This window comes from Lissotriton vulgaris, chromosome 3_2, assembly GCF_964263255.1.
Source record: "Lissotriton vulgaris chromosome 3_2, aLisVul1.2, whole genome shotgun sequence".
Classification (NCBI taxonomy): domain Eukaryota; kingdom Metazoa; phylum Chordata; class Amphibia; order Caudata; family Salamandridae; genus Lissotriton; species Lissotriton vulgaris.
Genome location: NC_141690.1, coordinates 281,191,396 through 281,335,574, shown reverse-complemented (window position 1 = coordinate 281,335,574; position 144,179 = coordinate 281,191,396).

Sequence of the window (144,179 nt, the reverse complement as noted above, 5' to 3'; positions counted from 1 at the left end):
GAAACTGAAAAGGTGCATGAACATCCGAACACAGTACCTGGAAAGCATCAGCACCACAGGGAGAACACATCTACACGCAAACCCGAAGGTCAACCGGGAACGACAGAGGCGAGCAGGCCGGTCCGTTGGCAACAACCACCTCTGGGATGGAAAGGACACAGGACCATGGCTATCCAAGGGGCAGAGGCCTCAGGGACATCGGTGGCAGCGGGTCCCGAAACGAGAGATGCACCGTTGAAGTTTGCTATGGAGATCAAGGGAGAACAACGGTAGCATGCAACAGAACGAATGCCAACAACACCCTCTTCAGGTGGAGCTTCGGACACGGAAAAGGGACCCGTAGCGACTCCTCCAACGTGTTTGGAGCGACAAGGCGGCAGCCCACCGGTCCAGTGGAAGCCTGGCAGCAAAGGGCCTTCGGGTCGTCCAGTGAGAGGGGACACCCACGAGAGAGGGGTATCCATGGGAGGGATATCCTGCAACTGCGCATCCTGTTGGAGACAGCCACCAGTTGGAGAAAACACCTCAACCAGAATTATACCATGGCCTCGGATGGGCTCTCTGGTGGCTAGAAACAACTTTCAGCAGATCTGTTCAGACTTGCAATTGGGGAAGAATACAGATCTGGATATTAAGATCCTCAGGAGAAATAGAGCGTGTGCTGGATTCTCAAGCTTACTCAAACCAACTTCAAGGTTCAGAGGTGGAGGATTCAAGGCTAGAGGTAACCCAGTACTGCTCGCAGTAAATATCACGGAAATTACTATACAGACTTTCAAAACAACTATGGAGAAAGACATCGAGAAGATCAAAGAAAAAGATAAAAACAAAAATAAGGATAAAACCAGTGACAAAACCAGCGAACTTGATACTCAAGATCTAAATCAAACTTTAAAACAGAATCAAACTGGCATAAAGAATGATAAGATAACCGAGACAAAACCAAAAGCAAAGGCCCAGGCTCAAGGATTAGAGGGTGAGGGTGATCAAGATCATGAAAAAGAAGAAATACAAGAAAGTCAAGAAAGGGCAGAAAACTCAGATGACCGAGGAAATACCAAAGAGAGCTATAATTCACAGGGATCTCAGAAGAAAAAAGAAACACAGAGACGACCCGAAACTAGGGGTTACAAAGCGATGGAAAATAACGACGAGGATAACGATGATGGCAAAACAAGAGCTATCAAGACTGATGGAAAAGATAGAAACAATGAGACCGGACAGATTGAACAGAAATTGTACAAGGAAGCCGAGAAATCAAAAAAGAAAGTCAAGGAGAAACAGAGAGTAAAAGAAGCAGAAAAAGAAAAAGAATTGACAAGCAGAGAGAATCTTGACCTACTGGAGAAAAAGGCCAAAAGATTACAGACGATCAAAAATTTAAAAGCCACGGCCAACATAACTGGGCACTCAACAGGTTCCCAACCTAGAATCTCAAACATATTCAGCCCAGCAATTAAAGAGAGACACCAGAATAGCCCACTTAATGAAAATGCACCATATACAATGGATCTACAAGGATTACAAAATAAGACCATCATTGCGGCATCTGAGGTTTTAGTCTCAGCAGTCCTAGTAGAACATCTAGAACATGAAAATTTGAGAGAAGAAAGCGGATCTCGCCCCAACATAGACTCAGACTTAAAAACTAATCTACTGGTGAAAGGCAGTACTTCAGAAGAAGTCTCGAAAATAAACCGTGTGACGGAGGAATACGTCTCAGCAGAAGTCTCCGATAGCTCTGAATCAGAGATCTATGAGACAGGAATATCAATCTCCAGTGAATCCAGCAAATCCAGTGAAGAGACTGACCTTGGTGACAATCACAAACAGGAGGAACTGGACAAAAAAGCACCTTCACCGGCAAACACTGGATCTAAGAATGCCCTACTATATGATTATACACCTCCAAAGAAAATGGGGAAAAAGAAAAATAAACATAGAAGGCATCCAAATATAATTCACGATGAAACGACAGATCCTGGGAGCAATCCAGAACAAATAATAGTGAGAACCAAACTCTCACGCAAAAGCCCCTATCGCAAAACAAATGCTGATTCGGGAAAAAACAAGAATATCATCGACAACCTGGATGATGATGAACAGCCGAAGCATAGAGAACCTACACTTAGCGAAGTCTTTGATTCAATCAAAAATTTTCATAAAGATGTAAAGGAAGATAGCCAAAGAAATCATGTCGCCATTCAAAAATTGGAAGGAGCTATCAACAAAGTTGGCAATACATGCCAGGAAATCTCAGATAGAATGTGCTCGGTAGAAGCTCGTGCAGAAAACCTGGAATCAGATGTCGCTAGACTACAACTCCAAGCAAAGGAGCACGAGGGAATAATTAAGGACTTGATGATGAAAGCTGAGGACCAAGAAAATAGAACAAGGAGGAATAATCTTCGCTTTCTTGGGATTCCCGAGGGCTCGGAAGGGAGCGATCCAAGGAACTACATGATCAATCTACTAAAATCTTCTTTCCCAGAACTTAACTCCTGGGAAATGGATAAAGAAGTATGCCGAGCACATCGCTTTCCACTAATACAATCAAAACGGTTAGAGAAATCTTCAAAATATCCTAGAGCTCTTTTAGTCAACTTTGGAAACTTTCTGGTACGTGACACTATATATGACTTGGCCAGACCAACGGCTCAAAGAGAATATAGGGGCTTTAAGTTTTTTGTGAGACCAGACTTTGCACACGCAACAGTAGAAAGACGATGGCGAATGCGACAGCTTTTTTCCCCTTTCGAAAAGCTAGGAGCAACGGTCTATCTGCAAAACCCGGCGCGGTTAAAAATAATCTACAAAGGCTCAACAAGGAGTTTCACAAGTGAAATCCAGGCAGAGGCCTATCTCAAGGAGGTTGAAGCAAGAATGAAACAAGATAATGGTAACTAAATAAAATAAGGCATTTAGTGCCGACGAACTATCGACTCGCGCTATGAAGGTTGTCACTCACTAGGCCCAAAAAGTATCAGGCCAGGTGGCAGGTCCAGGCGCGCGGAACACACGGCCACCAACAGCTGGGTGAGTCAAAACCCAGGTTGCCTCAAGGGGTGGCAGGAGGGGGGGGGCTAGAGGGTGTGGAAGGGAGGGGGGGGAAGTGGGGTGGGTGGCGGATGTGGGGGGAGAAAATGGAAAACTGAAGAGAGTTCGTACTGTTAAAGTGATTCCGAATGAAAGGGTAAAATTGAAACAAAGGACATGCTGTTATTATGTATATTGTGTATATATCAGTTATCTGGACAAGTTGATGCTATGGAAATATTTAAAAATTAGGTATGTCTAAACTAAGGATTGGATCCCTCAATATAGGAGGATTAAATGATTGGAAAAAGAGGGAGAAGCTTGAACAATATCTAAATATGATCAATTTAGATTTAATATGTTTACAAGAGACCCACTTACCCTGGAGCAAAAAACATTGGTTGAATTTTAAAAACTATGAATTATTGTCATGTACATCCCAGACCTCTATGATAAGAGGTGTGGCCATAATTGGTAAAGTGGGGCTAGGGGGGGCCAAAAGGTGCAAAGCGGATTCGCTAGGAAGATGGGCAATTTGCGAAATGAACTTAGGTTTCACTATCTGCACAATATACGGATCCAATACAGACGAGCCAGAAATCTTCAGCCAAATTGAAAATGAATTAAGTGATTGGCATACCCCGATAGTAGTATGCGGCGATTTTAACATCTCTGCAAATTTTACGGATGGCAGCACATACATAGGTAGGAAGCCAAGGGTGTTTAGAGCAATCACGTCAATGATGCAGTCACACGGCTTAGATGATGTTTGGGGAAATTTACTGACCGGAGATCCCGGGTTTACCTATTTTTCACATCCTTTTAATAAATACTCGAAACTGGATTATTTCATGATCTCGTCTACCCTACTTAGGAGTGTACAAATAAATAAGCTTCCGAAAATTATGTCTGATCACAATCCCCTAGTTTTAAATATGGCCATCAATAAACCATACAAGGTTCCTAGACCTTGGTCGTTTGATAAAAAACTATTAGCGGATGCCGACTATATCACACATATGAAAATCTGGTCCCAGTCCTTTTTTGACGCTAATAGGTATAGTGCATCAAGGGGAGTTGTGTGGGATAGCTTTAAAGCAGGAATAAGAGGAGAGACTATAAGCTATACCACCAACATATGGAAAAAGGCTAACAGGGAAAGGGAAGCATTGATGGGAAAACTAAGTCAGGCAGAGACACAACATAGACAAGATATAATTACGGGTGCTCAATCTGTCGAGAGTCTACATAGAGTGAACTCCCTAAAAGCTGAGATCCAGAAACAACTAGCAAGAAAGGCGGCAGCAAATTATCAGGCACAGAGATCACGCCTTTACGAAACTGGGGAGCAAGCAGGTAGAGCTCTTGCCCTGCGAATTAGGCAGGTGGCTAGTAAGAACATTGTGACACAAATTGAATATCAGGGCCAAATACACGATAAACCTGGTGAAATTCTGGAGGGGTTTAGGAAATTTTATCAAGAATTATATCAGGAGGAAGTAGCTGGAGATGCACCAAATTTATGCTGGTTAGACATGGGTAGTAAGTTAAAACCAGGCCAGATCGAACTATTGGAACAAGATATTACAATGTCAGAGGTATTGGAAGCAATGAAAGAACTTGCAAGCGGGAAGGCGGCGGGCCCAGATGCTATACCAGTAGAGCTTTATAAAAGTCTAAGGGAGGAAACAACACCAATACTCTTAGATCTATTCAATGGTGTAATGAATACCGGAATAATACCTGAGTCCTGGCAAGAAACTAATATAGTAATCTTCCACAAAAAAGGGAAACCTAAGACTAACCCGGGCTCGTACAGACCAATATCATTGATTAACGGCGATAACAAGTTATATGCCAAAATCATGGCCACCCGCATGGGAAGGGTCATTGCGTCCTTGGTTTCCCCCTGGCAGCATGGGTTTATCCCAGGAAGAGGAACCACAAACCATATCAGGAGAGCTATTACACTATTTGACATCGGTGCTGCTAGGGGGGAGGAGGTTGCAATGATCCTCCTCGATGCGGAGAAGGCATTTGATCGCGTCAGATGGAGTTTCCTATGGAAGGTTATGGAGGCAAGGGGATTTGGCCCTAGATTTTGTCAAGCCATCCAGGCTATGTACTCATCGCCTATCGCAAGAATTCAATTAATGGGGGAAAGATCAGATAGGATCAACATAACAAGGGGTACAAGACAGGGCTGCCCATGCTCTCCAATCCTGTTCGCGCTTTACATAGACCCTTTAATTACAAAATTAATGAACAGTGCGCTTATTAAACCAGTAATATCTAATGGGTTTCATACCAAACTTCTCGCCTATGCGGATGATCTAGCAGTCATTACAAAAGATCCAGAGCTAGCTATGAGGGAGGTAGTTAACATAACCAGTCAGTTCGGAGATGTGTCTGGCTACCGACTAAATGTGGATAAAACACAGGTACTCTGTTCTAGAAAAATTGCCAAGGTGGATGGAAGGTATGTAGAATCTATAGTTTACCTGGGTATAACAATAAATGCAGAACCAGGTAAAATAATTGACGATAATTACACCCCTCTTCTCAAATCTATGGAAACAGATCTAAAAAGAATGGACTCATTAAAGTTGTCACTGATTGGGAGGGCCAATGTCATAAAAATGACAATGTTTCCCAAGGTGCTTTATAAATTAAGGTCAATCCCATTCAAAATTGACGAGAAAATTATTAAGAAGATTGAGTCCATTTTCATGAAATTTTTATGGCAATATGGCAAAATACGGCGGTCAAATAGATATATGGCATTACCACAAGATAGAGGTGGGTTGGGATTGCCAGATATTAAAAGCTATCATTTTGCATGCCTCCTTGTAGACACGGCTATCCTACTCCATCCGGGGGGCCCAACTCTCAGGCAGGCGGAGATACCATCAATTTATCAGCTATTGGTGGGAAGTGAAGCCGTAGGGCTTCTATTAAGGAGAACCCAGAGGAGATATTACATGGAAATTGGATATAAGACGTTGGAAGGTATATGGTCCATGTGGAAATCTGTTAAAAAAGTTCTAGATATACCCACTATGCATTATCGCACACCACTTTGGAACTCAACACTCTTTCCAAGTCTTAGTAGCGATGGAACGTGGCGACATTGGGAGAGTCATGGCATTGTGGAGCTGGGGCAAATAATGATCAGAGATCAATGCAGAACGCTAGAAGAACTCACATACCATTATTCACTACAAGGCTATCAAGAGTTCAAATACCTACAGATAGTAAATAGAATTAAAGCAATTAGGCCATATATCACTCAGCTTGGGAAATTCGAACTAATTGAGTATTTGAAGTCAGGTGGTCATAGAATTAGAGATATTTATAAAATATTTAACGACGTATCAATCGACGATATTGGGAAAATTGAAACTACATGGTCCAAAAAATTGGGAGATCCCGAAGTAGACCTTGATAAAGCGTTAGCTATGGATAAGAAGTTTCTGCGTTCCTCGAATCTCAGGGCCCAACATTTCAAAACTCTATTTAATTTATACTATACGCCCGAAATATTATTCTCCTGGGGGAAAGCGACAGATAGCAACTGCCCCAGATGTGGTAATGGTACAGCAGATCTTATACACATGTTCTATGGCTGTGAAAAATTAAAAACGATTAAAACCGAGATAACACGCTTTTTAGAGGGGCTACTCGACGTTAAAATTAACCTATCCCCAACTCTGATAATAATTGGTTGTGATGTGAAACTAGATATGAGTATGGAGGCTGAAGCTTTAGTTTTCATTTCCGTAGCAGTCCTCAGGATTTTAATCAGCGCAGCCTGGAAGGATACAGAAGCCCCAACTTTCCAAATGTGGTTGTGCAGAATGCTGGGTATACATAATATTGAGGAAGCATTGTATGAGGTAAAAGGAGTAAAGCTAAGGGATATAGGCAAGCGACTTTGGGCCCCAGTGGCCACTTGGAGGACAGCAAAACTACAAGCGAATGATTTACTGGCTGTTTAGATATTTAACATGTCAACTGACTCTGTACTGTATAGTACTCTTTATGCCTTTTTCGTTTGATTTAATAATGTAATGCTTCTAACTATGTATTTACGTATGTTTCTATGAATATGTATTTACCGGTATGAACTCTCAATAAAAATATTAAAAAAAAAAAAAAAACAGAATTATACCATGGACAGCAGCACACCAATGGTCCACCATCATCCCATCTGCACTTTTCACGGACTGTGGTGTTGGAAGAAAACAATTGTAAAGCACACTTCCACGGTGCAGTACAAAAGGAGCACATCCACAGGGCACCGGAACATCGTGCCGAGGACAGCTTATGGTCCCGGCGGCAAGGATGCAGTCGCCAGCAGATGACCAGCAGTGAAGAGACTATGTGGAAGTCATCTACATTTAGTTACGTTTGGTTTGCAATTTTGTATTCTCTCCCACAGTTTTGGACTTCATTTAGTTTGGACCTTCATTAAAGTTTGGGAGGGATGTAGTATCGCACTGGATACGTTCTAGTGTTCAGCATGTTGTCACACACACTGAACAACCACCCACCACAGGCGTCATCAGTCAGATGACCCTGCTTATTAAAAAGGACTTATCGCATATGCCCAGGGCCAGTTCCCTAACTACACAACCTGTGTCTGGGTCACCTCATTTCATTAGTATGAGGGCCTAGGGCCCAAATACCACACCACCCACTTCAGTATTCAAACCTGTGGCCGCAGGAGCACACAGCTCTGGGCAACACGTCCATACCACTTGGACCTACCTTAAGCAGCAGGAAGTCAGAAAGTTTTTGTTGAGGAAGTTGGCAGTGAAAGAGGCAAACACATCCTTTTTGTGCTGACAGCCTAGTAAGTGGGTGAAGCAAAGGCATGGCGCGATCACGCCGGAGCAGTGGGAATGGGGCAGAAAACCAGGACATCCCACAACAGGGGCTGAGATGAATACAAGCATTGCACCAACCCTTTGTATACGCTTTAACAAAATACAGGCCAATGGGAGGGCAGGGGCAGCCGGGCCACCCAAGGATCGAAGCGCACAGTTCTTACTCTGACTTCGTCGAGTCTGTTGAGATGGGACACATCAGACACATTCAGTGCATGGCCTCTCTCCGGCCCCGGTACAGAGGGACCAGGCAGAGAGGGGCCCATCAGACGGGGCCCGTCAGAGAAGGGCCCGGCAGAGAGGGGCCCCGGCAGAGAGGGGCCCGGCAGACAAGGGCCTGGCAGAGAGGGGCACCGGCAGAGAGGGGCCCCAGCAGAGAAGTGCTTGGCAGAGCGGGGCCCCGACAGAGAGGGGCCCGGCAGAGAGGGGCCCCGGCAGAGAGGGGCCCAGCAGACAAGGGCATGGCAGAGAAAGGCACCGGCAGAGAGGGGCCCCAGCAGAGAAGTGCTTGGCAGAGCGGGGCCCCGACAGAGAGGGGCCCGGCAGAGAGATTCCCAGGCAGAGAGGGGCCTGGCAGAGAGGGGCACCGGCAGAGAGGGGCCCCGGCAGAGAGGGCCCCTGGCAGAGAGGGGCCTGGCGGAGAGGGGCCCCGGCAGAGAGGGGCACCGGCAGAGAGGGGCCCGGCAGAGAGGGACCCCGGCAGAGAGGGGCCCGGCAGAGAGGGGCCTGGCATAGAGGGGCCCCAGCAGAGAGTGCCCGGCACGGAGGGGCCCCGGCAGAGGGGGGTCCTGGCAGAGAGGGGGCTGGCAGACAGGGGCCAAGGCAGTAAGGGGCCCGGCAGAGAGGGGCCAGGCAGAGAGGGGCCCGGCAGAGAGGGGCCTGGCAGAGAGGGGCCTGGCAGAGAGGGGCCCCGGCAGAGAAGGGCCCCGGCAGAGGGGTTCCTGACAGAGAGGGGACCCAGCAGAGATTGGCCTGGCAGACAGGGGCTCGGCAGAGAGGGGCCCTGGCAGAGAGGGGCCCGGAAGACAGGGGCACAGCAGACAGGGGCCTGGCAGAGAGGGGCCTGGCAGACAGGGGCCCGGAAGATGGGCCTGGCAGAGAGGGACCCGGCAGAGAGGGGCCCGGCAGATAGGGGCCTGGCAGAGAGGGGCCCTGCAGAGAGGGACCGGCAGAGAGGGGCCCAGCAGAGAGGGGCCCCAGCATGAAGAGGGCCACCGGCAAAGAGGGGCCCCAGCAGAGAGGGGCCTGGCAGAAAGGGGCCCTGCAGAGAGGGAACCGGCAGAGAGGGGCCCGGCAGAGAGGGGCCCCGGCATGAAGAGGGGCACCGGCAAAGAGGGGCCCCAGCAGACAGGGGCCAGGCAGAGAGGGGCCCGGCAGAGAGGGGCCCCGGCAGAGAGGGGCCCGGCAGGGAGGGGCCCCGGCAGAGGGGTTCCTGGCATAGAGGGGGCTGGCAGACAGGGGCCCAGAAGATGGGCCTGGCAGAGAGGGACCCGGCAGAGAGGGGCCCGGCAGAGAGGGGCCAGGAAGACAGGGGCACAGCAGACAGGGGCCTGGCAGAGAGGGGCCTGGCAGACAGGGGCCCAGAAGATGGGCCTGGCAGAGAGGGACCCGGCAGAGAGGGGCCTGTTAGATAGGGGCCCTGCAGAGAGGGCCCGGCAGAGAGGGGCCCGGCAGAGAGGGGCCCCGGCATGAAGAGGTGCACCGGCAAAGAGGGGCCCCAGCAGAGAGGGGCCCGGCAGACAGGGGCCCGGCAGACAGGGGCCCAGCAAAGAGGGGCCCCAGCAGAGAGGGGCCCTGGCAGAGAGGGGCCGGGCAGAGAGGGGCTCATGTATTTCTTCTACACAAAAGTCAACAGAGCACATCCGATAGTTGATGTGCACCTAATATCGCCATGTCTACCCACCACAAACATGCCCATTAACGGAAGCGGCCGCTCTCACACCAACAAGTTTCCTCAGCTATGTCAGGAATGGGGTTCGACTAGTAAATTCATTCAGCCCCTTTTACAGGGCGGCAAAAAAGTAGTTAAGTGGTTTTCACAGAAACGCTCATAGATAATATCTGACTGCCATACAGGGCACGAGTCGGGGTACACATGGGTGGACAGCATCCCCCTACTTTTTTCACAGGGTGGACTCCGTCCACCCTGCCAAGAAGTTGGACCCCACTGATAAAGATGCTGAATTTGTCCCGGTGTAGTTTCCAAACACCGGGACACTTTTTGCAGCGCCTGCACGTTGTTATCAGCTTTCGATCTTCAACAATGTGCAGGCGGGGATGGGACGGGACGGGCTGTCTTATTTCTGACTCCTGCTAGGCCCATAACAAAGACCAAATCTTAGGGGTCATCAGGCTGCCTTTTGTTGGAGTCTCCTGGCTGGCAGAAGTCAGGGGCCTCACACCTAGAAGCAAATGCAGTGGAGGGGAAACAAAGGCTCGCACCTTGTTAGCACTTCACACATACTTAAGAGGGGCAACTTTTCAATTTGTTCAGGCTCTGTTTAGGAGATATGCATGCACTGTAAGAATACCAAAGGGGAAGATGGACGGAGCGTTTCAGCAAATCAAACACTCACCCCCAGTCAACTGATCCGGGTTTAATGCATCATCATTGTTTAGCTCATTCCACCACCCCAGTGCACTGTAAGAATGTCAGATGTGTCGATCTTTCCCAGTATTTGCACAAAATAAATAGCATTTATATACCGCTTACTACCCCTGAGGAGGCATTGTAATAATTTGAATATCACTATTTATTTTAAAGCACCATGCGTAAAGGAAGCTTTACGCTGACAAAAGGTAACATTGTTTTATGTGAAGCTTACATAAGTGTGAATCTTCTGCCTAAATCAGGAGGGTTTGGAAGTATACTCGAAATATGCTCAAATGTACTCATGATACACCTGATAAACATATATGTAAGGGCTTTAAATCTGATGTCACGTGCTTCAATGTCACGCACTGCGATGCCACGTGCTGCGATGCCACTTGCATACTGATTAACTAGGTTATTCCCCCCACTTCTTTCTTTAGGACTTGTAACCTGCTCCCATAAATCAAGTGAGAACAATGAAAATGATGCCTTGGGACTAATAATCCAACCAAATAACAGAAAAAGATACCACTAATTATCTCTTCCTATTGTGTTTACTCACTTATGAAATAAATCTGTATAAATCTGTATTTATTTTACCCTCTTCAAACAATGGCAACCAAGAAAGAATTTTCCAAATTATAAAGTCTTTGTTCTATTTATTTCACCATTTTCTTCAAAAAAGAACGATTATATATAGTTTTTTTCACTATTTTGCAAACATATATATATATATACACAACATTAATACATATATACATATATATACAATATACACAAGAACAACATTATATACATACACACACTGTATTCCTATTATTCACAAGCTAACATATATATATATATTACCTACTGGCGGTCGCCAGTAGGTAGTTATAGTTAGGATTTTTTTCAATGCAAAATCTCACAATTCTATTTTGAATAACTTTGGCACCGGTTGACGAATCTGCCTGAAAGTTTCCTCAAATTTTCCTCACGGAACTCTGGTTCTTCCTTGAAAGTTTGGGGGGGATTCGTCAAGCGGGGGCCGAGATAAAAGGGGGTCCCAAAACGTGTTTTCCCCATGTTAATTTCCATAGGGCGGCCGACCTCACTTTTAGCCCGAACGGCTGAATGGATTTCCACCAAACTTGGCAAAATTGTAGGGACTGGTAGCCCGGTGTGCCTTTGCTATGTCTCAAGATATATGCTCCAGTGGTTTTTACGAAAATTAACTTTGAAAAAATATATATTGGGCTACATTGGGCTATATATATGTTAGAGCCCAAATGTAGCCCAATGTAGCCCAAAGATGGCCACCAGAGACAAAAAAAACCAAATGTAGCCCAAATATCAGCCAGATGTAGCCCAACTAGAGCCCAATGACAGAATGTCCCAGAGTGTTCTAAAGAACAACTAGAGCGCTAACAGTCTTACTTATGACAAAAGTATGGCACACCTGAAGTCATCTTGATTGGAATAAAGTGGTAACACTTAATACATTTAATTTGAAAAGGAACAAAATGAGGGGTTTCATTTTGCCATAGAAATTTTATATATATATATATATTCACTGAAAAAACCATAGGTTTCACACCAGTTATAGTTAGCTGGAAATTTTACTGACATAAAACCATTGAAATTCCCACGTTATAGTTAGTTGGACTCACTATAACTTGCGCGCCTGCAATGCACTGCTGATGACATCACATGCTACATCACTCATGACATGGTCAGTGACATCAGTCATGACATCACTGATGACACCATCCAGTGAATGTGTGTCTTTCTGAAATATCAATATGTTTTATATATGTATTTGTAAAGGTCGATGGACGAATAAATGTTTAAATAAGTGTGTAAATGGATATTTATTTAGATCTTGGAGGCGGGTCCAAGATGGCGGATTGACACCGCCGTGCGGAGGAACGCTGCTCGAGAACTGAGCTGCTGACTGAAATGCGCCGTGTCTATCTCCCACGTACTGATGAAAACTGATGAAAACTGGATGATTTTACTATCTTGAAGGAGCGAGATAACTAAGCGGGGGAAAAAAAACAAAATTTTACTGTGTTGGTTGAGTCTGTGTGATGCGGCAGTGTGCGGGCTGACAACGCGGATCAGCTGGAACCGAGGACGGTGAAGGAAAGGCTTGCTGCGCCGGTTCCGCGGAGATCTACTGGCTACGCGTGGTTTTGAAAATACAGGTCAGCTGGAACCTGAGGGCGGTGCACGGTGTGCTGCTTGAGCGGTGTTGGGAGCCAGAAGCCGCGGACTGAACGAAACGGATGCTGAGACTACAGCTGATTGAGAGCCGGCTGAAGGGTTTGCTTCGCTTCACACAGCTGCAGCGGCGCTTTCTCCCGGTGGCAGCGAAGGGCCAGTTTGTAATTGATTGGCTTAGCTCCAAAGTTACCCGGCGTTCTGCTTCATTATTTTTCTCGGAGGTAGCAGCGGAGTGTGGAGAAATGGCACCAAAACCTCAGGGGCGGAATACTCGTTTAACGGCTGCGATTAAGGTGACAGCACCTATCAGCGGCGCTATCTCTGCTCTTGTTGGGGATATACCAGGAAATGCATCAGGAAAGTCTGGTAGGCAAGAGAGAATGGAGAAGTATGATGCAACTGAGGTAACTGATAAATTAATCTCTCATATGCCTGCTACTACTAATTCTGAAGCTAATGCTAAAAATGACCCTGCCTCTGCCTCAGCCTCAGATGCATTGCTTTCAGGGATACAAAGTAGTCTATTGACTCCACAACTAAACAACTGTCCTGAAAATTGTTGTAATAATATAAATAATCAAGAAATGCAGCACGGTGATGGCAATGATATAAATAATCCTATTCCTGCTCTTGTAGGAATTACTACCCCTGATGAGACCTCTTTACGAATTGTGACTGAGAGTAATTTGAGCACGAATATTACACAGGTTTCACCGGTTACACAGTCTAGCACTACTCTGGTATCAAGAGAGGAAGAGGTACTAAGCTCTGACCTAGGGGGGTGTAAGGGGAGTACAGGGGCAGAGCATTTCGAACATTTGGAGCAGTTGGAACACATGGATGGAGTAGAAACTGATGAGGAATATTATGATATCTCTGAGATGGGAAATAACAAAGCATCATCCTCTATTAAAGATAAAATTACCAGCATTAAGAAAGGAAGAGGTCAAATTAAGAACAAAATTAAAAAGGTAACAAATAAACCTAAAACTGCTACCATGAAATCGATTGCGGAAAATAGCCCGATAAGACAATGGGTACAGTCTAAGGGTGGAGTGAACTCAATGGCACTTCGTCTATCTGGAAATAGCCCAGCTGAGCTAAACAATACTGTAGCTGATACTGATGATTCCAACATTATGATGGATTTGACTATTAATAAGGACTCAGCAGTAGAGATAACGGATGGTGACACTCAGGTTCAGATATCACAAATCATATTAACTCCACCTTCCTGTGCTTCTACTGTTGCTGCGGAAAGGAATATTGAGCTAAATCCACAGAGGGAAACTTTACTCCCTCTTTCTTCTATTCCTAATGAAAAGACTTCAGAGAATCCTAATGCACCTGCCTCAACAATAGCAGTAGTATTTGAGACAGCATCCAGTATAGGATTACCAAATGAAGCAGTAATTACTGAAGCTACTGAACCACAGAGCTATAATGATCGACACTCAATTAATGAGTCTCATAATAATGCATCCTCAACAGACTGGATACCTCAAGGGGAAGTATCCTCTTCTTTTCAGATGATACTGAAGTTACTGAGTGAGCAAAAACAAGAAGCTCAATTTCACTATCAACAGATGAGGGAAGATAGTAATAAGACTCAGTCCTCTCTGCAGGAAATGTCACGCAAACTTGGCACGATTTCTCAAGAGATGGAAGAGCTGCAGCAAAGAGTTGTGCTGACGGAGGAAAAGTCAACCCGCTCCGAGATAGCGGTAAATAAACATGAATCTCAGCTATGCCGAATGCAGGCCAAACTTGAAGATTTGGAAAATCGTCAACGTCGACAGAATCTATGCATATTTGGAATTGTGTAAGGGGCCGAGGGAGCTGACGCTAGGGCATACATTGTCCATTTGCTTCAGAAAGCATTTCCAGAATTATCTGATTGGGACTGGGATTCACAAATTCAGCGTGCCCACCGTCTCCCTCTTTTTCAAAGAAATAAAAATAGTAAATATCCTCGCCCAATTTTTGATATACATTGGTAACTTTTTGCTTCGCCAGGCTATCTCACTAAAAGCAAGACCAAATACTCCGGTCACTATTGATTCAACTACTTTTCTTGTAAGATCTGATTTAAGTAAACTTTCTATGGAGCGATGATGGAAATTGAAGCAATATATAGACCCCATAAAGGAGCTAGGTGGCCAGGCTTATCTACAAGAACCAGCCAAACTGAAAGTGCTTAAAAACGGTCGAACATATTATTTCATGGAAGAAAATGAAATAGAAAGAGCATTGGCTGAGTGGAAAATGGAAAAGAAAGCTGTTACTGAATAACTTTTCTATATCTCTTAAAAATCTTTTTTCAATTTTTCTTAGAGAAAATCCAGGCAAAATCAGGCACGGTGTTTAATAAATTCTATCAATATTTGAATGTTCAGGTCTCGAGACGGCTAGTTCCGCACTAAACCTGCCAACAGAACGGCAGCAGATCAAATGGGGGGACCTGTAAGTAGGGGGGGGCTGGGTTGGGACAGGCTGCGGCCTGGTAAGGCTTGGGTGGGGGGGGGGTTCATTTTGGGGGAAACATTGCATCATGGGGTTAAAAGACTATATTACTTGGAGATACAACAAGATGGATATGTTTTTTTCTGTATGTTTTTAGAATCGAGATTTTTACTTTTTTCAATGCATATATTAAAATGCTTAGTATGGAATGTGGGGGGCCTAAATAGTAGGAATAAAAGAAATCTTGTATATGAAGAGCTTAGGATGTATAATCCGCAGATTGTGGTTATTACGGAAACACACATTTAACGGAATTTAATGCTACCATCCGGGGGGTGGCAATATTAAAGCATAGACACTTTAAAGCTGAGTTAAATAAGACATTAACTGATAGGGCTGGTAGGAGGGTAATAGTACAGATAACATGGGAAGGTCACAAATGTACTATATGTGGGGTGTATGCATCAAATCAGGATGAACCATATGTTATAGATCAGATGAATGTAGAATTACTATCATGGGATGGGGAATATATTGTACTTGGTGATTTTAACTGTATTATGAACTATAATTTAGATACAACGAGAAAAAACTCATCTCAGAGAATGAAAAAAACTAGGGCGGCAATCCTAGATCTAGCTGCAATCCATTTACTCAAGGATGCGTGGAGAGGCTTACATCCTAGGGTGCCGGGCTATACGTACTACTCTGCAGCACATAAACTATGTTCAAGGATAGATATGATATGGGTTACAGACTCTATTTTGGAAACCAGCACTATCACAATATGTCCAAGAGTCACCTCGGATCATAATCCAATTATCTTGACTTTTAAAATGTCTACAGAGCGACCACCACCCCGTTCTTTTTCTTTTCCTAGATACTTATTTACAAACATTAATTTTATTAAGCAAGTAAAGGATCAAATAAAGGAGTTTATAGATATAAATATCTGTTCAGCTTCACCCTCAATAGTCTGGGATGCATGCAAGGCCAGTATACGCGGATTTACACAGCAATATATTTGGCGACAAAATAAAGAACTTCAAACTCGAAATGAGCAAATGATTGCCGAAATACTTTATCTTGAACAACAACTCTCTGAAACCGTACTAACAGGGGCAGAAAAATTAGAGACTTTAAATTTCAAATTAATTGAACTTAAGGCAGTGATGAAAAATAACTTTAGGGAAAAAAGCATTATTAAATTAAAAAAATATCAACCTAACCAATATGAAAATGGGGAAAAAAATGGCAAAATACTAGCTTATAGAGTGGCTGAAGACCGTGCTCAAAATGCTATTAAAGAGATTAAAGGGGATAATAATCAGATTTTTCAGGATCCTAAGCTAATATTACAGCAATTTGCATCTTACTATCAAGAGCTCTATACACCAGAAGCTGTAGTTAAAGAAGACAATATTAAAAATTATATAACAATAAATAAAGTTAAATCGTTGGAGATGGAACAATCTGACCAGCTAGGGATGGATATTACAGTAATAGAAATTAAAAATGCAATTAACTCACTGGCAAATGGCAAAGCTGTAGGAGAGGATTGTATCCCCCTAGAGCTATATATAAACTGTATGGAAGAGTTAATTCCACTGCTAATTAAAGTTATTCAAGCAATCGGTAATGGAGAGCAAGCCCCAAAGTCCTGGAACCTCACCCAAATTATCTTTTTTTTGAAGAAGGGTAAACCACCGCAGGAAAGAAGTTCCTTCCGCCCAATTTCGCTTATTAATAGCGATGCAAAAATATATGCAAAAATATTGGCGACTCGACTTGCACCATTAATATCCTAAATGATTTCACCCCAACAACACGGGTTCATACCAAAAAGAGATACTACGGCGCATATCAAAATGGCCATTTCTGCATTTGACCTGGCAAAGACTGAATCCGCCCCACTCGGTATGATTTTACTAGATGCTGAAAAAGCATTTGATCGAGTGAGGTGGGATTTTATTTGGGCAGTGTTACAAGCGTTTGGCATAAAGGGTCAATTTTTTAAATGGATCCAATCACTATATGATATGCCGCTGGGAAAAGTTTGTTATATGGGCAAATATTCTGCTACTTTTTTGATTGGACGAGGGACACGACAGGGATGCCCTCTCTCCCCCTTACTATTTGCTTTAGGTATGGAACCTTTTTTAATTGCTCTTCAAAAACAAGCTTTAATTAAGCCCGTTGTAAATGGTTTGAACTCTTTAGATATAACAGTATATGCGGATGACATTGCCGTCTTTTCTACGAACGTACCTGAAACTATGACAGGCATTTTGGTGGAAGCGGGGAAATATGGCTTAGTGTCTGGGTACCGTTTGAATACTAGTAAGACTCAAGTTATTCTGAATCATCAATTACCATCATCGATGACAGGTATATGTGCGGTAGCAACTTACCTAGGGGTTAAAATTTCGTCAAACATAGATGAAATTGTGGCAATAAATTATGAACCACTATTGAAGGAAACTGCTGAACTATTTAAGAAATGGCATAAGCTCCCACTTAGTTTTATTGGCTGGATAAATTTGGTTAAAATGAAAATATTACCTAAATACCTTTACCTTTTTCGTTCTATCCCCTTAAGGGTAAATAATTCTTATTTTAGTAGGTTAGAGGGTATTATCAGTAGTTTTATTTGGGGCTATAAAAAAGCACAACAAGCAATTTCTCTCCTTAAAGCTCCTTATGATCAAGGTGGATTGGGCCTTCCAGATATTAAATATTATTATTGGTCCTCCTTCATGATTCGCTTCCGCAGCCTGTTGATCCCTGATGAATGTTTGTATTTTCATAAATTTTTGTTGGGAGCAGATGCAACTATGTTTTTTTATAGACTGAACGACCCCAATTATTTTAAGCGTGTTAAGTTCAAGACGGTACGGGATACCACTTATATTTGGCGCTCCATTCTTACCAAGAGCAAGATATCTATGTTTCATGATAAAACTCCACTATGGTCTAACCCTGGTCTTCCAGAAATATTTCAAGATATGACAGGCGATTTATTTTCTAAATCTGTTATTAATTTACTTGGAGATTTGTATGATCATAGGGGATTATTTTCGTTTGAAAGATTGAAAGTCTGCTATAAATTACAAGAAGGGGCAAGATTTAAATACTATCAAATTAGGGATTATCTTTTGAAGAAGATAGAATTTACCTGTCTGACAGAATCTGAAGTATGGAATTGTATATATAGGGAAGAGGATAAAGCAATGATTAGTAGAGGGTATAAATTATTTTCTGGATATAATATTAATGATACACATAAATTGGCTGAAAAATGGACTAATAAGCTTACAATGGAAATAAAACCAGACTTTATCACTTCTTCTTTAAACAGTCTCAATCTTGCTGTTCAATCCTCAAATCTTAAGTTACAGTTATTTAAAACCATATGTCATCTATATCACACACCAGATCGGATTCTTAAATGGGCATCGAATAATAATAATTTCAGCGATCGTACAAAATGTCCTAAATGTGACCTGCAAGGAGCTGATATTATTCATATGTTTTTTGGGTGCCCAAATCTTGGCGAATTTTGGAAAGGAGTAACTAAAATTATTTCTACTAAACTTGGTATTCTTACTACGTTCTCGCTAAGAGATGTATTTATAGGTACGTCAGGGGCAAATACTGCACTATGTGATTTAATGAATATTTTAATTACTTGTGCTCGATTGACTATTGCTAGAGTTTGGATTCAACAAAGTTCACCAAAGGTTATTGAGTGGTGGAGTCTTGTTAAAGAGATATATAATATGGAATATGCTCTGGGAAATACTAGGGGTTTACAGACTAAACAAAAAGTGGACAGAATATGGGGTCTAATTATGTCATACAATTATTTTTCTTTTCTCTTCTTTCTTTTTTTTTTTTTTCCGTAATTGCTTTTGCTCTTTGGTTATTGTTTATATCTTGTTGTATAATGTGTTTAACTTACCCCACTGATGCAAAACAATAAAAAACTTAAAAAAAAAAAAAGGATGTTTATTTTTAATAAAATATTGATTGGTTAACTGGCTTATAAAGTGTATCTTAGTGAATACATATATTAGCGAGTAATTTTTAATTATTTTAAATATATGTATCAGTGTTTCACTTTGTGTATAAGTGGCTGCATGGGTTGGTGACTGACTCACTGTTTGTACAGCGTATGTGCAGGACTGTATGGGTGGATGAGTGTGAATATGTGTGTGTTAGTGAGTGAATGCCTACCTCACTAGTGTTTTTATGATTAACTACATATGTTTTAATCTAGTATATGTGAGTATTGATGTATATAAGTGAGTATATGTGAGAGTGAGAGATTGAAAGAGTTCCTGTTTAAATAAGTATGTATTTCTATAAGTGATTGTTTAAGAGAGTAAGTCTGTGTAAGTTTCTTTAGAAGTAAGGTGGTAGTGTGTGTATAGTTGTATATGCAAATAAATGGATATTCATTAGTTTATTTGCATGTGTGAGTATGTATGTGAGTAACTTTTGGATGACTGTCGGTGTGTAAAAGGATGTATAGGTGTTTCACTACATATGATGAGTGAGTATATGTATGAGTGACTATTTAGAACTGTTGGTGAATGAGTGGATTTGTATATAGATGGTGGTATTACTGAATTGGTTGTTGTAACTGGTATGGGTATCTCTATTTTTTGAAAATTTTAGTTTCTATTTTTGAATATGTGTTTCAAGGGTTCCATTACACTGAAAGGAGGTCTGTCACTCTGTCACAAGGATGGTGTCATCAGTGATGTCATGAGTGATGTCACTGACCATGTCATGAGTGATGTAATATGTGACATCATCAGCAGTGCATTGCAGGCGCACAAGTTATAGTGAGTCCAACTAACTATAACGTGGGAATTTCAATGGTTTTATGTCAGTAAAATTTCCAGCTAACTATAACTGGTGTGAAACCTATGGTTTTTTCAAAACTCCCCTCCGGCCTCTGTCTTCTTTTGTTAGAAGAAATCCGTCATATATCTTGCGCCGGCCAGAGGCGCAATCCAGAAGGCCCTGCCACGAGAAGAGACCCGGCTCTATAACTGGTGTTCCGCTGTTCCAGCATACATCGTAGTTGAGGGATCAACAAGAGTCGGAGACCGCCAGGAACGTGATACTGATGTGCGAGGAAGGAGGTATTTTATCTCCATGAGCAGCACGCCTCGTATTTGGCAGCTCCTTCGTAATTTTCAGCATTGTGGAAATGGCTGTGGCAGTAGTGAGGGGACAAAGAGGAATGACTGCGAAATTGGGGGCGGTGTGAACAGTCCCTTCCAACTCACCTGTGACAAGCACGGACCCATTGTCGATCAAGTTCACCCCCACGCCACTGACCAGGTTATTGCCGAGACTGTGCATGTTGGGAATTGCAGTTCTGTGGACTGAATTGGAGCTTCTTAGGTGTGCCTACAGCATCAGGGGGAGGAGCAAGGAGTGCAGTCACGTATTTTACGCAGGAGGAGCAATACTTGGAAAGGACACAGTATTGGGCGCTGATGAAGGTCTGTTGACCAAAATGCATTCGCCGCTGCTGGCATCATCCTGAATAAAGCTAGCTGTTCCTTCAAAACTCCCCTCCGGCCTCTGTCTTCTTTTGTTAGAAGAAATCCGTCATATATTTATATATATATATATATATATATATATATATATATATATATATATATATATATATATATATATATATATATATATATATATATATTCACTGAAAAAAACATAGGTTTCACACCAGTTATAGTTAGCTGGAAATTTTACTGACATAAAACCATTGAAATTCCCACATTATAGTTAGTTGGACTCACTATAACTTGCGCGTGCAATGCACTGCTGATGACGTCACATATTACATCACTCATGACATGGTCAGTGACATCACTCATGACATCACTGATGACACCATCCAGTGAATGCGTGTCTTTCCGAAAAATAAATATTAGTGAGTAATGTTTAAATTTTTAAATATATGTATTAGTGTTTCACTTTGTGTATAAGTGGTTGCATGGGTTGGTGAGTAGCTACATGTGTATGTACATGGGATATTAGATGTTTTTCTTAGTATCAGTATGAGTGTCTATATGGTTTGGTGGGGGTATTACTTAGCACATACATGCATGATTGACTGACTCTCTGTTTGTATGTGTTTTGAAGACAGCATATGTGCAGGACTGTATGAGTGAATGAGTGTGTATATGTGTGTGTTACTGAGTGAATGACTGTCTCACTAGTGTCTTTATCAGTAACTACATATGTTTGAATCTAGTATATGTGAATATTGATGTATATAAGTGAGTATATGTGAGAGTAAGAGATTGTAAGAGTTCCTGTTTAAATAAGTATGTGTTTCTATAAGGGATTGTTTAAGAGAATAAATATGCTTAAATTTCAATAGAGGTAAGGTGGTAGTGTGTGTATAGCTCTATATGCAAATAAACGGATGTTCAATTGTTTATTTGCATGTGTGAGTATGTGTGTGAGTAACTTTTGGATGACTGTCAGTGTGTAACAGGATGTATAGGTGTATCACTACATATGATGAGTGAGTATATGTATGAGTGATTATATTGAACTGTTTGTGAATGAGTAGATGTGTATATAGATGGTGGAATTACTGAATTGGTTGTTGAAACTGATATGTTATCTCCATATTTTTTATAAATTTTAGTTTCTATTTTTGAATATGTGTTTCAAGGGTTACATTACAGTGAAACGAGGTCTGTCACTCTGTCACAAGGATGGTGTCATCAGTGATGTCATGAGTGATGTCACTGACCATGTCATGAGTGATGTAATATGTGACGTCATCAGCAGTGCATTGCACGCGCAAGTTATAGTGAGTCCAACTAACTATAACGTGGGAATTTCAATGGTTTTATGTCAGTAAAATTTCCAGCTAAATATAACTGGTGTGAAACCTATGGTTTGTTCAGTGAATTTAATAGGTTTTTTAAATGCTAATTCCTAACTATAACTGGTGTGAAACCTATGGTTTTTTCAGTGAATTTCAAAGATTTTTTAAATGCTAATTCCTAACTATAAGTCTCAGTTTATAAGTAAGACTGTTAGCGCTCCAGTTGTTCTTTAGAACACTCTGTGACATTCTGTCATTGGGCTATATTTGGGCTACATCTGGCTGATATTTGGGCTACATTTGTTTTTTTTTGTCTCTGGTGGCCATCTTTGGGCTACATTGGGCTACATTTGGGCTCTAACATATATATAGCCCAATGTAGCCCAATATATATTTGTTGGACAGGCCACATGAAGGGCCGCTCTCCCCCGGCTCGACCAGGCCCGAGCCCGGTCACACAAGCACCACACACCACCATTGCACGTCCTCCGTCCCCTCAGGGACCCCTGCCCTCGAGCATGTCGACCTCGTGGGCCCGATCCACTGCCGGCCCACGCGCCCAGCCCGGGCCGCCATCTTGGACACTTCACCACGTGGCCGCCTGGCCCCCGGCCGACCTCAACCCTGGGCCTGGCCAGGCCTCAGACATCCCGGCACCACCATCCACCCAGGAGGTGAGCGGGCTACTTGGCAAGTCAATGGGAGAAGGAGGTGTCGATGGCTCTCCCCCACCAAGTGCCGCTCGCCCATCGCCTCCCCGGGCGCTGGCTCCACCCCCCTGCTGGGTGTCTGGACTCCCTCATCCCGGACCTCCCGACCTCCAAGTGCGAGGGTCCGGACATCAAAGCACACCAGCCCTATAACTGGGGCAGCTCCAGAACAGGAAGGCAGTTGTATCTTGGAGTCGAGAGACGCAAAGAGGAACTCATCCTGGACGGACTACTGGCGCTGCCATAGCTCTGTCCTGTGCACCATCGTCCTGCCTGTTGGCGCTGCCACAGCCGTCGTAACCTTCATTCTTCATCGTCGTCGGGATCTGCTGGCGTGGCCGCGGACCGTTGTAACCGTCATCTTTCACCGGGACCTGCAGGCTCCGCCGCGGACCGTCGTCCTTCCTTCATCCATCTCGGGACCTGCTTGGCTCCTCCACGGCCCGATCATCAAGAACGCCGAGCTCGAGGATTGAGAGCTATTTTGAACTCACTGGTAACTAAGACTGTCCCGCTACCCCTTTCCTCAACCAAAGACTCGAATCAAGGGGACCCCTGAGTCCAGACCTCCTTGTATCATACCAACGTAACCTAAGAATTGCATATAAAGTCTCGTTAACCTTCAATCTTGTGTGGTGTCCGTCTGTGGGGGGGAAGTTACTTGTCTGTACAGTCGTTGGAGACGGCTCTCCCTGGAGACCTCTCCCCGTAATCTCGGCCGACCCTCCCGGTCCGTCTAACATTGGTGGCCAGCGGCGCGATCCGAATCACCGCATAACGTACAGAGAGTAGCTCACCCCACAACGAACCACAATGACAACTAAAGAGAGCGGATCAACTGAGAAGTTCCAAATGGAAAAACTAGAGGAGTACAGCCATCGTGAACTAAAGCAGTTCTGCATCGAACTAGGTATCGCTACCACCGGACTAAGCACCAAGGACGATTTTAAGCATGCCCTAGAATCTTGGGCAGAGACCGGGGATACCGAAGCCCCTGAGCAAAGCACCGCGAAAAAAAGCAACACGGCCCCTGAAGGGCAAAGAACCGGTCTCTCGCCAGACGAGATCCAAGAAAGAGAAAAAACCCGACTACACGAGCTAGAAATGGCCCGACTCAAGATGGACGTAGAACTCAAGTTGGCCGAACAAAAAAATAAACTTAGAGCACCTACGTCTCCGAGAAGAAAGAGAGGAGAAACAGAGACAAAGGGAGCTCGAGGAAAAGAAACTAGCGTACGAGCACGAACGGAACCTAGCCGAGATCAACCTGCGCAAGCAGAATAAAGAGTTAGGGGTGCCCGAGAGACCACACACCCCAGGGACCACGGAGAAAAAAGTACACATCCCCAAGGATGTTGTCCGAGAATATTTTCGAGAGGACGACATCCAGCAATGGTTTAAGGCCTATGAAATCGCTATGACTGCGCACCGGATCGATAGAAACGATTGGGGAGCCGGCCTATGGGGCAGATTCCTCAATGAGGGCCGCAATACCCTGTTACAGCTCCCAGACCACCAGATGACCTCCTACGACCATATGAAAGCGGCCCTCCTCACCCGCTATGGCCTCACGCCCGAGATGTACCGTCAGAGGTTCCGAGACTGCACACGCATCCCGGGTACAACTTGGGTGGACTATGTAACGTACTTTAGCCGAGCTTTCGAAGGCTGGATCAAAGGGAACAACGTCACGACCTACGAGCAGCTGTTCAATCTGATGGTATGGGAGCATCTGTCCAACAATTGCTTCATTGAACTACGCCAACACCTCCTCGACAGCAAGTTAACCGATCCCCGGCAGCTCGCAGCCGAAGCTGACCGGTGGGAGATCACCAGAGTGGGCCGGAATGGGTCCTACGAGCAAAACAGGAACAACAATGGTCACCACCGATCCAGAGGAGGAGGAGGAGGCCAAGGACGAGGAAGAGACAACACTCCGGCCGCCCCCGTTACCAGCACCACCCCCCCGGCCAACCGGGGCAGCACCCCGGCGCGACCGGGGTACAGAGCAAATGTCACGTGTCACCGATGCCAACGAGTCGGCCACTATGCAAACGACCCAAGCTGCCCGCAGTATCAGAGTCCAAAACCCCGCCATGTGGCCGCCGCAGCACTAGGGGAAGAACAGATCTCCGAGGAACAAGAAACAGACGAGCCAGAGTATCAAGAGTGGGAGCCAGCCGCCATGACTCTCGCGTGCTTAGGGGGAAGAGACATGGTCCCGCGGGTCCCCCTACCCGCTAACACCCAGAAGTACAGCCAATGGGTGAGCATCAATGGACAACGGGCCGAAGCCCTTCGGGACACCGGGGCCAGTGTGACCCCGAGAAGTCGTCAGCGACAGAGGCACGAACTTTATCTCTAAATACATGAAATCTCTCTGGCAACAGTGTGGGGTCACCTACCGCTTCACGACCCCCTATCACCCCCAAGGGAACGGACTTGTTGAGCGGTTCAACCGCACGCTGAAAGGAATGATCGGGGGATTGGAAGAGCCCCTCCGTCGCCAGTGGGATGTGCTGCTGCCGTGCCTCCTCTTCGCCTACCGAGAGGTCCCACAGAAATCCCTAGGCTTCAGCCCATTCGAACTGCTCTATGGGCACCCAGTGCGGGGCCCGCTCAGCCTGATCAAAGAAGGCTGGGAGATGCCTCCGGCCAAGAACCCTCCAGATGTCTTCCGGTACCTCCTCACCCTCCGCAACCAGTCCCGGCGGTTCAGAGACCTAGCAAAAGCCAACCTAGAGGCCAGTCAAGAGGACATGAAAAAATGGTATGACCAGAACGCCTCATCCATTGAATTCGAGCCGGGACAACAGGTATGGGTCATGTCCCCCACGGAGCCATGCGCTCTCCAAGACAAATGGACGGGACCCTTCAAGGTGATCGAGCGCAAGGGTCCTGCCACCTATCTGATCGATATGGAGTCCTCCCGGAACCCCCTCCGAGTCCTCCACACCAACAGACTGAAACCCCACTTTGCACGAACAGAGCTCAGCCTACTGATGGCCACAGACAATGGGGTTGAAGACGACTCCGAGCCTCTCCCTGACCTCCTGCGGACCCAGGAGCAAGACGGCTCCGTGGATGGGGTCCGACTCTCGGAGACCCTCACCAGAGAACAACGCCAAGAGTGCCAAGCCCTCCTGTCACGGTTCGCCAGTCTGTTCTCCCTCACCCCAGGTGTCACTTCCTGGTGTGTGCACGATGTGGACACCGGAGACAGCCCTCCTATCCGCCACCGGGCCTACCGCGTACCTGATCGGGTACGGGCCTGCATCCAGGCGGAAGTGGCTAAGATGCTCACGCTCGGGGTCATCGAGCCCTCAGACAGTCCATGGGCCAGCCCGGTCGTACTGGTCCCCAAAGCAGCCGCCCCCGGAACCACACCAGAACTCCGGTTCTGCGTCGACTACCGGGGCCTGAATGAAGTCACCAGAACGGACGCACATCCCATCCCCCGGGCAGATGAACTGGTCGACCGAATGGGAGCTGCCCGCTACCTTAGCATCTTCGACCTGACAGCAGGTTATTGGCAGATCGGCCTCACACCCCGAGCACAAGAACGTTCTGCCTTCTCCACCCCCGATGGCCATTACCATTTTACGGTCATGCCCTTCGGCATGAAGAATGCCCCAGCGACTTTCCAACGGCTCGTCAATCAGGTCCTGGCGGGGCTCGAAGGGTTCAGCGCCGCCTACCTAGACGACATCGCTGTGTACAGCCACCATTGGACCGAGCACCTTCACCACCTCCGAGCAGTGCTGCAAGCCCTTCAGCGAGCTGGCCTCACGATCAAGGCTAGCAAGTGTCAAATTGGACAAGGGTCTGTGACCTACCTCGGACACCAGGTGGGAAGCGGCCTAGTGGCCCCTCTACAGCTGAAAATTGCCGCCATCCAGGACTGGCAGCCCCCTATCACCCAAACCGAGGTACGAGCCTTCCTGGGCCTCACGGGCTATTACCGAAGGTTCGTGAAAGACTATGGTACCATAGTGGGGCCTCTCACCGAACTCACGTCAAAAAATCAGCCCAAGAAGGTGAACTGGACCCCAGAGTGTCAAGCGGCATTCGAACAGTTGAAGGCCGCCATGTGTTCCGCTCCCGTGCTCCAGGCCCCAGACTACAGCCGGGAGTTCGTCGTCCAGACGGACGCCTCCGACCAGGGCATTGGGGCGGTCCTGTCCCAAGTGAACGCCGAGGGCCTTGATCAACCGGTGGCCTTCATCAGCCGGAGACTCCTACCACGGGAGCAACGCTGGAGCACCATAGAGAGGGAAGCCTTCGCTGTGGTATGGGCCCTCAAGAAGCTCCGGCCCTACCTTTTCGGCACCCACTTTCGGGTGCAGACCGACCACCGACCCCTGCAGTGGCTGATGCACATGCGGGGGGAAAACCCCAAGTTGCTACGCTGGTCCATATCCTTGCAGGGTATGGACTTCACAGTCGAACACCGGCCTGGGTCCGACCACGCCAACGCGGATGGCCTGTCCCGGTTTTTCCGCCTCGACGAAGAGAGTCCCCAAGAGGATGGGTAACTCTCCCCGCCTTCAGCTGGGGGGGACGCATGTTGGACAGGCCACATGAAGGGCCGCTCTCCCCCGGCTCGACCAGGCCCGAGCCCGGTCACACAAGCACCACACACCACCATTGCACGTCCTCCGTCCCCTCAGGGACCCCTGCCCTCGAGCATGTCGACCTCGTGGGCCCGATCCACTGCCGGCCCACGCGCCCAGCCCGGGCCGCCATCTTGGACACTTCACCACGTGGCCGCCTGGCCCCCGGCCGACCTCAACCCTGGGCCTGGCCAGGCCTCAGACATCCCGGCACCACCATCCACCCAGGAGGTGAGCGGGCTACTTGGCAAGTCAATGGGAGAAGGAGGTGTCGATGGCTCTCCCCCACCAAGTGCCGCTCGCCCATCGCCTCCCCGGGCGCTGGCTCCACCCCCCTGCTGGGTGTCTGGACTCCCTCATCCCGGACCTCCCGACCTCCAAGTGCGAGGGTCCGGACATCAAAGCACACCAGCCCTATAACTGGGGCAGCTCCAGAACAGGAAGGCAGTTGTATCTTGGAGTCGAGAGACGCAAAGAGGAACTCATCCTGGACGGACTACTGGCGCTGCCATAGCTCTGTCCTGTGCACCATCGTCCTGCCTGTTGGCGCTGCCACAGCCGTCGTAACCTTCATTCTTCATCGTCGTCGGGATCTGCTGGCGTGGCCGCGGACCGTTGTAACCGTCATCTTTCACCGGGACCTGCAGGCTCCGCCGCGGACCGTCGTCCTTCCTTCATCCATCTCGGGACCTGCTTGGCTCCTCCACGGCCCGATCATCAAGAACGCCGAGCTCGAGGATTGAGAGCTATTTTGAACTCACTGGTAACTAAGACTGTCCCGCTACCCCTTTCCTCAACCAAAGACTCGAATCAAGGGGACCCCTGAGTCCAGACCTCCTTGTATCATACCAACGTAACCTAAGAATTGCATATAAAGTCTCGTTAACCTTCAATCTTGTGTGGTGTCCGTCTGTGGGGGGGAAGTTACTTGTCTGTACAGTCGTTGGAGACGGCTCTCCCTGGAGACCTCTCCCCGTAATCTCGGCCGACCCTCCCGGTCCGTCTAACAATATTTTTTCAAAGTTAATTTTCGTAAAAACCACTTGAGCATATATCTTGAGATATAGCAAAGGCACATCGGGCTACCAGTCCCTACAATTTTGCCATTTTTTTTTTTATATTGTTTTTTTTTTTTTTTTTGTTGCCTTGGAGCGCTCCCGGTGCGCGCCCCGGTGAGCGCCCCGGAAAGCGTAGTTTTATGAAGCGCCCCAGGGCGCGCTACGGGGAGCGTCACGTAAGCGCCAATATCACGAACGAAAACATGATCGTGACGTAAGCACGGCGTAAACGCACCCGGAAGCACTCGAGCGAATACGATCGCGCAACATAGGCGTCCGACGCGCTTACGCTACGCGCCCCGGGGTGCGTAGCGTAAGCGCGTCGGGTCATGTGACCTGAAAATAACACTTTTCATTGGTTCATAACAGTTTTGGTTTCATAATGATGAAGCCCCTGGTCATGTGACCTGAAAATAACACTTTTCATTGGTTCAATAATTTTTTTTTTCAAAAGGATGACAGACCCCACCTTTTATCCTTATTCTGACTTTGTCCTTTGACTTAGGTAGACCTGTTTGTACCTCTCTGTACCTTTTTGATCTTTATAATGGCTTCAGTAGCAGCAGCAGCTGGTGCATCTGCACCACCACCACCACCACAACCACCAAGAGGACCACCACAAGATATCATTGGTGGTCAACAAGAGGAGGAATAGGAGGAGGAGGAAGAAGGGAGGAGAAGATGGCTTGAAGAACAAAATACCCCATACCAGCCAAGACCACACATTATATGGGAGTTTTTTTCCATCCCACAGGGGAAGAAAAAAGTAAATGCAGCCAAGGTGACTTGCAAAATCTGTGGCGTGGAACTTTCCAGGGGAAACCCGAACAAGAAATATTCATTTGGAAACAACACAATGATACGCCACATGCAGCGCAAGCATCCAATAAATTATTCTGCTGCAGAGATGAGGGAACTGGCCATTAACCCTCCCCAATCCACAAGCACCACCTCAAAAAGGAAGCAACCCACTCCGTCGGCACCAGAGGAAAGTGAGACGATGCCTTGCATTCAGCCACGATTTGCAGATTTCCGAATTATCTGTAAATATTATGGGAAGACCATCTCCTACGGAGAACAGAGCGTAAAGCTCATCGTCCTTGCTGGGGACAACCACAAATACCCCAATAAACCCTAATTATTTCTTTTCTTTTTTTTTTGCTCCAGTTGAGCCATTTTCAATTCCCTGTTTTTTCGTTTCTCCCCATGAAAAATATAAAAACAAATATAAAACCGTTCAGAAAACCCCAAAAAAGTACAAAATGTTCAAAAAAACAATTAAAAAAATATAAAACAACAAAAAGAAGAAAAAAAACAGTTCTTTTTAGAACTACCTCCAATTTATAAAAAAAGGCTAAATTTTAAAAAACCTCTATTATTCATTTTTACACATGGGACGCTCCCCGGTCCGCTCCCCGGTGCGCGTACCGGGTGCTCCCCCCGCGCAAATCAAAAAAAATATATATTTTTTTGCCCCGCTGGGTCCTTTTATGGCCCCCACATCATCCCTGCCCCCTTATGGTCATTTCCCCCTTTGATTTTTCCACCTCTTATGTCTCGATTTTACCGAGACACAAAGATGGCGGCCGCTCCGGACTGTTTCGAATGTTTACAGACACCCGAGAGCCAATCAGCTTTCTGTGCGCAAGTTGCGTGGCGCGCCCGGAGCGCTCCCCGGAGCACGTACCGGGGTGCTGCCATAGATATATATATTTTTTGACCCTAAATTACTCAAAATCCACTGAAGCACATATCTTGCGACATAGCAATGCCACATCGGGCTACCAGTCCCTACAATTTTGCCAAGTTTGGTGGAAATCCATTCAGCCGTTCGGGCTAAAAGTGAAACCGACCGCCCTTTGGAAATTAACATGGGGAAAACACGTTTTGGGACCCCCCTTTTATCTCTGCCCCCACTTGACGAATCCCCCCCAAACTTTTAGGGAAGGAGCGGAGCGGAGCGGGCCATTTTCTTGGAGAAATTCGCGAAGATTCGTCCACCGGCGCCAAAGTTATTCCCAATAGAATGTTGCGGATTTCCTATGGAAAGTAGATCCTAACTATAACTACCTACTGGCGACCGCCAGTAGGTAATATATATATATATATATATATCTATAGTACTATTATAAAGAGAGAACTGTGACCTTTGAGCCAGGTAAACTCGAAAACTTCACCACCAATCCAAACATTCAATACATGTTTGAAAACGTGAGGACAAGCAGGAGGACATAGGCTATATAAAAATAATATATATACCTAATTTAAAAAATTTACGATTAAAAAAATAGTAGTCCCTTGGAAGTAGCGCCGGCCGGCCGCGACGTGCGTGCTGACATCAGCGGCGTATAGGAGCCTGAGGAACAGCGGTGGACAGAGCACGGGGAGGTGCGGCGCTGAAATGTCTCCACAGAATCAAAAGGGAGGAGCGGTGAGCGCGGGCGGGGGCCATGAACACTGACAGCTCACAACCCTTTTGCTCCCGAACAACGTCGGGCGGGCTGCTATTCGTTTTTGAAGCGCATAAAAAGCGCCGACGGTCCTCGGGTGTATTAATCAGGCAGTACGAAGAATTAAGCTAACTTTGAAGTGATTTTAAAAGTAACTTTTTGAAGGTGTGTTTAAAAGTCATGGTAGATGTATTGATGTCAGTCCTTTCGGTTGCAGCCAATTTAGGGGCACAGAGGCCACACCTTTGAATCCCGGCGCCCAGACACATGCTTTCATCTTCACAGAGACAATGACACGGGGACTATAGTTTTTATAGCACCTAAAACAACAGAGCGTGTAGTATGTGCTATATGAAGTCACTGCTCTTGTGCGTCTTTCGCCCATAAAGCGCTTCATGGACTTTGAGGCGCTTCAATGTAATGAAAAGTACACCTCTGAGAGGGACCTGTTTTCAAACCCCCTCCGATCGCAACCTATCTGTGCAAGTAAAAGCAAGGTTTTCTTTGGACACTGTAGTGAGTTGATTCATTTAGGTGCAGGTAAAGTGCAGCAGGAGCCTCCCACCGCCGGGAGTCCCTGTGGTAAGTGTCTGTCAGTCATTAAAGCCCCGTTCCCTGAGTGGGACGGAGTGCGCCAAGAGTCCTTGCGCAGCGCCCATGCCCTGAATCTGCCTGCAGGAGGTGAGGGCGAGTGAGGGGGGGGAGAAGGAGGGGGCCGGGCTGAAGCGTCCATGAAAGAACCACAGACCGCGCAGAGGTTCCTGTGATGGTGTGTATTCACAAGCATTGTGAACGGCGTGTCCCACCTTTCAACACAAGTACATCTATTCCTGCGGTTTCACATCAAGGAGTTACTTATATAGCACTTGATATCACGGCTTGTCGTTTTGGTGGAATGTAAACCAGACCCTCTTCTTACCCCCCGTGTCTGGAACACCCTCCCCTCTCTCACTCGCCCCCTATCGGCGATACCGACAGTGAACACAATTCATTTATAACGGCTGCAATTCCAGTCGACCAGTTACAAATGGTTCCGACTGGATCCAGGTGCTGAGCGTGGAGTGTTCAAAATTCTGGCGCTGCGTGTCAACAGAAAAGTACAATAAAGTTTTACTCGTGAAAAGCAAACATTAATAGTAAAAACACAACTAAGAGGTTCGTAATAATTTTAATAGCAAAGCGGGGTGCTTAAAAAGAATAAAACGGGACAGAGCAGGGGCGCCTCCGGACCCCGGAGGGTGTGAGATGGGGGTTCGGCTGGGGCAGTGGGGACGGGGTGAGAAGCGCCCTCCAGAGTGGGCGCTTTCCTGGGTCGGCAGAAGTCACGGGGGGGGGCATCATGGGGGGAGGGGAGGGGTGTTGCAGTGAAGAGACGGCAATAAACCCTTACTGCCAGGAACACGGGCAGAGGCACAGTGAGGCTGCCTTGGGGACCCTGGTGCAAAAAAAAGGAGTCTGGGCCCCGGTGCCACTGATCCTGCCGCACATTAATAGGTTAACACACATAGAAGGAAGTGGAGGCGAAAGCAGGCCGTGAGCTCGTATTTATGAGGAACGGGCCGTGATGGTTTTGGAGGGACGTGTGTCATTAACAACAAACATTTGACTCGGAGCCGGAACCGACTTTGAGGTGACTTCTTGGATTTACGTCACTAAACCAATCCCTTGGTTTCATAAAACTATAAGCAGAGTGATTTTTCTGCATTTGCAAAATTCAGTCAAAGTTTAATTTTCCCCGGAGGCTCAGCAGTGAGCCACCCTCTTCTTGGGGCTCTACATAACCACAGCTGAAACTAGCCTATGCAGCAGTAAGCCTAATGTAACCAAGAAGGCGCCAAGAGTCAATGTACTGGCCTAGCATCACTACTGTACTGTAATGGAAATGTTCTTAATAAAAACTCTTGAAATCAAAAAAAGAAGTGCTGCTTCCACCCTGGCTCTCACTGGCACCGCCCCCGAGGATTGATAAACTTGGAGGGACGCGCCTGCTTCGGGGGAGAGTAGATTAGCGGGATGCTAGCGCCGAGAAGCCCTGTGACGAAGGATGCGCCTACCATGTAACCAGAGGTCGAAGTGCATTAAAAAGTACGGGAAGTGTGGGGGTGGAGTGAGTGAGGGGCGGGGTCAAAGGCGTGGGTTAAAATAACAAACGAACTATTCCATAACGTTTTTCTTTTTTTAATATCCCGGGGTGTACATATAAACTAGCGCACAGCGTAATCTATACCACTATTATAAAGAGAGAACTGTGTCCTTTGAGGCGGGTAAACTCCAGAAGTACACCACCAATCACAACACCCAATACAGCGTTGGAAAGGGGAGGTCCAGGAGATGGACAAAGGGTATACATCACCACACCATATACATTAGGGGGGGAAGAACGTTAGGGGAAAAGTAGTCCGGGCGTATGCATACAGTGATAGAACGCGGCTTGGCGTGTGGGCGTGGCGTTAGGTAAACGCGGCGTCATGGGCGTCTGTATACAACGCGGCCAGGAGCGCGGAACCGACACCCGATGGAGGCGTGTGGCTGATGGCTTCAGTACATGGGACCTGCCCAGAGGTAAGAGCGGCCAGGAGCGCTGGGAGGAGAAGGTTCTGAGAGGCACCACCGCCAGGGGCGCTAAGGCACTTAGGAGCAAGCCGCAGCCCCGAAAGTTACAGTAAAAGTAAAGTTATGCCGTGTTTGAAAGTGAAAGCAGGCATGGAGAGTAAAACACGTCAGCCTGCAGTAGGAGAAACCCCTTTAAACAAGACTGTGGGAATTTATGATATTTTGATATTTTAATAGCAGATATTTTTAGAGTTTGTTATTGCAGACAGTGTGTTTACACAACCCTATGACCAGTAAGTATAGTGCACAATTATCTCTACACAGTACATACAGCCCTTGGGCCCATGCGTACATACTTTTTCCAGTCTTTGTTTATGCTTCACTTGCAGACAATAATGGAACCATTTCTTACTGTTATGCTGCCCTCTCCCTACACTGGTGTCTACAGTTTATGGGCCTGTTCACGCATACTGGTAGTAGTACAGAATGTCATTATACGCTGGCACTGCAGCCAGGACCTGGCCTCTGTCAATGCCCTGCATAAAGTACATGCTTCAACTGTACGTCCTGGCACAGTGGGCAGTGTATGGCCTTTGAAAGTGGCAGTGTAAACTACATATTGGTACCAGTGTGTACTGGGCGTCTGAGCAGCACACAGCAGTTGGTAATGGCCTGTCCTCAAGTCATATTGCTACTAATACATACAGACGACTGAGCAGGGCCTGTGCACAAGGCATACTCGTGCCAGTACATAGGGATGCTGTGCTCAGGACCATCATGCATTGCGCCAGTGTGTATTCTAACGGTGTGTAGGGGTATAAGGCACATTTCTCCTGAAGGGCCTTACCAAGTGGGGTGCACAGATTGAGAGCTCCCTCCTTGGTTCGCCCAATCAGGCAGAGGGCATGTCCTGAGTGAGGGAGGACCCTCGGATGGTGGGTGAAGTGCTATGTGATACAAGGGAATACTCCCAGAGCAGGTCTTATGCATCAATCTGTTCTTAAGTTGATTCACTTTACTTGGTGTTTATATGGCTGACGTAACAGAGATGTAATCTCAAACATCTATTTAATCCCCCCCCCCCACCCCTACCCTGTTCTTTTCAGGTCCTTTTACTGCAGAAAATGCAGTGCTATAATACCCATATATCATTGGGAACTATGCAAAATATTGCACGGTCCTCTGAAATATGAATTTCATGCTGAGGTTTACTATTGTCAGGACTATTAGGATGATGCCGCATCGAGGAACAAATTATATGGCAAGGTTATCTAAATTATCTGAAAAGCAATGCCAGTTATGTGGCACCTCCCCTCTCAGTAATATTTTCTTCCTTTTAAGCTGGAAATAAAAAAAAGGTGAAATCTTTACATTGCGCTGCAAATAAGTTAAAGGCATAATTACATGGTAAAAGCTGCGGAATTGTATTTTTTAAAAAACAACAACGGTGACATGTTTAATATTTTGCAGTCTTTGATGATATTTACAAACCACTAGCAGCATGGTTTTTTATGTAACCAGAACCACTCAATAGAAAAATTGGATTACGTTACACGGGTACCCTTATGTGTGTGTGTGTGTGTGTGTGTGTGTGTATATATCTATATCTATACTACTATTATAAAGAGAGAACTGTGTCCTTTTGAGGCGGGTAAACTCCAGAAGTACACTACCAATCACAACACCCAATACAGCGTTGGAAAGGGGGGGTCCAGGAGATGGACATAGGCTATACATCACCACACCATATACATTAGAGGGGGGAAGAATGTTAGGGGAAAAGTAGTCCGGGCGTATGCATACAGTAATAGAACGCAGCTTCGTGTATGGGCGCGGCGTTAGGTAAACGCAGCATCATGGGAGTCTGTATACAACGCGGCCAGGAGCGCGGAACCGACACCCGACGGAGGCGTGTGGCCGATGGCTTCAGGACATGGGACCTGCCCAGAGGTAAGAGCGGCCAGGAGCGCGTGGAGGAGAAGGTTCTGAGAGGCACCACGGCCAGGGGCGCTAAGGCACTTAGGAGCAAGCCACGGCCCCGAAAGTTACAGTTATGCCCGCTAAGAACAGCAGCCCGTCTCGACGTTGTCCGGGTAGGCTTTGCGAGGTGAAAGGTATTCACCAGCATCGCGCACCCCGGACTCGGTCTGCCTGTGAAGCTCAGATACTGACGGCTTCCCTTAAAAGGCGCAATGCCGTGCTAAGTGTCATCAGGATTGGCCACGGCTGCCATTTTGCTGCAAAAGGATTATTTGAAATCATGTTATTGCCTTGAGCCGTGTGTCTGTGGAAGCGGTGGGTAGTGATACCAGCACTCTGCGTCTCCCCGCTCGGGCCCTCCCTCCAGCCCGGAGATCAGAATCACTCCTCCGTATAATAATGGTTTGAGTGGCTGTGCCTGGTTTTTGCCTAGAAGAGTGTGCCTTTTGCATCTAGCGCATAAATACCCCCAGTCTTGTTTAAAGGGGTTTCTCCTACTGCGGGCTGACGTGTTTTACTCTCCATGCCTGCATTCACTTTCAAACACGGCATAACTTTACTTTAGCGGGCATAACTGTAACTTTCGGGGCCGTGGCTTGCTCCTAAGTGCCTTAGCGCCCCTGGCCGTGGTGTCTCTCAGAACCTTCTCCTCCACGCGCTCCTGGCCGCTCTTACCTCTGGGCAGGTCCCATGTCCTGAAGCCATCGGCCACACGCCTCCGTCGGGTGTCGGTTCCGCGCTCCTGGCCGCGTTGTATACAGACTCCCATGATGCTGCGTTTACCTAACGCCGCGCCCATACACGAAGCTGCATTCTATTACTGTATGCATACGCCCGGACTACTTTTCCCCTAACATTCTTCCCCCCTCTAATGTATATGGTGTGGTGATGTATAGCCTATGTCCATCTCCTGGACCCCCCCTTTCCAACGCTGTATTGGGTGTTGTGATTGGTAGTGTACTTCTGGAGTTTACCCGCCTCAAAAGGACACAGTTCTCTCTTTATAATAGTAGTATAGATATAGATATATACACACACACACACACACACACACATAAGGGTACCCGTGTAACGTAATCCAATTTTTCTATTGAGTGGTTCTGGTTACATAAAAAACTATGCTGCTAGTGGTTTGTAAATATCATCAAAGACTGCAAAATATTAAACATGTCACCGTTGTTGTTTTTTAAAAAATACAATTCCGCAGCTTTTACCATGTAAATACGCCTTTAACTTATTTGCAGCGCAATGTAAAGATTTCACCTTTTTTTTTATTTCCAGCTTAAAAGGAAGAAAATATTACTGAGAGGGGAGGTGCCACATAACTGGCATTGCTTTTCACATAATTTAGATAACCTTGCCATATAATTTGTTCCTCGATGCTGCATCATCCTAATAGTCCTGACAATAGTAAACCTCAGCATGAAATTCATATTTCAGAGGACCGTGCAATATTTTGCATAGTTCCCAATGATATAGGGGTATTATAGCACTGCATTTTCTGCAGTAAAAGGACCTGAAAAGAACAGGATAGGGGTGGGGGGGGGGGGGGGGGAGATTAAAATAGATGTTTGAGATTACATCTCTGTTACGTCAGCCATATAAACACCAAGTATAGTCAATCAACTTAAGAACAGATTGATGCATAAGACCTGCTCTGGGAGTATTCCCTTGTATCACATAGCACTTCACCCACCATCCGAGGGTCCTCCCTCACTCAGGACATGCCCTCTGCCTGATTGGGCGAACCAAGGAGGGAGCTCTCAATCTGTGCACCCCACTTGGTAAGGCCCTTCAGGAGAAATGTGCCTTATACCCCTACACACCGTTAGAATACACACTGGCGCAATGCATGATGGTCCTGAGCACAGCATCCCTATGTACTGGCACGAGTATGCCTTGTGCACAGGCCCTGCTCAGTCGTCTGTATGTATTAGTAGCAATATGACTTGAGGACAGGCCATTACCAACTGCTGTGTGCTGCTCAGACGCCCAGTACACACTGGTACCAATATGTAGTTTACACTGCCACTTTCAAAGGCCGTACACTGCCCACTGTGCCAGGACGTACAGTTGAAGCATGTACTTTATGCAGGGCATTGACAGAGGCCAGGTCCTGGCTGCAGTGCCAGCGTATAATGACATTCTCTACTACTACCAGTATGCGTGAACAGGCCCATAAACTGTAGACACCAGTGTAGGGAGAGGGCAGCATAACAGTAAGAAATGGTTCCATTATTGTCTGCAAGTGAAGCATAAACAAAGACTGGAAAAAGTATGTACGCATGGGCCCAAGGGCTGTATGTACTGTGTAGAGATAATTGTGCACTATACTTACTGGTCATAGGGTTGTGTAAACACACTGTCTGCAATAACAAACTCTAAAAATATCTGCTATTAAAATATCAAAATATCATAAATTCCCACAGTCTTGGTTAAAGGGTTTCTCCTACTGCGGGCTGACGTGTTTTAAGCTCCATGCCTGCTTTCACTTTCAAACACGGCATAACTTTACTTTTACTGTAACTTTCGGGGCTGCGGCTTGCTCCTAAGTGCCTTAGCGCCCCTGGCCGTGGTGCCTCTCAGAACCTTCTCCTCCCCGCGCTCCTGGCCGCTCTTACCTCTGGGCAGGTCCCATGTCCTGAAGCCATCAGCCACACGCCTCCGTCGGGTGTCGGTTCCGCGCTCCTGGCCGCGTTGTATACAGACGCCCATGACGCCGCGTTTACCTAACGCCACGCCCACACGCCAAGCCGCGTTCTATCACTGTATGCATACGCCCGGACTACTTTTCCCCTAACGTTCTTCCCCCCTAATGTATATGGTGTGGTGATGTATACCCTTTGTCCATCCCCTGGACCTCCCCTTTCCAACGCTGTATTGGGTGTTGTGATTGGTGGTGTACTTCTGGAGTTTACCCGCCTCAAAGGACACAGTTCTCTCTTTATAATAGTGGTATAGATTACGCTGTGCGCTAGTTTATATGTACACCCCGGGATATTAAAAAAAGAAAAACGTTATGGAATAGTTCGTTTGTTATTTTAACCCACGCCTTTGACCCCGCCCCTCACTCACTCCACCCCCACACTTCCCGTACTTTTTAATGCACTTCGACCTCTGATTACATGGTTGGCGCATCCTTCGTCAAAGGGCTTCTCGGCGCTAGCATCCCGCTGGTCTACTCTCCCCCGAAGCAGGCGCGTCCCTCCAAGTTTATCAATCCTCGGGGGCGGTGCCAGTGAGAGCCAGGGTGGAAGCAGCACTTCTTTTTTTGATTTCAAGAGTTTTTATTAAGAAAATTTCCATTACAGTACAGTAGTGATGCTAGGGCAGTAGATTGATTCTTGGCGCCTTCTTGGTTACATTAGGCTTACTGCTGCATAGGCTAGTTTCAGCTGTGGTTATGTAGAGCCCCAAGAAGAGGGTGGCTCACTGCTGAGCCTCCTGGGAAAATTAAACTTTGACTGAATTTTGCAAATGCAGAAAAATCACTCTGTTTATAGTTTTATGAAACCAAGGGATTGGTTTAGTGACGTAAATCCAAGAAGTCACCTCAAAGTCGGTTCCGGCTCCGAGTCAAATGTTTGTTGTTAATGACACACGTCCCTCCGAAACCATCACGGCCCGTTCCTCGTAAATACGAGCTCACGGCCTGCTTTCGCCTCCACTTCCTTCTATGTGTGTTAACCTATTAATGTGCGGCAGGATCAATGGCACCGGGGCCCAGACTCCTTTTTTTTGCACCAGGGTCCCCAAGGCAGCCTCACTGTGCCTCTGCCCGTGTTCCTGGCAGCCAGGGTTTATTGCCGTCTCTTCACTGCAACACCCCTCCCCTCCCCCCATGATGGCCCCGCCGTGACTTCTGCCGACCCAGAAAGCGCCCACTCTGGAGGGCGCTTCTCACCCCGTCCCCACTGCCCCAGCCGAACCCCCATTTCACACCCTCAGGGGTCCGGAGGTGCCCCTGCTCTGTCCCATTTTATTCTTTTTAAGCACCCCGCTTTGCTATTAAAATTATTACGAACCTCTCAGTTGTGTTTTTACTATTAATGTTTGCTTTTCACGAGTACAACTTTATTGTACTTTTCTGTTGACACGCAGCGCCAGAATTTTGAACACTCCACGCTCAGCACCTGGATCCAGTCGGAACCATTTGTAACTGGTCGACTGGAATTGCAGCCGTTATAAATGAATTGTGTTCACTGTCGGTATCGCCGATAGGGGGCGAGTGAGAGAGGGGAGGGTGTTCCAGACACGGGGGGTAAGAGTGAGGAAATATAAATTTTTGGTCATGTTATGTTCCCTAGCGCGTACCCCACCGACTCCATGTACCAGCTTAAAGTGCATGTAACTTCCCTCCTGTGCCAGCTATGAAGACGCAAATACATTTGCGTCCAACGTTAACTTGTCCTCTTTCAGATCCACCATGAATGGATTATATAGTCCGTTCCTAAGTATGCTATGCCACCGTCTTTTTGTAGTACACTTTACATGTTTTCCTGCTCTGGCCGAGTAGGCCCTGAATTTCTGCCATCGAACCTCTTTTGTGGCTCCTGACTCTGACAGCCTCTGCCCAGGCTACCTCTGTACCCGTGAACTCTGACTTACTTTCAGCGCGGCCCCTCGCGCTCAGCTCAGTCTGCTTTCTGCCAAGACTGACTATAACCTTCGAGTTATCTGTTCCGCTCCTCGAGAATGCATTCCTGCCTACTAGCTCCAGTAAACATCCTCCCCAGCTGCAGAGCCAAAGGGCCGACCTGTCTCAATGCAAGTAATTCATAGCCTCTGTTACCATGCTTCCATGGAAGGCCTCGTGCCCCCACGCTTCTCATGCAGACACTTAGGCGCTTATACACGCATCCACAGTTAGCATAGAATAGCTTCTGCCCTAGAGACCTTTCTGCCCAGATAGTATGGTTCCTAAACATCAGATATCAGATATGATAGAAGTACAAGTTGATCTGACATGCCAGACTTCTGTCTCTTTCCGTCAGTGTAAATGTCAAGTCCCCTGCACCCCTCCAATCACACGTCATGCAGCTGCGCGCGCATCCAAGCTTCCGATTTCTGCTGACATTGCAACAATTCTGTTAGCACCACCCCTTGGTGCCACCCACTTGCGTCACCTATCAGTGACGTTTCTAGCACACACCTCTGGTTCACGCCTAGTTGACGCCTCTTAATTACGTACTAGTACCACGTGTATACTGTTATCTTGTCTTCTCTCAGCTGTTACGCCTCTTGCACTATTACTTATGATGTGAATTAAGTATATAAGCTATGTAACGTCAATAAAGTTTGCTCTATCCCTTCTGACACCCCTGTGGTGGTCAGAACATGATATCCTGGTCACGACCATTCCTTTTGAAGGAATAAAACCCCTAAGAAACTCTAACACCACGGACTCTGTCTTTTTTCATTTCCGATTGAGTTATTATTGATTAAGTACTTACCTGCATAGAAATTAAGAGAGTAAATTAATTATTTACGTCATTTTGGCGCCCGAATAGGGACCCCTCCCCCACCTCACGCGCCGGTTGGCGCATTGCAAGCTCTGTCCCCTGCCGTCAGTTAGACGGAACCTACGCGTACCAGCAGGATTTCCTGCATCTCCCTCTGACCCAAGGAGGTGACGAAGACTGCGATCAGTGCCCAGACGAGGCGGTGAGGAGTGCGGAGGATCCCGGCCAGAGCCTAGTCGAAAGAAGCAAGGTCCGAGGTGTCAAGAGGCCCACCAGGTTTTCCGAGGTTTTCCGAAGTTCTCCGAAGTTTTCCGAAGTACCGAGTCGAGTCCAGTCGAGTTTTCCGAGGCCTTCTGTTTCCGTGCTTCCCGGTGAGTACCATTGCTGGGTCGTATCTAGACGGGTTTGGGTACGCAAGTCCGGTCTGCACTGTTTTTAGGCAGTGTATCTGTACTGTTTAGCAGTATATCCAGTATTCCGAATTTTTGCACTGTTACACCAGTGTATCTGTACTGTTGAGCAGTACATCCAGTATAGGGGGGTAGTATCTATGTCTTAAATGTTCTTATGTGATTAATGTCGTGGTATGAATGTGACTGTTTAAATGTGTATTATTGTGTTTCTCGTATAAAGTAGCTGTCAAGAGTATTAAGGAATAAGGATTGAGCATTCAGTAATAAGTAAGCAAAATGCCGTTTTTCAACAAGTTAAAGCAGATAGGAACTAGGAAAGGGATACTGGAGGAAGAAATTCCTATTCCCCCTAGGGACACTCCAGGTAACTTTATGTACCACAAACATGGCATAGATGCCATATTATATCTAGATTTATGGGCCGATTACACCAAGCACCTAGACGAAAGACACAGATGGCCTGTTACCGGAACATGGGATGCCGAGTGCATCATGAAGGTAGAAGAAGCATTATGGAAAAAGAAAGCTAGACAATCCCAGAAAGACGCCATAGAATTCTGGCGTAAGGAATCACATAAGCGTGCTGAGAAAGCACTCCGTAGAGAAGACAGACTTAAAGAATCAGAAAAGGCCCAAGAAAATGAATTAGTTATTGAAGGGATCCGAGTAAAAACAGAACAAATAGACCGTGCCCGAAACAATCTTGTAAACGGAATGTATCTTGCGGCCGAGGGCACATCTGAAGGCCTATCAGAAATACCGAAAAACTTACCGCCACCATTAGTTCCAACTAAAGTAATGCATAAAACTACTAAAGACATATTCTTAAATTCTTATCTAGAGGATGTAGCACCAGCTTACACCAATCTGCCTGTTCGAGCCCTGCCTACTGACAGGGATGGGGGTGGCACTACGCCCCCAGATCATGTTCCGCCAGTACCGCGACAGACCTCCCATGTTCCGCCAGCTCCGCCACTTCCCGCACCCAAGATTGAACTACCGAAACAAGTCCTGCCTGATCCTACTAAACGACAAATTCAAGTTCAGATCCAGACTCCGCAGAGAGATAATGCCCAAGCATCCGCCTCAGGAGGTGCGACTGCGGGTCCTCGGACCCCGCCATTAACACACAGATTCAATTTAAGGGACACGCAGAATCCTTTCACGTTCCAGTCCCCCCGTCTTGACGCATTAAAGGAAAACATGTCAATTTGTAGATATGATCCAGTACCCGGAAAAAACGATCTAATGATATTGGCATCACTACGGTTAAGATCTGCCACTGATATCTTGCAATGCTATGTAGGAATGAAGGAACGGCTAGATAGAATATATGAGTTTGTTCAGACAGGGAAAGACCCTGACAGTGTCAAGGATGCCATGGATAAACAGAAAGTTGACATTCAAGCACAGATATTACGATTTTTCATAAATTGTCTAATAAGAGAACGAGACAGGCCTGAGACAGATCAAAGTGAATTAGATGCACTAACCAAGTGGGGTCAAAATATAGCCGAAGGAAAACATGACAGGGGGGCTTGCATAGCCAGTATGTACCAGAAAATTAGAAAGGCAGTGATAACGGCACACCAGAAAGGGAATGACAAAGCTTCCTCCGAGGAGGAAGAAGAACTTGTAGAACAAGGAAGGACTACAGATACTATAGCGTATGTAGGTAAGGGAAACTACCTTAGGAAAGGCATCCGTCCGGAAAACAAGAGAGTTTTTCTCTCTGCTTTAACAAACCCGAATTCTTCTGAACATCAGTTCCAGGAAACTGATAAAAGGCTTCGAGACCGAGTGGGGTACCATGTACTCAATTCTATGGATGAACAGGAACTAGCCCGGTCAGCCGTGTTATGGGCCGAAAACCCAGACATATATCATGATGACACGTTAGCACAGACATTCTTGAACCTTTCCCCAGACGAGCAGAAAATAGCAGGTGTATACATGATTCAACACCTCCTCATCAAGTACAGAAACCACCATTCCGACCCAGGTCCCTTACACGAAACATTAGAAGCCCTACTCATGGATAGATGGAGAGGTTTCAGTACCAAGTTAATACAAATAATTCTAGAGCAACGACATAAATATAACACCTTCATAAGTTCTGAATATGTTCCCCCCCCGCCTCCAGAAAGAAAAATGTACCACATGCAATGCGGTAGTGGCATTGAAAGTCAGAACCCCTTACGAGAAGTACACCCAGTTATGGGTGCGGATCAAGTCTTGAAGCGTGTGTATGTTCACACACCACTGACTAAGTTAGAACTGTTAGAAATGAAGAAATTAGTCCCGTGTCACGATAAAGACCCTGCAGGTTTTCACAGAGAGCTCAAAGACATGTTACTCATGGGGGATTATACGTATGATGATATTATGAAAATGTTAAAAGTACTATTGCCCACGGGCATTTACGAGAAATTAAAGGAAAAAGATTGGGAAGTGGGGGAGGCAAAGATAGCATGGGCAGAAATAGAAGACGAAGAAAACAAACGGATCCCAGGGTTAGGCCTCGGCGATAGGACTAAAGCATTACCCGGATTAATAGTACAGGTTTTGCCAAGATTATTGACAACTAGAAAGGAAGATTGGGACGCAATCTCGTCCTGTAAACAGAAACAAGATGAAGATACTAGTGACTTCTATTCCAGATTCGAGAAATGTTTCATTATAAATAGTGGCCTACAACCGAGCAGCGAATCATATCCACACCTTTTTGTATCAAAATTAGTCGAGAATTCCCTACCATTAGTTAAAAATAGAGTGTACAAAGTTGAAAGTACTTGGCAGGCAAATACGCCATCCCAGATGTTACAAATGCTACAATATCATCAGAACAGAATTAGGGAAGAACAAGATCAGGAACAGAAACGTATGAAAGACACAAAGATGAAAATGTTAGTAGCGCAGACGGTCCCAGCCGACGGTCAGAGAAAGGGTGGGGCCCAGACAAATCACTCTACAGCTCCCGTTAAAGGGACATGTAATTATTGTAAACAGCCAGGTCACTATGTACATGAATGCCCAGTCCTGAAACATAACATATCAACAGGTAAAACTAAAGAAAGACCGCATCCGCCTAGACACGATCAGGTCCAGCAACAGACCTCACAAAATGTACAGCCAATGCAGAGTACACAGCCTATGCATGCTCCATCCCACACAGCACAGACAGTAGCAGTACCGCAGCCACAGCCCATTGCCGCGACTCAGCAAGTTTCACAACAGATGTACCAGTATGCCCAATCTGCATATCCAGATTACCCCCGATATACATGAAACAGCCTAGAGAGGGAAGGTGGTTTGCCTCTTATTGAAATTCCTGTAGATCAAGAAGGTCCTTATGTACACAGTCACGTATTGGGAAAAGACAGAAAGATTTAATTGACACAGGGGCAAGTCGCACTACAATCAGTCATAATGAAGTCCCAGGGGCACCCCTCTCAGGCTCACAGAATGTTTCCCTTGGTTTTTCAGGACAGCCTATTGTAAATGAAGTATCGGAACCAGTACCATTAGCTGTGGGTCCATTATCCCGAGTTACAGACTTGTTACTTACGAAATCATGTCCAGAAAATCTGTTAGGAATTAAAACACTGAAGGCTCTAGGAGCTATAATATGCTGTTCCCCGGAGGGAGTTAGACTCTTTCTACGGGATTTCAAGGGTCATTATGTTTTGCGAGAATTCGATGTCAGATTGAAAAATGTACCAGATCACCTATGGGCAAAAGGCCCAGCTGATGTAGGTTGTATGCATATCACTCCATATCGTGTTACACTCAAGACAGGAGTTGTCCTACCCAGAATCAGACAATACAAGTTACCACCAGATGCTGTAGTGGCTTTACTGAAAATCATTGAAGAGCTAATTGCCCAGGGAGTGGTCGTAGAGACCGACTCCAATATCTGTAATTCACCTATCATTCCAATTCTTAAACGTACAGACCCCAATGCACCGCCAGTATATCGGCTGGTGATTGATCTTCGAGAACTGAACAAATGCATTGTACCACAGTACCCTGTGGTCCCCGATATCTCCTCCCTATTGACTGCTATTGATTCAGAAGCAACGTTCTTTACTGTAATTGATCTCAAGAACGCTTTCTTCAGTGTACCTATTGATCCGGAGAGCCAATATCTCTTCGGATTCAGTTTAAATGGACGAAGTTTCAAATTTTCCCGCGCACCTCAAGGATTCACAGAAAGCCCCAGCATCTATAGCCAAGCACTGAAAAGACAACTAGATTGTATTCAAATGCCAGTTAACACCGCTTTACTGCAATACGTCGATGATCTACTGATCACCGCACGAAGTGAGCCCGAATGTGAACAAGTATCATTGACAGTTTTACATTACCTGGCCGACAAGGGACACAAGGTGTCTCCTTCGAAGCTACAATTCTGTGTTCAGCAAGTTGTGTACTTGGGTCACTTGCTGTCCAAAGTGGGGAGACAGCTCACTCCCGATCGCATTCAGTTAATTGTAAATATGCCACGACCCCAGACACAAAAGGAAGTGCGGGCCTTTATAGGCCTCACCTCGTACTGCAGACAATGGATTCCTCAATATGCATTTCTAGCTAAACCACTCATCCAGTTAACCACGCAGGAGGCAGCAACTTCGATTGCCCTCCCTTGGACTCAGGAACATACACAAGCCTTTGAGGAATTAAAGAAAGCATTATGCCAAGCACCAGTTTTAGCGACACCATGTTACAGCAAACCGTTTACACTTTTTGTTACAGAACGTGACGGTACAGCATTGTCTGTCCTCACTCAAGATCAAGCAGGTTCACATAAGCCTTGCGCTTATTTTTCAAGTACATTGGATTCAGTAGCCCAGGCACTCCCTGCGTGCTTAAAGTCAGTACAGCAACAGCGCTAGCAATCAGACAAAGTGATTCAATTGTTTTAGGTCATCAGTTAACAGTACAAGTTCCACATTCCGTAGAGGTTCTTTTAAACAGAACCCAGACTCAACACTTGACTATAGCACGACTGACAGGTTACGAATTAACGCTATTCCAGCCACACATAGAAATCAGACGTTGCAGTATCTTGAACCCAGCAACACTGTTACCTACAGTTATGACAGATCCAGTTCCGCATGATTGCCTAGAGATCATTAATGCAGTAACAAAGCCCCGACGAGATTTAACAGACGTTCCATTGACAAATCCAGACCTGACACTTTATGTGGACGGTTCATGTATGAGAACAAGTACAGGAGAATTAGTGGCCGCGTATGCCGTGACCACTGAAACTGAAGTTAAAGAAACACATCGTATTGATACACTGTCTGCTCAAGCGGCAGAGCTCATCGCTCTGACCCGAGCCTGTATTCTAGCCAAGAACAGAAATGTCAACATATACACTGATTCCCGTTATGCGTTCGGAGTTGTACACGACTTCGGCATGCTATGGCAAGAACGAGGTTTTCTGACCTCTCATGGTGCCAAGATACAACACGGTCCCCTCATTCAAGCACTGTTAGAAGCAATACATCTGCCTTCAGCCATATCCGTCATGAAGTGTAAAGCACATACTAAAGTCACAGATTCTGTTTCCCAGGGTAATGACCTGGCAGATCAGACAGCAAAACATACAGCACTGACTCACACTCAGACAACTGATACGACAAAGACAACAGATCCGACAAACTGTATGACAGTCAGGGATCCCACATTAGATGTTATCGACATTCAGACACATGCTACCCCAGAAGAAATAAAGAAATGGATTGAACTAGGAGGGATCCAGACAGATCAAGGTTGGGTGACGAAGGGAAAATCTACATGGTTTCTCCCTGACTCTATGGTTCAAGTCATGATAAATACAGCACATAGCCCTGCACATCTAGGAGAGAAAGCGATGTTAGACAGTTTACAAAATCTCTGGAACAATAAACACTTACGAGCAGCCGCAAAACAGAAAGTGCGTACTTGCATGATCTGTTGTCAGTTCAATCCAGGTAAAAGCGTCCCTGTAGAGCAAGGTGGATTTCATCCTCCCGATCACCCTTTTGAAGTCCTCCAGATGGATTATATCCAGATGGACCGTTGTCGAGGATTTAAATATGTTCTCGTAGTTGTCTGTGCTCTGTCCCGCTGGACCGAAGCATACCCAGTCCCAGATTACACTGCTCCGACCACTGCCAAACAGCTGGTTTGTGAATTCTTCCCACGATACGGCTTGCCTCGTGTCGTGTACTCAGATAACGGTCAGCCATTCTCATCTGCATTAATGAAAGAAGTTTCTTTATTACTGGGATACCAGTGGAAGTTCCATTGTGTCCGACATCCCGAAGCCGCAGGCCTTGTAGAGAGGCATAACCAGACACTAAAGATCCGCCTTGCCAAGATATGTCAGGAAAAAGGGGTCGACTGGATAGTCGCCCTGCCAGTGGCACTATTCTACATGAGAATGGTCGCCCATTCGAGATCAGGGCTATCCCCGTACGAGGTGGTCTTTGGCAGACCACCGAATATGTGGGGGACGCCCATTCCGAAAAAGATTACTGATGTTGATTGTAATATGTTGACAGATTACCTTGCCTCCTTGATGTCTGCACTCCAATCATGTCGTTCACAGGTTGCCGCAGCCTTCCCTGACAACACTGATGTAAAGCCGCACGACGTCCGTCCCGGCGACATTGTGCTAATTCGCAACTTCGACAGAAAGAGTCCGCTGGAGCCCCGCTGGAAGTCTCCGAAGACCGTTCTTCTCACAACAAGGACGGCCGTGAAAATAGAAGGGAGAAAGGGGTGGGTTCACACGAGTCATGTAAAAAGATTCTCTGGACTGAAACCTGATCGAGACTCGTCCACCCCCACCAAAGACTGTGTCGAACAAAAAGACTTTACAGAATCTGAACGAGAAAAAACTCCTCAAGAAAGTTATCGCATGAAATTACGATCTAGCAAGTCAGACAGTTTAATTGTTTAAGTCCTCCCCTAGGTGAATCGGTTAAATAGTTTCTGACATGTATCCCCTAGATCGAGATAGAGAGAGAGAGAGAGAAGCAAAGAAACGTACATATTGTAAATCACTTCGTAGTCACTGTATAGTGACACTATTAATCATGTTTATTCTGAGTATTTTAATTATTGTTGTCAGCATCGTTTTGCCTATCTATTATCCTATTTTCAAGCGTGAACAATCTGCCTATAATGTATCTGCTGAACACACTTTTAGTGAGTTACCTCCTCACGAGCTTTCCTACAGACTTGCGCTGCGCAACAATACATTCATTAGTATGCTACATCATTCTCATCAAACTAACAATGCTACAAATTGCTGGATATGTGGCCGACTCCCTCCCTACCAGAATTACAAGGGAGCTCTGCCCCTCTTTCCGTACCCATTCACTCACAATGGCTCCTGCGGAGCATGGTTTAAAATAATTAACTCCTTAGATCCTGATATTGCTGTTTTCGACGGGGGCTGGGTTTGGGGAAATCTGAACTTAGTCCTGCTAGACGTCTGTTACCCAGATAAGGAGGGACTCCCCACTAGAATAGGAACTGATCTAGAAAATGAAGTGTATGGATTAGGTAATTATACAATTAGCCTTATGATTCTTACTGTTGAATCCGAAGCTGCACCAGTTCTACCCATTATGTCAGTATTGCCAGTCACTGGTGAATTATGTATCAAGAAGAAAGGTTCAGTACGCTTAGGTCATAGTAAATGCACTACTGTGGTCGAATTCAGCGATCATGGAAAATCGTCCTTTAAAGCTATTAGTCATTCTTACTTTGTTTGTGGCCATACCGCATACATACGTCTACCTCCAGATTGGGATGGTACCTGTTACATTGCATTCCTTCTGCCACCTGTTTTCCTAGCTCCCCCTGACTACCATAGAAATACCAATCTAGTAAAGAATAGACCCAGAAGAGATATCCCACTTGTCGACTACACCGAAACGGCATGGGAACAGTACACCGACTTCAATAAAGGATTCTTTTTCTTTTTAGGACCTGTCTAGAATAGTAAATTAATACGCAGACTAACTAGAACACTTGAAGCAGTAGTGAATGAAACTGCCTCCGCCTTAGGTAACCTAACAGAAGAGCAGTCCGCCATGCGGGTTGTTGTCCTCCAGAATCGTCTTGTTATTGACGTCATCTTGGCAGATAGAGGTGGAGCCTGTAAGGTCATCGGGTCAAGTTGCTGTGTTTTCATACCACAAAACGCACCATCTGTATATCAAGCTATCACCCGTCTCCATAAAATTGCAAATCAGATACATCAGAATCCAGGCACCTGGACTTGGTCCGGTTGGTTCTGGACAACGTTAACAGCTTGGGGATGGAAGATCCTATCCTTCCTAGGCATTGGCCTAGTCCTAGTATTCAGTTGCTGCCTGTGCCTGCAGTGTGGGCCAGCGATTTGTGGACTGTGTGCCACGTCATGTATTGAACATTCCAGTTTTCTCTCAAAACGTAAACGAAAGAAAGAAGAACAAATGATGTTACAAGAACAAACTGATCGATTCATGAGGATCGATATATCATGAAGGGTCCGTAGGGAACAAGGAGGGAATGAGGAAATATAAATTTTTGGTCATGTTATGTTCCCTAGCGCGTACCCCACCGACTCCATGTACCAGCTTAAAGTGCATGTAACTTCCCTCCTGTGCCAGCTATGAAGACGCAAATACATTTGCGTCCAACGTTAACTTGTCCTCTTTCAGATCCACCATGAATGGATTATATAGTCCGTTCCTAAGTATGCTATGCCACCGTCTTTTTGTAGTACACTTTACATGTTTTCCTGCTCTGGCCGAGTAGGCCCTGAATTTCTGCCATCGAACCTCTTTTGTGGCTCCTGACTCTGACAGCCTCTGCCCAGGCTACCTCTGTACCCGTGAACTCTGACTTACTTTCAGCGCGGCCCCTCGCGCTCAGCTCAGCCTGCTTTCTGCCAAGACTGACTATAACCTTCGAGTTATCTGTTCCGCTCCTCGAGAATGCATTCCTGCCTACTAGCTCCAGTAAACATCCTCCCCAGCTGCAGAGCCAAAGGGCCGACCTGTCTCAATGCAAGTAATTCATAGCCTCTGTTACCATGCTTCCATGGAAGGCCTCGTGCCCCCACGCTTCTCATGCAGACACTTAGGCGCTTATACACGCATCCACAGTTAGCATAGAATAGCTTCTGCCCTAGAGACCTTTCTGCCCAGATAGTATGGTTCCTAAACATCAGATATCAGATATGATAGAAGTACAAGTTGATCTGACATGCCAGACTTCTGTCTCTTTCCGTCAGTGTAAATGTCAAGTCCCCTGCACCCCTCCAATCACACGTCATGCAGCTGCGCGCGCATCCAAGCTTCCGATTTCTGCTGACATTGCAAGAATTCTGTTAGCACCACCCCTTGGTGCCACCCACTTGCGTCACCTATCAGTGACGTTTCTAGCACACACCTCTGGTTCACGCCTAGTTCACGCCTCTTAATTACGTACTGGTACCACGTGTATACTGTTATCTTGTCTTCTCTCAGCTGTTACGCCTCTTGCACTATTACTTATGATGTGAATTAAGTATATAAGCTATGTAACGTCAATAAAGTTTGCTCTATCCCTTCTGACACCCCTGTGGTGGTCAGAACATGATATCCTGGTCACGACCATTCCTTTTGAAGGAATAAAACCCCTAAGAAACTCTAACACCACGGACTCTGTCTTTTTTCATTTCCGATTGAGTTATTATTGATTAAGTACTTACCTGCATAGAAATTAAGAGAGTAAATTAATTATTTACGTCAAGAGGAGGGTCTGGTTTACATTCCACCAAAACGACAAGCCGTGATATCAAGCGCTATATAAGTAACTCCTTGATATGAAACCGCAGGAATAGATGTACTTGTGTTGAAAGGTGGGACACGCCGTTCACAATGCTTGTGAATACACACCATCACAGAAACCTCTGCGCGGTCTGTGGTTCTTTCATGGACGCTTCAGCCCGGCCCCCTCCTTCTCCCCCCCCCCCTCACTCGCCCTCACCTCCTGCAGGCAGATTCAGGGCATGGGCGCTGCGCAAGGACTCTTGGCACTCCGTCCCACTCAGGGAACGGGGCTTTAATGACTGACAGACACTTACCACAGGGACTCCCGGCGGTGGAAGGCCCCTGCTGCACTTTACCTGCACCTAAATGAATCGCAATTTACTACAGTGTCCAAAGAAAACCTTGCTTTTACTTGCACAGATAGGTTGCGATCGGAGGGGGTTTGAAAACAGGTCCCTCTCAGAGGTGTACTTTTCATTACATTGAAGCGCCTCAAAGTCCATGAAGCGCTTTATGGGCGAAAGACGCACAAGAGCAGTGACTTCATATAGCACATACTACACGCTCTGTTGTTTTAGGTGCTATAAAAACTATAGTCCCCGTGTCATTGTCTCTGTGAAGATGAAAGCATGAGTCTGGCCGCCGGGATTCAAAGGTGTGGCCTCTGTGCCCCTAAATTGGCTGCAACCGAAAGGACTGACATCAATACATCTACCAGGACTTTAAAACACACCTTCAAAAAGTTACTTTTAAAATCACTTCAAAGTTAGCTTAATTCTTCGTACTGCCTGATTAATACACACCGAGGCCCGTCGGCGCTTTTTATACGCTTCATAAACGAATAGCAGCCCGCCTAACGTTGTTCGGGAGCAAAAGGCTTGTGAGCTGTCAGTGTTCATGGCCCCCGCCCGCGCTCACCGCTCCTCCCTTTTGATTCTGTGGAGACATTTCAGCGCCGCACCTCCCCGTGCTCTGTCCACCGCTGTTCCTCAGGCTCCTATAGGCCGCTGATGTCAGCACGCACGTCGTGGCCGGCCGGCGCTACTTCCAAGGGACTACTTTTTTTTAATCGTAAATTTTTTAAATTAGGTATGTATATTATTTTTATATAGCCTATGTCCTCCTGCTTGTCCTCACGTTTTCAAACATGTATTGGATGTTTGGATTGGTGGTGAAGTTTTCGAGTTTACCTGGCTCAAAGGTCACAGTTCTCTCTTTATAATAGTAGTATAGATTAGAAAATTTTGTTTGATAATGTATCTGGCCATTTATGTTCACTTCTTTGGAATCTTTCGTCAAATTGCACACCAAGCAATGTTGACACTGATAGTGTCCAACTATTGGGGGCAACTTTAATAATTCTCTCAAATCTTTTTGAGGGGGGTTCAGATTTTCTTGCTTCGTTTACCAATTGTTGGCAAAAAAATTTACCTTTTTTAAAGGCGAAAAGCGGTTTTGGAAATCCTAGATGTTCGATTACTTTCCGATTTTTTTGATCCAATTGTTTAACTCTGTTGGCTCTGGGGTCATCTGTGATGACACATGTTAGCGGTGTATCTTTCTCTTGTGATTTGGGGACTAATAGCGTTTCTCTCGGGGTATACCATGCTCCCTTTAGGTGTCACTTTTACCAATCTTTTTGGCTACCCCCGTGCCACTAGGTTGTCCTTTAATTTTTCAGCATTAGAGAAGTAGTCATCTTTATTACTACATTTCCTCCTAACTCGGAGGAATTGTCCGTATGGCAAGTTTTCTTTTAATGTACGTGGATGGCTGCTGGTGAAATGTAACAACGTATTTCGGTCTGTTGGTTTAGTATACAGACTAACTTGCAATTGTCCACTCTCATGTTGGACATATACATCCCAAAAATGTATTTTATTTCGATCACTTGTCAGTGTGAAATTAAATTCTTGAGTCCTACAATTAAAAGCAATTATAAAAATTTGTTAAAAGTGCCTCATCTCCATTCCAAAGCATAAAGATGTTGTCTATATAGCGACACCAAAACTCCACGTGGGTCTTAAAGGGGTTGGTGTCACTATATATTCTTTTTTTTCAAACTGTGACATTACTAGATTGGCTATTTCAGGAGAAAAACTACAGCCGATGGCTCCTCCTGATATTTGCAAGTAGAGATTTTCTTTGAGGTTGAAGAAATTATTCTTTAAGCAAAGTGTTGTAGGGACCTGATGTGGGTGTTCTCGTAAGTCACGTGCTTCAATGTCACGCGCTGCGATGCCACGTGCTGCGATGCCACTTGCATACTGATTAACTTGGTTTGTCCTCCCACTTCTTTCTTTAGGACTTGTGCCCTGCTCCCATGAATCAAGTGTGCACAGACCTTAACAAACGTCAATTATTTTGTACTGAGGGGCATTGTGTTGCAGAGGGCTCAGCCGGCCTGGGACGGATCTCAAGCAGGAACACCTCGATCCAAAACCAGTTGGCAACAGCCACTCTGGCGCCCTGAAACCGTTCTTCTGTCTGCCTAGGCGCAGGGGATCCTTGTCCTGTAACTCAGGTAGTCAGAGAGAACAAAGGCTGTGCTAATACAAGAAGTCAAGGTAGGGTAATGCACTGCTGCTCCTCGAACAATAAATGCACCTCGATCCAGACTCAAGCATGCCTTCTATTCCAGTATTGAGACCCCTCTATAGTATCTGCCGATGCACCTCAATCCAGACTCAGGCATGCCTTCTATTCCAGTATTGAGACCCCTCTATAGTATCTGCCGATGCACCTCAATCCAGACTCAAGCACCCCTTCTATTCCAGTATTGAGTACCCTCTATAGTATCTGCCGATGCACCTCGATCCAGACTCAAGCACCTCTTCTATTTCAGTATTGAGACCCCTCTGTAGTATCTGCCGATGCACCTCAATCCAGACTCGAGCACACCTTCTATTCCAGTATTGAGACCCCTCTATAGTATCTGCAGATGGACCTCGATCCAGACTCAAGCACCCCTTCTATTCCAGTATTGAGACCCCTCTATAGTATCTGCCGATGCACCTCAATCCAGACTCAAGCACCCCTTCTATTCCAGTATTGAGTACCCTCTATAGTATCTGCCGATGCACCTCGATCCAGACTCAAGCACCTCTTCTATTTCAGTATTGAGACCCCTCTGTAGTATCTGCCGATGCACCTCAATCCAGACTCGAGCACACCTTCTATTCCAGTATTGAGACCCCTCTATAGTATCTGCAGATGGACCTCGATCCAGACTCAAGCATGCCTTCTATTCCAGTATTGAGACCCCTCTATAGTATCTGCAGATGGACCTCGATCCAGACTCAAGCATGCCTTCTATTCCAGTATTGAGACCCCTCTACAGTATCTGACGATGCACCTCGATCCAGACTCAAGCATGCCTTTTATTCCAGTATTGAGACCACTCTATAGTATCTGCCGATCCACCTCAATCCAGACTCAAGCACCCCTTCTATTCCAGTATTGAGTCCCCTCTATAGTATCTGCCGATGCACCTTGATCCAGACTCAAGCACCCCTTCTATTCCAGTATTGAGACACCTCTATAGTATCTGCCGATCCACCTTGAACCAGACTCAAGCACCCCTTCTATTCCAGTATTGAGTCCCCTCTATAGAATCTGCCGATGCACCTCGATCCAGACTCAAGCATGCCTTCTATTCCTGTATTGAGACCCCTCTATAGTATCTGCCGATGCACCTCGATCCAGCCTCAAGCACCCCTTCTATTCCAGTATTGAGTCCCCTCTATAGAATCTGCCGATGCACCTCAATCCAGACTCAAGCACCCCTTCTATTCCAGTATTGAGACCCCTCTATAGTATCTGCCGATGCACCTCGATCCAGACTCAAGCACGCCTTCTATTCCAGTATTGAGACCCCTCTATAGTATCTGCAGATGGACCTCGATCCAGACTCAAGCACCCCTTCTATTCCTGTATTGAGACCCCTCTATAGTATCTGCTAATGCACCTCGATCCAGACTCAAGCACCCCTTCTATTCCAGTATTGAGACCCCTCTATAGTATCTGTCGATGCACCTCGATCCAGACTCAAGCATGCCTTCTATTCCAGTATTGAGACCCCTCTATAGTATCTGCCGATGCACCTCAATCCAGACTCAAGCACCCCTTCTATTCCAGTATTGAGATCCCTCTATAGTATATGCCGATGCACCTCGATCCAGACTCAAGCACCCCTTCTATTCCAGTATTGAGTCCCCTCTATAGTATATGCCGATGCACCTCGATCCAGACTCAAGCACCCCTTCTATTCCAGTATTGAGATCCCTCTATAGTGTATGCCGATGCACCTCGATCCAGACTCAAGCACCCCTTCTATTCCAGTATTGAGTACCCTCTATAGTATCTGCCGATGCACCTCGATCCAGACTCAAGCACCTCTTCTATTTCAGTATTGAGACCCCTCTGTAGTATCTGCCGATGCACCTCAATCCAGACTCGAGCACACCTTCTATTCCAGTATTGAGACCCCTCTATAGTATCTGCAGATGGACCTCGATCCAGACTCAAGCATGCCTTCTATTCCAGTATTGAGACCCTTCTATAGTATGTGCCGATGCACCTCAATCCAGACTCAAGCACGCCTTCTATTCCAGTATTGAGACCCCTCTATAGTATCTGCCGATGCACCTCAATCCAGACTCAAGCACTCCTTCTATTCCAGTATTGAGATCCCTCTATAGTATCTGCCGATGCACCTCAATCCAGACTCAAGCACCCCTTCTATTCCAGTATTGAGTACCCTCTATAGTATCTGCCGATGCACCTCGATCCAGACTCAAGCACCTCTTCTATTTCAGTATTGAGACCCCTCTGTAGTATCTGCCGATGCACCTCAATCCAGACTCGAGCACACCTTCTATTCCAGTATTGAGACCCCTCTATAGTATCTGCAGATGGACCTCGATCCAGACTCAAGCATGCCTTCTATTCCAGTATTGAGACCCCTCTATAGTATCTGCAGATGGACCTCGATCCAGACTCAAGCATGCCTTCTATTCCAGTATTGAGACCCCTCTACAGTATCTGACGATGCACCTCGATCCAGACTCAAGCATGCCTTTTATTCCAGTATTGAGACCACTCTATAGTATCTGCCGATCCACCTCAATCCAGACTCAAGCACCCCTTCTATTCCAGTATTGAGTCCCCTCTATAGTATCTGCCGATGCACCTTGATCCAGACTCAAGCACCCCTTCTATTCCAGTATTGAGACACCTCTATAGTATCTGCCGATCCACCTTGAACCAGACTCAAGCACCCCTTCTATTCCAGTATTGAGTCCCCTCTATAGAATCTGCCGATGCACCTCGATCCAGACTCAAGCATGCCTTCTATTCCTGTATTGAGACCCCTCTATAGTATCTGCCGATGCACCTCGATCCAGCCTCAAGCACCCCTTCTATTCCAGTATTGAGTCCCCTCTATAGAATCTGCCGATGCACCTCAATCCAGACTCAAGCACCCCTTCTATTCCAGTATTGAGACCCCTCTATAGTATCTGCCGATGCACCTCGATCCAGACTCAAGCACGCCTTCTATTCCAGTATTGAGACCCCTCTATAGTATCTGCAGATGGACCTCGATCCAGACTCAAGCACCCCTTCTATTCCTGTATTGAGACCCCTCTATAGTATCTGCTGATGCACCTCGATCCAGACTCAAGCACCCCTTCTATTCCAGTATTGAGACCCCTCTATAGTATCTGTCGATGCACCTCGATCCAGACTCAAGCATGCCTTCTATTCCAGTATTGAGACCCCTCTATAGTATCTGCCGATGCACCTCAATCCAGACTCAAGCACCCCTTCTATTCCAGTATTGAGATCCCTCTATAGTATATGCCGATGCACCTCGATCCAGACTCAAGCACCCCTTCTATTCCAGTATTGAGTCCCCTCTATAGTATATGCCAATGCACCTCGATCCAGACTCAAGCACCCCTTCTATTCCAGTATTGAGATCCCTCTATAGTATATGCCGATGCACCTCGATCCAGACTCAAGCACCCCTTCTATTCCAGTATTGAGACCCCTCTATAGTATCTGCCGATGCACCTCAATCCAGACTCAAGCACTCCTTCTATTCCAGTATTGAGATCCCTCTATAGTATCTGCCGATGCACCTCGATCCAGACTCAAGCACCCCTTCTATTCCAGTATTGAGACCCCTCTATAGTATCTGCCGATGCACCTCAATCCAGACTCAATCACTCCTTCTATTCCAGTATTGAGACCCCTCTATAGTATCTGCCAATCCACCTCGATACAGACTCAAGAGCGCACCTTCTATTCCAGTATTGAGACCCCTCTATAGTATGTGCCGATGCACCTCAATCCAGACTCAAGCACGCCTTCTCTTCCAGTATTGAGACCCCTCTATAGTATCTGCTGATGCACCTTGATCCAGACTCAAGCACGCCTTCTATTCCAGTATTGAGACCCCTCTATAGTATCTGCCGATGCACCTCAATCCAGACTCAAGCACGCCTTCTCTTCCAGTATTGAGACCCCTCTATAGTATCTGCTGATGCACCTTGATCCAGACTCAAGCACGCCTTCTATTCCAGTATTGAGACCCCTCTATAGTATCTGCCGATGCACCTCGATCCAGACTCAAGCACCCCTTCTATTCCAGTATTGAGTACCCTCTATAGTATCTGCCAAGGCACTCAGACTCAAGCACGCCTTCTATTCAAGTATTGAGACCCCTTCATAATATCTGACGATGCACCTCGATCCACACTCAAGCACACCTTCTATTGCGGTATTGAGACCTGCCTATAGTATCTGCCGATGCACCTAGATCCAGACTCAAGCACCCCTTCTATTCCAGTATTGAGTACCCTCTATAGTATCTGCCGATGCACCTCAATCCAGACTCTAGCCCCCCTTCTATTCCAGTATTGAGACCCCTCTATAGTATCTGCCGATGCACCTCAATCCAGACTCAAGCACTCCTTCTGTAAACCTGTAAACCTGTAGACTTGTAGAGCGCGATTGCTGCCCGGAGGCGTCCAAGCGCTAGGGTAACCAGAACCTACCGAAGACCAGATGAGGTGGAAGCTAGGGATTAGTGGGGGGAATTAAACAGGAAAGTCTTTAATTGTTTACGAAACACAGTGAAGTTGGGATTGGCTCTGAGATGTAGTGGCAGAGTGTTCCAGGTTCTGGACGCATTGTAGGCGAACGTCCTTCCGCCTGACCTGGATCTTTTTATTCTTGGCGCCACTGCTAAAAAGGTCTGGCTGGAGCGAAGGCTTCGGTTGGGAATGTAGTGAGTAACTAGGTCACGTGAAATGCTGGGACCTGTGTCCCAGAATGCTTGGTGGGCTATGCACATAGCTTTAAAAAGGACTCTCTGCCGAATTGGTAGCCAGTGAATGCTGACCAGACCGGCCCTCACTGATTGTCTCCGAGGGATCTTGAGCAGTAAGCGTGCTGCGCAGTTCTGCACTATCTGCAGTCTGCCAGAGTGTAATCTGGGGTGCTAGATAGAGCACATTGTTGAAATCGAGGCGTGAGTGTATGAGGCCTTGTATGGCCACCTGTTTGGCTTCCAGGGGGAGGAGGGGGAAGATTTTATTTAGCATCCTCATGATGCCAAAACACGTGCTGATAGTTTTGTGGCTTGAGCGTTGAAGGACAGAGATCTGTCTAGCCACACTCCGAGGCTCTTAATATTGTTCTTGGGGGCTGGGGGGGGGCCCAGACAAGGAGGCGACAAGGAGGGGGGGAGGCCAAGATCTGGGGGGCCTAAGAGCATCAGCTCTGTTTTATCCCCATTCAACTTGAGGGATGATGAAGACATCCAGGTCTTCACCTCCTCTAGGCATTCTCTAAGCCCACCTGACGCAGGCCGGGTAGTCTCCTGCGCCAGTGAGACCACCAGCTGCGTGTCGTCCGCATAGGAGATGATCTTAACTCCGAATCGGCGGACAACATCAGCCAGTGGCCTCATATACAGGTTGAAGAGTGCGGGGCTCAGAGAGGAGCCCTGAGGAACTCCGCACTTTAGAGGTCTGCTAGAGGAGACGGACTCACCCTCAAAGACCCTGAAGGATCTGTTCTCCAGAAAGGATTTAAACCATGTCCAGGCTTTGTCCTTGATCCCGGCGCAGGACAAACGGTCTAGTAGGGTGTCATGACTGACCGTGTCAAATGCCGCGCTTAGATCAAGGAGGATCACTACCAGTGATCCTCCTTGATCCAGGATTTTTCTAGCTTCCTCGGTGACCATGAGGAGAGCGGTCTCGGTCCCGTGTTTCGGTCTGAAGCCCGTCTGGGTGGGATCTAGCATGTGATGATTTTCCAGGAAGTTCACTAGCTGTTGATTAATATATTTTTCTAAGACCTTACTCACCCATGGGAGCAGGGAGATGGGGCGATAGTTGGCCAAGTCAGACGGGTCTAAATTGGGTTTTTTAAGCAGCGACCTGACCATGGCCTGTTTCCAGACGGTCGGTACGGTGCTGGAGGTGATGGATGCGTTTAGTTCCTCCCTAATAATAGGCAGGGTGATCTGAGAGGCAGCCATTATTATGTCTGGTGGAGCAGGATCATCCGGCGATCCGGACTTAACACTGCGCGCTAGTGGTTCAAGGGTGGTAAGGTCTAGTAGGGGAAAGTGGGACAAGGTGTGTTGAGATAGAGAGTTGAATTGGGTAGATGAGTTGATTTTTTGGGGGGGGAAGGCTGAATAGATAGTGTTTACTTTCTGATAAAAGAATTCAGCGACATCATTGCAATGAGTGACGGATTTCTCGACCTGCAATGCAGGAGGGGGGTTCGTTAACTTTTTAACGATCTGGAAGATCTCCTTAGGTTTGGACTTGGCCTGTAGAATTTTTCGGCGAAATAGGTGGACTGGGCTGCTTTTATTTGAACTTTGTAGTCGCCGATAGATTCTCGGTAGCGAGTTTTATTGTCTACTGAGTCATCTAAACGCCAGCGTCTTTCCGACCTTCTACATAGGCGTTTCTTGTCCCTGAGAGCCTGCGTGTACCAAGGGGCAGTTTTTTGGGAACGCTTCAGCATAGTCTTGCTCATTGGGAGAGTAGCGTCAAGAGTTTGAGTGATCCAGTTGACATAGGCTTGATTTGCTAGGACAGGGTCTTTTTGATCACTGGGTTGAGAGCTGGTGAGTTTGGTAGACCAGTTGTCAACCTCGAGGCGCGACCAGGCTCGCCTGAGCCTTGAGGTAGGGGCGGGTGACGGTGGTTTGAACGAAGCCCAACTGATGGGGACCAAAAGGTGGTCTGTCCAGGGCAGAGGGATTGGTGAGCCGACTAAGAGGTGGGGCAGTTGCTGAAGACAGGGTCCAGCAAGTGGCCTTTGGCGTGAGTGGGGGAGGTGACACGTTGGGTGAGTTGCAGGGCCGCTAGATCGTCTGTCAGGGTGGCGGCTGTGTGGTCAGAGAGGGAGTCGAAGTGGAAATTGAGATCACCTAGCAAGGTGAAGTTAGAGGTGGTACTGACTCTATCGGCCACACTGGATGGTAATATTTCATGGAACTGCTTGGGGGGGGCCAGGGAGGCGGTAGATAAGAGTACCAGAGAAGCAACTGTTGGGTGAGAGTTCGATATTAAAGCCAAGACTCTGACAGTCCGGGATGGTTTCAAAGGTGATTCGGCAGTGATATTGTTCCTTGTAGATAATAGCCAGGCCTCCTCCTCTCCCTTTAGGTCGGTCTTGCCGTGTGATTTGGAAGCCGGACGGTAGAGCATCTACTACTGCGGGATCGGAGTCGGAGGTGAGCCAGGTTTCCGTCGGGAACAGTATATCAGGAGTGTATTCCTCTAACAAAAGTGCCATTTCAGCGCTGTGCTTAGGCAGGGAGCGGCAATTTAGTAGGAACATGCGAAAGTCGTGTGTGGGCTCGGGGCTAGGTTTGTGTTTGAGGGGGAGGCGGCAAGTGGGGCAGGTTTGCGGCAGATCCTCGGCTGGATAAATATGCCCAGTGCAGACACTGGCAGAGGGCCTTAGTCCATAGAGGGTTTTTATGTTGTAGCATCTGTGCTGTAGTGGCTGAGATGCAGGGGGGGTGGCCCAGGGCCCGGACTCGGCGCGGACGAGCGCAGACGAGCTTGCCTTATGCGCGCCTTCGGCGCGCATTCGTCGCGCCCGCTGCGCTCGTCCGCTGCGCTTCCGGAACATGCACATATTTGTAGGGAGAGAGCAATGCAAGAGGCGTGGCCTCGAAGTGGGCGTGTCCCAGTCAGGGAGAGGGGAATGAAGTTGGCGGGAAAACGGCGATTTTGCCCTTACCAGTGCTCGTTTTTCAGCAGGAAAGGGTGCCTGCACACTGCAGTGATGTGACAGGGAAGGTGAGTGATTTTAAAAGTAAAGTGAAATTTTTCAGTTTTAAAACAAAGTTATGCTCAATTTTCCTTGCTACTCCCGGCTGTGCCTCAGGAGGGTTCAAAAGTTATCTAAGGCGCTAGTAGTCAGTGCTTCTTTTATAACTTTGAAGAGGGGGGGCGTGGCCTCAAAGTGAGCGTGTCCCAGTCAGGGAGAGGGGAATGAAGTTGGCGGGAAAACTGCGATTTTGCCCTTACCAGTGCTCGTTTTTCAGCAGGAAAGGGTGCCTGCACACTGCAGTGATGTGACAGGGAAGGTGAGTGATTTTAAAAACAAAGTGAAATTTTTCTATTCCAGTATTGAGATCCCTCTATAGTATATGCCGATGCACCTCGATCCAGACTCAAGCACCCCTTCTATTCCAGTATTGAGACCCCTCTATAGTATCTGCCGATGCACCTCAATCCAGACTCAAGCACTCCTTCTATTCCAGTATTGAGATCCCTCTATAGTATCTGACGATGCACCTCGATCCACACTCAAGCACCCCTTCTATTCCAGTATTGAGATCCCTCTATAGTATCTGCTGATGCACCTCGATCCAGACTCAAGCACCCCTTCTATTCCAGTATTGAGACCCCTCTATAGTATCTGCTGATGCACCTCGATCCAGACTCAAGCACCCCTTCTATTCCAGTATTGAGACCCCTCTATAGTATCTGCCGATGCACCTCGATCCAGACTCAAGCACCCCTTCTATTCCAGTATTGAGACCCCCCTATAGTATCTGCCGATGCACCTAGATCCAGACTCAAGCACGCCTTCTATTCCAGTATTGAGACCCCTCTATAGTATCTGCCGATGCACCTCGATCCAGACTCAAGCACGCCTTTTATTCCAGTATGGACAGCCCTCTATAGTATCTGCCGATGCACCTCGATCCAGACTCAAGCACTCCTTCTGTTCCAGTATTGAGACCTCCCTATAGTATCTGCCGATGCACCTCCATCCAGACTCAAGCACCCCTTCTATTCCAGTATTGAGTCCCCTCTAAAGTATCTGCTGATGCACCTCGTTCCAGACTCAAGCACGCCTTCTATTCCAGTATTGAGATCCCGGCCTCTATAGTATCTGACGATGCACCTCGATCCAGACTCAAGCACACCTTCTATTGCGGTATTGAGACCTCCCTATAGTATCTGCCGATGCACCTCGATCCAGACTCAAGCACACCTTCTATTGCGGTATTGAGACCTGCCTATAGTATCTGCAGATGCATTTTATTAGAGTTGGTTCCAAAGGATATATATATATTTTATATATATATATATATATATATATATATATATATATATATATATATATATATATATATATATATATATATATATATATATATATATATATATATATATATTGTTGCTTAATGCCAAGGAAAAAGCTAATTGTTTGGACAGGGAGGCTTATCTCTCCTTAATTAACACTGATTTGACTGTAAGCCCTGACAACAGGGAGATTGAGACAGTTAGTAGGGACATCAGCCTAATTACCACATTCAATGGTGATCATAAAAAGGTGAGGGGGATTTTGAAAAAGCATTGGCCACTTTTAAAAACTGATATCACCATAGCTCCTCTAGTATCAGAAGAGCCTTCAGTGGTCTTTAGAAGAGCCCCGTCCATGAGGGACGTTTTGGTTAAATCTAGTCCTGAGGTGGTAATTAAACCTCAACGGATTTCCAACAAGTGTGGCTTTTTTAAATGCATCTCGTGCAGAGCCTGCAAGTTCGGCGTGAATACCAGTGAGTATTTGTCGGCTTTTGATCCCAATCCTATTAAGATCAAGGAACACTTCACCTGCCGCACAGATTTTGCGGTTTATGTGCTCCAATGTACCAGTGGGCTCAGGTACGTTGGGAGTACCAAACTACAGGCCTTTAACCGCATCCTTCAGCATCTCCGTGCCGTGGTAAATTCAGATGTCAACTATCCTGTCGCCCGGCATTTTGAATTAATCCATAACAAGAATCTCAATGACTTGAGGTATTTTATCATTGATGCCGTACCCAAAAACATCAGGGGGGGCAACAGGGAGAAGGCTTTAAGACAGCTTGAAAGCAAATACATTCTGCTATTAGATACCAGGATCCCTAATGGATTAATTTCAGGGGAAGATCTCCATTGTTTCCTTTAATGGGGTAGAGTATCATCCATTTTTTAGGACACCCTTCTGTTTCATCTCCATCTAGGAGTGTTCTCACAGTTTAGTAAGTTAGTAAAATGATTGTCCGAATGGCTGGGTCTGGTATATTCTAGTATATAGCAGTATTTAGCTTCTATTAATGTTTATGATTTACATCCCCAGCAGTATTCTAGGGTTGTTTCATGAGTTAATAAGAATAATGGTTCCTTATGGGGCAGTATTCTTGAGGTTGTTGTTGTTTTTTTGTTTTTTTGTTTTTGTGTTTTTCAGTATAGAAATAAGGGCACTATGCCACAATGTTTAACCTGTGACTTGGCACTGTCGTGATCTGATTAGGTTTCAGTTTTGATTTACTCAGAGTACAGTTGCTTCTGGAGTAATGCTGGCATGTAACTCTTCATAAATAGAGATTTTATTTAGCATGCCATCACCAATGCATTCCCATGTTCATATGAAATAGCATTCTTTTGATTTTAATTCACTTATAGCACTTTGCGCACGAATTTAGCACTTTATATAGTTTAAACATGAGCACTTGTCCGAAAACAATTCTTTTGAAACGTTGGCAATATTTGTGATTATTTGACTAGTCAGATTATGAAGAGTTAAATTATGCTCATCTCTGACTAACAGATAAAAGAAGGACCAATGGCTGTACATATATTCATTGACATATTTTTGGGGGGTTTTGTCTAAAAAGTATAAGGTAAACAGTCTGTTTGATATTTTTTGTAAAATTTATTATTTTAATAATTTTCAATTTAACATGTTCCTTCGACAATTAGATTAACTAGTATGTGGTTGTAAATAATAGCTCCTTTCCGCTAGTATTTCCTTTATATCTATGTATTGCTGACGTTTTCAGAAGTGGGGCTCACACAGTATTTAATGCACTCATTGGTTCTTGAGGTCATGTGATCAAGGCTGCCGTGGCGCAGCCGAAACGCGTCATGTTGGGGACAGACGAACATTAAACCTCTTTTCTAAGTAAATCAGCGCTATCTTGTGGTCTGTACCTACACGTGGATTGTTGGTTTCCATTGCCGATCCAGTAGGATTGTTGCTCGGATATATATATAGGTCATGTGAACAAGGCTCCGTTGAGCCGAAACGTCTTTGACAGAAACTCTGCAATAAAGAAAATTCAGCGCCTAATTGGTCCGTGTCCGAGTTTCCTTGCTGGCTGGCGAGATTCTCGTTCAGCGCATTAGAAAGCGGATTACCTGATATATATATATATATATATATATATATATATATATATATATATATATATATCAGGTAATCCGTGATGTCAACGAAGTGGGAGGAGCCACGGTCTGTTTGGGAGGAGGCAGGACATATCTACCTCACTCACACCCGTTCACACAAGCACATGCACCTGGCGCTGAAGAGGCAGAGAACGCCGAAATGCATCCGCCATAAGAAGAGAAAGCACTTTTCTTTGTTTGTGCAGCCTATTAAAGCGCTTCCAAATTGTTCCCCAGCTGTGGCCTTACTCTTTTTTGAAAGGAAGGAGTGGAGTGTCATATATATATATATATATATATATATATATATATATATATATATATCCAAAACCACAAGGTGCCTGGTGTGGAAGGATCACGCAACAGGTAAGAATGGCCCAACAGTCTTTATTGGAGGGAACAGCAGGGATTCAAGCTCGTCGTCACAGGGATACTTGTCAAAGCCGCCTGACGCGTTTCGTGAGAGTTCACTTCTTCAGAGGCGTTTGGCTTTCATGAACCGGGGCGTGCACCATGGAGACAATTTGAAGCATCGTGCATTGCATCAGCGGGCGGAGCCACACACTGAGGCATGATGGTACTGGTAGTCCATTGGTTTTAATCAAGTGAGTTGTATGCCCCTTGTTCGCTATTAAGAAAATTAAATCCACAGTGTTATTAGGAGATACGAAGAGTCAGCAAGGAACCAAGAACAGACTCACGCCCCACTGTGGATTTAATTTTCTTAATAGCGAACAAGGGGCATACAACTCACTTGATTAAAACCAATGGACTACCAGTACCATCATGCCTCAGTGTGTGGCTCCGCCCGCTGATGCAATGCACGATGCTTCAAATTGTCTCCATGGTGCACTTCCCGGTTCATGAAAGCCAAACGCCTCTGAAGAAGTGAACTCTCACGAAACGCGGCAGGCGGCTTTGACAAGTATCCCTGTGACGACGAGCTTGAATCCCTGCTGTTCCCTCCTATAAAGACTGTTGGGCCATTCTTACCTGTTGCGTGATCCTTCCACACCAGGCACCTTGTGGTTTTGGATGTTAGGCGGCACTGCCTGAGCCGCGGAAGGTGAACCAGTGCTCTGAGGCACTCCAGCGACGACGTCAAGCGGCGCCGTTGTTGAAGGGACAGGTGCCCTGTTATTAGGAGATACGAAGAGTCAGCAAGGAACCAAGAACAGACTCACGCCCCACTGTGGATTTAATTTTCTTAATAGCGAACAAGGGGCATACAACTCACTTGATTAAAACCAATGGACTACCAGTACCATCATGCCTCAGTGTGTGGCTCCGCCCGCTGATGCAATGCACGATGCTTCAAATTGTCTCCATGGTGCACGCCCCGGTTCATGAAAGCCAAACGCCTCTGAAGAAGTGAACTCTCACGAAACGCGTCAGGCGGCTTTGACAAGTATCCCTGTGACGACGAGCTTGAATCCCTGCTGTTCCCTCCAATAAAGACTGTTGGGCCATTCTTACCTGTTGCGTGATCCTTCCACACCAGGCACCTTGTGGTTTTGGATATATATATATATATATATATATATATATATATATATATATATATATATATATATATATATATATATATATATATATATATATATATATATATATATATATATATATATATATATATATATATATATATATATATATATAAGCACCTCATCACATTAAAAATAACACTGCATATTTATACTCATTAAAAGCCATCAAGGTAAAACATTCTAACACAATATCAATGATTCCAAAATGTCATAAAAACATAGCCACTGTAACATACATTCATGAGTTCAACATATCATTTTTGTGTATTTGATTTGTCACACAAATACAATTTAAAAAGAATTGTTGTATTATTATTTTTCTATTAGTAGGCCAAAAAGGGTTCTATATTGTAACATCAAAGTACATTCCAAAACATGAACCAACCCATTAGTAGAGAAGTGTGGCTCACCGATTAGAGCGGTAGACCCTGATGCAGGAGTCTGGCCGGGACCAGGGTTCAATTCCCGCCTCGGCGGGTCTTGGGCTCAATTTCCTCGGACCTGATAATTCTCGCCTCTGTGACTATTCTGATCATGAGTCCCACTCTGCAACTCTGGGCAATAGCTTGCTTAATCTCTACAACGGCCCCAACAACGCTGAGGATGCCTGACTTCACCTTGGGGGTGCCCAGGAGTGGGCTCCTCACAGGGAAAGGCCAGGAAGGGTTCCTCGGCGGTATTCGTACAAGCGCCGAGATGCCTACGGGTAGTCGTGCGCTATATAAGTGCGTAGTTATCCTTTATTAAAAACATCATGAAAATTACAAATACTTTTATGGGTTGGTTCATGTTTTGGAATGTACTTTGATGCTATAATATAGAACCCTAAAAATTGCCTTTGCATATATATTTTGTAGGCAGCTATTGCCTGAAGAAGGAGGTCGGACCTGTGTTACCCTCCGACATGCGTCACTTTTTTGGCCTACTTATATAAAAATAATAATACAGCAATTCTTTTTAAATTTTATTTGTGTGACAAATCAAATACACAAAAATGATATGTGATGTTGCAAAAAGGGTTCATTTGGATAGAAATCAATTCTGGTTATTAAAGCGAAACCCCAGCCATGGTATTATGCTCTAAATTCAGAATTTGTGTTTCTCCAAACCAATCACTATTAAACTGTACTGCCTACTAATATGAATGTCATGTGACTCGTACACATTGTAGTCCGTTGTAATATGTAACATGTGCTATACTGTGATTTACACACATATGATTGATTGTCTCAGTGTAATGTGTGTGATATAAAGTGCTCTGACACCCTACACTGGTATCAGTGGCGCTTTTAACTCAAATTAAATGCATGTGGTTATGGAGACTTGAGGGGCACTGTTACACCGCCGCCGCCCGCAACCTCAGACAGTGGATCAACGACTGCGCCAACACCCTCGCCCCGATCAAGAAACCCTCCAACAATCATACCAACAAGAAAGCCAGCTGGTTCACTGAAGACCTCCGGCCTCCAAGCAAACCTGCCGAAAGCTGGAGAAGATCCGGCTCCGTGAACGAACACCGGACAGCCACGCCGCCCACAAGAATGCCACCTGCAAACACCATCACCTCATCAGATCCACGAAAAAGGCCTCCTTCAAAGACCGCCTAGACAACAATGCACACAACAGCAAAGAGCTCTTCAACATCATGAAGGAACTCTCCAACCCCAGCTCCAACACCAACGACATCCCACCCTCGCAAGAACTGTGTGACTCGCTAGCCACCTTCTTCCACAGCGATACCACAGACATCCATGACAGCTTCAACGCCACGACCGCCCTGACAACCACTGAAACCTCCGCCCCCACGACCACCATCCGCACCAACCGCCTGCTCTACTGGACCAACATCAACGATGATGACACCATCAAGATCATGAACCCCATCCACTCCGGATCTCCGTCAGATCCATGCACACACCACATCTTCAACAAAGCCAGCACATCCATCGCACCCCATCTCCGGAAAGTCATCAACACCTCCTTCGAGACAGCAACCTTCTCTGAGAGCTGGAAGCACGCCGAGATCATCGCCTTACTCAAGAAACCCAAGGAGGACCCCAAGGACCTCAAGAACTTCTGGCCCATCTCCCTGCTCCCGTTCCCGGAAAAGGTCATAAAGAAGACCGTCAATGAGCAACTGACCTGCTACCTCGAGGAGAACAACATCCTGGACCCTTCCCAGTCCGGGTTCCGTAGCAACCACAGCACTGAGACTGCCCTTATCGCCACCACCGATTACATCAAGTCCCAGATGGACAACGGAGAAACGGAGGCCCTCATCCTCCTGGACCTGTCAGCTGCCTTCCATACGGTCTGTCACCACACACTACTAACACGCCTCCACAACGCTGGGATCCAAGAGAAGGCCCTGGACTGTACCGCCTCCTTCCTTTCCGGCAGAACACAGAGCGTCCGCCTTCCCCCCTTTCGCTCCGAAGCCACCGAGATCATCTGCGGCGTACCCCAGGTCTCATCCCTCAGCCCAACCCTGTTTAACATCTACATGGCACCGCTCGCCCACGTCGCCCGTCGGCACGACCTCAACATCCTCTCCTATGCCGATGACACCCAGCTGATACTCTTCCTCACCAAGGACCACCACACCGCCAAAACCAACCTTCACGAAGGAATGAAGGCCGTTGCTGAATGGATGAGGAACAGCCGACTGAAGGTGAACTCGGACAAGACGGAGGTCATCATCCTTGGATCCAACCCTTCGGCCTGGGACGACACCTGGTGGCCGACCGCACTAGGAACCACTCCAACACCCACCGACTCCACCCTCTCCATGACTAAACAGGTCAACGCCGTCTCCTCCTCCTGCTTCAACACCCTCTGCATGCTCCGTAGGATCTACAAGTGGATCCCCGCTGAAACTAGAAGAACAGTCACCCAGGCCCTTGTCAGCAGTAGGTTGGACTATGGAAACGCCCTCTACGCAGGAGCCTCGGCCAAACTCCTGAGACGGCTCCAACGCATCCAGAACGGCTCTGCACACCTGATCCTTGACATCCCTCGCCGCAGCCACATCACACCCAACCTGAGAGACCTGCACTGGCTCCCGGTCAACAAGAGGATAACCGTCAAGCTCCTCACCCACGCACACAAGGCACTCCACAACACCGGACCAACGTACCTCAACAGACGACTCAGCTTCTACACCCCCACCCGCCAGCTCCGCTCTGCCGACCTCGCCCTCGCTATAGTCCCCCGCTTCCGAAGAGCGACCTCAGGCAGCAGATCGTTCTTCCACCTCGCCGCCAAGACCTGGAACACTCTCCCCATCCAGCTACGTCAGACCCAAGACATGCGGACCTTCAGAAGACTCCTCAAGACCTGGCTTTTCGAGCAGTAGCAGCATTCCCCACCCCAGCGCCTTGAGACCCTCACGGGTGAGTAGTGCGCTTTACAAATGATATGATTGATTGATTGATTGTTAAAGGGTTGTAGTGAGGGAATCCGTGGCAGAGGGAGTCATTGGGGGCACGAACATTGTCACACAGGGCGGCCACTTCTACTTCCCACAGTTCTAACACCAAATCAAAAACATTGATTTGAAATCCCCTAGAATCTGCAGCATACCTTCAAGTCAATGTATGATTTAGTAGTGGTATCGGTTGTTCTAAGTCTTTTTTTGTTTATGTACAATCTTTATTTGTTTGCAATGGTGTCTGGTATTTTGTATTATATGTGTTGTGTTTTTGCACTTAACATAATTCTGGCGAGTAATGTGCCCACACACAAAAAATATTGTCCTACGAGGCTTAGCATGTGCGTGTGGGATGCTGGTGAGAGGATTTATGTTAAAACAAACTACTAAGTATTAATGTCATCCTAAGGTGGCACAATGATGGCACGGAAAGATAACGGAGCCTTTTGAAATTTGCGGTTATATCCATGGTGTGAGGGGTTTTGTCTTGTTTAGTTTTATATTTTGAATGACCCCCCCCCCCCCCCCTCATTACCTCAACAGGATCGCTCCACTTTATGGGAGAGATCTGGAATTTTTATCATGCACTCATCTGGAAACAACCAGTTAACATGTAGTAAAGAATATGCATCTTTGTGAGACCGGCACCCAGCTTTTCCATCCAATGTGTCAAATGTCCATTTAATACAGTCCTCAAATATATGGACTTATTTCACTTCTATATTTATCTTTTTGTCCATTTTACTGATGTACACGTTAGGTCTCTTCAGTGATGCCAAATGAAATCAATAGTCCTTGTTGTCCCTTTCTGTGATGTCACTTCCTGTGATGATACATTCACATTGGAGGGGCCTCATCTTCCCTCACACACGGAGCCCCAGAAGTCCTAGGACCGGCCCTGCACCAGGACCTGCCCTGCTTACAACATGGGAGCAGCACCTTGTGTTGCGCGCACTGCAGGGCTTTAAATGGGCCGGTGCTGAGTACCGTCCTCATTCCATCAGGTCGACGTGCCCGGTCTTGTGAGCACGCCTCACATTCTTACACTGTGACACGTGCTCACATGGTGGCAATTTCACACCGGATTCACACTGGTGGTGAGGTGGCACAGCCCAGCCAGGTCTGACGTCACCCCAGGTGGCTGCTGGGCGGGAAGGGACGGAAGCCCTTTAAAAGGGGCCGTTTGGGCTGCTTTTCTCAATCTTGTTTCCCGGCTCAGGAGGGCGGAAAACAAAGTCACGGCTCGCGAGGGTGAAGCACAGAAGAGCGCCGGTGCCAGCGAGGGACCTTCTGCATCACCTCAGGTAAGTACCCAACCTACCCGTGCTTGAAAGAAACGAGTGTGCTTGGGTCAAGCAGGGGCGCGTCACCCCTGCACCCTGCATGACACCTCTCCAAGGAGCTCATCCAATCCGGGGTCCCAGCAGAGGCAGGAACAAGTCGAAAGGAAGCTGCTGAATCGATTCCTTTCCTCCTCTTCCCGCCTCTGCTGCTGGCCGCTCCTCTCCCCAGGGCGCATCTTCAGGGGGGTTTGTATGGGGTGACCCCCCCTCCCCCCAATTATATTTTGCGTTCGGTCCGGTCCTGTGGCGTGCATTCAGCCTTGGAGTTGGTACCTTTAAAACACTTGGGCAGCAGGGACCATGTTCTCTGGGCCAGCAGGCCTTTGAAATCACAGCTGGAGGCGCAGAGGTGGGGTTTCCTTTCCGATGGCCCCTGGAATGTTAAACCCTTTTTGGTGGGGATAAGTCTTTAGTATTTTGCTGTTTTGATGGTCTTCTGTGTCGTTTATGCAACTCTCACATTTACACCAGAAGGGTTGAGATTTTTAGCTGACAAGCAGATTAGTGTATTCCACGGCTGCTTGCAAAGATTTTTCTTTGTGTAGGATCACACAATGTGTTAAAGTGGGGAAGCCAGGATCATCCCAGTTTTTCTGGTTTCACATTGTGCAGTTGAAGTGCACAATATGAAACCAGAAAACCTGGGGAAAATCCCGGCTTCCCCACTTTACCAAATTGTGTGATCCTAGCCAATTGTTTATATGTTCCCTCCTTTTTCTTCATTATTACATATAGGTGACCCATGCAATATGCCTTCAGGATATGCGCTTTACAAAATCCTCCCCTGTGTTTGACTGATAAATTATAATGAAGTTCATGTATAATAGGAACCCCGCCCACTTCAGAGGATGCACACACCAACAGATTTAACTCTTTGTTGAATATTGGCTTTGTTGTCAGGTCGGAGGGAAGAATTCATGTTTTTAAATTCACCTTTGAAAACCATCACTTTAAACGAAAAAAATGCCGATCAACGCACTGACATCATCTGATGTAAAAAGGATAAGCTGATCTGCATGTTAATGAAATAACATTTTTAGGTCGAGCTGATGTGGCATTCATGCGAAGCATGAATGCATCAGCTCGACAACTTATGCTGCCCGTATTTAGGAAAGTGGACAGCAATCAGACGCGCGCTTTCCCATTGTCAGATTTCACCTCGGGAGCGCGCGTCTTATAGCTGCGCATGCGCGGTGCAAAGCCCTGGCTCTCACACAGACACAGGCAGCCCCCACCCCTCTGCATGCACGCACGCACTCACACACACACACACACACACAGGCGCGCGCATGCACACGCAGGCACACGGCACACATACAGGCACACGGCACACTATCCCCCGCCTCGCATTCTCTCTCAATCACACACAGTCACGCATGCGCACACACATTCCCTCGCGCACACACGCACACACGCGCGCACACACTCCCCCCCCCCTTCCCTCCCCTCCCCTCCCCCACAGGCAAACACACAGGCACGCACGCACTTCACATCAGCCCTGGGCCCCACTCACCTACTGCGCTCTTCCGGCGGGGCTCCTCTCGCGCTCCGCTCCTCGCGTCTCCTCTTCTAAATCGGGGCTCCCTCAGGTCAGAGGAGCCCCGCAACAGGCGCCACACTCCTCCTTCTACCCGGCCCCCTCCTGGGGACCCGGGCTACCCCGGACCGGCAGGGCGCTCCATGCGCCGGCAGCTCGCGGACCTCGGGAGGTGGGACTTCCGGTCGGCCGCGAGCGGATTGGCCGGCCGGCCAAGAGCTTCCGGGTCGCCGCGGGCAGCGCGGCGGCACCCTATCATATGAACTTGTCCTAGAAAGTGTTTACATTTCGCCTATGAACACGGGATCAGGAACAAAACCCTGGCATACTTAAAGAAACTGGAATAGGCGGGAAAACGAGTCCTCCTTTGACATGAAAATGGTTTGTTTTAGTTTCACAGAAACACTGGTGAAAGCAGAAACTATATCAGACTTTCTTCTCAAAGCTGTACTTATTTCAAGAGGGCACACGAAGAATCCCAAACATGTTGCGTCTCTTGGGTTTGTTTTAAATACAGAAACGCCACCTGATAAGACACTTATGAACAGTAACATACTCCTTAGAGTTACTTGGAAAGACCCACTGTGTGAACACAGAAACCCCACCAAAACTGAAATAAAGGTTTACAAAAGAAACAGTATTTTGATTGCTAGGCTTCCTGCGTGTTGTTGCTTCTGTTTACAAGGAGATGGCTGCTTTAACCTCATCTTTGACCACCATCAGCCTCACTAATAAACTACCGGGCATGTATCCCAGCTTGAATTATTTTCGTGGCACTTCTCTTCTCTCAGTAGTCTGTCTTCAGCCTCTATTACTCTAGTTGAGCCCTGCCTGGCTATCGACTTTTGGCCTGTGACCTCATCCCAGGCAACTATTGGTTCTTAGGTCCTCCCATATGTGTTAGTTGGGAGCTTTGCCCCATCCCCTATCTGTCGCTATAGCCACCCCAGCTGTTTAGCTTTTTCCACAGTCCTTCATTTTGGCTTGAGTTGTTCCCATTGTTTGGGTTGCTGCTGTTAAGCTTCTCCCACTGTTGATTAATTGTGGTGGACTGTTGCCTTATTTGTTTTTTTTTGGTGAGGGGGGCTCAGCTGCACAACCATTCAACAACAACTGGTTCAAATATGTTCTCTCAATGTTTCAAGCTTTATTACAAATGTCACAAAAATATGTTAATATTTCACTTCTGTTCTTGGATTTTCGTCACAATAAAATACACTGAACATAATCTTCACAAAAGTTATTTACAAAAGTTTAAGGTATTGCCATTAAAAATTACAATAACTTTTATTTAAGTATTGATTATAAAAAAAAAAAAAGCCATTGTTATTTGTAATATCAATACATCTAAGTCACGTAAATACAAAACATGTTGCATTACAAATGCTATAGGTGTCACATTTGCAAAAGATATAACTATTGGCATTGTAAATGACAAAGCTATTAATTTTGCTATTTTCAAAACCAACACATAAATACAAAATGTGTCATTTACAATACCAATAGCTCAAACTTTCCTAATGCGAGACCTATTGCATTGCAAATGCTTGTTTTAATTTGCAAGAGACTTTATTTAATGTTTGCACTTTTGCTGCAAGATGTGTTTAAAAATGAGAGTTGGTACAGTTAAGAGGTGCGGGACACCCTAGTTACTTTCTTTCTTTAACTTCACTTAACCTTTAAATAAATGCTTGCATGTTTATTTAGCATCTTGTTCCTGTCAGTGCTTAGTGGAGTTGACTGCAGCCTAGTCCTGCCGTTGATCAGGGGCCGCACCTAAAGGTCAGTGTTGTATAGCATTCTGTTAGTCCATACCCAGAAAGATAAAGCATACTAAAGACGGCCATCCTGGTGGCCCTAAACGTGGAATGCTTGCCGACAGAAGGCTCCTCTGTGGTCCAGTCGTGAGCCGGGGGCCCTGGCCTCTCCCTCACACCCTTAGAGCCGCAGACTCCTTTGTGGTCCAGTCGTGAGCCGGGGGCTCTGGCCTCTCCCTCACACTCTTAGAGCTGTGCAGGCCGCAGACTCCTTTGTGGTCCAGTCGTGAGCCGTGGGCTCTGGCCTCTCCCTCACACTCTTAGAGCTCTGCAGGCCGCAGACTCCTTTGTGGTCCAGTCGTGAGCCGTGGTCTCTGGCCTCTCCCTCACACTCTTAGAGCTGTGCAGGCCGCAGACTCCTTTGTGGTCCAGTCGTGAGCCATAGGCCCTGGCCTCTCCCTCACACTCTTAGAGCTCCGCAGGCCGCAGACTCTTTTGTGGTCCAGTCGTGAGCTGTGGGCCCTGGCCTCTCCCTCACACTCTTAGAGCTCTGCAGGCCGCAGACTCCTTTGTGGTCCAGTCGTGAGCCGTGGGCCCTGGCCTCTCCCTCAAACTCTTAGAGCTCCGCAGGCCGCAGACTCCTTTGTGGTCCAGTCGTGAGCCGGGGGCCCTGGCCTCTCCCTCACACCCTTAGAGCTCTGCAGGCCGCAGACTCCTTTGTGGTCCAGTCGTGAGCCGTGGGCCCTGGCCTCTCCCTCAAACTCTTAGAGCTCCGCAGGCCGCAGACTCCTTTGTGGTCCAGTCGTGAGCCGGGGGCCCTGGCCTCTCCCTCACACCCTTAGAGCCGCAGACTCCTTTGTGGTCCAGTCGTGAGCCGGGGGCCCTCGCCTCTCCCTCACACTCTTAGGGCTCTGCAGGCCGCAGACTCCTTTGTGGTCCAGTCGTGAGCCGGGGGCCCTGGCCTCTCCCTCACACCCTTAGAGCCGCAGACTCCTTTGTGGTCCAGTCGTGAGCCGTGGGCTCTGGCCTCTCCCTCACACTCTTAGAGCTCCGCAGGCCGCAGACTCCTTTGTGGTCCAGTCGCGAGCCGTGGGCCCTGGCCTCTCCCTCACACTCTTAGAGCTCTGCAGGCCGCAGACTCCTTTGTGGTCCAGTTGTGTGCCGTGGGCCCCGGCCTCTCCCTCACACCCTTAGAGCCGCAGACTCCTTTGTGGTCCAGTCGTGAGCCGTGGGCTCTGGCCTCTCCCTCACACTCTTAGAGCTCTGCAGGCCGCAGACTCCTTTGTGGTCCAGTCGTGAGCCGTGGGCCCTGGCCTCTCCCTCACACCCTTAGAGCTCTGCAGGCCGCAGACTCTTTTGTGGTCCAGTCGTGAGCCGGGGCACTGGCCTCTCCCTCACACTCTTAGAGCTCCGCAGGCCGCAGACTCCTTTGTGGTCCAGTCGTGAGCCGTGGGCCCTGGCCTCTCCCTCACACTCTTAGGGCTCTGCAGGCCGCAGACTCCTTTGTGGTCCAGTCGTGAGCCGGGGCACTGGCCTCTCCCTCACACTCTTAGAGCTCCGCAGGCCGCAGACTCCTTTGTGGTCCAGTCGTGAGCCGTGGGCCCTGGCCTCTCCCTCACACTCTTAGGGCTCTGCAGGCCGCAGACTCCTTTGTGGTCCAGTCGTGAGCCGCGGGCCCTGGCCTCTCCCTCACACCCTTAGAGCCACAGACTCCTTTGTGGTCCAGTCGTGAGCCGCGGGCCCTGGCCTCTCCCTCACACTCTTAGAGCTGTGCAGGTCGCAGACTCCTTTGTGGTCCAGTCGTGAGCCGGGGGCCCTGGCCTCTCCCTCACACTCTTAGAGCTCCGCAGGCCGCAGACTCCTTTGTGGTCCAGTCGTGAGCCGTGGGCTCTGGCCTCTCCCTCACACTCTCAGAGCTGTGCAGGCCGCAGACTCCTTTGCGGTCCAGTCGTGAGCCGTGGGCCCTGGCCTCTCCCTCACACTCTTAGAGCTCAGCAGGCCGCAGATTCCTTTGTGGTCCAGTCGTGAGCCGCGGGCCCTGGCCTCTCCCTCACACTTTTAGAGCTCTGCAGGCCGCAGACTCCTTTGTGGTCCAGTCGTGAGCCGGGGGCCCTGGCCTCTCCCTCACACTCTTAGAGCTCTGCAGGCCGCAGACTCTTTTGTGGTTCAGTCGTGTGCCGCGGGCCCCAGACTCTCCCTCACACCCTTAGAGCTGTGCAGGCCGCAGACTCTTTTGTGGTCCAGTCGTGAGCCGTGGGCCCTGGCCTCTCCCTCACACCCTTAGAGCCGCAGACTCCTTTTGGTCCAGTCGTGAGCCGGGGGCCCTGGCCTCTCCCTCACACCCTTAGAGCCGCAGACTCCTTTGTGGTCCAGTCGTGAGCCGGGGCCCTGGCCTCTCCCTCACACCCTTAGAGCTCTGCAGGCCGCAGACTCCTTTGTGGACCAGTCATGAGCCGCGGGCCCTGGACTCTCCCTCACACTCTTAGAGCCGCAGACTCTTTTGTGGTCCAGTCGTGAGCCATGGGCCCTGGCCTCTCCCTCACGGTCTTAGAGCTCTGTAGGCCGCAGATTCCTTTGTGGTCCAGACGTGTGCCGTGGGCCCGGCCTCTGCACCACACTCTTAGAGCTCTGCAGGCCGCAGACTCCTTTGTGGTCCAGTCGTGAGCCGTAGGCTCTGGCCTCTGCACCACACTCTTAGAGCTGTGCAGGCCGCAGACTCCTTTGCGGTCCAGTCGTGAGCCGGGGGCCCTGGCCTCTCCCTCACACTCTTAGAGCTCCGCAGGCCGCTGACTCTTTTGTGGCCCAGTCGTGAGCCGTGGGCCCTGGCCTCTCCCTCACACTCTTAGGGCTCTGCAGGCCGCAGACTCTTTTGTGGTCCAGTCGTGAGCCGGGGCGCTGGCCTCTCCCTCACACCCTTAGAGCCGCAGACTCCTTTGTGGTCCAGTTGTGCGCCGGGGCCCTGGCCTCTCCCTCACACTCTTAGAGCTCTGCAGTCCGCAGACTCTTCTGTGGTCCAGTTGTGAGCCGTGGGCTCTGGCCTCTCCCTCACACCCTTAGAGCTCCGCAGGCCGCAGACTCTTTTGTGGTCCAGTCGTGCGCCGGGGCCCTGGCCTCTCCCTCACACTCTTAGAGCTGTGCAGGCCGCAGACTCCTTTGTGGTCCAGTCGTGAGCCGGGGCCCTGGCCTCTCCCTCACACTCTTAGAGCTCTGCAGGCCGCAGACTCCTTTGTGGACCAGTCGTGAGCCGGGGGCCCTGGCCTCTCCCTCACACCCTTAGAGCCGCAGACTCCTTTGTGGTCCAGTCGTGAGCCGGGGGCCCTGGCCTCTCCCTCACACCCTTAGAGCCGCAGACTCTTTTGTGGTCCAGTCGTGAGCCGTGGGCCCTGGCCTCTCCCTCACACCCTTAGAGCTCTGCACGCCGCAGACTCCTTTGTGGTCCAGTCGTGAGCCGTGGGCCCTGGCCTCTCCCTCACACCCTTAGAGCTCTGCAGGCCGCAGACTCCTTTGTGGACCAGTCATGAGCCGCGGGCCCTGGACTCTCCCTCACACTCTTAGAGCCGCAGACTCTTTTGTGGTCCAGTCGTGAGCCATGGGCCCTGGCCTCTCCCTCACGGTCTTAGAGCTCTGTAGGCCGCAGATTCCTTTGTGGTCCAGACGTGTGCCGTGGGCCCGGCCTCTGCACCACACTCTTAGAGCTCTGCAGGCCGCAGACTCCTTTGTGGTCCAGTCGTGAGCCGTAGGCTCTGGCCTCTGCACCACACTCTTAGAGCTGTGCAGGCCGCAGACTCCTTTGCGGTCCAGTCGTGAGCCGGGGGCCCTGGCCTCTCCCTCACACTCTTAGAGCTCCGCAGGCCGCTGACTCTTTTGTGGCCCAGTCGTGAGCCGTGGGCCCTGGCCTCTCCCTCACACTCTTAGGGCTCTGCAGGCCGCAGACTCTTTTGTGGTCCAGTCGTGAGCCGGGGCGCTGGCCTCTCCCTCACACCCTTAGAGCCGCAGACTCCTTTGTGGTCCAGTCGTGCGCCGGGGCCCTGGCCTCTCCCTCACACTCTTAGAGCTCTGCAGTCCGCAGACTCTTCTGTGGTCCAGTTGTGAGCCGTGGGCTCTGGCCTCTCCCTCACACCCTTAGAGCTCCGCAGGCCGCAGACTCTTTTGTGGTCCAGTCGTGCGCCGGGGCCCTGGCCTCTCCCTCACACTCTTAGAGCTGTGAAGGCCGCAGACTCCTTTGTGGTCCAGTCGTGAGCCGGGGCCCTGGCCTCTCCCTCACACTCTTAGAGCTCTGCAGGCCGCAGACTCCTTTGTGGACCAGTCGTGAGCCGGGGGCCCTGGCCTCTCCCTCACACCCTTAGAGCCGCAGACTCCTTTGTGGTCCAGTCGTGAGCCGGGGGCCCTGGCCTCTCCCTCACACCCTTAGAGCCGCAGACTCTTTTGTGGTCCAGTCGTGAGCCGTGGGCCCTGGCCTCTCCCTCACACCCTTAGAGCTCTGCACGCCGCAGACTCCTTTGTGGTCCAGTCGTGAGCCGGGGCACTGGCCTCTCCCTCACACTCTTAGAGCTCCGCAGGCCGCAGACTCCTTTGTGGACCAGTCGTGAGCCGGGGGCCCTGGCCTCTCCCTCACACCCTTAGAGCCGCAGACTCCTTTGTGGTCCAGTCGTGAGCCGGGGGCCCTGGCCTCTCCCTCACACCCTTAGAGCCGCAGACTCTTTTGTGGTCCAGTCGTGAGCCGGGGGCCCTGGCCTCTCCCTCACACCCTTAGAGCTCTGCACGCCGCAGACTCCTTTGTGGTCCAGTCGTGAGCCGTGGGCCCTGGCCTCTCCCTCACACTCTTAGAGCTCCGCAGGCCGCAGACTCTTTTCACAGGGGGGCTTCTCGTGTCGGGACTCAGGAAAGACACTGCTGCCGGCAGAGATTGGGTCAAACCAGTTAGGTTAAGTGTGCTCCACAGCTGCACTGATTCTCCTCTACCCGCCCTCACCACCGCATGGGCAACTGTGGCTCTCAGAGCAGCACTGGTAGCAGCACGGCAGAGCCATGAAGCAGGCCTGCCCAGGCTTAGCTGGTACGCGCTACATGTTCATGAAGTAGGGTGGGGGTTGGTGTTGCGGTTACTCAGTGCCTAATGCGCCCACTTAAAGAATGTTCTTTGACCTCTTGGTCTCCGCTTTAAATCTCAGGAGGTTCATCCTTCTGAGGCTGATAAAATTAGTAACATTGACTTGGGTGATAATATACATCTTTCAGAAAGCACCAAAATACCTCAAGGGATAAATGTACACTTTACTAGTAAGTTCTCTTCCAACATTTCCTCCTGCTGTGTGTGGTTCTACTGCCAGTTGCCACGGCTCACATTGGAACCCCTTTCTTTAATGCAGACCGCCTCCACTTGCTTTGCTACTATGTAAGGGTCCCTTTACTTTGGTGCAAGAAATGGGGTTTCTTGGCTTGGGATTGGCGTCTTCCCCCATTTCGCCAGGCCCCACCCTGGTTTCATCACGAGGCCTTTAAATCAATGCCTTTGTCCATCACCCCTCCTTTTTAGTTGGATACTCAATGGGCTTGTTGTGAAATCTCAGGCTCCCCCCCACCCCCGCCCCTCTAATATTCTTCACTAGGCTCCGCCCCTGCCTCGCCCCCTCCATCAAGCCCCGGACAGCAGTTTCCTATCAGCTCAGCGAGACAGCTGTCTGCAGGGGGTTCAGCTGACCCAGCAGGAGAGACTGCTCCGGGACCGGGAATCGACAGCAGACGGAGAGACGGATGAGAGCACAGGAGCAGCGTTTACTGGATGAAGTCAACCCAGGGGGGGGCAGTCGGGATGTGTCATTTCATCATATGTCACACTGGTTGAACCCCTAAAGGTAGCTCTGTTCTGATTGAACCCCTAAAGGTAGCTCTGTTCTGATTGAACCCCTAAAGGTAGCTCGTTTCTGATTGAACCCCTAAAGGTAGCTCTGTTGAACCCCTAAAGGTAGCTCTGTTCTGATTGAACCCCTAAAGGTAGCTCTGTTCTGATTGAACCCCTAAAGGTAGCTCGTTTCTGATTGAACCCCTAAAGGTAGCTCTGTTCTGGTTGAATCCCTAAAGGTAGCTCTGTTCTGATTGAACCCCTAAAGGTAGCTCGTTTCTGATTGAACCCCTAAAAGTATCTCTGTTGAACCCCTAAAGGTAGCTCTGTTCTGATTGAACCCCTAAAGGTAGCTCTGTTCTGATTGAACCCCTAAAGGTAGCTCGTTTCTGATTGAACCCCTAAAGGTAGCTCTCCCCTGTAACCTCCGCCTCATCCAGACATAAACCCTCTTTGCAAGCCCCTTAAACCCTGGATTTTCACCTCTTGGGATGCCCGGTGCAGAGCCCTGAGCGAACTCTTCCAATGCTGTTCTCAGTCGCTGTTGCACTAAACCTGTACCTCACTCATCTATAGCGCCTTGATGCGCCTCGGAGCGACAGCGGCGCTCTTTAAATACCGCCTGACATACCAGAGCTGCGCCCCACCACCTTGAATCATTCCTCCATCAGATCCTTTGAAATTGCATTTTCGTTTCATTAATGTGGGTGATGTGTGAGAGTTTAATACAGACATTCTGCCGAGAATGTTTGTGTTTGTTTCATGCAACATCCATTAAAGTTTCTTTGAGATCAAAACAGGACCTCGCATATGAGAAATGGGGGTGTCACGGATTACTTGCAGTAATATTGGTGAGCTGCTGCTGCTGCTGTTGCAACATTTAAAACACGTCACTTTCCATGAATATTAGATGTAAAAACATTTAGGATTTAGACAAGTGCCCATGTGCGCTGTGAGAGACCTGGCCAAAGAGGGCGTGAAAGAGCTGAATTGGATCATACATTCAATACGGTTCCAGACAGGGGCCCCAAAAATACAGCTGACCCAGGGCCCCAAAAATCCTTCCAGTGTCTCTGTCCTACACACACAGCATGGTTAGTGCAAGCAGCCTTCTGGTCCGGTTTGTAAGTGACTCACTTGTGAGTTGTAGGAATGAAGGTCATATCTCCGTAAACCACACAGGTGGTGTCACTGCATGTGCAGAGGTAATCAATGAGGGTACAGAGGGTAGACTGGCACAGGAACCAGAGGGAGCTGAGGTACCAGCGGGCAGAGATGCAGTACACTGAGGGTACAGAGGGTAGACTGGCACAGAAACAAGGGGCACAGAGGTACCAGGGGGTAGAGCTGCAGTATGCCAAGGGTACGGAGGGTAGACTGGCACAGGAACCAGAGGGAGCTGAGGTACCAGCGGGTAGAGATGCAGTACACCAAGGGAACAGAGGGTAGACCGGCACAGGAACCAGGGGGAGCAGAGGTACCAAGGGGTAGAGATGCAGTACGATGAGGATACAGAGTGTACACTGGCACAGGAACCAGGGGGAGCAGAGGTGCCAGGGGGTAGAGATGCAGTACACCAAGGGTACGGAGAGTAGACCGGCACAGGAACCAGGGGGGGAGAGGTACCAGGGGCTAGAGCTGCAGTACACTGAGGGTACAGAGGGTAGACTGGCACAGGAGCCAGAGGGCGCAGAGGTACCGGGGGGCAGAGATGCAGTACACTGAGGGTACAGACTAGGGTAGACCGGCACAGGAACCAGAGGGTGCAGAGGTATCAGGGATGTAGTGATGCAGTACACTGAGGGTACAGAGGGTAGAATGGCACTGGAACCAGAGGGCGCAGAGGTACCGGGGGGCAGAGATGCAGTACACTGAGGGTACAGAGGGTAGAATGGCACTGGAACCAGAGGGCGCAGAGGTGCCAGGGGGTAGAGCTGCAGTATGCCAAGGGTACGGAGGGTAGACTGGCACTGGAACTAGAGGGCGCAGAGGTACCAGGGGGTAGAGATGTAGACCACTGAGGCTGCAAGGGTAGACTGGCACAGGAACCAGAGGGCGCAGAGGTATCAGGGGCAGAGATGCAGTATGCCAAGGGTACAGAGGGTAGACTGGCGCAGAAGCCAGAGGGTGCAGAGGTACATGGGGGCAGAGCTGCAGACCACTGAGGCTGCAAGGGTAGACTGGCACAGGAGCTAGAGGGCGCAGAGGTACCAGGGGGCAGAGATGCTGTGTACCGATGGCGCAAAGATATCAGATGGTACAGATGCAGTGCCCTGAGGGTGCAGAGGCTGAGGACAAAGATGCAGTGCCCTGAAGGTGCGGAGGCAGAGGGCAGAGAGGCAGTGCCAGGAGGGTGCAGAGGCAGAGATGTTACAGTGTAGAGTTGCAGAGCCCTGAGGGTGCAGAGGCAGAGATGTTACAGTGTAGAGTTGCAGTGCCCGGAGGGTGCAGAGGCAGAGGACAGAGAGGCAGTGCCAGGAGGGTGCAGAGGCAGAGATGTTACAGTGTAGAGTTGCAGTGCCCTGAGGGTGCAGAGGCAGAGATGTTACAGTGTAGAGTTGCAGTGCCCTGAGGGTGCAGAGGCAGAGATGTTACAGTGTAGAGATGCAGTGCCCTGAGGGTGCAGAGACAGAGATGTTACAGTGTAGAGTTGCAGAGCCCTGAGGGTGCAGAGGCAGAGATGTTACAGTGTAGAGATGCAGTGCCCTGAGGGTGCAGAGGCAGAGATGTTACAGTTTAGAGATGCAGTGCCCTGAGGGTGCGGAGGCAAAGATGTTACAGTGTAGAGTTGCAGTGCCCTGAGGGTGCAGAGGCAGAGATGTTACAGTGTAGAGATGCAGTGCCCTGAGGGTGCAGAGGCAGAGATGTTACAGTGTAGAGTAGCAGAGCCCTGAGGGTGCAGAGTCAGAGATGTTACAGTGTAGAGATGCAGTGCCCTGAGGGTGCAGAGGCAGAGATGTTACAGTGTAGAGATGCAGTGCCCTGAGGGTGCAGAGGCAGAGATGTTACAGTGTAGAGTAGCAGAGCCCTGAGGGTGCAGAGGCAGAGATGTTACAGTGTAGAGATGCAGTGCCCTGAGGGTGCAGAGGCAGAGATGTTACAGTGTAGAGTAGCAGAGCCCTGAGGGTGCAGAGGCAGAGATGTTACAGTGTAGAGATGCAGTGCCCTGAGGGTGCAGAGGCAGAGATGTTACAGTGTAGAGATGCAGTGCCCTGAGGGTGCAGAGGCAGAGATGTTACAGTGTAGAGTTGCAGAGCCCTGAGGGTGCAGAGACAGAGATGTTACAGTGTAGAGTTGCAGAGCCCTGAGGGTGTGGAGGCAGAGATGTTACAGTGTAGAGATGCAGTGCCCTGAGGGTGCAGAGGCAGAGATGTTACAGTGTAGAGTTGCAGTGCCCTGAGGGTGCAGAGACAGAGATGTTACAGTGTAGAGTTGCAGTGCCCTGAGGGTGCAGAGGCAGAGATGTTACAGTGTAGAGTTGCAGTGCCCTGAGGGTGCAGAGGCAGAGATGTTACAGTGTAGAGATGCAGTGCCCTGAGGGTGCAGAGACAGAGATGTTACAGTGTAGAGTTGCAGAACCCTGAGGGTGCAGAGGCAGAGATGTTACAGTGTAGAGTTGCAGTGCCCTGAGGGTGCAGAGGCAGAGATGTTACAGTGTAGAGTTGCAGTGCCCTGAGGGTGCAGAGGCAGAGATGTTACAGTGTAGAGATGCAGTGCCCTGAGGGTGCAGAGGCAGAGATGTTACAGTGTAGAGTAGCAGAGCCCTGAGGGTGCAGAGGCAGAGATGTTTCAGTGTAGAGATGCAGTGCCCTGAGGGTGCAGAGGCAGAGATGTTACAGTGTAGAGTAGCAGAGCCCTGAGGGTGCAGAGGCAGAGATGTTACAGTGTAGAGATGCAGTGCCCTGAGGGTGCAGAGGCAGAGATGTTACAGTGTAGAGATGCAGTGCCCTGAGGGTGCAGAGACAGAGATGTTACAGTGTAGAGCTGCAGAGCCCTGAGGGTGCGGAGGCAGAGATGTTACAGTGTAGAGATGCAGTGCCCTGAGGGTGCAGAGGCAGAGATGTTACAGTGTAGAGATGCAGTGCCCTGAGGGTGCGGAGGCAGAGATGTTACAGTGTAGAGATGCAGTGCCCTGAGGGTGCAGAGACAGAGATGTTACAGTGTAGAGATGCAGTGCCCTGAGGGTGCGGAGGCAGAGATGTTACAGTGTAGAGATGCAGTGCCCTGAGGGTGCAGAGGCATAGATGTTACAGTGTAGAGATGCTTCGCGGGTCCCGCTTCGTGGGGGGCCTTGATTAACATCAGCGAAGCCTGGCCGTGGAGTCTATCGCCCTTCGACTGTGGCTGTGACTGTGGGTGACAGTTATGAGCAGGGCTGCGAGCGAGTTGCGGGCGCAGGACTCTCAGTCCCAGGAGCGCCCGCCTGTCCCAATTGCCAGCACCTGGGACGCTCTCCCTGCATGCTCCTCCCCTCTCACCTTGACCATATAAATTTAACCACGTAGTCCCGCTGCGCGGGAGCGACCGGGAGAAGCCCGGGACAAGGGCGGGCCCTCTGAGGCCCTCAGAGGCTGAAGAAGGCTGGAGCTGGGCTTACCCCCTAACTTATATCTATGTTTTATTAATTGTGTGGTTTGACACATTGTATATAAGTTGTTGAAAGTTTTATTTGGGTTGCTCTGTATTTTGGAGTATCTAGGTTCACGTATAAGGATGACCGCCAAAAAGCTAAGGTCTGGGAGAATTTTGCTGGGTAGGGCGTGTTCTAAAACGAAATCCAATCCACTTAGAAATAAGGATGGTCTTACAACACACTTAAAGGGAAATTGCCAGCTGTTCAGTCTCTGGGAACGGGGATCGAATAAAGCTATAATGGCAAAACCCAAATTGAATGATAAGGCCGAATTTAGTAAGGATGTGTTAGATCTATCCCCTTCCAAGGACTTTTGCGTTTCTGAGAGATTATTGGGGACAAACAAAAAAGAAGAGGTCAAAACCCAGATAAATGAAGTAGCAGAGATTGATTCTCTGCCTTCAAATCTCTATTGCACCCATGAGAATAACCCTAAAAGTGCGAAGGCCTTAGTTCATAATCCCTCCTCCAATTCTATTGAGCATCTTTTTATACATTGCCCCAGAGGGTCCTGCCAAAAAACCTCCCCCAGTCTATTAGTTCAGGGAGGAGAGGATAGTAATAAATCTGTAGCCTCCGAAATAGACTTGGAGCTTTGTAAGCGGTATGTTGCCGAAGAGTCTAGCAGGATTTCTAATCTGGCAAGGACTCCGACAACATTTGTCCCTTCTGGCCTCCAACTGTATAGCAGTACGCCCTCCAATAAATCACTCCTTAATAGTACATCACTGAGCCCCGTTCTTAACATAACAGGCCTAGATGTCTCTAACCCCGTTAGATCTGATAAACCTGTATCCGAGTCTCTGATTTCATTGGAAAGACTGCTTTCTTCTATATTATCTTTATTGGAAAAAAAATTTGGGGGTTCGGATTGTGTTCTGGAAACGGTAACGCAAATTTTAAAAGTTCTAGTGAATAATCGTCAGGAGAAGGTTCCTCCCTCAGATTTTGGAGTTAGTCCCACGGAGGGGGATGGGAGGAATAACATATTATTGGAGAGTGGAGCTGCTACTACCAATGTCCCCCAAGTTCCTGTAGTAGGTAAAAAATGGGTTTCTCCTATACATATACTTGCCTCTAATTATGTGGTGGAGCACGATAGTGCTATAGTTGTAGCTCCGGCTGCCTCGAGTGTGAGGCAGGAAAAGGAGTTATTTGCGATTTTTAACCAACAGAGTGGCAAGGAAGATAAGGAGGTTTTGGAAGTGGCTGCTAGTGGGAAAAAAGGAAAAATTGGGAAATTAAATAAGAAGGGAAGAAATAAAAGGAAGTTAATCCGCAGGATTGAAAAAAATAGGCGGAGGAAAATCTTCTTTGAAGCCCAGCAGGAAATTTCATTTAAAGAAGAGGTTTCTGAGGGGCCCCCTATCGGTTCAAAGAATATGTCAGGGGATATAAAAGTAATTCAAGATTCCCCTCAACTTCCTCCTTTGGAACTAATTTCTATTCCACACATAAAAATACCAGCCTCTCCTCTACTGGTCTCTAAGCCTGTTTATGTTGTTTCTAATGTTGCAAAGGGCGGATTTCATGTTGTCAAGGGGGAGACATGTAGGGCGGGTCATCTGGGGGTAACTATTAATAAACCCCTGGATATGGGTTTGTCAGTTCTTAACCCATTGGCTAGGTCATTTTCTGGCTTGACGGGGGGTGTAGAGGACACAAGCAGATCTATTGATCTTAAGAAAGAGGAAAATATAAATACATTTATCCTCGATTTCTCTCCCCTGTTCGAGGCAGATTGTATTTTGAATAGAGCCGCTCTTCTTAAATGTTTCCAGGAGTCCGGAAAATTGGAATTAATCCAATCTTCGGATATAGACCTGATTTTTATTTTTAAAACAGACGGAAGATTTCTAACGAGGGCCAAGTTCCATTCTAAACTCATTGTAAATTTGATTCTCCAGTGTTCTGAGAGCTTTCAGAGTAGGGGAATTGATGTCACGCCTTTTTGGGGGAATGTCTTGAAGGATAGATTAACTAAATCCTCAAAAGGAGTATGTTTTCCTGTCCCTCTTTTCCCTACAGCTCTGGGTAGGAAAGAACGTTTTGATGTTTACAATGACTTAAAAATGTTCTTATCTAAAAATATTCGCTGCGTATCCGAAATCAATCCACCCCCAGCACCGGTACGTAGTAAGAATGAGGATGAGAGCTCCCGTTGGAATTGGCTGCCGGGTGTTCTTGCGAGGAAACCCACAACTAGTCAGGAAATGCAACCGGATCTTTAGCAGCAATCTAAAAATCTTGTCTTGGAATGCCGCAGGTTCAAAGAATAACTCTGAAAAAATTGCGTTCCTCCTCTCTTCTGAGGCCAGTGTGATCTGTCTCCAAGAGACATGGCGCACTGAAAATCTTGTTGTGGGAAGTGATTACATTGTTTTGGAGGGTAAAGCCTCCTCTTCTTCGAGAGGCCATGCAAGAGGGGGTATTGCTTGTTGTCTTTCAAACCGGATAAAATGGAACTTTTCTCATTTTCTGGATCTCTGTAATTTATTTCAGGCAGTAACATTATTTTGTCTAGACAATGTGGAAATTCCCACTCCAATTGTCTTGATTAATGTGTATATTCCTCCTGATGAATGTTTTAATCCTATTTTGAAGAAGGTTTTCTCCTATGCCAAGACAGTTCGAGAGAAAATCCCGTCCGCTTACATAATCTTGGTAGGAGATTTTAATTGTAAAGTTTCTAACTCAAGTTTGTCTATATTTAGGAATAAATATAGGGAAGAATCTCTGCACATCCCCCAAGCTATTCTGCCTGGGAACATTAAAACAAATAAAAGAGGGAAAATGCTCCTGGAAGACGTATTTGAGATGGATGGAATTCTGGTGAATGGAAGACTTCCTTCCGATTCTCCGGCAAATTTCACACATGAATCATACCAGGGAGAGTCAATATTGGACTACGTAATAGTGGACAATTCTGCTTTCATTTTATTGAATGATCTTGTGATCTCTAAAACGTGTCCCAGCGACCACACTACTTTGGCCATTTCATTAAACATCTCACCTCCTATATCTGACCGTTGGTCGCTAAACAGGGACTTGGTCAGCTTCGGTGGTTTATCGGGGAGATGCTATTGGGATATAAAGGCCCTTACGGGGCTGGAGAGCATCCTTGACGTTGCAATATCTGATTTGGTTAATTGGGATGGTGCTGAAATTGAACGTTTTTCTGATCTATTGGTAAAAGTGACCTCCTTAGCCAGACATCCTAAAAGAAATAGGCTCCCAAACCCCGCTCCTAGTTCCATTCGCTTATTAAATAAAGAAATAAAGAAACTGGTAAGGGACCAATATTTGAACATTCTACCCGAAAGAGCTCGAAGTATAGCTCTATTAAAAAGGAGAAGGAAAAGGTTGAAGTTCAGATTACGTAAAGATAGGGAGGACCAACTCTGGATACAATTGAGGGAGGCAACATTTTACGGCCAAGCAAGAACGTTCTGGTCTCTAATAGGTAAGGGTTGTGGTGCAAGGACGAGTCCCACCCCCATCCCTATTCAGGAACGAACCTGGGTAGAGCATATTAAAAATCTCTATGCAAGTAATGGTGAATCTTTTCCCGTGGGAAGTTTTGAGGTGGTGCATTTGGCCTAGGAGGAATCTCCTTCTGAGAAGTCTATTGAACAGGCAATAAGGGAAATGCGTACGTCTGGGGCTATGGGTCCAGACGAGCTGCCCATCTCTGTTCTAAAGCAGAGTAGATTAAAATGGAGTAAAATCCTCTTTCCAGTATTTGCCCACTGCTTTTCAAGCAGGTCAGTTCTTCCTTCTTGGAAGGGGAGTATTTTGGTCCCCCTTTTCAAGAAGGGTGATCGGCTCTCTCCTCAAAATTACCACCAGATTGCCCTCCTGGATGCCATCGGCAAAGTTTTTGCTAAATGCCTTTTGAAATCGTTAACTGAATGGGTGGATCAGAGTAACATTCTGCCAGTCGAGCAAACGGGTTTCCGTAAAGGCCATGGCACTATGGATAATTTAACAGCTTTACAAGTGATAATGGATAAATACATCACGGTCCGAGGTGGAAGAGTATATGCGGCCTTCATAGATTTCTCCACAGCTTTCGATAAAGTTAACCGCCCCTTGCTGTGGAGGAAACTATCGTCTCTAGGCATACCACCCTTACTGTTAGATTTAATACAGGACCTCCATACAGATACCTGGTGCAGAATAATGATGGGAGGGGAAAGAGGCCTGTCACACACTATCCCCTCCGCGAATGGTCTCAAACAGGGCTGTTTGTTGGCTCCTTTATTATTCTCCCTTTACGTTAATGATCTTCCTCAAGTTTTGTCTTTGAGCAGTGGTATCGCTCCTGTATTGGGAGATAAAGCTATTAAATGTTTAATGTATGCTGACAACATATTGTTGTTAGTTTTGACGCCGAAAGGTTTGAACAATCGTCTGTATGCATTACATATCTTCGCAGAGTTGCACTTTTTACAGATAAATATCTCTAAAAGTAAAGTCATGTGTTTGACCGGAAAGAAAAGACAATCTCATGGGAATTTCACATGGTCAATAGGTGGCCAGAAGTTAGAAATTGTGAAATCCTACATGTTTTTAGGGAAAATATTATGTGGTAATATGAGTAACAAGGCCCATATTGAGAATAATATGCGCAAGGCTCTGATGCAGGGTAAGGGCTTAAATGCACTCTATAAAGCCACAGGAAAACGGCATTTTTCCCATCTGCTAGAAGCTTTTCGCGCAAAAATCCCTGCTTCTTTGCTTTACGGCACTGAACTTATTGATGTGAGTCACTGGGGTTTTCTCCACACTATTGAAGGTAGACTCTTGCGGCAACTAACTTCTGTTAATTCTGCCTGCTCTGCGGCCTCTCTTAGGCTTGAGTATGGCATGAGAAGTAGCTGAGTTCAGGGCTTGGCTGGGATAGTAAGATGGATTTTTTACCTAGCTAAATGTGAACCAGCCACATTAAGACACCTTATTCAAAAGGAATTATTGGGTCCTCTAAAAGAGTTTTCTCCAATTGTAAAAAATTTCAGAAAGGCGGTCTCGTTATTGCAATTGGAGGAATCTGCTCTTTTTTCATTATCTATATATCAGTTAAAAGCCTCCTTAAAATTAGCAACGTGGAAGTTAAGCTTCTCGTTGGATAGGGACCAGATAAGGACAAAGAAAGGTGGTTTAACCTGTGATTAATTCTTATGCTTTTAAAACTATGCAACTCTATGTTTCTTGGAACCTTCCCCACGGCATTCGTTGTTTCTGGTTCTTAATAAGGCAAGATATGTTGCCTTTGAATAACCTTTTATCCAAGTGGTACGGTTCCTCTAATAAGTGTACTCTGTGTAACAACTCGATCCAAGACCTTTCTCATGTTTTATTTATATGCCTGGTTTTGTCAAACTCCCGTCGTAAATGGGTGAGGCCAATTTGCTTAAAACTTGGTATTTTATCTGCTAGTGCCTTTTCTGAAGCTATCCTTAAGCCCCCCAATGACATGTTTTGTTCAAGAATTTTTAACTTTTTTAAATGCTTTCTGGATTTGTATTAATATGTCTGCTATTTTTTACTGTGTAATAATGGATTGTTATGCTGTTGTAAATTTTATGTGGACCTCTCACGAGTTCCAAAACATAAATAAAAAACTTGAACTTGAGTTGCAGTGCCCTGAGGGTGCAGAGGCAGAGATGTTACAGTGTAGAGATGCAGTGCCCTGAGGGTGCAGAGGCAGAGATGTTACAGTGTAGAGATGCAGTGCCCTGAGGGTGCGGAGGCAGAGATGTTACAGTGTAGAGATGCAGTTCCCTGAGACTGGGGAGGCAGAGATGTTACAGTGTAGAGATGCAGTGCCCTGAGGGTGCGGAGGCAGAGGACAGAGATGCAGTGCATTGATGGTGCAGAGACAGATGTTACAGTGTAGAGATGCAGTGCCCTGAGGGTGCAGAGGCAGAGATGTTACAATGTAGAGATGCAGTGCATTGATGGTGCAGAGACAGATGTTACAGTGTAGAGATGCAGTGCCCTGAGGGTGCGGAGGCAGAGATGTTACAGTGTAGAGTTGCAGTGCCCTGAGGGTGCAGAGGCAGAGATGTTACAGTGTAGAGTTGCAGTGCCCTGAGGGTGCGGAGGCATAGATGTTACAGTGTAGAGTTGCAGTGCCCTGAGGGTGCAGAGGCAGAGATGTTACAGTGTAGAGATGCAGTGCCCTGAGGGTGTGGAGGCAGAGGACAGAGATGCAGTGCATTGAGGGTGCAGAGACAGATGTTACAGTGTATAGATGCATTACCCTGAGGGCACTGAGACAGATGTTACAGTGTAGAGTTGCAGTGCCCTGAGGGTGCGGAGTCAGAGGACAGAGATTATGTGCATTGAGGGTGCAGAGGCAGATGTTACAGTGTAGAGATGCAGTGCCCTGAGGGCGCAGAGACAGATGTTACAGTGTAGAGATGCAGTGCCCTGAGGGTGCAGCGGAAGAGGGCAGCAATGCAGTGCAGTGAGGCTTCAGGGGAGAGATGTCAGAGGGCACCAAAGGGTACAAGAGAACACATGGACAGTGGCAGAGGATGGTTCCGGGGGATCAGACCCAAGACCACCAGAGGGTACAGAGTCAGGGACTGCAGAGGGTTCCGGTACAAAGAAAGAACTGAGAAAGTGGAACCTGTGGGAAAATGGGTAGGTTACCCAGGGGGCCTATATTTAGGGCACCAGGGCTTACAGAAGAGTATCAGGTACATAGATCTGTGAGGAGATCAGGGGTGTTCTATTCTTTCCTTACTCTTGCACTTTTTATTATGTCCATCTCTGAATACTCCTCCTTTAATGAACCCTTTCTTCCCCTCAGGTACTCTTTTCAAAGTATAATGCCTCCTCTCATTCACACTTCTCAACCACCTGAGTCTCAAGCTCTCATGTGCCAACCGTCCAACATAAGTACCATATTTAAGGTGTGGGCATGGGAAACTCTCAAATGTGAACGTCCCAAAATATACTGTGCTACGCTGTTTCTGACCTGGACCCTGCTAATCAGGACCCCAGTCTCTGTGCTTTCTCACCTAAATTGGTTATGGTGAGTACCTAGATGCATCCCAGATTGGCTACTGGTGTACCATTATAAGTCCCTAGTATATGGTACTGAGGTACCCAGGACATAGGTACACCAGGGGCCTCCCATGGGATGCAGCATGTATTATGCCACCCATGAGACACCACTCAAATTGTGACTGTGGGCCTGCCATTGCAACCTGTGTAAGCTGGTGCTAGCACCGCTCATGACAGATAAAGGTTTCCCTATATCTGAGGTCACTGCACTTAAAACCTACAAGTCACCCCCAAGCCAGGCCTTTCAATCCATGGAGGCAGGGTGCTCGGTTCTAAGTGTGAAGGTGCCCCAGCATGAGCAGGACACCCCTACAACCTTCGGAGTCCATTCTCCTGATTTTAAGTGCATCAGCCACAATGATACGTAGTGGCAATGCATTATTACGCGATGACCATCTCTAACCTGGCTGTCACAAACCCTGTCAGGTTTGGTATTAAACATGTTGGCATCATACCTCCCACACCATAAACGGTGTGGAAGTTATGATTCCATGGACTGTAAAGCTCCTCCGGGAGGCCCTCAGTGCTCCTGGTACCACTCTTCTAGACCCGGACAGCACAACATGGCTGATGTCGACCAGAGACATGATTCTGCCCTCCTGCTGCTGAGACAAGCTAGAGCAGGGGAAGGTAGAACAAATAGGTATCTTGTCACAGGGAGGAGTGACCACCTCCCAGACGGGGTTTAGTGTATTGGGGCTGGGTGGGAGTGCTTGCCAGTGCCACTCAGTCTGCTTGAGGGGCACATTTGGTGCCCTCCTTGCATTCTCCAGTTCAAACAAGCTCTGGGAGCTGTTGGCCCCCGCTTTGAGGCAAAACTGGTCAAAGGACATGGGAGTATCTGTGGTGATGTGATGCTGGCAGAGATCAGCATGAACACTGTGATGTCATTTAGAGTGTTTACTAGCATCCTGCCTGGAGTGTTCTGAGAGTGGCCGTTACCACTTATGCCTGGGCTGTGCCCGCTGGGACGGCTCTCCGTACCTCTCTAATAAATATTACTATTGTTTCTACAACTGCGTCCTCTTCACATCAGTATCCTCCCCCCTGTCCGACCCCTCCCCTTGAAGGGACCCCTGAATTGTCCCAACCCTTTCCTTAGGGTATTTAAGTTCTTACCTGTAGGTGGGTCTCTAGATTCATCGTGGGACAAGATTTATTTCAAGACACCACTTCTTCAACCGTCTGAGCTCTCTGGACTTTGCTAGACTTCTCTCTGGGCCTCAAGACTGCAACTATGAAGACTCCTGCTGTTCCTGGTTTCGTCGCACTAGTCATCTGTTGAAATGTGCGTACCTGTGCCCCATACAGGAACTTTCAAAGGCCTGTGGGAATGCAAGACACCTGAAGTAATCTCCCTTGAAGTGAAGGAGTCACTTCCCTGCATCTGCAGGCACCGCAACAAAGCTGCCGGTCTGATGATCCTGAGCTCCAACGGACTCCGAAAGGCTCAGCAACACAGGTGGTGGTTCTTCACATCCATTGAGGCCTGCCCGTCTTTTCAATAAGTTTGAGGCCAGTATCTCTCATCGGAGCCACAAGAACCAAACCCCTGTGCGCAGTGTCGACTTGCCATTGCAAAGGCTTGTTGGCTTTCTTCCTCCAAGATCTTTGGCTCCCAGTAGCCCCACCCTCAAGCATCTCTTGTGACCAAGATCTTCATCCTCTCCACATCACTTGCAGCGTGGGCCTGCATCTTTGGTGAGCTGCTCGAGGTCCTCCTACGACTCCAGTGCCTTCAGCGTGTGGGTCCTATCAAGGGTCTTCTTTGATTTCAGCAGGCTCCCCATATTGCTCAGTACTGCTCTGACTCCCCTGCTTGTGGTGAGGCACCTGGACCTTGCTGGTCCCGACACCGCAACCTTCTTTGCTTTCCACATTGTTTGCTGTTGCCAAGGGTTGTTGGTGCTCCCGATGGACACAGCCCCCACAACTCTCGACATCTGATGTGGGACAGCTCGTGAACACCCCCTGGTCTTCCACAGCATCGCTTGGTCCTCACAGCTGCAGCACCGTCAACTCTCCTGCAACACCCGATATCGGTGTTGCCCCCCTGTCACTCCTGAGTGACAAACACTCTGTTCCCTCTGCTTGCAGGTATTTCTTATCTTGAATCCACCTTTGGGTTCCACCAGACACTTTCTCCTTCTCCAGCAGCGGCATCTTCCTGAAGCCCTTTATTGGGTTTGACTGTGGTTTCACACCTATGCACCCGGCTTCCCTGGTGTAGGTAACGTGGACACCAGGGTATCCACGGGTGGGGTGGCTCTCCAACCTTCAATTTTCCACTGGGTTTCTTCAGGGTCCACTAGGAAGGGTCCTTCTTTAAAATTGCAACCTAGACTTACCTGTTGACTTGTATTGAGTCTGCAGTCGTGTTCCCACTCTGCACACGGCCTCCGTGGGGTGCCTGGTTACTTACCTCAGGTGGTTCCTTGGGTCCCTGGCACTTCTATGTCTTCTAGGTACAGTCTTGACTTAAGTCGTAGTTCGCATACCACTATTTTAGTATATGGTCTGGTCTCCCCCTGGCAACCCCTGAATATTTGTGCTACTTATCTGTTTTCTTTGGATAGTATTGTGTGCATTTCGTATATCTCCCGGTAGGAGATACTTGTATGTGTTAGAGACTGTATTATAATAAATACATATTTTTATAAATACACTGTGTGATTCTTTTTCACTTAATCTATACCAATAAGATTATACTCTGGTAAAACAAGCTGCTTTACTCTCCTTCTGAACTAAGCCTGAAGGCTGCTCTCCACAGGTACCACTTAGAGACCTTTCTAAGGTTGTCTAAGACCACTAAAATCACCATACGGGTTGTCTGGATTAGTGCAGGGTGCCCACTTACATAAGTGATCACCATATACCAAGCCAGCTTCTCACATATATCTACAGAGATTCTTCCCTCACTGACACTCACTCAGTGTGGGAGGTCCCTGAAGAGTCCGCTGGCAGTAGTGAGACTCGTACCCCGGCATCCTTTTCTGTAGGAAGGATCCCCCTTCCTGCACCAAAACAATCCTACTTACAACGCAGGCACCCTTGCACCAAGGTGCAAATATGCCTGCATTGGTGCTAGGCGGCCCATTGTGCACCAGTGCTGGGAAAAGAGAGAAAATGCACTTTATATTGTTAAATAGTGTGCATTGTTGCCCTTTTCCCGTCACGCCGCCCACAGCACCATGCCTTTTTGATTAATGGGCCCCTAAAAGCCTGGTTGCTATATCACACCCTCTTTTTAAGTCTGGCCTTTGAGACCCACTTGCAGCTAGCTTTTTGGTGCAACGGGTCAGTGCACTTTACCCACTGGTTGCTTTACCCCCCTCCCCCGCTAATTTGTTGTGTGCACCCCAAATGTGTGGCTTATACGCTGCCGTCGAGGACTGATCTACACGTGCCGACACCATGACATGTAGGGGTGAAGCTGTGGCGTTCATGAGAACTCTCACGACAACCCCTGTTTCATCAAGGATCGGAAATCTGAGCAGGGGGTGTTTACCGGATCCTGTAATTACTGGGTGCATTAAATATCTCACCCTTTGTAAAACCTCTTGGACTTTAACAGGGAAAAAGTGTATGATGTTTGCCAGACCATGTGGCTTTTGTGCATTCAACAGGAAAATCTGCATATTATTCGTCAAAAAATAGTGATAGATGATACTTATCGCAGCAGATAAATATTATATGCGAGGGTGTGACTATTTATCTGATGTGAAAAAAATCGCCTAATTCTAAGAAGCTTGAATCGTAGGATTAGAAAGATTGATCTGTAATTTCTGCGCCTTCTCTCAATTCACATGTCCATGTCACAGTTTTTAAAAATCAACAACATGGACTCGATTCCTCTTCTGCTAATGTTGTTATGTAGTGTCTTCACACTAAGCCTGGACATAGTTCGCTGGGTTTAGCCATGCAGAACTCCGCAAAGTGACAAAAAACTCTGGAGTTCCGCAAGCGGCGGAGTGCAGTGCGCACTGTAGTTGGCGCTGATCTTCCTGACCCTCTGGAAGAAACTCTACCTAAGCGGCAGCTCGTGCTCGCCAACTTACTGTGCATGAGTGCGGAAATACTCTGCTGCGCTACGTGGAGTGAAGTTTACTGCACTCCGTGAGCCGCGCAGAGTGCAGAAAACTACGCGAACGGAGCAGAGTTCACCGCCCAGGCCCACTTCACACCATGTCCAAGCAGCGACCAATGGGATGAAAGTGAGCAACGCCACATCACACAATCCTCTTGTCCCATGTAACTAAACCAAAGTGACACTCACACGTCATGAGATGCAATGAAAGGCACACCCCATGAAGTCATGCATGTTAATATCACATGATTCGATGAAAGTGAGGCACATCGTCTAAGTCACACACGTGACAGAAGCCAGGTCATGCGTTGCCATCACACTCTCCACGGGGGGTACTACTGCAATACCCCAGCCTTAAGGCTCCTCCTCACAGAAACCCATCTTTGAACTCTTGTGTTGACATCAGTGAGTGACAGACATTTTTCTCTTCTTTTCCCCACAGGAAGAAGACGCCGATAGCGGAGCCCCCCGAGAGCATCATGGGGTTCAGGGCACTCCTTTGCTCCCTTGGCATCATGTTCGCCATCTTGGAAAGCGCCAGTTCCGGTACAGAGGGCAATGGTGGAGGGGGGGCATGATCGGAGGTCGTGGTGGGGGTTACTGATCAGCACATTTCTAATGTAGTGTCAGTGTGAAGAGCAGTAGGAGACCCCTACACAACAGGAGTCGTGCTGGATGGATGAAGAGACATATCTGCATGAAATCTCTGTATTAAATGCAATCATGACAAGATATAGGCCAGCACACTTAATGCCCCAGAGGATGCAGACCTGAATGTATTGATTATGTAGGGTCTAATGGTTCATGGATTGAAACTCCTGTGGTTGCAGCCAGTATTAACAGTGAAGGGGGGTCCAAGCAGGCACAGTCGCCCCCTCTGGTAAGATAAGGAATGTCATGACATGATGCACAAAGTTTTACAAGCTTTTATCCAGAGCCACCAGGAGGTGGCAGTGAATGGCTCCTGTGAGCCTATAGGGGAGAGTATAAACATCTGCTAAGAACAAAGAAGCGAGCAGCATAGGATGTAGGGTGACCGACCGTCTGTAAATTTCACAGACCATCTGTGATTTGGACCTCATGTCCATTGTCCGTGATGATCCCTTTTAAAGGACGCATTTTGTCCGTAATTTTGGGCATTGCAGGGAGCGGAGCTGTTCCCCTGTGAGAAGCCTCGGCTCCCTGATGGGGGTGCCTCGCGCTCCTCCTCGGAGGACAAGAGCAGCCGCACCCGTACATTGTCATCCTGTATGGGCTGATGATTGTCACCCTGTATGGGCTGATGACTGTCATTCTGTATGGGCTGATGATTATCATCCTGTATGGGCTGATGATTGTCGTCCTGTATGGGCTGATGATTGTCGTCCTGTATGGGCTGATGATTATCATCCTGTATGGGCTGATGATTGTCGTCCTGTATGGGCTGATGATTGTCGTCCTGTATGGGCTGATGATTGTCGTCCTGTATGGGCTGATGATTGTATCCTGTATGGGCTGATGATTGTCATCCTGTATGGGCTGATGATTGTCGTCCTGTATGGGCTGATGATTGTATCCTGTATGGGCTGATGATTGTCTTCCTGTATGGGCTGATGATTGTATCCTGTATGGGCTGATGATTGTATCCTGTATGGGCTGATGATTGTCTTCCTGTATGGGCTGATGATTGTATCCTGTATGGGCTGATGATTGTATCCTGTATGGGCTTATGATTGTCATCCTGTATGGGCTGATGATTGTATCCTCTATGGGCTGATGATTGTATCCTGTATCGGCTGATGATTGTCATCCTGTATGGGCTGATGATTGTATCCTGTACGGGCTGATGATTGTCATCCTGTACGGGCTGATGATTGTCGTCCTGTGTGGGCTGATGATTGTCGCATACAGAAGGACAAGGGGCAGTCTGGGCTGTCCCAGCATGTGGTGGCGTCCTCTAGCCTTGGTCTAGGGCAGGGCATTCTGTCAGATGAAGAAATGTACAAAGACGCCCATGCTGCTACCTGAGAATGAAAAGAAGGCGGTGAAACAAGTTAAAAAGAAGGGGTTAGAGTTCTTTCACAGTCTCATCATTTTAGAACTGACGCTTTTTCAATATTATACACAACGAAGCCATAGTTGCTGCTTTGTATTTTATGCAACTAAAAATAAAGGGTCTAACGGGCTAGGGCGGTGGATGTCAAATCTGGTGAACCAGGTTTGAATCTCGGCAATGGCGCTCAACATCCTGTGATTCTGGGCAAATCACTTAATCTCCCCGAGCCGAACAAAAATGAATGTGTCCTCATGTAACATAACTGGTGCTTATGTAAAGCGATCTGATTCCTGATACCGTGGGATCAAGTTCACGCTATTTAAAACTCAGAAACAAAAACTAACAACCATTGACATAGTCAACAGTCCTGGCGTGTTGTAGGTGTGTTGTCTTATGTCAGCATGCAATAAAAGAAGTAGCAGAATACCAGTCGGGCGGCACACTATGCTAAGCACAGATGATTTTTAGCTTAAGTGTTTTAAGCCACGCCCTTACTTACATCGGACACGCCCCAAGTTTTTTCAACCCAATCAAAGCCCTGGAAACAACACCATGTCTCAGTCGTCCCACGTCCTGGCACTGTGCATCATGCATGACCCATGACTTGCACGTTTTCAGATTATCTATGTGCAGGGGCATAGTGAACCCTCCCCCACCCTACTCCTTGTATTAGGAACTACAGCGAGGGTGGAGTTCTTGATGGGTCTCTTCTCTCTGTAACTCTGCAGACTAAGGCTCCCCTCATAATTGTGAACAGGTGAGTGAGTACATATGTGAAGGAATGGGCGAATGGCTGGATGGATTAGTGATAAGATGAATGGATGAGTGAAAGGGTGAATGGATGGATAATGAGATAGGGTGGATTGATGAGTGAGTGGAAGGATGGATGAAAAAGGGTAAATAGAAGTATGGGTGGAATGGTGGATGGATGGGTGAAAGGGTGCATGGGTGAGTGAAATGATTGATGGGTTGATGAATTGATAAGTGAAAGTGTGAATGGATGGACGGATGAGTGAAAGAGTGGATTTAAGAATGGATGAGTGAGTGAAAGGGAGGGTAGATGGGCAAAAGAATGAATGAATCGATGGATGGATGAGTGAAAGGGTGTATGGATATATGAGAGGATGGATGGATGAGTCATAGGATTAATGGATGGGTTTATGAGTGGATGGTTGGGTGGATTGATGGGTGAAGGGATGGCTAAGTGAAAGGGGTATGGAGAGAGAAAGGATGGATGGATGAGTGAAAGTATGGATGAGTGAAAAGAAAGATGTAAGGATGGATGATTGAAAGAATACATAGATGAGTTAAAGGGAGGGTGAAGAGCTGGAAGAAAGGATGGATGGATGGATGGGTGAAATGGTGAATGGATGGACGAATGGACGGATGAGTGACTGGGTGGATGGATGGATGAGCAAGTGAAAGGATGCTGGATGGGTGAAAGGTTAAATGGTTGCATGGATGAGTGGATGGATGGGTGGAAATGTAGATGGATGAGTGAAAGAATAGATGGGTGAAAGGGTGGATTGATGGATGGATGAGTGAAAGGATGGATGGAAGGATAAATGATGGATAGGTTTGGAAATGGTTGAATAGGTTTGAATATGGATGGGCACACAGATGGAAGGACATAATGAATGGTGAAATACTGAATGATGGATGAAAGAATGAATGAATGCCACATCCCCGGTTGGCTCAACCCGCCATCCCAAACCGACACATGACGTCAGGCAGCTAGACAGTAACTCTGGCTTGAAATGCTCCTTTTACCTGCCAAAAAGCAGAAACAAATTCCTTGTATGGCGCTATAGTACCACAAGAGACGTTCCACTGTTGTACCGCTGGCCGTCGCTGCTCCCATGCCACCGGGAAGCATCGTGAGCAGCCCTCCGCCTGCCCTGAGGCCAAGAGAGATGCGTGAGGGCACAGCTCCGTGCAGCCCTTCTGCAGGGAAAGGCGGGCAAGGCAAAATAACCTGCACTTGCAGACAACATCACTGACGTAACTAGAGTCCCTTCCACCACAAATATTTTGGCCCCACCCACGCTATGCCACTGCCTACCAGTATAGATGACATCTGACTCTTACACCTTGTAGCCTTCATGGTCTAAAGTAACATTTTCTACACATTGAGATTCACATTTATGAGTCATTGTCTCTATATAATATGTGTGTGATGTAACGCACTCTGACACTCTGCCGTACATGCTTCGGGTGAAGAGCACTATAAAAGAAATTAAATATACATGTAAAGATGAGGGGCATCATTGGAGGGTGGTGGCAAGGCGGGACTGGCCATACCCGGCATCAGGTGTTTCCCTGGGAGGCTAGAAGGGGGAAGAGGTTTGTTACTGGGGGCTGGCACTGCAAAGTTCCTTGTATATCCAGCAGTTTGCAGGCAGCAATAAATGTATCATGATAACTCTGGTGATTAATGTACCTGTTGGAGAGAGATGGGAGTTTTGTTTGGTGGCAGTTTTGAATCATCTAAGGTAGTACAGAAGGTTAATATGCCTGCTGCAAAGAATGTGTACCATGCATATCAAAGAACAGTATTTTATGTGCATAGCTCAGATTTTGTTACTGAGATTCTTTTCTTTCTGTGCAGTTCATAAGTTACACGTGTAATCTAGCACAGTGAGCTATGAACTGCCATCAAAGCGCTGCATGCAAGCTGCATGGTACAGGCTATAAAGTGATGTTCTGTTTCCAGTTTTTCATTATACTGATGTTGATAAAAAAAGATTTGTTTGGGTAGTTATAAATTCTTATAAGTAAAGTCAACGCTAACTACTGTTTTATGTTCTGAATCCTGAGTTTGAGCTTCTTTAGACCAAGCACTCTTACCAAATACCTACCAGTATGGGTGACGAGCCTCCTGCACCTTATAGTCCCCGATCCACATGTAATATTTTCTATACTCTGATTTACACACATGTTAGATTTGGGAGTCTCTAGTTGGCAGAGCTGGGTACCTTTGACCAAATAGGAACCCTTATGTCTAGTCAGAGTAAGGGGGTACACTCCTAAAATAACCCCTGCTCAACCCCTTGGTAGCTTGGCACAAAATACAGGCTTATCTCATAGGCAGTGTGTAAAGCATTTGTAATGCAGTGTAATCCAGTGACAACACTACAGATGGACACCAAACAAGTAGTATATTAAAAATAAGTATCTTTTATATAGACTTAACACAAGACCACAAATGACAAAAATGCACAATACTATACTTCAAAATGGTAGAATTAGCTTAGTTCTCTCAAGATGGTAAATGCGACACTTTAAGTTTGATGTACCTTTGGCTGCATAATGCTATACAACGAAAGTGTTGTAGGGAAGGTGATGCTTTGGTTCCTTACACGCAAGAATGGTGATGCGGCGGGTCCCTACTGCTGCGTAGGGGATAATGTTGGACTTGGCCCTTCTGGCAGGTTCACCCCTAAACTTTTTGCTTTGGTATGTGACTTGGTGTTAGTTATTTTTGGCTTCTGCACACTTTACCACTGTGTCCCAGGGTAAAGTGCGTGCGTGTGGTGAGGTTAGCCTGCCCTCCCATAGGAATGCATGGGGAATGTATGTGTCCCTGGTAGTTCCTGATGCATGGGGAGTGCAGGGTCGAGTTTGGTATGTGCGGACTCGTGTGATTAAATGCTGCACGATGATGTGTGCGGCGTTAATGTGTCTGGTGTGGAAGTGCCACTTCTAGAAGTTGGCATATCTATGTAATAAAGGTGAAATGACTGTCTGGCTTGTGATTGGCTGGAGCTGGCTGGTGTGCCTGGCTACAGGAGTCAGGATAGGTCTGCCCCAATGGTGAGTGGAGAGATCTGCAAATTGATGGCAGGGAGGAGTGCACCTGGGACCTGAATAGGGCTGGGCTTTCCCCACACAATGCCAACTCCGCCCCCTGTGGTGCGACTGATGTCCCTAGCCTGACTAGTGAATGGGGAGAAGGGCTGAGCACAACAGAGTGCTCCAAAACCAGCTGCGACTTGTCTTCCCCCACCCTGCACCCTGAGACAAAGGATTTCTGGGTATAAAAAGGGGCTGTGACCCCTTGCAAAATGTTCTGTTCCTGATCCAAGCTTGAGGGGGGCCTGCTGCTTGTGGGCGCCAGGAGAACCGCCACTGGGGACTGCCTCCCTGCCTGGTGGGCCCTGTGAGCTGGCCCCTGGGTCCAGCCTTTGCCCCCCCTGCCTTTCTAAAGGACTCGCCCTGGACTTTTCCCTATAGCACCTGGGAGCGCTTTGCTTTTTATCCTAGGAGGACTGCTCGGGGCCTGCAGGGCAGAGAGGCTACCTGGGGATCCCCCCCCCTTTTTCTTCATTTTAGAGCACAGGTGCCCACCCTGCGTCTGCATTATTTACAATACCCGGGTGCCTAACCCGTATTTTGCCGAGTTTTGTGGCACGGGTGGCCACTGCGCAAATTGCTGACTTTTTTATTATCTCTTGTGGGTGTCTACCCCGCTGCTGTCGTTACTGTTGCCCTAGAGGGAGCCTACCCCTCTATGTGACCCCTTCGTATCACGGCCGCAGCCCATGAGTGTCCAAAAATGTTGCCCGGGCCACTGCCGTCGTGACCCGGAAGCTAGGCGGCCCTGCCTAGTTGGGGAAACAACCTTTACAACGCAACTTTTACAACGCACTACCATTACAACGAAACTTTTACAACACAACATCCATTACATCGCATGCCATTACAACACAACCATTACAACGCATACCATTACAGCGCATACCATCACAACGCATAGTACCCTTACACTATCCAACACTTACCCTACTGTTGCACCCCTTGGAGGTAGAATAGTAATTTTTACTAGGCATGGGCGGAAAATCCGTTCCGCTCGCGGATTTTGCGGATTTTCGGGAAATTCGCAATCCGCGAGATTCGCGAATCTCCCGCAAAATCCGCAAATCCGCGAGCAGCGGATTTTGCTCGCACTGCTCGCACTGTTCGCGTGAGTTCGCGCCCCGCGAATAAGTGCAAAATTGCAGAAATACGATCTTAGCAAAACTGAAAGTAACTACTTACCAGGTTCAAAAGTTCAGGCTCATCATTAGTAGCCATTTCCTGTAGTGCTTCCTGAGGGGCCCCTCCAGAGTTCAGTTGCCAGTTGAAACTATTATGTGACCCTGCTCTGAACCTCAGAATAGTTACACATATGCCACAAAGGTCCTGAATTACAGCTAAGGGAGACAAGCAGGAGCCAGGCTGGAAGTTAAAATCCATTAATCAGCCCCTAATTCATTATTGTCAGTTGGGGCAGGGCAGGTGTTGTAACTAATTTTGCAACAATGAAAGCACTTAGCAAGTGCAAAAGATCACTAATCAGGGCGCACTAAGGAAGCAGGTGCCAGCTAAAAAAATATTCTGTGACACATTAATCAGCCCCAAATTAATTCAGGTCACTTGAGGCAGGGAAGGTGTGCTTTGCTTTGCCGAAAATAATGTACACTGGACAACCAGAGGGTGTGGTGATGAAACAGAGGGTGGCATGGGTGGGCCAGAGGGTGGCATGAGTAGTCAGAGAGTGGCAGTGGTGACAGAGAGTGGCAGTGATGAAGAAGAGTGTCCCAAACAGGCTGGACACGTAGAAACAACAAGTTCGCAAAACTTGCGACCCGACAGGTAAGTTCGCAAATTGCGAAATTGTAAAAACCCTCGCGAACTGGCAGAAACACGGGCGAACACAAAAAAAAAAAAAATCCGCAAATTCGCGGGAATTCGCGGATTTTGCGGATTGCGAATCCGCAAATCCGCAAAATTCGCGAACGCGAGATCCGCAAAATTCGCTCATGCTTAATTTTTACCCCTACAGTATCCAACACTTACCCTACTGTTGCACCCCCTGGAGTTAGAATAGTTATTTTTACCCCTACACTATCCAACACTTACCCTACTGTTGCACCCCCCAGGAGTTAGAGTAGTAATTTTAACCCCTACACTATCCAATACTTACCATACATGCAATGTAATGGTATGCGTTGTAATGGTATGCGTTGTAAAGGTGGTATGCGTTGTAATGGAATGCGTTGTAAAGGTAGTTTTTAAAAATTCGTTGTAATCGCATGCGTTGTAATGGAATGCATTGTAATGGATGTTGCGTTGTAAAAAATGCGTTGTAAAGGTATGCGTTGTAAAAGTATGCGTTGTAACGTCATACATCCGCCTGGTTGTGGGTGGGGCCGCGTGACCAGCGGAAGTGTAGTGAAGGGAAGAGGTCGGAAGTCCCGCCCACGCAGCGGCAGCGCAAGGAGAGGAGAGCGGCTGAAGGTGCAGGCGAGGCTCCGGTGTTGGAAGAGAGCCCCGCGCTGCCCAAAGAAGAAGCCAGAAGATGGCGTCCCTCCCCCGGGGCTCCCAAGAGCGAGGTAGAGCCCCGAAGTGCAGGTGAGGAGTCCGGAGTGCAGGACCGGCCCGAGGAGTCCTGCAGACCCGGTGAGTGGGGCCCCTGTGCTACTTGGTGAAGAGGGGGGCGTCGGGGCACATTGCCGGTGCCCGCCACCCCCTTCCCCCCCGGTGGTGCTGCAACAGTTTGGGGGCCTTTGTTCCCAAGTCCCCAGAGGGGGGACTCCAACGTTTCAGGGCCAGTCTCAGTAGGGGTAGAGCGGCCCCGATTGACAGCGGGCCGCTCCCCCAGGTGGGCAGTGTTAGAAATGGGATTTCCAGGTGGCTCAATCAATCAATCAATCAGAGCATTTATATAGCGCGCTACTCATCCGGAGGGTCTCAAGGCGCTGGGGGGGGGTCCGCTACTGCTCGAACAGCCAGGTCTTGAGTTGCTTCCTGAAGGCTAGGTGGTCCTGGGTCAGGCGGAGGTGGGTCGGGAGGGAGTTCCATGTCTTGACGGCGAGGTAGGAGAAGGACCATCCCCCTGTGGTGGCTCTTCGGATACGGGGGATGGTGGCGAGGGCGTGGCCGGTCGATCGAAGCTGGCGTTTGGGAGCGTAGAAGTTGAGGCGGCTGTTGAGGTATCCTGGACCTTGGTTGTGTAGGGCTTTGTGTGCGTGGGTGAGGAGTCGGAAGGTGATTCTCTTGTTGACCGGGAGCCAGTGCAAGTCTCTCAGGTGTCCGGAGATGTGGCTGCGACGGGGGATGTCCAGGATGAGTCGTGCTGAGGCGTTCTGGATCCACTGGAGTCTCTTCTGGAGTTTGGCGGTGGTTCCGGCGTAGAGGGAGTTGCCGTAGTCCAGACGGCTGGTGACGAGGGCCTGGGTGACCGTCTTCCGGGTCTCGGTGGGGATCCACCGGAAGATCTTTCGTAGCATGCGCAGGATGTTGAAGCATGACGAGGAGACGGCGTTGACTTGTCTGGTCATGGAGAGGGAGGAGTCCAGGATGAAGCCCAGGTTGCGTGCGTGGTCTGTTGGTTTGGGTGCGCTGCCTAGGGCGGGGGGCCACCAGGAGTCGTCCCAGGCCATCGCTAGAGGTTGGGGTTCCTCAAGGGTCCATTCTGAGCCCCACCATCTTTAACATCTATATGGCCCCTCTGGCGATGGTAGCGAAGGCTTATGGGGCCCGGGTCATCTCGTACACTGATGACACCCAGCTCCTGTTTACTTGCAGGAAGGGAGAGGTTTTTGACGGTGACAGGATCAAAGACTGTCTGAGTGCAGTCTTTGCGTGGTTTCAGCGGCACAGCCTGAAATGCAACTCGGATAAGTCTGAGTTGCTCTTCTTTGGCTGTGCCCCTGATCCTGGATGGAAGTCGTGGTGGCCCCAAGACCTGTTCCCTCCTGAGAAGTCATCTTCCCAAGTGAAAAATCTTGGAGTTGTGTTTGATGACGACCTCTCTTTCCGACCCCATATTATGGGGCTATCAGGGAAATGCTTCGGCATCCTTAAGATGCTTAGGAAATTTCTTCCACTGCCCCCCTGCAGTATCGTAAGACTGTAGTCCAGGCGCTTGTGGGGTCTCGGCTAGACTACGCGAATGCGCTTTTTGCAGGTCTGCCCAAGTACCTTTTAGCCAGACTGCAAATTGTTCAAAACTCAGCGGCCAGAGCCATATTTGGCCTGCCAAGGAGAGCCAGTGCCTCATTGCTTCTAAATAGGTTGCATTGGCTACCTATTTCTAGCAGAATTAGGTTTAAAATTCTTACGCTGGCGTTCAAAGCCCTCCACTCTGTTGGTCCTAACTACATCAGAAAGCGTACCGCTTTCTATGTGCCGCGGAGGATGTTACGGTCAGCCTATTTGGCCAAAATGGAGGTCACTGCTGTCAAACGAGTTCGGATGGGAGGACATTCTTTTCAATATGTGGCAGCTCGCTTTTGGAATGAGCTCCCTCTCTCCCTCCGCAAAGCCAATAATCTCCTGGCTTTTAGGAAGGAGCTGAAGACCATGCTCTTTTCCATGTGATCACTGTGACTGTAGCGTTTCTGCCTTCTGTTTCTGGGTTTTCTCAGGCCTCTTTGTCAAGGCGCCGGGGCACCCCCTGGGGTAGCCGTGCGCTCTAAAAGTACGGCTTTAACATAACATAACATAACATAACATAACATAACATAACATAACATAACATAACATAACAGGGTGAGGATCCCAGGATGAGAACTTCCGTCTTGTCCGAGTTCAGTTTCAGGCGGCTGTTCTTCATCCATCCGGCCACCTCTTTCATCCCTTTGTGAAGGTTGGCTCTGGCGGTGGCGGGGTCGTTGGTGAGGGAGAGGATCAGCTGGGTGTCGTCGGCGTAGGAGATGATGTTGCTTGCGCCATAGCCAGGCAGAAACCACCACTCTAGACAGGGCAAGGAAGTTACACGCCAAAGATAATCCCTGCTCACCCTCTAGGTAACGTGACACGAGCAGTAAGGCTAATCCCAGGGGCAATGTAGGTTAAGTATTTGCGCGCGCACCCAGCAACAACACCCAAGGCCCACCACAAAGGAAACTCCACACAAGGTTATATATACAAATAGCCTTTGTATTATACCAAACACATTGGATAATAAACACACACTTTACAATGTGCCATAGGCACGGGCCGAATTTACAGGGGGTTATGTACACGGGACAGGGCCACGTGGGCCACAGTCAGGAATAAGCACTTTTAGAACTAGCACTTAGTAGAATTAGCACTTTGTAGGAATAACGCTTAGCACATAGAACATATAATAACTGTAGCACCAAATAGAAAATGTAGCACACAACCAGTAATTACTGGTAAAAGGTAAGTACACACTATGCAACCCTAAACACCGTAGGCATATATCACGCAGGGAAGCATGAGCTCACTAGTATCACCTATATCACGGAAAACAACCTCCTAAGCATAAAAATACATTTAGGGGTAAAGGCATAAAAGCATTGCATATGACATAACAATCACATTAGGCAGGTAATCACAATTGCGCCATAAAGTACCCAGAACTGACCCCAGGCCAACCTGGCCTCTCAGGGGCTGAAACGCCCTGTGTCCAGCAAAGTCAGGGCAGGCTGCGCAGGCAGCCAAAGAAGATTCACAAGGGCCTAAACGTAGCAGCTGCCCACTAAGTGCTGGGCAGCTGTAGGACCTGAGCCTGGCACCAGCGTGCCTCCTGGCTCTTCTTCTGGGCTCTAATTAGCAAATGCCCCCTTCAGCGCCGGAGCCTCGTGGGCTTGAAAGAACTGTGTGCCCAGGAGCCTCGTGGGCTCTGAAGAAACCAAGGGGGCCTCAGGAGCCTCTTGGCTCGAAAGAAAATGCTGCCCATTGTGGGGGGAGTGGCCGCTGCCAGCCGGGGCCGCTCTACCTCCTGAAATGCCCCCCAAATGTAGGGATTACTGTTGGAGCCTCTCGGGCTTAAAACACAAACTGCCCCCGTTGTTGGAGTCCCGCTCGCGGGACTCGAAATAGCAAAATGCTCCCAGGAGCCTCGGGGGGCTCTGATTAATAAAATGCCCCCGAATTGGTGGAGCCTCACTGGGGGACTCGTTGGAGTGGCCCGCTGACCAGACGGGGCAGCTCGACACACCCAGAGAACACTGCACCTCTCTCCGGCACTATGGATATGTCCGGAGCTCTCCCCCGCCCATCAACACTCACCGGGCTCTGCTGCGGGGAGGCTCCGACGTCGCGGTCAACTTCTTCTCGGGCTGCGGGGCTCTCCTGTCTGCAGACACAGGGCTCTCCTGTTCACACAGGAGCCCCGCTTTACTTCTTTGCTGGCTGTCTCCTTTTCCCCCGGTCCGTCTTCCTGAGACCGGGGCTGCGCAGGGACGCCGGCAAGTCAGGACAGCTTCCTCCCGCCTGGGGGAAGCGGAAATGGATCCCGCGAGGCTCCTCTCTTGTAGGTGCCGGCCCGCCCACCGTCAGGCAGCTTCCGGGCCGCGGTGGTGAGTTTCTGCTGTCCCGGGCTGTGGCGGTGATGCAGGCAAAATTAGGGGTAGGCTCCCTCTTACATGCGCAAGTCCCTGTCGGGGTGGGCACCCGTCAGGGGTTAAGAAAGGATAAATATGCGGGGTAGGCTCCCGCTATCTAAAATAAAAAGAAACACGGCAATGAGCGGGGTGGGCACGCGCGCCGATGATCAAAGGGGGATCCCCATGCCGGGGAATCCCTCAGAGATGCGAAAGCAGCCCTGGGCTGCAGTTAAAAGTAGGAGTGCTCCCAGCACTCAGGACATAGCACTCCCCTGGCGCTTTTAGAGGCAGAGTCCAGCAAAAGTCTTTTTAGGAAGGCAGGGGGGGCAAGGCTGGGCCCAGGGGCCAGCTCACAGGGCCTTCCAGGCGGGAAGGCAGTCCCCAGTGGCGGTCCTCCTGGCGCCCAGCGGCAGCAGGCCCCCTCCAAGTTAGGATCAGCAAGAGAACATTTTGTAAGGGGTCACAGCCCCTTTTTATACACACAAATCCTTTGTCTGTGTCTGCAGGGTGGGGGGAAAACCAATCGCAGCTGGTTTTGGAGCACTTTGTTATGCTCAGCCCCTCTTCCCATTCACTGACCAGGCTAGGGTCATCAGTCACACCACAGGGGGCGTAGCCAGCATTGTTTGGGGAAAGCCCAGCCCTATTCAGGTCCCTGGTGCACTCCTCCCTCACATCAATCATGCAGATCTCTCCACTCACCACCGGGGGGAACATCGTTTACAACGCGGTGAAAACACAGCAATGCCTTTACAACTATGCCATTACAACGCAAGTCGTTACTACGACTTGCGCTGGATGGTGCTGTTGTATAAGGAATATTTCAATTTTTATATTCCAACACCTTCCCTACTGTTACGTGGACTAGTGTTGGAATATAAAATTATAATATTCCACAATCTACGCCCTACAACCCAAGTCGTTGTAAAGACTTGCGTTGTAATGACAACGTTGTCATGTACCGCGATCTAAAAGATCGCGTTGTACTGACATACATACCACCACCGGGGCAGACCCATCTTGACTCCTGGAGCCAGGCTCACCAGCCAATCACAAGCCAGACAGCCAATTCACATAAATTACACAGACATACTAACTTCTAGAAGTGGCACTTCCACACTAGACACAATAACGCCGCACACATAATCGAGCAGCATTTAATCACACGAGACTGCACATACCAAACTCAACCCTGCACTCCCCACACATCAGGAAGTAACATGGGCACATACATTCACCATGCATTCCTATGGGAGGGCAGGCCAATCTCACCACACGCACGCACTTTACACTGGGACACAGTGGTAAAGTGCGCAGAAGCCAAAAATCACTAACACCAAGTCACAATTGAAAGCAAAAAGTTTAGGGGTAAACCTGCCAGAAGGGCCAAGTCCAACACATCCCCCTTCCAGCCAAAACGCAGGGTAGACCAATCACCACCGTGATGGGCTTCTCTATTTGGGGCGATAGAACACGGACGCGGGCCCGCAACTGCTGGGACACCCTCCTGTTCTACGCCACGGGAACCCATAGGGTTCCTTCTAAACACGCTGCCTGGAACAACTGGGCTTCCCCACTGGTACTCCCAAGCTGTCCACGGCCAGGACCAGGCTGTGGGCCACCCAGGTGCCACTGGTCCTCGCCTATGCACAGAGTGGGGGGTAGTAACCCCTGGTACATAGTAGCCATTCTCCACTCTTCCTGTCTGTAGGACAGGGCTAGACCGACACTGGTTCTCCAGCCTAGGGTCTACACCATCAGGCGGACCAGGAGTCACAAGGGAGGCTCTCCTCCCCCTACCTCTCCTTCTAGGGTTCCTCCTCCTGCTGCGAGGGGTACCCTTAGAACACCACTCTCCCAACCTAGGGTTTAACCCCTCAGGTTGCACCGGGGTCAGAGGCGGGCTCTCCCACCCTTTGCACCCCCTTCCAGAGTTCTGCACCCTCCCAACTGGAGTGGTACCCCTGGAAGATGAACCGGTCAGGACGCTGGTTACAGATGTCCTACCCTTCAGGTCAGGCGGATCCTGAACCTGGCCTCCCAACCTCTGGTCTAAAACCTCTGGTGGAATACTTGCTTGGCACTTCAGGACTTCTGGGGACTTACACACCATCCCCCTGAGGCTAACACATTACTAATATGTTGTGTGACTGTCTGTGTGGCGCAGATCTCCCATCCCCTGTCCACCTGACAGTGCGGGAAGACCCCCCCAGAACAGAAGGGGCGTCACCCGGGTCCCCCCAAGGGAATCTAGCCCAACTGGCTACTCCCTGGTCCACCGGCTCTTCCACTGGGGAACTCATCCCCAAATCACTCCTCACTTCGGACTCCTGTGCCCTCCCAACTGGAGTGGCACTGCAGGACACTAGAACCACTGGAGCTCTATTTACAGACGCTCCTGGTCCTCTAGACTCTAGGTGATCCTCCGCAAAGGGACTAACAGGACAGCCTAGGTCCCCAACCTGGTGTTCCCTGAAGAAACCATCCATGCTCTGAGACAGGGCTTCGGGCGTCTGGGGACTCTTGGTCCCCCACTCACTCCCGTTCCACTGACACTGGTCGTAAGCTCCTACACCCCCCTTGCTACCCTGGAACCTAGTTGGGCTACTCTGAACCTCTTCCGCCACGCTGGGCTGGAAGATCCCTGAACCAATACTTTTGGAATCACTCACCAATGACTCTCCAGAACCTCTAGCACTTTCTAAGCGGTCTGCTTCCCTTGCAAGGAGCTCTGGATCAGTGGACCCATATTCCAACAGGTGTTGGCGCAACCCTGGCAAGCAACAACTGAGCAGGTGCTCCCTGAGAACCAGATTGAACAGAGTAAGAAAATGAGATTGTGTGTGAACCTCTACCCAATCAAACAGTGCATCCTCACAATCATCCGCAAACTCCTCCCAAGGCTGGTGAGACAGTTTCCTACTGCCCCTGAATTTCAACCTATACTCCTCTTCTTGGGAAACAGGTACCATACACTGGGAATGGGACTGCTCGCACTGGGCTCTATATAGCTGCCACCACTGAACCCTCCCTGGGGAATCCAGAAAACTATAACTGCGCGCAGGGGATAGTCTACCCTCCAGAGCTAATTTCTCTCTGGTGAAGGCCCTCTCAGCCTCCTCAATTCTCTCCTGCGCTAAGACCCTCTCAGTCTCTAGCTTTTGCTGTTCAAGACCCAACGCCGTAAGACTCAACTCCTGAGCCCATAATGCCTTTTTCTCCTCTAAGGCTAGCTTCCTATTCTCCAACTCCAATTTCTGAGCTTCCATATGCTCATAGCTCTCTTTCTGGAGTTTCTCTAAAGCCAGCTGATGCTCCTTTTCTTCCCTCCTATCTCGAGACAGGAAAAGGGATGGGGCGCAGCTCCCTATACTGGACCCAGCAAGGGACTCCCTATCTATGGGGTCTCCACTATCTACTGGTGTCCAGGCAGTGTCATTTACTTCCTCCTCTTCTGACTCTTCAGGGCTCCCCACAGACCCACCACCCTCATGGTGTGTGGCCCGGGCCCTTTCCTCCTCACTGCGCTCAAGATCCCATTGACCTTTTTGCCATAGGATCAGGTTGTCCCTCAGTTTGGACTGCGTGTCTGACTCACCCACCTGTATGTCTCTCTCTTTACAGAACCTTACCAACTCTAACATACTGTATCTAAACAGACCACAGAAATCAAAAGCAGGCTTCACTTTGGCGGACGTTCTCGAGAAAAGTTCAACACAAGGAACCTAGGTGTCTGAGCTAAAACAGGAGTACACAATTCACAAAGGACGCCTTTTAGGAGAAGAAATAATGGAAGTTCAAAAAACAATAATCCCCAAAATGTGATTATCTAAAATGCAGAGTTTTGTGGTGCAGCCAGTTGCCACTGCAGTACAGCGCAAACACAAATCCGGATCCCTTTCCCTGCCACCAATGTTAGAAATGGGATTTCCGGTTGGCTAAGGCTCGCGCCAAAGCCAGGCAGAAACCACCACTCTAGTCAGGGCAAGGGAGTTACACTCCAAAGATAACCCCTGCTCACCCTCTAGGTAACGTGACACGAGCAGTAAAGCTAATCCCGGAGGCAATGTAGGTTAAGTATTTGCGCGCGCACCCAGCAACAACACCCAAGGCCCACCACAAAGGAAACTCCACACAAGGTTATATATACAAATAGCCTTTGTATTATACCAAACACATTAGATAATAAACACACACTTTACAATGTGCCATAGGCACGGGCCAAATTTACAGGGGGTTATGTACACGGGACAGGGCCACGTAGGCCACTGTCAGGAATAAGCAAATTTAGAACTAGCACTTGGTAGAATTAGCACTTTGTAGGAATAACGGTTAGCACATAGAACATATAATAACTGTAGCACCAAATAGCAAATGTAGCACACAACCAGTAACCACTGGTAAAAGGTAAGTACCACCTACGCAATCCTAAACACCTTAGGCATATATCACGCAGGGAACCATGAGTTTACTAGTATCACCTTTATCAGGGAAAACAACCTCCTAAGCATAAAAAACATTTAGGGGTAAAGGCATAAAAGCATTGCATATGACATAACAATCACATTAGGCAGGTAATCACAATTGCGCCATAAAGTACCCAGAACTGACCCCAGGCCAACCTGGCCTCTCAGGGGCTGAAACGCCCTGTGTCCAGCAAAGTCAGGGCAGGCTGCGCAGGCAGCCAAAGAAGATTCACAAGGGCCTAAACGTAGCAGCTGCCCACTAAGTGCTGGGCAGCTGTAGGACCTGAGCCTGGCACCAGCGTGCCTCCTGGCTCTTCTTCTGGGCTCTAATTAGCAATGCCCCCTTCAGCGCTGGAGCCTCGTGGGCTTGAAAGAACTGTGTGCCCAGGAGCCTCGTGGGCTCTGAAGAAACCAAGGGGGCCTCAGGAGCCTCTTGGCTCGAAAGAAAATGCTGCCCATTGTGGGGGGAGTGGCCGCTGCCAGCCGGGGCCGCTCTACCTCCTGAAATGCCCCCCAAATGTAGGGATTACTGTTGGAGCCTCTCGGGCTTAAAACACAAACTGCCCCCGTTGTTGGAGTCCCGCTCGGGGGACTCGAAATATCAAAATGCCCCCAGGAGTCTCGGGGGGCTCTGATTAATAAAATGCCCCCGAATTGGTGGAGCCTCGCTGGGGGACACGTTGGAGCGGCCCGCTGACCAGACGGGGCTGCTCGACACACCCGGAGAACATTGTGTCTCTCTCCGGCACTATGGATATGTCCGGAGCTCTCTCCTGCCCGTCAACACTCACCGGGCTCTGCTGCAGGGAGGCTCCGACGTCACGGTTAACTTCTTCTCGGGCTGCGTGCTGTGGGGCTCTCCTCTCTGCAGACACGGGGCTCTCCTGTTCACACGGGAGCCCCGCTTTACTTCTTTGCTGGCTGTCTCCCTTTCCCCCAGTCCGTCTTCCTGGGACCGGGGCTGCGCAGGGACGCCAGCGAGTCGGGACAGCTTCCTCCCACCTGGGGGAAGCGGAAATGGCGCTGACACGCTCCCACTGTCAGGCAGCTTCCGGGCCGCAGCGATGAGTTTCTGCTGTCCCAGGCTGCAGCGGTGATGCAGGCAAAACGAGGGGTCGGCTCCCTCTTACATGCGCAAGTCGCTGGCGGGGTGGTCACCCGTCAGGGGTTAAGAAAGGATAAATAAAAAGAAACACGGCAATGAGCTAGGTGGGCACCTGCGCCGATGATCAAAGGGGGATCCCCATGCCGGGGAATTCCTCGGAGAGGCGAAAGCAGCTCCGGGCTGCAGTTAAAAGTAGGAGTGCTCCCAGCACTCAGGACTTAGCGCTCCCCTGGCGCTTTTAGAGGCAGAGTTCAGCAAAAGTCTTTTTAGGAAGGCAGGGAGGGCAAGGCTGGGCCCAGGGGCCAGCTCACAGGTCCCTCCAGGCAGGGAGGCAGTCCCCAGTGGTGGTCCTCCTGGCACCCAGCAGCAGCAGCAGGCCCCCTCCAAGTTAGGATCAGCAAGAGAACATTTTATAAGGGGTCACAGCCCCTTTTTATACACACAAATCCCTTGTCTTTGTCTGCAGGGTGGGGGGGAAACCAGTCGCAGCTGGTTTTGGAGCACTCTGTTTTGCCTATACCTCTAAATGTGTTTATGCTTAGGAGGTTGTGTTTCCTAGTATAGTTATGCTAGTGAGTTCCTGGTTCCCTGCGTGATATTTGCCTAAGGTGTTTAGGATTGCGTAGCATGTTCCTACCTTCTACCAGTGGTTACTGGTTGTGTGCTACATTTGCTATTTGGTGCTACAATTATTCCATGTTCTAAGTTCTATTTCTACAAAGTGCTTTTTCTACAAAGTGTTCCTTCTACCAAATGCTTATTCCTGACAGTGGTCCATGTGGCCCTGTCCTGTGTACATAATCCCCTGTAAATTCTGCCCGTGCCAGTGGCACAGTGTAAAATGTGTGTTTATTATCTAATGTGTTTGGTATAATACAAAGGCTATTTTTATATATAACCTTGTGTGGAGTTTCCTTTGTGGTGGGCCTTGGGTGTTGTTGCTGGGTGCGCGAACAAACGCTTTACACATTGCCTCCGGGATAAGCCTGACTGCTCATGCCAAGCTACCAAGGGGGTGAGCACGGGTTATCTTTGGCGGGTGACTTCCTTGGCCTCACGTAGAATGGTGGTTTCTGCCTGGCTTGGGTGCAAGCCTAAGCCAACCAGAAATCGCCATTTCTAACAGATTATTATTATTATGAAACATTTATATAGCGCACTGTAACCCTGTGGGCATCCTGGCGCTAAAAGAACAACCGGCACAGCAACTGTCGGCTGCATTAGAAAAAAAGAGAGCCTACCATCCTGCAAATCTACTACTACCCTCAAGTAGAGACATATTATACCCTGGGGAAGAGCCAGGTCTTAATTTTTTTGCGGAACAGTAGCAGACCTTGTGTTCTCCTAATTTCTAAAGGGAGGTCATTCCAAAGGCGAGCTGCTGCCACGCTACAGGTTCTTCCTCCCAGGGTTACCCTCCTTATGTTGGGAACTCTGGCACAATTCGCGGTAGAGGAGCGAAGATTCCGGGTGGGCTTGTAGCACTGAAACTTGTCCTGGAGTGGCTTAGGGCCCTGTTCATGGAGTGGTCTAAATACAATGCACAATGATTTGAACCGGATCCTTTGAGCTACTGGAAGCCAATGTAGATCCACCAGTGCTTGGGTTGTTGATGAAGTACGGGGTCGGGAGAGTGCTAACTTTGCTGCTGCCGCCTGGATACTCTGCAATCTGGTAATCAGGTATCCCAGGGATTCCAAAAGCAGAGCATTGAAATCGTCCAGGCGGCTGAGGATGATACTCCTGACTACCGTTGTTCTTGCCTGTACAGGTAGCAGTGGCAGCACCTTCCGAAGACCTCGAATTAAGGAAAAACAGCTTCCCACCAGTTTATTAACGTGGGCCTCCAAATTGAGATTCTCATTAAAACTGCCCCCCAGATTACGCACTGTGTTCACTGGTGTCAGTGTGCCATCTGATGTTAGAGGCCAGAAGTCCGTTGGCAGACTTCGGGTGACCCCCCCACCCTGCACTGTAGAACCTCAGTTTTCCCACTATTAAACTGGAGCGAGTTTTCCTTCAGCCATTTCGTCATTTCATGCATACAAGCATGAAAGCAATCCAGTGATTCTGCCTAGTCCCCATCCAGGTATATCAAAAGCTGCGTATCATCAGCATAATTAATCATGCTGATATTATGCGCTTTCATAATTCCCAGCGAAGGTTGCATATAAGCATTAAACAGAAAGGGGCTGATTGACGAGCCCTGCGGTACCCCATGTGAAACTTTCACTAATTCAGATTGGTACGGGGGGAGTGCCACTGCCTGCCATCTGCAGACAGATAAGATCGCAGCCACCTGAGCGCTACTCCTTTCACCCCAAAAGTCTCCAGCCTTGAAAGCAAAATGTCGTGGTTGACCGTATCGAATGCGGCGGACAGGTCCAGCAGGATTAAAATTGCCGACTGGCCCCTGTCCGCCCGCATCCGAAGGTCGTCCAACACCACCACTAGAGCTGATTCTGTCCCATGACCCGGTCGAAAACCGAACTGCTCCTCTTCCAATATGTTATTCGTCTCCAAAAAGTAGGACAAGGTCCTGCTGACCAGACGTTCCAGGATCTTGATCGAGTAAGGCAGGAGGGAAATTGGTCGGTAGTTCTTATGACAACACGGATCGAGGGTAGATTTTTTCAAGAGTGTCGTAATGATGGCCCGCTTCCAGTTAACAGGCACACTACCTGTATTGATAGACTATTTACAACAAGGGGTGGTGAGGGACAGAGTCTCTGAATTAAACAGAATACTCTCACCCAGTCAAGAGATCAGGGCTAGATCCAACACCGTTTTTTAGCTCACTGCACCATCCCAGTTTCAGAACCTGGCTGTATGCAAATTAGTCTGTTCCTGTCCCAGTGCATGATGGGAACAGGGCAAACCAAACTACAAAAGCCAATTCTTACACTGGGAAGGAAACAAGCTACCGGGGACCGGTTTCTGGCATTTCAGCCTCTTCGGCCCGGCTTGCTTGAATCCTGATGGTGCAATGAGCAAGGGACTCACATCTGAGCATACCCTTCCACGCTTAGGGTGGACAAAAATATTTACAACAAGGGGTGGTGAGGGACAGAGTCTCTGAATTAAACAGAATACTCTCACCCAGTCAAGAGATCAGGGCTAGATCCAACACCGTTTTTTAGCTCACTGCACCATCCCAGTTTCAGAACCTGGCTGTATGCAAATTAGTCTGTTCCTGTCCCAGTGCATGATGGGAACAGGGCAAACCAAACTACAAAAGCCAATTCTTACACTGGGAAGGAAACAAGCTACCGGGGACCGGTTTCTGGCATTTCAGCCTCTTCGGCCCGGCTTGCTTGAATCCTGATGGTGCAATGAGCAAGGGACTCACATCTGAGCATACCCTTCCACGCTTAGGGTGGACAAAAATATTTACAACAAGGGGTGGTGAGGGACAGAGTCTCTGAATTAAACAGAATACTCTCACCCAGTCAAGAGATCAGGGCTAGATCCAACACCGTTTTTTAGCTCACTGCACCATCCCAGTTTCAGAACCTGGCTGTATGCAAATTAGTCTGTTCCTGTCCCAGTGCATGATGGGAACAGGGCAAACCAAACTACAAAAGCCAATTCTTACACTGGGAAGGAAACAAGCTACCGGGGACCGGTTTCTGGCATTTCAGCCTCTTCGGCCCGGCTTGCTTGAATCCTGATGGTGCAATGAGCAAGGGACTCACATCTGAGCATACCCTTCCACGCTTAGGGTGGACAAAAATATTTACAACAAGGGGTGGTGAGGGACAGAGTCTCTGAATTAAACAGAATACTCTCACCCAGTCAAGAGATCAGGGCTAGATCCAACACCGTTTTTTAGCTCACTGCACCATCCCAGTTTCAGAACCTGGCTGTATGCAAATTAGTCTGTTCCTGTCCCAGTGCATGATGGGAACAGGGCAAACCAAACTACAAAAGCCAATTCTTACACTGGGAAGGAAACAAGCTACCGGGGACCGGTTTCTGGCATTTCAGCCTCTTCGGCCCGGCTTGCTTGAATCCTGATGGTGCAATGAGCAAGGGACTCACATCTGAGCATACCCTTCCACGCTTAGGGTGGACAAAAATATTTACAACAAGGGGTGGTGAGGGACAGAGTCTCTGAATTAAACAGAATACTCTCACCCAGTCAAGAGATCAGGGCTAGATCCAACACCGTTTTTTAGCTCACTGCACCATCCCAGTTTCAGAACCTGGCTGTATGCAAATTAGTCTGTTCCTGTCCCAGTGCATGATGGGAACAGGGCAAACCAAACTACAAAAGCCAATTCTTACACTGGGAAGGAAACAAGCTACCGGGGACCGGTTTCTGGCATTTCAGCCTCTTCGGCCCGGCTTGCTTGAATCCTGATGGTGCAATGAGCAAGGGACTCACATCTGAGCATACCCTTCCACGCTTAGGGTGGACAAAAATATTTACAACAAGGGGTGGTGAGGGACAGAGTCTCTGAATTAAACAGAATACTCTCACCCAGTCAAGAGATCAGGGCTAGATCCAACACCGTTTTTTAGCTCACTGCACCATCCCAGTTTCAGAACCTGGCTGTATGCAAATTAGTCTGTTCCTGTCCCAGTGCATGATGGGAACAGGGCAAACCAAACTACAAAAGCCAATTCTTACACTGGGAAGGAAACAAGCTACCGGGGACCGGTATCTGGCATTTCAGCCTCTTCGGCCCGGCTTGCTTGAATCCTGATGGTGCAATGAGCAAGGGACTCACATCTGAGCATACCCTTCCACGCTTAGGGTGGACAAAAATATTTACAACAAGGGGTGGTGAGGGACAGAGTCTCTGAATTAAACAGAATACTCTCACCCAGTCAAGAGATCAGGGCTAGATCCAACACCGTTTTTTAGCTCACTGCACCATCCCAGTTTCAGAACCTGGCTGTATGCAAATTAGTCTGTTCCTGTCCCAGTGCATGATGGGAACAGGGCAAACCAAACTACAAAAGCCAATTCTTACACTGGGAAGGAAACAAGCTACCGGGGACCGGTTTCTGGCATTTCAGCCTCTTCGGCCCGGCTTGCTTGAATCCTGATGGTGCAATGAGCAAGGGACTCACATCTGAGCATACCCTTCCACGCTTAGGGTGGACAAAAATATTTACAACAAGGGGTGGTGAGGGACAGAGTCTCTGAATTAAACAGAATACTCTCACCCAGTCAAGAGATCAGGGCTAGATCCAACACCGTTTTTTAGCTCACTGCACCATCCCAGTTTCAGAACCTGGCTGTATGCAAATTAGTCTGTTCCTGTCCCAGTGCATGATGGGAACAGGGCAAACCAAACTACAAAAGCCAATTCTTACACTGGGAAGGAAACAAGCTACCGGGGACCGGTTTCTGGCATTTCAGCCTCTTCGGCCCGGCTTGCTTGAATCCTGATGGTGCAATGAGCAAGGGACTCACATCTGAGCATACCCTTCCACGCTTAGGGTGGACAAAAATATTTACAACAAGGGGTGGTGAGGGACAGAGTCTCTGAATTAAACAGAATACTCTCACCCAGTCAAGAGATCAGGGCTAGATCCAACACCGTTTTTTAGCTCACTGCACCATCCCAGTTTCAGAACCTGGCTGTATGCAAATTAGTCTGTTCCTGTCCCAGTGCATTAATAACGGTGATGGATCAAGCCCTGATCTTTGGACTGGGTAAGAGTGGTCTGCTCAATTCAGACACTCTGTTCATCACCACCCCCTTTTGTAAATCGATTTTGGCCACTATAGGTGTGGCAGGGTATACTCAGACATGAGTCCCTTTCTCACTGCTCCATCAGGATTCAAGCAAGCCGGGCCGAAGAGGCTGAAATGCCAGAAACCGGTCCCCGGTAGCTTGTCTCCTTTCTGGTAAAGAATTGGCGTTGTAGTTTAGTCTGCCCTGTTCCCATGATGCACTGGGCCAGGGACAGACTGATTTGCATATAGCCAGGTTCTGAGCTGGGATGGGGCAGTGAGATAAATAACGGTGATGGATCAAGCCCTGATCTTTGGACTGGGTAAGAGTGGTCTGCTCAATTCAGACACTCTGTTCATCACCACCCCCTTTTGTAAATCGATTTTGGCCACTATAGGTGTGGCAGGGTATACTCAGACATGAGTCCCTTTCTCACTGCTCCATCAGGATTCAAGCAAGCCGGGCCGAAGAGGCTGAAATGCCAGAAACCGGTCCCCGGTAGCTTGTCTCCTTTCTGGTAAAGAATTGGCGTTGTAGTTTAGTCTGCCCTGTTCCCATGATGCACTGGGCCAGGGACAGACTGATTTGCATATAGCCAGGTTCTGAGCTGGGATGGGGCAGTGAGATAAATAACGGTGATGGATCAAGCCCTGATCTTTGGACTGGGTAAGAGTGGTCTGCTCAATTCAGACACTCTGTTCATCACCACCCCCTTTTGTAAATCGATTTTGGCCACTATAGGTGTGGCAGGGTATACTCAGACATGAGTCCCTTTCTCACTGCTCCATCAGGATTCAAGCAAGCCGGGCCGAAGAGGCTGAAATGCCAGAAACCGGTCCCCGGTAGCTTGTCTCCTTTCTGGTAAAGAATTGGCGTTGTAGTTTAGTCTGCCCTGTTCCCATGATGCACTGGGCCAGGGACAGACTGATTTGCATATAGCCAGGTTCTGAGCTGGGATGGGGCAGTGAGATAAATAACGGTGATGGATCAAGCCCTGATCTTTGGACTGGGTAAGAGTGGTCTGCTCAATTCAGACACTCTGTTCATCACCACCCCCTTTTGTAAATCTGTATTGATAGACTGGCAGCATAGCTGTCGTAAAATGGGAAAGATCTCTGACCCAAATTCCTTCATCAGCCTGTGGGGCAGAGGATCCAATGGCGAGCCAGAGAAAACCCCCAAGGCCACTCTAGCAAACTCCTCCTCTGATGGAGTCGGAAAATTATCCAGAGAGACCCCAGAAGCAGCTAGCTCAACAGCGCCCTTCTCATTTGAGCCTCTTGCCCCTTCTTTCTGGGCTAAAGAGGTGGATTGAGATAGATCCTTCATAAATTCCACAATTTTGTTTATTTTATCTTGAAAGAAAAATGCCAGTCCATCGCACAACTCCTGGGATGGTTTAATTTTACTAGCGATACACTCAGGGTTGGTCAAACCTTTCACTATTCTAAATATATCCCTAGATTTATTGGAACTCTTTAGTATAGTGGATGCAAAATACTCTGCCTTAGCAGCAGTTATTTCTTGTTTGCATTTTATTATTGTGCACCTCCAGCTTATTCTGTCTTTTTCCAAATATTCCCTCCTCCACTGTCTTTCAGCCATTTTACACGAGTGCTTGAGACTCCTCAAGCTCTCTGTGTACCAAGTTGCTGACGGATTTCCTCTTTTCTTGATGATTTTAAATGGGGCAAGCTGATCCAGTTTCTTGGTTAAATGTTCATTAAATGCGGTATAGTTCTCTGTAACCTGCTTCTCTGGGTTGAACAGAGCCTCCATATGAAACAGGGGGCCACCAGCTTCTACCTTTTTAAAAGGCCTTTCCAGTCTCGTCCGAGAAACGTCCTGGCCTTTCTATCCCCAGATCTTATTCTATTCAAGCTTTGGACACTGAACATGATTAGGTGGTGGTCTATCCACCCCACTGGCATGATTTCCCCCATACCGACAAGGCCTTCCTCTGCAAAAATCAAATCTAGAATGTGGCCACCTCTATGTGTCAGTTCAGTCACCCATTGCTTCAAGCTCAGATTAGCACAGACAGGATTCAATTCTGTTATGAAAAGCTGTATCCATACTTCCATTTTCCCATAGATTAAAATCCCCCAAAACTATTAGTCGAGTGTGTGTAAGTGCCATATTATTAATTGCATTAATCAATTCTTGTTGTCGGTGTGCATTCATTACCCCCGTGGTCTATAACTGATCATGCCCGACAAGGCATGACCAGACTCATCCTTAATTGAAAAACCTAAAAACTCTGCACAGGAGAGACTTCATCTATGTCCAATACGGTAATATTTAGCTCCTCCTTGAAGATGATTCCCGTTCCGCCTCCCCTACCCCTGGAACTAGGCCTGTGCTGGACCTTGTATCCCGCTGGGCATGCTGGTTCCAGCTCCAGCTTCTTCCCTGCCACAGTCCAAGACTCTGTCAGAAACAGAATGTCAAGGATATTGATCTCTATCAATAATTGTATCTCCATTGAGTGCCTGGGAAGTGATCTGACGTTAAGTAGACCACAATTTAGGCCTCCCTTTCTCCAAACCTCAGGTGCTAACTCTGGCATCCTAGTATTGGGGGCACTATTCATGTCAATATTCGGGACACAGTATCACAGATCCCCCCTATATGTCCTCTCTATCATATTATCTAGTGGTAATGATGGCAACGTACTACAATAAGATGTAATAAGAGGTAACAAACATTTTGGGCAAAGACTTACCCCCATCTTAGATCGAAAGTTAGGCAGAGCTCGTGGGCAAAAAGCCTCTCCCTTTAGTGGATCCAAACACATAAGGGTATCTCTCGAGTAACATATTATTTCTGGTTTTTATGGGGGGTGAGGTCCAGGGGGACTAGCCCTGAGCCCGGTCCGAGTACGGACGGGCACAAACGGGCTTGCCTTTGGCGCGCCCCCTGCGCGTGTCCGCTGCGCGTCCGGCAAGTAAATGTTGTTTACACCTATCCCCCCAGGAAGTGATGCGAGCAAAGGGGAGGAGCTATGTCCCTCCATTGAAATGGCCCGAAAAGATTGCGGTGGACGGGGGACCACTAATCCCTAAGATGCGGTAAGGGTGCGTGAATAGCAAAACAGAAAAAAAGCCCCTTTAAAAACAATTACTCAACATGGATAATGCCCAATTTTAAAACAAACACAGCCTTCTTACTCTTGTACGCGATATCACTCTTCGTGGCCAACAGGTCTTCCGCTTTTAATGCCCCCAGGTTGTGACTCGAGCAAAGGGGAGGAGCTATGTCCCTCCACTCAAACGGCCCGAAACACCGCATTGGACCGGGGACCACTAATCCCTAAGATGTGGTAAGGGTGCTTGAATAGCAAAACAGAAAAAGTGCCCCTTTAAAACAATTACTCAACATGGATAATGCCACAATTTTAAAACAAACACAGCCATCCTACTCCTGTGCGTGATAGCGCTCTTCGCGGCCAACAGGTCTTCTGCTTTTAATGCCCCCAGGAAGTGACGCGAGAAAAGGGGAGGAGCTATGTCCCTCCACTCAAACGGCCCGAAAAGACTGCGGTGGACCGGGGACCACATATCCCTAAGATGAGGTAAGGGTGCGTGAATAGCAAAACAGAAAAAGTGCCCCTTTAAAACAATTACTCAACATGGATAATGCCACAATTTTAAAACAAACACAGCCTTCTTACTCTTGTGCATGATAGCACTCTTCGCGGCCAACAGGTCTTCCGCTTTTAATGCCCCCAGGAAGTGACGTGAGCAAAGGGGAGGAGCTATGTCCCTCCACTCAAACGGCCCGAAACACTGCGTTGGACCGGGGAACACTAATCCCTAAGATGCAGTAAGGGTGCGTGAATAGCAAAACAGAAAAAGTGCCCCTTTAAAACAATTACTCAACATGGATAATGCCACAATTTTAAAACAAACACAGCTGTCCTACTCCTGTGCGTGATAGCGCTTTTCGCGGCCAATAGGTCTTCCGCTTTTAATGCCCCCCGGATGTGACGCGAGCAAAGGGGAGGAGCTATGTTCCTCCACTCAAACGGCCCGAAAAGACTGCGGTGAACCGGGGACCACTTATCCCTAAGATGAGGTAAGGGTGCGTGAATAGCAAAACAGAAAAAGTGCCCCTTTAAAAACAATTACTCAACATGGATAATGCCATAATTTTAAAACAAACACAGCCGTCTTACTCCTGTGCGTGAAAGCGCTCTTCGTGGCCAACAGGTCTTCCGCTTTTAATGCCCCCAGGAAGTGACGAGAGCAAAGCGGAGGAGCTATGTCCCTCCACTCAAACGGCCCGAAACACCGCGTTGGACCGGGGACCACTAATCCCTAAGATGCGGTAAGGGTGCGTGAATAGCAAAACAGAAAAAGTGCCCCTTTAAAACAATTACTCAACATGGATAATGCCACAATTTTAAAACAAACACAGCCGTCCTACTCCTGTGCGTGATAGCGCTCTTCGTGGCCAACAGGTCTTCCGCTTTTAATGCCCCCAGGAAGTGACGCAAGCAAAGGGGAGGAGCTATGTCCCTCCACTCAAACGGCCCGAAAAGACTGCGGTGGCCTGGGGACCACTTATCCCTAAGATGCGGTAAGGGTGCGTGAATAGCAAAACAGAAAAAGTGCCCCTTTAAAAACAATTACTCAACATGGATAATGCCACAATTTTAAAACAAACACAGCTTTCTTACTCTTGTGCATGCTAGCACTCTTCGCGGCTAACAGGTCTTCCGCTTTTAATGCCCCCAGGAAGTGACGTGAGCAAAGGGGAGGAGCTATGTCCCTCCACTCAAACGGCCCGAAACACCGCGTTGGACCGGGGACCACTAATCCCTAAGATGCGGTAAGGGTGCGTGAATAGCAAAACAGAAAAAGTGCCCCTTTAAAACAATTACTCAACATGGATAATGCCACAATATTAAAACAAACACAGCCGTCCTACTCCTGTGCGTGATAGCGCTCCTCGCGGCCAACAGGTCTTCCGCTTTAAATGCCCCCAGGAAGTGACGCGAGCAAAGGGGAGGAGCTATGTCCCTTTACTCAAACGGCCCGTAAAGACTGCGGTGGACCGGGGACCACTTATCCCTAAGATGAGGTAAGGGTGCGTGAATAGCAAAACAGAAAAAGTGTGCCTTTAAAAACAATTACTCAACATGGATAATGCCACCATTTTAAAACAAACACAGCCATCTTACTCCTGTGCGTGAAAGCGCTCTTTGCGGCCAACAGGTCTTCTGCTTTTAATGCCCCCAGGAAGTGACGAGAGCAAAGCGGAGGAGCTATGTCCCTCCACTCAAACGGCCCGAAAAGACCGCGGTGGACCGGGAACCACTTATCCCTAAGATGCGGTAAGGGTGTGTTAATAGCAAAACAGAAAAAGTGCCCCTTTAAAAACAATTACTCAACATGGATAATGCCACAATTTTAAAACAAACACAGCCGTCTTACTCCTGTGCGTGAAAGCGCTCTTCGCGGCCAACAGGTCTTCCACTTTTAATGCCCCCAGGAAGTGACGCGAGCAAAGGGGAGGAGCTATGTCCCTCCACTCAAACGGCCCGAAAAGACTGCGGTGGACCGGGGACCACTTATCCCTAAGATGAGGTAAGGGTGCGTGAATAGCAAAACAGAAAAAGTGCCCCTTTAAAAACATTTACTCAACATGGATAATGCCACAATTTTAAAACAAACACAGCCGTCTTACTCCTGTGCGTGAAAGCGCTCTTCGCGGTCAACAGGTCTTCCACTTTTAATGCCCTCAGGAAGTGACGGGAGCAAAGTGGAGGAGCTATGTCCTTCCACTCAAATGGCCCGAAAAGACTGCGGTGGACCGGGGACCACTTATCCCTAAGATGCGGTATGGGTGCGTGAATAGCAAAACAGAAAAAGTGCCCCTTTAAAAACAATTACTCAACATGGATAATGCCACAATTTTAAAACAAACACAGCCGTCTTACTCCTGTGCGTGAAAGCGCTCTTCGCGGCCAACAGGTCTTCCTCTTTTAATGCCCCCAGATAGTGACGCGAGCAAAGGGGAGGAGCTATGTCCCTCCACTCAAACGGCCCGAAAAGACTGCGGTGGCCTGGGGACCACTTATCCCTAGGATTCGGTAAGGGTGAGTGAATAGCAAAACAGAAAAAGTGCCCCTTTAAAAACAATTACTCAACATGGATAATGCCACAATTTTAAAACAAACACAGCTTTCTTACTCCTGTGCATGCTAGCACTCTTCGCGGCCAACATGTCTTCCGCTTTTAATGCCCCCCAGGGAGTGACGTGAGCAAAGGGGAGGAGCTATGTCCCTCCACTCAAACGGCCCGAAACACCGCGTTGGACCGGGGACCACTAATCCCTAAGATGCGGTAAGGGTGCGTGAATAGCAAAACAGAAAAAGTGCCCCTTTAAAACAATTACTCAACATAGATAATGCCACAATTTTGAAACAAACACAGCCGTCTTACTCCTGTGCGTGAAAGCGCTCTTCGCGGCCAACAGGTCTTCCGCTTTTAATGCCCCCAGGAAGTGACGAGAGCAAAGCGGAGGAGCTATGTCCCTCCACTCAAACGGCCCGAAAAGACCGCGGTGGACCGGGGACCACTTATCCCTAAGATGCGGTAAGGGTGCGTTAATAGCAAAACAGAAAAAGTGCCCCTTTAAAAACAATTACTCAACATGGATAATGCCACAATTTAAAAAAAAACACAGCTTTCTTACTCTTGTGCATGCTAGCACTCTTCGCGGCCAACACGTCTTCCGCTTTTAATGCCCCCAGGAAGTGACGTAAGCAAAGGGGAGGAGCTACGTCCCTCCACTCAAACGGCCAGAAACACCGCGTTGGACCGGGGACCACTAATCCCTAAGATGCTTTAAGGGTGCGTGAATAGCAAAACAGAAAAAGTGCCCCTTTAAAACAATTACTCAAGATGGATAATGCCAAAATTTTAAAACAAACACAGCCGTCCTACTCCTGTGCGTGATAGCGCTCTTCGCGGCCAACAGGTCTTCCGCTTTTAATGCCCCCAGGAAGTGACGTGAGCAAAGGGGAGGAGCTATGTCCCACCACTCAAACGGCCCGAAAAGACTGCGGTGGACCGGGGACCACTTATCCCTAAGATGAGGTAAGGGTGCGTGAATAGCAAAACAGAAAAAGTGCCCCTTTAAAAACAATTACTCAACATGGATAATGCCACAATTTTAAAACAAACACAGCCGTCTTACTCCTGTGCGTGAAAGCGCTCTTCGCGGCCAACAGGTCTTCCACTTTTAATTCCCCCAGGAAGAGACGAGAGCAAAGCGCAGGAGCTATGTCCTTCCACTCAAACGGCCCGAAAAGACTGCGGTGAACTGGGGACCACTTATCCCTAAGATGCGGTAAGGGTGCGTGAATAGCAAAACAGAAAAAGTGCCCCTTTAAAAACAATTACTCAACATGGATAATGCCACAATTTTAATACAAACACAGCTTTCTTACTCTTGTGCATGCTAGCACTCTTCGCCGCCAACAGGTCTTCCGCTTTTAATGCCCACAGGAAGTGACGTGAGCAAAGGGGAGGAGCTATGTCCCTGCACTCAAACGGCCCGAAACACCGCGTTGGACCGGGGACCACTAATCCCTAAGATGCGGTAAGGGTGCGTGAATAGCAAAACAGAAAAAGTGCCCCTTTAAAACAATTACTCAACATGGATAATGCCAAAATTTTAAAACAAACACAGCCGTCCTACTCCTGTGCGTGATAGCGCTCTTCGCGGCCAACAGGTCTTCCGCTTTTAATGCCCCCAGGAAGTGACGTGAGCAAAGGGGAGGAGCTATGTCCCTCCACTCAAACGGCCCGAAAAGACTGCGGTGGACCAGGGACCACTTATCCCTAAGATGAGGTAAGGGTGCGTGAATAGCAAAACAGAAAAAGTGCCCCTTTAAAAACAATTACTCAACATGGATAATGCCACAATTTTAAAACAAACACAGCCGTCTTACTCCTGTGCGTGAAAGCGCTCTTCGCGGCCAACAGGTCTTCCACTTTTAATGCCCCCAGGAAGTGACGAGAGCAAAGCGGAGGAGCTATGTCCTTCCACTCAAACGGCCCGAAAAGACTGCGGTGAACTGGGGACCACTTATCCCTAAGATGCGGTAAGGGTGCGTGAATAGCAAAACAGAAAAAGTGCCCCTTTAAAAACAATTACTCAACATGGATAATGCCACAATTTTAAAACAAACACAGCTTTCTTACTCTTGTGCATGCTAGCACTCTTCGCCGCCAACAGGTCTTCCGCTTTTAATGCCCACAGGAAGTGACGTGAGCAAAGGGGAGGAGCTATGTCCCTCCACTCAAACGGCCCGAAACACCGCGTTAGACCGGGGACCACTAATCCCTAAGATGCGGTAAGGGTGCGTGAATAGCAAAACAGAAAAAGTGCCCCTTTAAAACAATTACTCAACATGGATAATGCCACAATTTTAAAACAAACACAGCCGTCCTACTCCTGTGCGTGATAGCGCTCCTCGCGGCCAACAGGTCTTCCGCTTTTAATGCCCCCAGGAAGTGACGCGAGCAAAGGGGAGGAGCTATGTCCCTCCACTCAAACGGCCCGTAAAGACTGCGGTGGACCGGGGACCACTTATCCCTAAGATAAGGTAAGGGTGCGTGAATAGCAAAACAGAAAAAGTGCCCCTTTAAAAACAATTACTCAACATGGATAATGCCACAATTTTAAAACAAACACAGCCTTCTTACTCTTGTGCACGATAGCACTCTTCGCGGCCAACAGGTCTTCCGCTTTTAATGCCCCCAGGAAGTAACGTGAGCAAAGGGGAGGAGCTATGTCCCTCCACTCAAACTCCCCGAAATACCGTGTTGGACCGGGGACCACTAATCCCTAAGATGCGGTAAGGGTGCGTGAATAGCAAAACAGAAAAAGTGCAACTTTAAAACAATTACTCAACATGGATAATGCCACAATTTTAAAACAAACACAGCCGTCCTACTCCTGTGCGTGATAGCGCTCTTCGCGGCCAACAGGTCTTCCGCTTTTAATGCCCCCAGGAAGTGACGCGAGCAAAGGGGAGGAGCTATGTCACTCCACTCAAACGGCCCGAAAAGACTGCGGTGGACCGGGGACCACTTATCCCTAAGATGAGGTAAGGGTGCGTGAATAGCAAAACAGAAAAAGTGCCCCTTTAAAACAATTACACAACATGGATAATGCCACAATTTTAAAACAAACACAGCCGTCCTACTCCTGTGCGTGATAGCACTCTTCGCGGCCAACAGGTCTTCCGCTTTTAATGCCCCCAGGAAGTGACGCGAGCAAAGGGGAGGAGCTATGTCCCTCCACTCAAACGGCCCGAAAAGACTGCGGTGGACCGGGGACCACTTATCCCTAAGATGAGGTAAGGGTGCGTGAATAGAAAAACAGAAAAAGGGCCCCTTTAATAACAATTACTCAACATGGATAATGCCACAATTTTAAAACAAACACAGCCGTCTTACTCCTGTGCGTGAAAGCGCTCTTCGTGGCCAACAGGTCTTCCGCTTTTAATGCCCCCAGGAAGTGACGAGAGCAAAGCGGAGGAGCTATGTCCCTCCACTCAAACGGCCCGAAAAGACCGCGGTGGACCGGGGACCACTAATCCCTAAGATGCGGTAAAGGTGCGTGAATAGCAAAACAGAAAAAGTGCCCCTTTAAAAACAATTACTCAACATGGATAATGCCACAATTTTGAAACAAACACAGCCGTGCGTGTGCGTGTGCCACAATTTTAAAACAAACACAGCTTTCTTACTCTTGTGCATGCTAGCACTCTTCGCGGCCAACAGGTCTTCCGCTTTTAATGCCCCCAGGGAGTGACGTGAGCAAAGGGGAGGAGCTATGTCCCTCCACTCAAACGGCCCGAAACACCGCGTTGGACCGGGGACCACTAATCCCTAAGATGCGGTAAGGGTGCGTGAATAGCAACACAGAAAAAGTGCCCCTTTAAAACAATTACTCAACATGGATAATGCCACAATTTTAAAACAAACACAGCCGTCCTACTCCTTTGCGTGATAGCGCTCCTCGCGGCCAACAGGTCTTCCGCTTTTAATGCCCCCAGGAAGTGACGCGAGCAAAGGGGAGGAGCTATGTCTCTCCACTCAAACGGCCCGTAAAGACTGCGGTGGACCGGGGACCACTTATCCCTAAGATGAGGTATGGGTGCGTGAATAGCAAAACAGAAAAAGTGCCCCTTTAAAACAATTACTCAACATGGATAATGCCACAATTTTAAAACAAACACAGCCGTCTTACTCCTGTGCGTGAAAGCGCTCTTCGCCGCCAACAGGTCTTCCGCTTTTAATGCCCACAGAAAGTGACGAGAGCAAAGCGGAGGAGCTATGTCCCTCCACTCAAACGGCCCGAAAAGACCGCGGTGGACCGGGGACCACTTATCCCTAAGATGCGGTAAGGGTGCGTGAATAGCAAAACAGAAAAAGTGCCCCTTTAAAAACAATTACTCAACATGGATAATGCCACAATTTTAAAACAAACACAGCCTTCTTACTCTTGTGCATGATAGCACTCTTCGCGGCCAACAGGTCTTCCGCTTTTAATGCCCCCAGGAAGTAACGTGAGCAAAGGGTAGGAGCTATGTCCCTCCACTCAAACTCCCCGAAACACCGCATTGGACCGGGGACCACTAATCCCTAAGATGCGGTAAGGGTGCGTGAATAGCAAAACAGAAAAAGTGCCCCTTTAAAACAATTACTCAACATGGATAATGCCACAATTTTAAAACAAACACAGCCGTCCTACTCCTGTGCGTGATAGCGCTCTTCGCGGCCAACAGGTCTTCCGCTTTTAATGCCCCCAGGAAGTGACGCGAGCACAGGGGAGGAGCTATGTCACTCCACTCAAATGGCCCGAAAAGACTGCGGTGGACCGGGGACCACTTATCCCTAAGATGAGGTAAGGGTGCGTGAATAGCAAAACAGAAAAAGTGCCCATTTAAAAACAATTACTCAACATGGATAATGCCACAATTTTAAAACAAACACAGTCGTCTTACTCCTGTGCAGGAAAGCGCTCTTCGCGGCCAACAGGTCTTCTGCTTTTAATGCCCCCAGGAAGTGACGAGAGCAAAGGGGAGGAGCTATGTCCCTCCACTCAAACGGCCCGAAAAGACCGCGGTGGACCGGGGACCACTTATCCCTAAGATGCGGTAAGGGTGCGTGAATAGCAAAACAGAAAAAGTGCCCCTTTAAAAACAATTACTCTACATGGATAATGCCACAATTTTAAAACAAACACAGCCTTCTTACTCCTATGCCGGATGCGTCTGTTCTTCTCCAAGTGGGGAGGTGATGAGTCGGTTTCTTACTGCACTTCCATGGCAGTGCCACCCGCAATGCCGCGATGCGATGAAGATCCGGTGCAATGAAACAAAAATGGTGTCTTCTTCTTGTTGCGACAACGATGCGCGCACGCCCGACGACCGTGTGGCGACACAACGAATCTTCTGAGCCACGACAGGCCCTGCAACATGCTTCTCTGGAGATGCAACGGCGTCTGCTGAGACTTAGACACTCTTCTCCAGAGATGCAGGGCGCCTCGGTGATGCGATGCGATGCGACAGCGGCGGCATGCTTTCTCAGCGATGTGACAACAGCGTCTGCGGCAGCGACACTCTTGTCCGGTGATGCGACAGCATCTGCTGCAACGGCGACACTCTTCTCTTGTGATGCGACATGCTTCGGGTGATGCAATGGTGACAAAGGTAGCGGCGGAATGCTTCTCCGGTGATGCAACGACGTCTGCTGCGGTGGCGACACTCTTCTCCGCTGATGCAGCAACAACGGCTGCGGCGGCGTCACGCTTCTACGTCTTGAGCCGCGCTCCCAGCAACACGCAGTCCCTCAGAAGGCCCAGCTCAACAGCAGTCACTTCAATTTCCAGCAAGGGAAGGCAGGGGAGCTGGTTGCTGAAGTCTGTTGTCCCTGAGACTTCAGCAGGAGGCAAGCCCTATCTCAAGCCCTTGGAGATCCTTCACAAGTTGATTTGAAAGTAGCACAAAGTCCTTTCTCCTTTCTTTCGCAGTCAGGCAACCACTTCAGGCCAATCCCCCAAACAGCACTCAGCTAGGGAGAGTCTCTTCTTCAGTTTCCCTGGTTTCTCTCCTCAGCAAAGGTTCTTATTGTTTCACAAAGTGATCTGAAGTCTTGGGGTCTGGGCCTCAGTATTTATACTCATATTCTCTTTGTTCTCTGAAGGCAGAGAGGCCTTTGCCTAGTCCAAACCAGTTCTGGTCAGCCTTGGAGCACTTTGTTTACAGGACTCTTTCTTTCCTTTGACAGTGTGGGCCAGGGCCATCAGACGCACCACAGGGGGTGGAGCCAGCATTGTGGAAGGCAGGCACAGCACTATTCAGGTCCCAGGTGCAACTCCTCCCACCCATCTACATGCAGATCTCTCTATTCAGCCCTGTGCTGACGCACCCTGTCTCCTGGAATCCCCAAGCCCCTGTTACTCAAACTCCAGACAAGGAATACACAACCTAGCAGAGGCAGGCTTAGATAGTTAGGCAAGAAAATACCTACTTTCTCTAAGTGGCATCTTCAAACACAGAATGTTAAAACCAACTTCACTAAAAGATGTATTTTATCATTCTGAGTTCAGGCATACTAAATTTCGAATTTCTACCATGTTCCCTGGGTCAGTTAGGATAATAAGATGTTATAATCAAACTGCCCATTCTGGCGTATGGGGAACAGGTAGCCTTGCAATAGTGAAAAACGAAAATGGTTGTAATTCATTATTAGGACATGCCACACACACCAGATCATATCCTACCTTATACTTAAAATGTACCTTGCCCTTGGGCCTACCTCAGGGGTGTCTGATATGAAGAAAAAGGAAAGTTTAGGGACTGGCAAGTGGGTGCACTTGGCCAGTCAACATGGCAGTACCAGACTGCGCATAGGCTCTGCGATGGCAGGCCTGAGACACACATTACAGGCTGCTTCTGTGGGTGGCACAATCAGTGCTGCAAGCCCACCAGCAGCATTTGATTTACAAGCCCTGGGCACATGCAGTGCACTGTACTGGGGTCTGACAAATAAACCAAATAAGCCAATCATTGAGTCACCAATCCATACATTAATTTACAATAGGGACAGCATATGCACTTTAGCACTGATCAGCAGTGGAAAAGTGCCCAGAGTCATAAAACAGCCACCAACAGGTCAGAGAAAATACAGGAGGAAGGCAAAAAGTTCAGCGATGACCCTGTAAATAGAGCCAAGCCCAACACAACCCCCTTCCAGCCAAAACGCAGGGTAGACCAATTACTACCTTGATGGGCTTCCCTGCTTTGGGCGATAAAACCTGGACCTGTCCCGCAACTGCAGGGGCATACTCCAGTTCTACGCCAATCGGAACCTATTGGAATCCCACTGTCCATACTCTCAGGGCCCACCAGGCTAATCCGTAGGGGACCCTTCTCCTCACCTGTGGACACCATCTGTGCAGCACCTAACCTTAACTTGCTCACAGGTGTGTCCCACCAGACAGACAGCAAGCCACAGCGGCCACTGACCGTAGTCAGTGATGAGACTCAGGCCCTATGCCTCTTAGGGCTCTCAAACCTCTGTGGCATCAGAGAGTGGGAGGCAGTAGCCCAGGTGCTTGGCACCCTTTGTCCACTCTCCCTCCTGTCAGGTCAGGTATGACATCCTGGCACTGACCCACCAGCCCCAGGCCTGTACCCAGCGGCTGGACAGGAGACTGGGGTGGGCTCTCCCACACCCGGTCCTCCACCTCCTTGTTGGGGCTCTGTACCCTACCACCAGGAGTGGTACCCCCTTCCAGAATTGCCAGGGCACCTGTGGCAGGTGACCTGCTCAATTTTCCCACCAGTTCAGGGGTTCTATCCTGCAACTGGGCGTCCAGGTCAGGGGGGACACCCCTAATCTGGCCCTCTAACCTAGGGTCTAAACTCTCCAGTTGAGCTGAGGTCAGAGGTGAGGAACTCCCTCCCTCTGTACCCCCTTCCAGAGTACTGCCCCTTCCGATCAGGAGCGGTACCCCCAGAAGATGAATCGGTCAAGACACTGCTTACAGTTGTCCCACTCTCCAGGTCAGACAACACCTGAACCTGGCTTCCCAACTCAGGGACCAACCCCTGCGGTCGAACACTTGCATTGGCGCACCAGGACTTCATTGGGAGCACATATGACCCCCCCCAGGGTGACACACAACTCATGTGTCGTGTGACAGTCTGCCTGGCGCAGACCTCCCAACCCCTGTCCATCTGACAGCACGTGAAGATCCCCCAGGACAGAAGTGGTGTCTCCATGGTCATTCATTAGTGACCCCTGACCCACTGGTTCTTCTACTGGGTACTCTCTTCCCATCTCACCCCTCACTCTGGACTTCTGCACCCTCCACTTAGGAGTGGCACTGCTAGACACCAGAACTGATGGAGGTCTGATTATAGACATTCTTAGTTCACTAGACACAAGGGAATCCCCTAAAGAACCATCCAGGCCCTGAGACTGGGTTTCGGGCACCTTGGGACAAGCAGCCCCACACTCACTCTTCTCCACCGAGACAGGACGTGAGTCCCTACAACCCTCCCACTACACTGGGAACTAGCTGTGCTACTCTGCACCTATTCCCCCCACTCTGGGTTGGAAGATACCTGAACAACTCCTCTTGGGATTACTCCCCAATGCATCTCCAGACCCTCTGGAATCCACCAAACGGTCTGCCTCCAATGTGAGCTCCCTGGGGTCAGAGAACTCGCTCTCCAACAGGTGTTGGCATAGCTCTGGAAAACAGGGTCTTACGATATGCTCTCCCACAGTTGGATCACACAGCCCCCAGAAGGGTTAACCAAACTATCCTTCACCTCACCATCCAGTGCCTTGCACAGGTACTCCACACCACTCTCCTGAGATTGGCAAGACAGTATCTGGATGTCTCTGTCACTCAACCCACACTCTTCTGCGCGGTCTTCACACTCACATACCAGGACTTCAACTTTGGGGGAACCCCTCTCCCTGCTCCTCTCATGTAGTGTCAGTAGAGTGTCCCTCCCACCACTAGGACTAACCCTGGGTGTAGTTTGCGTAGGAAGGCTACACGTAGCTACGCGAAGTACATTTCGCACTACGCACGCTACGCGTACTGCGTAGTACGGTAGGGAAAATGCGGTTTGCACTGATTACACAGTGCCGAAAGCTTGTCCGCACTGTGCAATCATCGCAAACGGCATCTTGCACAGTGCAAGCGGTCGTTTTCTGCCGCTCGAGTAGATTTGTACTCGAGCTGCAGCTTTCTCAAAGCGGACTGGTAGTTTCTCATCGCGAGCAGTCGTGAGCATACGCTACCACTCACAATGAGAAACCTGACCGCCCCACTTTGAGAATCTCGCCGGGAGGTTTATTTTCCACGCCCGCGATCGGCAACTTGATGTTGCTGATCGCGAACGAGGAGAAAGTCCCGCCGGGATATTGATTTTGCTCACTTGCGGATGCCAACTTGACGCTGAGGATCGCAAGCAAGCAAAAAATTCCCACTATGCTACGCATTTTTGCATTGTGCTATGTGTAATTTGCGTAGTGCGTACTAGTGCAAACTACGCACGCTCCGACAGCGTAGCGTAGTCCTACACCCAGGGTTAACTAGGACCATGAACCCCTGGGCCAGTTCCCCAATCTATCTAAGGGACACTGTGCACCACTGGAGCTACCTCACGTCCTTGAACCTCCTGGCATAAATCAACCCCCTCCATCTCAGGCCCACATCTCTGGGTGTGTGTACTACTCCCTCAGCACTAGATAACTCAATATTGCTGCCACCATCTGAGCTGGATTCCACCTACAACTCAACAAAGCTCATTCTCTGAGCTACACACATTTCTTGTTGCTGGGCTGAGACACTCATGGCCTCAAGCCTCTCGAGCTCCAAATCAAGCTCCTTCATCCTCAACCCATGCTCCCATAGCATCCTCTTTTCCTCTAGGGCCAATTTCCTAGTTTGCCATTCAAATTCTAACTGCCCACTTAACTTGAGCTTGGTCAGCTCCATCTCATACATCCTAAACTCCTTCCTGTCCTCCAACTTCTCTGGGGACAGGCCTTTGGCAGAAACACTGCTACCTACTGGGGAGTTTGCTCTCCTAAACCCTGGACCCAATGGCCCTTCTAGCTGCCCATCTGCATCTTCATCCCCTTCCTCATTCTCAAGGGTATTCCTTGTTTCCATCCAGGCCCTCAGCACCTTTTGAAACTCATCCTTCTTGGTGAGACCGGTCATAGCAACTTTAAATTTCCTGCAGAAGTGTTTCAGCTGTTTCACATTGTAGCTTTATAGTTTCTCTTCTTCAAAATCCACAGATGCAATGGATGCTGCTTTACTCATGGGGCCCCGATTCACAGAACTAACTTAAGACAAAACCCTAAACTTACTACCATTTTGGTATTCACAGAAGGCACTTACTCATTTCGGTATTCACAGAAGTTAGGAGTCCTACCTTTAGGACTCCTAAATGCCTTCTGTGAATACCGAAAGTCTTAAAGTTAGGATTTTTCTCAGTTTAGGAGTAGTAAAGTTAGGAGTCCTAACTTTAGAACTCCTAAATGCCTTCTGTGAATACCAAAAGTCTTAAAGTTAGAATTTTTATCAGTTTAGGAGTAGTAAAGTTAGGGCTCCTAATAGCTTTCTGGGAATACCAAAATGAGTATGTGCCTTCTGTGAATACCAAAATGGTAGTAAGTTTAGTATTTTGTCTTAAGTTAATTCTGTGAATCGGGCCCACTGTGATTAAACTTGGCAGTTCTTGACAAAAATAATAAATCCCAGGAAAATAAATCTACCAAAAGTATGTGGTTGTGTTTGGTCTGCACTCACTAGTAGTGTTCACCAATCACTGTATATGAGTCACAAATGCAAACCCAGAATCCTCACCGCTGACCACCAATGTTAGATTTGGGGTTCTCTATTTGGCAGAGGTGGGTACCTTTGACCAAATAGGGATCCTTGCGCCTAGTCAGGGTAAGGGGGTACACTCCTAAAAATAACCCCTGCCCATTCCCTTGGTAGCTTGGCACGAGCAGATAGGCTTATCTCATAGGCAGTGTGTAAAGCATTTGTAATGCAGTATAATCCAGTGACAACACTAATGATGAACACCACACAAGTTGTATATTAAAAATAAGTATCTTTTATATAGACTTAACACAAGACCACAAACAACAAAAATCCACAATACTATACTTCAAAATAGTAGAATTAGCTTAGTTCTCTCAAGATGGTAAATGCGACACTTTAAGTTTGATGTACCTTTGGCTGCATAATGCTATACAACGAAAGTGTTGCAGGGAAGGTGATACTTTGGTTCCTTACACGCAAGAATGGTGATGCGTCGGGTCCCTACTGCTGCGTAGGGGATTATGTTGGACTTGGCAGGTTCACCCCTAAACTTTTTGCTTTGGTATGTGACTTGGTGTTAGTTATTTTTGGCTTCTGCGCACTTTACCACTATGTCCCAGGGTAAAGTGCGTGTGTGTGGTGAGGTTGGCCTGCCCTCCCATAGGAATGCATGGGGAATGTATGTGTCCCTGGTAGTTCCTGAAGCGTGGGGAGTGCAGGGTCGAGTTTGGTATATGCGAACTCGTATGATTAAATGCTGCGCGATGATGTGTGCGGCGTTAATGTGTCTGGTGTGGAAGTGCCACTTCTAGAAGTTTCAAAAAGGGGGTGGTGATGGACAGAGTATCTGAATTAAGCAGAACACTCCTACCCAGTCAAGAGATCAGGGCTTGATCCATCACCGATTTTTAGCTCACTGCACCATCCCAGTTCAGAACCTGGCTATATGCAAATTAGTCTGACCCCATGCCTCATGGGAACAGGGCTGACCAAACTACCAAGCCAATTCTTCACTGGAAAGGAGACAAGCTTCCGGGGACCGGTTTCTGGCATTACAGCCGTCTTCGGCCCGGCTTGCTTGAATCCTGATGGTGCAGTGAGCAAGGGACTCATGTCTGAGCATACCCTTCCACACTCGTGGTGGCCAAAACGATTCAAAAAGGGGGTGGTGATGGACAGAGTATCTGAATTAAGCAGAACACTCCTACCCAGTCAAGAGATCAGGGCTTGATCCATCACTGTTTTTTAGCTCACTGCTCCATCCCAGTTCAGAACCTGGCTATATGCAAATTAGTCTGACCCCATGCCTCATGGGAACAGGGCTGACCAAACTACCAAGCCAATTCTTCACTGGAAAGGAGACAAGCTTCCGGGGACCGGTTTCTGGCATTACAGCCGTCTTCGGCCCGGCTTGCTTGAATCCTGATGGTGCAGTGAGCAAGGGACTCATGTCTGAGCATACCCTTCCACACTCATGGTTGCCAAAACGATTCAAAAAGGGGGTGGTGATGGACAGAGTATCTGAATTAAGCAGAACACTCCTACCCAGTCAAGAGATCAGGGCTTGATCCATCACCGATTTTTAGCTCACTGCACCATCCCAGTTCAGAACCTGGCTATATGCAAATTAGTCTGACCCCATGCCTCATGGGAACAGGGCAGACCAAACTACCAAGCCAATTCTTTACTGTGAATCGGGCCCACTGTGATTAAACTTGGCAGTTCTTGACACAAATAATAAATCCCAGGAAAAAAAATCTACCAAAAGTATGTGGTTGTGTTTGGTCTGCACTCACTAGTAGTGTTCACCAATCACTGTATATGAGTCACAAATGCAAACCCAGAATCCTCACCGCTGACCACCAATGTTAGATTTGGGGTTCTCTATTTGGCAGATCTGGGTACCTTTGACCAAATAGGGATCCTTGCGGCTAGTCAGGGTAAGGGGGTACACTCCTAAAATAACCCCTGCTCATTCCCTTGGTAGCTTGGCACGAGCAGATAGGCTTATCTCATAGGCAGTGTGTAAAGTATTTGTAATGCAGTATAATCCAGTGACAACACTAATGATGAACACCACACAAGTTGTATATTAAAAATAAGTATCTTTTATATAGACTTAACACAAGACCACAAACAACAAAAATCCACAATACTATACTTCAAAATGATAGAATTAGCTTAGTTCTCTCAAGATGGTAAATGCGACACTTTAAGTTTGATGTACCTTTGGCTGCATAATGCTATACAACGAAAGTGTTGCAGGGAAGGTGATACTTTGGTTCCTTACACGCAAGAATGGTGATGCGTCGGGTCCCTACTGCTGCGTAGGGGATTATGTTGGACTTGGCAGGTTCACCCCTAAACTTTTTGCTTTGGTATGTGACTTGGTGTTAGTTATTTTTGGCTTCTGCGCACTTTACCACTATGTCCCAGGGTAAAGTGCGTGTGTGTGGTGAGGTTGGCCTGCCCTCCCATAGGAATGCATGGGGAATGTATGTGTCCCTGGTAGTTCCTGATGCGTGGGGAGTGCAGGGTCGAGTTTGGTATGTGCGGACTCGTATGATTAAATGCTGCGCGATGATGTGTGCGGCGTTAATGTGTCTGGTGTGGAAGTGCCACTTCTAGAAGTTGGCATATCTGTGTAATAAAGGTGAAATGACTGTCTGGCTTGTGATTGGCTGGAGCTGGCTTTGGATCCCCCCCAATATTGCTTTAGAGAGGGACATAGTACTGAGTCCGCTCTCATTAAGGCCATAGAGGAGATCAGGGAAGCCGTTGATCGGGGTGGTGGGGCAGCTCTGATTTTATTAGATCTCTCTACCGCCTTGATTGACCGTCTAAAGGCATGTGGGATCCATGGGAAAGCTTGGGATCTTTTAAGATCTTTTCTTTCCGACAGAGGACAAATGGATGCACTGAGAGAACACCAGTCTAATGTTTGTGAAAAGAAGAGGTACCCCCGACTAATGTTCCTAAACCGGGGTAATTAAATCATTTTTTGAAAATAAATGCATCTAGGAAAAAGAATAACTTATGGACCTACGCAATCAGCACAATAACACATAATCAAAACAATGTAGAATTAATGCAATACTGGTTAATCAGACAATATTATTTCTAACGATAAACACAATTAAAAAATGTTTGAAGATTGTTTTTATGTTTTTTATTTTCTAGTATAAAGTTTGCTTGATACTTATATTTTTACTATTCAAAAAATGACTTGAAAAGTTCATTTAGTCAAAATACACATTTCCGCAATAATCAACGATGTCATGGCTATAAAATTTAGGAGATCCTACGCGCGTTTCGGCTTTCAGCCTTCATCAGGAAGCCATGATTAGAGCTTCAAAAGAAACCTAAACAAAAATACAAATAATCAAAAATACATATCAGTGCAATGCATTGGTCCTATATCTATTTAAGATTGCCTCTTTAACAACATGAGGTCAATATTAACAATTACATTCTAAAGACCATTAAAAATGCTACTAGTCATAACAACATATCTTCTACATAGCCTAACCCAAAACTCCAAATGGATTTGTGCCATTAAGTTTCTAACTCCAACAGACCATCACCAAGTGAATACTCAACATGTGGCCTATACTAGGGTTAAGATCAAAACAAGACAGAGTTTGTAGAAGGAATATCCAAGAGAATATATAGTAGATTGAATGAAATAAAATAAGACCAGAAGAAAGCAAGATGGCTGGAGAGGAGAAGAAGAAAGGGCAAGAGATGAACCTTATAAATCATTGCAATGGCCAGAAACGTCAGAACCTCCGTTTAACAGGTCAGGTATACCTATGTCTTGAGAGAAAGATTGTTCCCTTGATATTACAGCCCAAGGGGAGAAATGAGTTAGGGTAGAACTATACTTCCGTCCGATGATGTCTAAAGGAAAGAGATCGGAGTGTTACATTATCCCTATGGTAGCGATCTGTGGTTACTTGCTAGCCTGTTGTTGCAATCTTTTACCTTTATTAGATTATAGTATTTATGTCAAGGAGGTCCAAACAAACAAGTAAACCACCATTTCTTCCAAAAGGTCTGCTAGTACGGTAAATATATAGTTCTGTGAACAAAAGAATGGTGCATATCCATTACCAGACACTCGTCGGACAGAATAAAGCAGAAACTACTGCTGAAGATGCAGCATTTATATTTAAGCAATTTTTCATGTTTGGCACTGTACACTTAGATGCTTGTTTTTAAATAAAACACGATAGGAGAAGCGTATTCGTATTTCATGTGAGTTGAGCTATACGTAGATTAATGCAAATGTCTTTAACATGAATTGTCACTAAACCTAGAGACGGTTATATATATAAGTGAGTTTGGATGCACAAATACCTGAAATATTGCAATAGCCTTCCTTAAGGTGCATGCTTCCCAAAAGAACACCAGTCCGAACCTTTTGCATTGCCCTGTGGGGTTCCATAGGTGTCCTCTCTCTGTCCCACGTTTCTTCTTTGGCCCACATTATCAGTGCATTTGGATTTGGCCTCACCTCGTATGAGGATGACACCCAAATTGTGGTCTCTCTGCTACCCGGAAAGGACGTGGGAATGGATAATTGCTTTCAAGACTGTATGATATCAGTTGGGAGTTGGATGGCAAATAAATGCCTAAAACTCAATACTGGTAAAACCGAGGTCATACTGTTAGGCAATGACACTCACTTCTGGACACCAAACTGGTGGCCGGGACACGATGGAATCTCCCCTATGCCCTCAAAAAAGGTTAAAAACTTGGGAGTAATAGTGGATGAGAGTCTTACCTTTGGTCACCAAGTGGCATCAAAAACAACTTAAGTGATTAGAACGCTCAGGTAAATACTGCCTTTCCTGCCCCGGGTAGCCGGAAAACAGTGGTCACGGCTCTTTCAATGTCGAGGCTGGACTACTGCAACAGTCTGTATTTAAATGTTCAACAAAGATTATTGAACAAACTTCAACTGCTGCAGAATGCAGCTGCCAGACTGCTTACTGGCATGTCCAGGTTTTCTCCCATATCCAAGGAAATAAAAAAACTGCACTGGCTCCCGGTAAGGAACCGAGTTTGTTTTAAAGCCCTCTGTTTGGTTTTTAAGGCGCTTCAAGGTGCAGGACCAGACTTTTAAAACAGCAGTTCCATTGGTACATACCGAAAAGAACACTTCGCTCACTGGATGCCAAGTTGGTCTCAGTGCCACACACAAAAAAAGCTTGGTGGGGTGGTAGAAGTTTTGCTCACTGTGCGGCAAAAGCTTGGAACGACTTGCCGTTTCACCTGAGAAATGCCACAGACCTTTTAACTTTTAGGAAAGGCTTAAAAACCTGGCTCTTTGCCCAATAAAACTTTTCTTCCGTTTTTAGACTAATGGAAACATAACTAGCATCAGGACACCCCCAGGTAACCGCTGCTCTTTCAAAATATCACTAACATAATATAACGTAGCGTATCATTATACACGGATGACCTACTCATATACGTACCTGACATAACATCCGATTTGACCGAAATATGGACAACGCTGCAGGAGTTTGCAGAAGTTTCAGGCCTCAGAGTCAAATGAGGCAAATCCATGATCTACTCACCTAACCCACACCTAGCCCCTCGACATTGCAATTGGGGCCCTGAGAATTGCCTGGAGCAATGATACTCCTAGGTACCTTGGAGTTCGACTGTACAACTCTTCGAATGACATTTACGAAGGGAATCACCGCAGAGCGTTGGCAGGCATTAGAGCGGCGGTGAACTTTTGGAAGACGCTTCCCCTGGCCCCCATCGGGCGGGTGGCTCTAGCCAAAATGATTATTGTTCCAATGTTACTATATCACTTCGCTAACCTTCCAGTTATTCCTCCTTGCTCCTTCTTCTGGGAATTGGACACTCTCCTCACCTCCCTCATCTGAGGAACGGGCTGGCACAGAGTAGCCCTGTCTAAGCTCTATCTCCTGACTGATCAATGAGGGCTGGGGGCTCATTGAATAGGGCTGTCCCTGCCTTCCACAGTGCTGGCTCCACCTCCTGGGGTGCGCACTGAAAGAAGAGAAGGAGTCCTGTCAACAAAGTGCTCCAGGACTGTACTTGCCTTCCACAATGCTGGCTCCACCTCCTGTGGGGCTTCCGATGTTTCTGCCCTGCACTGTTAAAGCAAAGGAGGAGTCTGGTAAACAAAGTGCTCAGGAACTGGTTTGGACTAGGCAAAGGCCCCTCTCCCCTCAGAGAACAAATGATTTTGGTGTATAAATATTGGGACCCTGATCCCGTGAAATTAGATCACTTTTGGACTACAAGAAGAAACCTTTACTGAGGAGAGGAACCTGAAGAAACTGAGGAGAGACTATTCCCAAGCTGAAGTGCTGCTTGGGGGATTGGCCTGCATGGTTGCCTTACTGCCAAAGGAAGGAGAAAGGAACTTTGTGTACTTTGCTTTCAACTTCTGAAGGATCTCCAAGGGCTTGGAAAAGACTTGCCTCCTGCTGAAGTCTCAGGGACAACAGACTTCAACCCCCAGCTCCCCAGAGTTCTTGTGGAAGTGCCTGCTGCTGTTTTGGGCCTTCTGAGGAACTGCGTGTCGCAAGGAGCTAGAAGCGCGACTCAATGAGAAGAAGGGGGTCGCCGTCGCTGTGCCTGCCATCGCAACTCCGAAGGAGGGTGTCGCCACTGGAACTGTCGCACTGCACCGCATCGGAGAGAAGCGTGCCGCAACGAAGAGGAAGCGCGTCACCGTCACTTCTGCTGTCGTCGCAGCTCCGAAGAAGGAGGGTGTCGCCACTGTAGTTGTCCCACTGCACCGCATCAGGAGAAGAATCTCGCAACGAGGTCGGAGCGTGTCGCCGTCGCTGTGCCTGCCGTTGCAACTCCGAAGGAGGGTGTCGCCGCTGGAACTGTCGCACTGCACCGCATCGATCAAGAGCACCTCGCATCCCCGAGAAGAGCACCACCATCGGAGCTGCTGCCGTCGCATCTTGGATGTCACAGCTGTAGTTGTTGCATAGAGCAGAAGCTTCACGCATCGTGGGAGAAGAGCGTCGCCGCTGTAGTCCACGCATCGAACCAAGAGCTTCTTGCATCCCCGAGAAGCGTGCCGCATCTGGAAGATCTTCACGTCTTTATTTCTTTGTATCTGAACTTTGCCGCATTTCCCATTGCTGCGACATTACTTGTTGTGGAAGCGCAACGCAATCTAAGATACATTGACGTAGAGTGTCGCATCTAAGAACTGAACTGAACTAAGCTTAAAACTTCCATCTTAAAGTAATCATAGTGTGTATTTTTGTTGTTTATTGGTCTTGTGGTAACTCTATATCAAATATACTTATTTTTTGATATACAACCTTGTGTGTTGTCCATTTGTAGTGTTGTCACTGGGTTACTGTATGTGGTCACAACTGCTTAGCTTACAACGCCTCTGAAATAAGCCTGTCTGCTCGTGCCAAGCTACCAAGGGAGTGAGCAGGGGTTATTTAGGAGTGTAATCCCCTTATCCTGACTAGAGGCAAGGGTCCCTATTTCTCACAAGTACCTACCTGTGCCAA